Source organism: Hemiscyllium ocellatum, chromosome 34 (assembly GCF_020745735.1).
Source record: "Hemiscyllium ocellatum isolate sHemOce1 chromosome 34, sHemOce1.pat.X.cur, whole genome shotgun sequence".
In the NCBI taxonomy this organism is placed as follows: Eukaryota; Metazoa; Chordata; class Chondrichthyes; order Orectolobiformes; family Hemiscylliidae; genus Hemiscyllium; species Hemiscyllium ocellatum.
Window position 1 is genome coordinate 43,070,954 of NC_083434.1, and position 144,179 is coordinate 43,215,132.

Here is a 144,179-nt window from a genome sequence, read left to right on the forward strand (position 1 = left end):
CCAGGGTTTGTGCCATTTTTGAATTAAACAAGAGCACAGAAGACAATATTTATCTGGTGCCTTCACCACAGCAACAGTTTAAATAGTAAGGGTCGACTTGTGAATCAATCAGTACCCTTTTTGCAAGCTGCTTAATTTGTTGTTCCCTTTGAAATTTAGCATTCTTACCTTGTCCTGATGAATGTAAGATGAAAGATGTCAACAGCATGGAACTATTTAGAGCAATAGTCAAACTCTGTGCTGCCAAATGATGACTGTCAAATTGGATTGCTGTAATTTTTTCAGAGCAACTAAATCCAGTGAAGGGAAAGCATCCTGGGAGAACAATGACTCACTGCAAAAAATGGTCAATCTGAGACGTATGACATATAATGGTCAAAAAAACCTGTGCTTGAACAGGAATTTCAGAAAATGTGAAGAATCAACAAATACCTTTCCAAACCACCATGGACAATTCTCATTTTCACAGACTCTCCCCTGATGGGAGTAAATCATTGCAAACAAAACAGCCAAGATGATACAACTCCAAACCTAATTTGGCCATTCTGGCAATGAACTTTGCATGGTTTGCAAAGAAGTGCTAATGGAATCAGAGATCATTCTCGTCACTCTGTCATGTACTATTTTCCATTGCTGAGATGCAAAACGCTGACATTGATTTCTCTACTGCTCTCCACCTCCCGCCCCACACCGCCCCCAACTAATATGCTTAAGTTTGGAACAAAAAACAGAAATTTCTGGAGAAACTCAGCAGGTCCAGCAGCATCTGTGAACAGAAAACAGAGTTAACACTTTGAATGCCTCCTTCAGAACTGATAGTAATTAGGAAGAGACAGCATTTATACTGTTGACAAAGTTAAGAGGAGAAAATGGAGTGGACGGGTTAGGTGGAGACGGACCTCATAGAAAGAGAGAGAATGACAGTTAAGGAGACAAAGGGATGACAGAGAGTAAGCCAGGGAGAGAGAAAAGCTGCAACGAGTAGGTGAAAATGGATCATCTGTGCTGAAAGTATCCTACGTCATAACAGGGTCTGTGGTGTGGGTCTGGGTAAAGGATATGGAAGATGGTGCTCAAATTCTGAAATTATTGGACTCAATATTGCATTTTTAAGTCTTGGCCTGGACCTGACAGAAGTGTTGCTGCAGATGTTGCAAACTGTGTCAAACTATGTCTATGTTACCCTTGCCTATCTCCTGAACTCACTACTTTGAAATTTACCAATCAAATCTCATCAAGCTCAGTTGCACTGTCAGGAGCTGGGCAAGTAATTATTTGGGAGAGGGAATAGGCACTGGGAGAGGGTGGGAAAGGGGAGACACAGAAATTGTTCATAGGTCATCGATAGGTCATTTGGGGAACCAATTTCTGGCAACTTAACTTCCTGCACATAACTGAAAAGGAAAGTTTTCTCCCACAGTTCAAAATCAGTCAATTTAGTTGATCATTAGGGAACAGAATCAAGCAAATCCAGAATCACTCCACACGATAATTGTCTTCAACCATAAGTGGATGAAGAATTTTTCCAAACTTGAAATTTAATGTTGTATTCTCTGTAGTATATTACGTACAGCAGTGCTGTTTTTCTGAAATGTAACGATAAAATTTTTAACCAGAACCTGCCAACTGTTTTACTTATTGGTCTGTGCTTCTCTGAAAACTTCCAGTCGGCAGTTCCAGAAGCAGTGCTGACTTCCTGTTTAATGGTCTTATCTCTGAATCCAAAATCTGTGACACTCCAGGGAAATCCTGGCAACAGTGTCAGCTTTCAGGTGAACCATAAAACCCTGCCTGACATTGCAGTTAGATATTAAAGATTCCATGATATGATGCAGCAAGAGTTGAGGGGGAATTATCTCTGCTGCCCTCGCCAATATTTTTCCCTCAAAGTCACATCACAGACACTAGGCTATTGTGCCAATAAGATCAGTTGGCTAGACGGCTGGTTTGTGATGCAGAGAACGATAGCAACAGTGTAGATTCAATTCCTGTACTGGCTAAGGTTACCATGAAGATCCACTTTCACAAACTCTCCCCTTATCTGAAGCATGTTGACCCTCAGGTTAAACCACCATCAGATCGCTGTCTGTAACCAGAGAGCAGCCTGAGGTCTGGGAAGACTGTGGTAACTTTACCTTTATACAATCGCATTGTTGTTTGTGGGATCTTGCTGTGCACAAAATGGCTGCTGTGTTTTCTGCATTTTAGCAGAGGCTGTGGATTTTATTCGACAAGAAACACTGCACGATGGCCCGAGGTTTTGAAAGGCATGGAATAAAAAGCAAGTTTTTTTGAAAAAGAAGATCAGTACTGATTCAGAACATTTAAGCTATAATTTTCATTTTATAATCAAATTCAAGATTTTATCTCATATTATGCATAATTAAAACAGTTCATCATGTCGCCTCGATATTATTCCATTCTAATTTTGTACTCAATGTCTTGGATTTCCCAAGCGAACATCATTGTGAGACCATATTCAATGTTCAGCAATAAGACTTCTTTCCCAAATCCAAATAATAAAAATATAAAGGGAACATTAATTTCAGGCAACTGCTCCAAGTACAATGGGCTGATTGCTTTTCTTAACAAAGGCTGCAAGGGAAAGCCTGGGAATGAGAGATCCCGTGTGCCTGATGGCAGCGGGGGGTAAATTGTTGGAGGTGATTCTGAAAGATAGGATTTGCAGGCATTTGGAGGGGGGTGGGGTTGGGGAAGGTAGCTCGGAAAATGATAGGTGGATGAAGCTGAGGGAGAACGTGATAGGTCAGAGGGGGACTTCATCCACCAATCACTTTGCCAGCTACCTCCTCCTAACCCCAACCCCCTCTCAGCCCCAACCCACAAGCCACATTCCAGATGAAGGGCTTTTGCCCGAAATGTTGATTCTCCTGCACATCGGATGCTGCCTGACCTGCTGTGCTTTTCTCGACTCTGATCTCCAGCATTTGTAGTCCTCATTTTCACCTAGGCATTTGGAGAAGCAAGGACTGATTAGGGATAGTCAGCATGGATTTGTGTGGGGGAAATTATGTCTCACAAACTTGAATGAGTTTTTGAGGAAGTAAACAAAAAGATTGATGAGAGCTGAGCAGTAGATGTTGCTTACATGGATTTTGTCTGCATGGTAGACCTACTAGTAAAGTTAGATCTGATGGAAATATATAATTTCAGTTACATCACACCGTAAACTTTTGCTATAAGTTCTGTGTCTTACAATCTTATTCTTCACAACCACCTGATGAAGGAGCGACGCTCTGAAAGCTAGTGCTTCCAATTAAACCTGTTGGACTATAATTGGTGTTGTGTAATTTTTAACTTTGTACACCCCAGTCCAACACTGGCATCTCTAAATCATCACCTAATGAAAGAACAGTACTCCAAAAGATAATGTTTCCAACTAAACCTGTTGGACTATAACCTGGTGTTGTGTGATTTTTAACATAGATAAGATGAATAACAAAGAGTTTTTCCCCCTAAGGTTAAGGAATTAAAAACTGGGGTAAAAACTGCATGACTCTATGACACTATGAACAGACTCCTTTGCATATTTAGGATGCTATGGTACTATTGTGTCACAGCTTTATCTGGAAGTAGCACTCCATTTTTGCAAGATGTACTGTAGCAGCTCATTAAGACTCCTTTGTCAGCACCTTCCAAACCCATGACCACGACCAGCTGGAAGAACAAGCACAACACTCCCTGCAAGTTCCCCTCCAAGCTACTCCCCATCCTGACTTAGAAATACATCACTGTTCCTTCAGTGTTGCTGGGTCAAAATCCTTGAACTCCCAGTCCCAGGGCATTATGGACATCCCTATACTCGAAAGACTGCAGTGATTCACGAAGACAGCTCACCATTACTTTCTCAATGGATAATTAGAGATGAGTAATTAAGGATGATGTATGTTTGGAAGATTTTTACAGCAATGACTTTGCAACCACATCAATATGCTTCAATGGCAGAAAATGTCCTTCTTCTCTTTTACACTGGTGATTACAATTTGTAATTTTTGATGCCATTGCGTTAGCAGGATAATAATACTGAATATTATTGCTTCAGCTATGAATCTCCAGTTGGCACTGAAAACCTGTTTACTGTTCAGAGAGACAAACATCACTTTCACAGTAGGGTAATTTTTCTGATTACAGCTGAGTAGCATGCTTCACTTCTGGTGACAGTAGTTTATTGGCAGAAGTTAAACTAACAGCCACCAGTTTTGCTCCCACAAGGGCTGAGACATGCTGCATCTCACATGGACCCCAGATTTGCTCAGGCGACATTTAATCGTCCAAAGTATTTGCCTGAAGAAAAAGTTAAGGCTCTTCTTTCTGTGAATCAGCGTTCTACATTTGTTGTGGGACCCCTAAATTTAAACATGAGGAGGTGGGTGGAATTTGTACACTGTCTGTATGGCACTGCTGTCTGTACAACCTCATGAAGAATCGAACCAGCTGTTCCAAACAGGAAGGCTAAAATCCATCAAAAAGGAAAAGACCCATGTTATTTTCATTTGTTTTATTTTTGAGGTTCTGGAGGGTGGCTGTGCTCTTGGGCCAATCACAGGCTCACAGCCCACTCTCAGCTCATTTGAGGCATCTCTCAGGCCCACATCTCTCACCCACCCTGTCCACTCCAATAGTGACTTGACCTTCCCTACTCCACTATCTGACTCTTTCCTGCTGAAAGTTCACACTGTTTCCAACCCCATGCACCTCTCTCCACTGATTAGTGGGGCTCAAACTTTTCATGTTGTTCTACAACAAGTTGCCAATTTAGATTTGTCTTAGAGTCATAGAGCTATGCAGCATGGAAACAGACCCTTCAGTTCAATTCATCTCTGCTGACCAGAAATGCCAAATTCACCTAGTCCCATTTGCCAGCATTTGGCCCATATGCCTCTAAACCCTTCCTGTTCATTACCCATCCAGATGCCTTTGTAAATGCTGTAATTGTACCAGCCTCCACCACTTCCTCCGGCAACTCATTCCATACACACATTACCCTGTGTGAAAAAATTGGCCCTTTAGAATATTCCGTCAAGTTAGAGGGTGGTACGTGTATGGAATAAGCTGCCAGAGCAAGTAGTGAAGGCTAATACAATTGCAACATTTAAAAGGCACCTGGATGGATCGATGAAAAGGAAGGGTTTGAAGGGACATGGGCCGGGAGCTGGCAGGTTGGACTAGATTGGATTGGGATATCTGGTCGGCATGGACGGGTTGGTCTGAAGGGTCTGTTTCCATGCTGTCTCTAGGACGAAGTTGTAGATCTAGCTGAATGCACATCCTCAACCAAGCTGGAAGGAAATTTCTTCATGCTTCAGAGCTCCAGTCTGCTTCACTGATCTCGGCATTTGTTACAAATTCAGTGTCAACCTGATTCACCAGGATTATACTTAATGAGTGGATTTATGGTTTTGATTACAGGCAAGCGGTCCAAATCATAATTGTCCCCTCGAACTGTGTCAATACAAGTGGTGTATGTTAAGAGGGTCTACCTCCGTCACTGGATGAATTGAATCAGAAATGTTATAAAAGTGTTTGTCCATGGAATGTGTGCTCCATTAGCTAGTCCAACATTGATTAGCCAGAGAGCAGTTAAAAGCCAGCCAGATTGCTATAAGTCTGAAGTCATATGTTGACTACATTACTGACAGACTTCCTTCCCTCCCTAAATGGCATTAATGAACCAGATGGGTCTTTAACATCAATCAACAGTAGTTACATCAGGCCAACTATTTATTGAGTAACTGCAAATTTCATCATTTATTATGGTTTGATTTGAACCAGTGTCCCCAGAACATTTTCCTGCACCTCCAGTTACTGTTCCATTGACCAACCATCTCCCCTGATAGATTGTCAAGAGCATAGGAAGCCATTTGGCCCATCGTGTCTGCATTGTCTCTCCAACTGAGTATCTCACTTTGTCCCATTCCCCCACTTTCTCCCCATAACCCTGCATGTCTTCTGTTCCTCCCCTTTTCACGTAATCATTAATTCCCTTCAGGATGCCTTGATTGAACATATCCCCAAACTATTTTCAGACAATGCATACTAGACCCTAACCACTTGATACACAAATATTTTCTTCAAATCTTTTTTGCTTCTTTTACTCATCATTTTAAACCAATAGCTGAAAATGTGTTGCTGGAAAAGCGCAGCAGGTCAGGCAGCATCCAAGGAGAAGGAAAATTGACGTTTCGGGCATGAGCCCTTCTTCAGGAACGTCGATTCTCCTGCTCCTTGGATGCTGCCTGACCTGCTGCACTTTTCCAGCAACACATTTTCAGCTCTGATCTCCAGCATCTGCAGTCCTCACTTTCTCCATTTGAAACCAATATCTTCTCATTCTTGTTCCTTTCACGAGAGGGAATATTTTCCTCCTACTTACTCAGTTCAGAACGTCGTGATTTTGAAAACTTCTATCAAATCTCATTTGACCTACATTTCTCTAAGAAAACACAAATCCAACTTTTCCAAATCCATCTTCAAAACTGAAATTCCTCCTCCCTGGAATATTCTTGCAATTTTTTCTGCATGGATGTACATGTATTTGGAAAGGCAAGGATTGATTAGTGATAGTCAACATGTCACAGTTCGAGGGGAAATCATGTCTCTCAAACTTGATTGAGTTTTTTGAAGAAGTAACAAAGAGGATTGATGAGGGCAGAGCAATAGATGTAATCTATGCGGAATTCAGTAAGACGTTCAACAAGGTTCCCCATGGGAGCCTGTTGACCAAGGTAAGATCTCATGGAATACAGGGAGAACTCACCATTTGGACACAGAACTGGGTCAAAGGTAGAAGACCGAGGAAGGTGGTGGAGGGTTGTTTTTCAGACTGGAGCCCTGTGACCAGTGGAGTGCCACAAGGATTGGTGCTGGGTCTACTACTTTTCATCATTTATGTAAATGATTTGGATTTGAGCATAAGAGGTAGAGTTAGTAAGTTTGCGGATGACACCAAAATTGGAGGTGTAGTGGACAGTGAAGAAGGTTACCTCAGATTTCAATGGGATCTTGATCAGATGGGCCAGTGGGCTGAGAAGTGGCAGATAGAGTTTAATTTAGAGAAATGTGAGGTGCTGCATTTTGAGAAAACAAATCTTAGTAGGACTTATACACTTAAAGGTAAGGTCCTAGGGAGTTGGCTGAACAAAGAGATCTTGGAGTGCAGGTTCATAGCTCCTTGTAATTAGAATCACAGGTAGATAGGATAGTGAAGAAGGCATTTTGTATGCTTTTCATTATTGGTCAGAGTATTGAGTACAGGAGTTGGAACATCATGTTGTGGCTGTACAGGACATTGGTTAGGTCACTGTTGGAGTACTGCATGCAATTCTGGTCTTCTTCTTATCAGAAAGATGTTGTGAAACTTGAAAGGGTTCAGAAAAGATTTACAAGGATGTTGCCAGGGTTGGAGGATTTGATCTATAGGGAGAGGTTGAATAGGCTGGGGCTGTTTTCCCTGGAGCGTTGGAGGCTGAGGGGTGACCTTATAGAGGTTTACAAAATCATAAGGGGCATGGATAGGGTAAATAGGCAAAATCGTTTCCCTGGGGTCGGGGAGTCCAGAACGAGAGGGCATAGATTTAGGGTAGAAAGGGAAAGATATAAAAGAGAGCTAAGGGGTAACTTTTTCACTCAGAGGGTGGTACATGTATAGAATGAGCTGCCAGAGGAAGTGGTGGAGGCTGGTACAACTGTAACATTTAAAAGGCATCTCAATGTGTATATGAATAGGAAGGGTTTGGAGGGAAATGCCCAGGGGCTGGCAGGTGGGACTAGATTAGGTTGGGATATCTGGTCGGCATGGACAGGTTGGACCAAAGGGTCTGTTTCCGTGCTGTACATCTCTATGACTCTATGACTCCCCAATGCCCTCACATCCTTCATAAAGTGTGGTACCAGAACTGGTTACAGTGTTTCAGATGACCCTCACCCCTCAGTTGTTGTTATATGAGAGCTAGCTCAGTTGGTTAGACAGCTGGCTTATGATGCACAGTGATATAAACAGTGTCAATCCAATTCCTGTTTAAAGTTAAGGTTGCCTTGTTGTGGTTCTGTTCGCCGAGCTGGAAGTTTTTGCTGCAAACGTTTCATTCCCTGGCTAGGGAACATCATCAGTGCTATTGGAGCCTCCTGTGAAGCGCTGCTTTGATGTTTCTTCCGGTATTTAGAGTGGTTTGTTCTTGCCGCTTCCGGGTGTCAGTTTCAGCTGTAGTAGTTTGTATGTGGGGTCCAGGTCCATGTGTCTGTTAATGGAGTTTGTGGATGAATGCCATGCCTCTAGGAATTCCCTGGCTGTTCTCTGTCTGGCTTGTCCTATGATGGTAGTGTTTTCCCAGTCAAATTCATGTTCTGGGTTGTCTGAGTGTATGGCTACTAGGGATAGCTGGTCGTGTCGTTTTGTGGCTAGCTGATGTTCATGGATGCGGATTGTTAGCTGTCTTCCTGTTTGTCCTATATAGGCATGACATTCATCCACAAACTCCATTAACAGACACATGGACCTGGACCCCATATACAAACCACTACAGCTGAAACTGACACCCGGAAGCGGCAAGAACATCCATCAACAGACACATCGACCTGGACCCCACATACAAACTACTACAGCTGCAACTGACATCCGGAAGCAGCAAGAACAAACCACTATAAATACCGGAAGAAACATCAAAGCAGCGCTTCACAGGAGGCTCCAATAGCACTGATGATGTTCCCTAGCCAGGGAACGAAACATTTGCAGCAAAAACTTCCAGCTCGGCGAGCAGAACCACAACAACGGATACCCGAGCTACAAATCTTCAACCAGACTTTAAGGTTGCCTTGTTGACCTTGTCTGAGGCGTGGAGACCCTCAGGTAAAACTTGCCACCAGTCATGTCTCTCTCTTCTGAGAAAGCAAGATTAAGGTTTACTTCACAGTTTCACTTAGAAACATAGAAAATAGGTGCAGGAGCAGGCCATTCAGCCCTTCGAGCCTGTACTATGGCTGATTATACAATCTCAGTATCCCATTCCTGCTTTCTCTCTAAACCTCTTGATCCCTTTAGCTGTCGGAGCCTTGTCCAGCTCTCTCCTGAATGTATCTAACAAACTGGCCCCCAACAGCTTCCTGGGGGAGGGAATTCCACAAGTTCACCACTCTGATGAAGAAATCCTTCCACATATCAATCCTGAATGGCTTACCCCTTACTTTGCTGCATTAACTTTACCAAAATGTTTCCTTTTGTTAACTGTACACCTTTCTATTGTCCTCTTAAACCATCCTGATTCTCTCCTGAATTATTCCTAGTTCAAAACTAATCAGAGGGTTCGATCAGATGGACAGTGAGAGCCTTTTTCCTTGGATGGTGATGACTAGCCTGAGAGGACATAGCTTTAAATTGAGGGGTGATAGATATAGGACAGGTGTCAGAGGTAGTTTCTTTACTCAGAGTAGTATGGACGTGGAATGCTCTGCCTGCAACAGCAATAGACTCACCAACTTTACGGCCATTTAAATGGACATTGGACATGCATATGGATAATAATGGAATAGTATAGATTGGATGGGCATCAGATTGGTTCCACAGGTCGGCGCAACATCGAGGGCCGAAGGGCCTGAACTGCGCTGTAATGTTCTATGTTCTAAAAATCACACAACATCTTTGTCCACCCCAGTCCAACACCAGCGCCTCCTAATTATTTCAGATTGACTCTCTGCCTTTCAGATCCATTAGATCTTTAGAAGTCAATTTTATTTTGTGTTTAAATCACTTTTCACTTCTGCACTCAGACACTGTAACCTTGGTGCGGTTTGTTTTCTCATCAGTCTGGATTTCCTCACCACATACCTCAGGGGGAACATAAAAGGTTCTATTCTTCACCTGATGCTTTACTTTGCTAGGTCACTTCCCACATTTTCTCCAGAAACTCAAGCATAGCCCTGGAATTGACACTGAGTAAAAAGTGAGGTCTGCAGATGCTGAAGATCAGAGCTGAAAATGTGTTGCTGGTTAAAGCACAGCAGGTTAGGCAGCATCCAAGGAACAGGAAATTCGACGTTTCGGGCCAGAGCCCTTCATCAGGAATCCTGATTCCTGATGAAGGGCTCTGGCCCGAAATGTCGAATTTCCTGTTCCTTGGATGCTGCCTAACCTGCTGTGCTTTAACCAGCAACACATTTTCAGCTCTGGAATTGACACTGCCATAGTAGCACTGCTCAAGGACCAGTTTTCTGAACATCCCCTTTCAACATCCAGTAATAAACTCCAAATAACTGAGCACTTACACAGCACAGGCTATCTAAGGGAAGTAGATAGCTGATGCGGTCACAAATGCGCTCAGGGTCAAAACATGGGCATAGCTCTTCCAAGTCTTACATGCAATATCTTTGCCATTCTTAAAATCTAATTACGCTGTGTAATTGAACCCAGGTGTCGACTGACTCCCAAATAATTAACCATTTTCAGTGGAAAGTTTACAACTGAAGCTAGATGCTTTTCGGTCTGGTGGCTGGCTTCACTTAAATGTGGTCAGTCTTCCAGACCAAGGTTTGAAGGATGGACCACTAGTACAAAGGGTTGGAAAATGGGATTACACAGTTGGCTGATTTCAGAACTAAATGTCACACAGCTGGCTTTCCTATTGCTGAATACAGACTTGTAAAACCACCCACACTATTCAGAGAGAGTTGCTGCCAAAGGGCACATTGAGACCCTGAAACAGTAACATCGAACAGAGAAAGACTCTTTTCTATTGAGTTCTTCAGTTAACCTATTTGGGAAGGTGCTGTGTGAAGGTCATGTATCTCTGCTGGAGAGCAAAGAGTCTGTCTTCAACTGATCACTTTTGTCTGGGGATTTGCTAAGACTGCCGCTGACTGTGGGCAAATCCAGCAAATTCACTCTACTAGCAAAAGCTTTTTGCACAACCCAGAGTGACAATAATGCAGGAGCAGGGGCCATTGGTCAGAGGCAGAGAATTTGACCAGATTTTCCAAGTCATTGCCAGCTCATATTGGAGAGGTTTGGAGACCGTCATTTCCTAATTCACACAGGCAGCTGCTGAAGATATGGAAAATCTATCCTCTAATTATCCATATAAAATCATTTGTCTTCTCACCTTTCTTTCAGTCCTCTGAATTATTGAACAGTTCTAACTTGCCAGACAAGTTGTTGTCTATCTGTCCGCATTCCACTAATGAGATCCAGCCACTTCAGTACGTCAACATTTGCCTGGCTCCTCTTCCATTTTTCACCCACCAAATGTGGAAGAAATTCAAACCCCTGCTCTTCGTAACTCACACGGAGTCCCACTCACTGGCATGCTTTCTGCTCACTTAGCTGATCTGATATTCAGGACAGTGAGGACTGCTGATGCTGGAGATCAGAGTCGAGAGTGTGGTGTTGGAAAAGCACAGCCGGTCAGGCAGCATCCGAGGAGCAGGAGAATCGACGTTTCGAGCGTAAGCTCTTCATCAGGAACGAACGTGACATCTGTTCGGATATTCAGTCTAGCACCAACTTGAAATTCCTCAGCCTTGTTTAAAAATCCTTCTGGGGCCTTGTGCCGTCCTCCCTCTGTGTTGTTCTCCAGACCCACAATGCATCCAACATATTACCACGTTCTGGCCTCCTGTGCACTCCCAGTTTTACTCACTCTGCCACTGCCTTCAGCTGCCTGAACGCTCACCTGCGGGAGGCTCTCTCGCTAAATCTCTCAGCATTTGGCTGATCTTTCCTCCTTTAGGGTGCCCCTTTAAAGCAAAACCTTTCATCAAGCTTTTGGACACCTGACCTGATGTTTCCTTATGTGACGCAGTTCAAGGTTTTGGTTTGGCAAGGCTCAGGTAAGAGATACAATTGTGTTGTTTGTGGTGCTATATAAATGCAAGCTGTTGCGAGAAACGGGAGCATTCTCTACTTTCCTGTATGATGATTTGTTAGGCATTTATGTCACTATTTGCTGTTTCCAGTCCTCCCTCCATTAAGTGAGATTACTGCAATTCTCCAGCCAGTTCCTTGGTTAGTTCAGGTAGTTGGATGGTTGGTCTTTGATGAAGAGTGATGCTAATACATTGGGCTCAATTCCACCACAGGCTGAGATCCCCTTGAAGAGCTTTTATTCAATCTTGGCCCTTGCCTGAGGTGTAGAGACTCTTAAGTTCTCTACCTGTTGTCTCCCTCTGTACTGAGAGAGTGGGACTGGGACTAATACTTGGCCACTTCTGTTTTCATTCCACTTTCTGTTTCCTTCTGAAGCAATCGACTAATTCAATTATTTCAGAAAAGAACCCAATAATTGCTTTTTCTATGAATCCTGCAGTTTTGGTGGCCTTACTTGAGAAAGGATGTACTGGCACTGGAGGGAGTGTAGAGGAGGTTCACCAGGTTGATTCTGGAGTTGAGGGGGTTGGCTTATGAGGAAAGACTGCATAGACTGGGATTAAACTCACGGGAATTTAGAATAATATGGGGGGATCTTATAAAAGATTATGAAGGAAATAGATAAGATAGAAGTAGAAAGAATGTTTCTACTGAGAGGAGAAACTAGGACAAGAGGGCATAGCCTCAAAATTAGGGGGAGGAGATTTAAGACTGAATTGAGAAGGAACTTCTTCACCCAGAGGGTTGTGAATCTGTGGAATTCCCTGCCCAGTGAAGTAGTTGATGCTTCCTCAGTAAATGAATTAAGATCAATAGACTTTTGATCTGTAAAGGAATGAAGGGTTACGGTGAGAGGGCAGGTAAGAGGAGATGAGGCCTTGACAAGATCAGCCATAGAATGGCAGAGCAGGTTCGATGGGCCAGATAGTCTACTCCTGCTCCTAGTTCTTATGTTAGTAGGAAGATTTACTGCAGATGTATGGTATGTGAGTGATTCTCTCTGTAGTTGTAGACAATCGTCAGATGTTGTGAAATAGGAGGCAGTTTGCCATGTTATTAGCAATTACACTCGAGTGACCATCAGTGAAGGTGAAGTGGCTGGAAAGCAGCTCTCTGTATCAGTCAGATGTTTGATGCCTTTCACCAAAGAAAGGCAGAAAATTCTGAAGAGATTTAATGGCTTCACATAAACTGAGAAAGTATGTTGAGTAAGAAGATTTCCCTTTGAATATCCTTCCCCATCATGAGATATACATACACTGAAGGAACAGGAGGAGGCCACTCAGCCCTTCAAGCTAGCTCAATCATTCAATTAGATCATGGTTGATCGTCTACTTTTACTGCACTATCTCCATATCCTTCAATGTCAGATTTCAGTATTGAATACATTGACCTGATCTTCTATCACCATCTGAGGTAGAGAATTCTAAAGATTCCAAACCCTCTGAGTGTAAAAATTCCTGATGAAGGGCTCCTGCCCGAAATGTCGATTTTCCTGCTCCTCGGATGGTGCCTGACTTGCTGTGTTTATCCAGCCCCACTCAAATCTTGGACTTTAATCTCCAGCCTCTGCAGTCCTCACTTTCACCCTCTGAGTGTAGACATTCCTCCTCATTACTGTCTTCAATGGTCTATCCCTTATCCTGAGATTATAGAACATAAAACATAGACATAGAGCATAGAACAGTACAGCACAGAACAGGCCCTTCAGCCCATGATGTTGTGCCAACCATTGATCCTCATGTAAGATAAACCTAATGTACGAACGCTCAAATTTCTGTGACCATATGCATGTCCAGCAGTCTCTTAAGTACCCCCAATGACCTTGCTTCCACAACTGCTGCTGGCATTGCATTCCATGCTCTCACAACTCTCTGCATAAAGAACCCGCCTCTGACATCCCCTCTATACTTTCCGCCAAGCTTAAAACTATGACCCCTCGTGTTAACAATTTCTGCCCTGCGAAAAAGTCTCTGGCTATCAACTCTATCTATGTCTCTCATTATCTTGTACACCTCAATTAGGTCCCCTCTCTTCCTTCTTTTTTCCAATGAAAAAAGTCCGAGCTCAATCAACCTCCCATCGTAAGGTAAGCCCTCCATTCCAGGCAGCATCCTGGTAGACCTCCTCTGAACCCTCTCCAAAGCATCCACATCTTTCCTATAATAGGGCGACCAGAACTAGACGCAGTATTCCAAGTGCGGTCTAACCAAAGCTTTATAGTGCTGCAACAAGATCTCACAGCTCTTAAACTCAATCCCCCTGTTAACGAAAGCCAAAACACCATATGCTTTCTGAACAACCCTATCCACTTGGGTGGCAATTTTAAGGGATCTATGTACCTGCACACCAAGATCCCACTGTTCCTCCACACTGCCAAGAATCCTGTCTATAATCCTGTACTCAACTTTCAAGTTTGATCTTCCAAAACGCATCACTTCGCATTTATCCAGGTTGAACTCCATCTGCCACCCTCTCAGCCCATCTCTGCATCCTCTCAATGTCCCGCTGCAGCCTACAACAGCCCTCTATACTGTCAACCTCACCTCTAACCTTTGTGTCGTCTGCGAACTTGCTGACCCATCCTTCAATCCCCTCATCCAAGTCATTAATAAAAATTACAAAGAGTAGAGGTTCAAGAACAGAGCCCTGTGGAACACCTCTCACCACTGACTTCCAGGCAAAATCCTTTCCTTCCACTACCACTCGCTGTCTTCTGTCGAACGGCCAATTCTGTATCCAGACAGCTAAATTTCCCTGTATCCCATTCCTCCTGACCTTCTGAATGAGCCTACCATGGGGAATCTTATCAAATGCCTTGCTGAAGTCCATATACACCACATCCACCACTCGACCCTCATCAACTTGTCTAGTAGCATCCTCAAAGAACTCAATAAGATTTGTGAGGCATGACCTGCCCCTCACAAAGCCATGCTGACTGCATTTAATCAAGCCATGCCGTTCCAGATGGTCATAAATCCTATCCCTCAGAATTCTTTCTTACACTTTGCAGATGACAGACGTGAGACTGGCTGGTCTGTAATTGCCAGAGATTTCCCTATTTCCTTTCATGAAGAGAGGAATTACATTTGCCTCCCTCCAGTCCTCGGGTACGACTCTGGTGGAGAGTGAGGATGCAAAGATCTTCGCAAACGATGATGCAATCACATTTCTCACTTCCTTAAGCAGCCGAGGACAAATCTGGTCTGGCCCTGGCATCTTGTCAATCTTAATATTTGTCAAAATTTTCAGCACATCAGCTTCCTCAATCTCTATCTGTTCCAGCATGCTTACTTGCTCCTCAATGGTTTCATTCACTACAAGTTCCTTTTCTTTAGTAAAGACAGAAGCAAAAAACTCATTTAGGGTTTCCCCTCCCTCTTCAGACTCTATACACAAGTTCCCTATGCTATCCCTGATTGGCCCTACTCTTTCTTTAATCATTCTCTTATTCCTCACATGTCTGTAAAATGCCTTTGGATTCTTCCTAATCCTTTCAGCCAAGCCTTTGTCGTGCCCCCTCCTGGCTCTCCTCAGACCATTTTTGAGCTCCTTCCTCGCCTGCCTGTAATCATCTCGAGCTGAGCAAGACCCTTGCTTCCTCCACCTTCCGAAAGCTGCCTTCTTTCTTTTGACAAGAAGCTCCTCCGATCTCGTCATCCAAGGTTCCTTTATCTTACCCCTTCTTGCCTGTCTCAGAGGAACACATTTATGCATCACTCGCAACAACTGTTCCTTAAACAGTCTCCACATGTCTATAATGCCTTTTCCATAGAGCAATTGCTCACGTCTGATAGCATCATAGTTTCCTTTTCCCCAATTAAATATCCTCCCATTATGCTTCTCTCCTTTTCCATAGCTATGTAGAATGTGAGGCAGTTGTGGTCACTATCACCAAAATGCCTCCCATGCAAGATCTGACACCTGCCCCGACTCATTGCCGAGCACCAAATCCAAAATGGCCTCTCCCCTCGTCAGCCTGTCAACGTACTGAGTTAGGAAACCCTCGTGAGCACATCTTACAAAAACAGTTCCTTCCAAACCATCTGCTCGTAGGAGGTTCCAATCAATATTGGGAAAGTTAAAGTCACCCATTACAACAACCCTAATACATTCACATTTTTCCAAAATCTGCCAACCTATGCTTTCTTCAATCTCCCTGCTGCTATTGGGGGGTCTGTAGTAAACCCCTCATGAAGTGACTGCTCCCTTACTGTTCCTAATTTCCACCCATACTGACTCAGTAGGCAGACCCTCCTTGACAATGGTAATTTCTGTAGCTGTGATACCCTCTCTGATTAGCAGTGCTACACCCCCTCCTCCTTCCCCCCACCCCCCCCCCCCCACCTCCCTATACTTTTTAAATGTTCTAAACCCTGGAACATCCAGCAACCATTCCTGCCCCTGAGAAACCCATGTCTCTGTTATGGCCACAACATCACAGCACCAGGTACTGATTCATGCTATAAGCTCATCACTTTTATTCCTGATACAACTTACATTAAAGCAAACACACTTTAACCAATCCATTGGTTCTTTCCCTGGCAATTCCTTCCCACTGGCTGCGCTACCTCTTGCTATTGCCTTATCTCCATCAACTCTCACCTCCAGTATATAGCTCAGGGTGCTACCCCTCTGCCATACTAGTTTAAACCCACCTGAACCATTCGAGCAAACCTTCTACCCAGGACATTGGTCCCCTTCCAGTTCGGGTGCAACCTGTCCTTCTTGGACAGGTCCCACCTTCCCCAGAAGGCATCCCAATTATCTACATATCTGAAGCCCTCCCTCCTACAACAGCTGCACAGCCACGTGTTAAGCTGCGCCCACTCCCTGTTCCTTGCCTCGCTAACTCGTGGCACCGGTAGTAAACCCGAGGACACTATTCTGTTCGTCCTGCTCTGCAGCTTCCACCCTAACTCCCTGAAATCACCTTTTAAATCCTCAATCTTTTATATCATTGGTGCTAATATGTAACACAATTTCTAGCTGTTAGCCCTCCCCTTTCAGAATCTTATACACCCGAACGGAGACGTCCCGGACCCTGGCACCAGGGAGGCAACATACCTTCAGGAATCCCGATCCTGACCACAAAATGTCCTGTCAATTCTCCTAACAATCGAGTCTCCTACCACTAGCGCTTTTCTATTCTGCCCCCTTCCCTTCTGGGCTACAGTGTCAGGCTCAGTGCCAGAGAACTGACCACTATGGCTTTCCTCTGATAGGTCATCCCCCCCAGCAGGATCCAAAACGGTATACTTATTGCTGAGGGGAATGTCCACAGGGGATCTCTGCACTGTCTGTCTGTCCCCTTTCCTCCCTCTGACTGTAACCCATCTATCCTTATCTTCAGCCTCAGGAGTGACCAACTGCCGGTAACTTCTCTCAATTACTCCCTCAGCCTCCCGAATGATCCGCAGTTCATCCAGCTCCAGCTCCAGCTCCAGTTCCCTAACATGATTTTTAAGGAGCTGGAGTTGGGTGCACTTCCCGCAGATGTAGCCAGTGGAGACGTGTGTCATGTCTCTCACCTGCCACATTCTGCAGGATCCCTGGGTTTAGACTTATCAGCCAAGGGTTACATCTTATCTACATCTAATCCCTCATACTTTGTAAAAATTATATAAGCTTCAAATGAAATCACATCTCATTCTTCAAAACTCCAGGAAGTCAGATTCTCTCTCTATGAGATAATCCCACTATTCCAGGCATTAACTTGGTGACCTTCCATTGCATTCTATGGCAAGTATATTCTTCATTCAATAAGGAAACCAAAATTGCACACATACTCCAGGTAAGGTTTCACCAAGACTCGATGTACCTGCAGTAAGAAATCTTTACTCCAATACTTCGATCCCTTCAGGATGAAGGCCAGCACCTGACATACCTTCCTCATTATTTGCTGCATCTGCACATTAGATTTTAGTGAATGATTAACAAAGATACCCCAGGTCCCTTTGATTGCTAACATTTCCCAAGCTCAGTGAGCACTGTTTAAATAATATTCAACGTTTTCCCTTCTTTTTCCCAAAATGATGAATTGTTTGGTGCTACAAAATAAATGTCTTTCAGCGAGATTCAAAGCAAATAACATTGTCTTGTGTGACATATATGTTTCCAAAAAATCAGAACCTTTTGTGGCCAATACTAAGCTAACAGTGTGTGTTTCTTCAATGCTTACATTGGTACATGCACATTATTAATCTAGAATGTCATGGAAAGCCAACTGCATAGATTTATTTCCCTGCCAGTCTTAACCATGGAATGCTGCACTTAGACTTATCATTACTTAATCCCCAAGGATTGTTTTTCTTCAAATGCTTTTAATTCCCTATATTCTAATTATACTGTCCCTTGTAGCCCTTTCCGTCTCTGCATTTTTCAATTTGTATCCCTTTGGCTGACAGGCTGTTTGTTTAAGTGTATTTTATCGCTTTTTTATCTGCAGTTCTTTTATTTGTGAGTTTGATTGCATCTAAAGCCTTCTGAAAAAACCTTGAGGGACACAGTGTAAGGTCATTTTCTATTGACAAACCACTGGTTTTATTGTCTCGGCTGTCAGCTACAATAGACAGCGCGTGTGAAACTTTCTGCCAAGTGAAATAACTGTGTTTACCTGGCACCCACTTTCGTCTCCTTTGCACCCTGACTGAACGCTTTGTTAAACCGTTCTCATGCCTGTGCAGCATCCACAACCTCCTCAAATGGTTACATTTCCAGCACAAACCTCAGTGAACAATTGACTCTTTTGCTCCTGAGTAAATTTCCAACAAACAAATCAGTTGGAATCTGCTTGCTCTCAGCTCTTATTCTTCAAGCAACATTGATCTTGCTTATTTAATAATAAAGGAGGACTCTCCCCTGTGGTCCCACTGCAAGCTGCTAACAAGCTGATTCTGTGAACTGAAAGTCAAGTCCAATTGCATATTTGTTCTTGAACACTTGTTTCCTGACTAGCTTTCGGAGCAACGCTCCTTCATCAGGTGATTGTTAACCTGAAGGATCAGATGAAGGAGCGACGCTCCGAAAGCTAGTGTGCTTCCAATTAAACCCGTTGGACTATAACCTGCTGTTGTGTGATTTTTAACTTTGTACACCCCAGTCCAACACCGGCATCTCCAAATCATGTCTCTTAAAGGTATACTGACATACTGCAACACTTAAAGGTACACTGCCCTGCTAAGTTTCTTAAAGGCAGACTGCTATACTGACTGGAGGCATGAGGAGCAAGAAGATAATTAAGGAAAGAATAGAGCTAATTAGAGACTAGAACGGTACCTTGTGTGTGGAAGTAGAGGCCAAGGACATGATTCACAATGCATACATTAAGATGGATATTTGCAGAGTCAGAAAAATGGTGGGAAAACTCTGACCATGGTCATCCCAGTCCCATTTCCAGCTGAAACCATTCCTGACTGGAGACGAGAAAGGGAAACAGAAAGTGCTGGAGAAACTCAGCAGGTCTGGCAGCATCTGCGGGAGAGAGAGAAGCAGAATTAACGTTTCGGGGTCTAGTGGCCCTTCTTTCAGATCGATGTGGAAAGATCAGCGTTGTGATCTGGGACATTCTGCCTGAAAGAAGTTTTAGTGGGAACTTCCGAACAAGCCATGGGGAGAAATTCTTGAAAGGGAGAAAAAAATGTTACAGATGGCAAAGGGAAAAATCAGGAAATAATTGGATATTTCAACTGAGAAATCAGCACAGGACTGTCAAGCCAAATGGCCTCACTCTTTGTTGGATTATTCAAGGATTCTAATGCAGCCCAGTTTGTTTTCAGGGAATCTGTAACTGATCAGCAGTGAAAAAAAACCCAGATTATATTTTGCGCTGCCTTATCAGACAGCAGCAGCTGCAATAAGAGAAAGTTTATTCTGACAATGCTGTGCCAGGCTGACACTGAGAAATCAAAGCTTCTTATTCCATCAGATCAGAGTGGTTTGTTCCGCATCCCACACTCGGATTCACAAGAAAAATACCATCCCGACTGCTTTCAGTCTGACCCGACTGACAATTTAATGAGTAACAGAGTGGTTTCTGCAATCTTATCGTCTCCCTCTTTCCTGTCACTAACACTGGCCAGTTGGTACAGGTAGGAATGCTGGTGTTGCTTTGACATCCCTCCCCCATCTCTACTCATCAACCAAGTTCCTTTCCCATCGCACCCCACCCCTCAAGCTTGCTTCAAGCTTCTAGAAGTAGACACTTAAGTCCACAATTCTGTTATTAACTTTGATCATTGCAAAACATAATCCATGTGGCTGCTTTCAGGCATTCATGCTGAAATGATGAATAACTTTTGAATAAACTCTCATTTTTATCTTTAAGAAGAGATAAACACAATAGAGATATTGTCAGTCAGAGGTTTGCTCCAGGCTAGCATAGACCATTAGAGGTAATCTGAAGCAGAGAAAAACATTTCTACTCCTCCTGACCTGACATTAACAAAGAAAAAAGTGTCTCACTGAACTTTTTAGGAGTTTACCAGAGCACGAAGGACACCTGAACTATATAAATGAATTTGGCACAAGGTCCTCTATTAGGCTATGAATAGCAACCCTACAAATTCAAAATGAGGCACCCAGAGCTGTTGTTATACTCAGATGGGACATATAGAGGTCTCAGCTACCCTCTGGCATGGAGATAATTCTCTCATTTGTTGCCCATCCCTAATTATTCAGATGGGATTTAAGAGTTAACCACAGGCACATTGCTTTGAGCTTGGAGTCACACGTAGGTCAGACCAGGAAAAGGAAGCAGTTTCATTCACTAAAGAAACATGACTGAACAAGAAGGGTTTTACAACAATTTGACAACGGGGTCACGGTCAGTGTTGGGCTTTTAACTCAGGGCTTTTTTTCACAGAAGTTGCATGAAAAATCCACCACCACTCACGATGGGATTCAAATGTAATCTCCAAACAAATACATGGGTCTCTGGATTAGTAACAATCGCTTTGGCCACCACCTCTCAAACACTGTGATGCAATTCAAAGAAGACTAGGCCTTTCTTGGCCAATGTTTCTCCCTCAACCAACAATTGAAAGCAGATTGTCTCAGCATTATCTCACTTCTGTGGTAGTCCTCATACTGTTCCCAACATTTAAATTCTGGCTGTATTTTATAAAGTATTTCATTGGTTGTAAAGTGCTTTAGGATGTCCTGAGAGTGTGAAAATTGTTGGACTTCAGCAATTTCTTTCTCCAAGCAAGTTTGGCAACCTTTTAGAATGTCTAAAATGCCCCATTGAGGAATTATTTTGTTGGCCAACCATCTGAATAAGCCAGCTCAGGTCTTTTCTCAGACGCCGGGCACAACACTTTGCAATATCCACTCTGAAAGGTGCGAGCACAATTGGCCAAACGGTCTCCTTTCCACCAGAACAGTTTAGAGTAGAGTAGATTCCCTACAGTTTCCAAACAGGCCCTTCAGCCCAACGAGTCCACCGACCCCAACCAGACCCATTTCCCTCTGAGCTGAAAAGGTGTTGCTGGAAAAGCACAGTAGGTCAGGCAGCATCCAAAGAGCAGGAGAATCAACGTTTCGGGATTGATTCCTGAAGATGGGCTCATGCCTGAAACATCAATTCTCCTGCTCTTTGGATGCTGCCTGACCTGCTGCGCTTTTCCAGCAACACATTTTCAGCTCTGATCTCCAGCATCTGCAGTCCTCACTTTCTCCATTTCCCTCTGACTAATGCACTTAACACTATGGGCAATTTAGCATGGTCAATTGACCTAACCTGCACATCTTTGTGACTGTGGGAGGAAACCGGAGCACCCGGAGGAAACCCTCTCAGACACGGGGAGAATGTACAAACTCCACACAGACAGTCTGCCCGAGGCTGGGATCAAACCCAGGACCCTGGTGCTGTGAAGCAGCAGTGCTAACTACTGAGCCACTTTGCCGCCCCTGCAATCTCTGGTGTTGTTACTCAAGCCAATCCAGCAGAAAAAAAAATTTCAAAACAGTTCAGAAAAATACATGATAAACACATGACTGAGGAATATTTTAAAATCAGCATCAACCACCCACATAATCCCTCTCCTTTTAACAATTTTCATTCCAGTTCTCTCAGGAAGGCAGTGATTCAGGTTGGTATTTACTTACCATCCCTCACAAACTCTTTAAAGGAGGAATTCTTCAAGATTGAAGTTGGACTTCAGAAAGCCACTCAACTTGAACAGTAAGTGAGCTTGACAACCAAGTATATTTCAATTAATCTCTCTGAGCTACAGACGCTATTGTTTTGGCGCCCATTAGCTAATCCTGCAGAGACCAAAGTGTACCATTTTCCCCACAGGAGGGTCAAGTTTATACACTGTACAGTTTGGGCCCTTGTTTACAAGGCTGCTGATAAGGCCAGTATTATAGTACATTTACCTGCAACTACACCCATGTTAACCAGTTGACTTGCAGGAGACAATTGTAACAGAACGACCAGCAGTGGATATGAAGGGAGGGTCTGAGTAGGGAACTTGGGCTGCTGTGCCAAGGACCTCCAGGAGAATGTGAAAGGGCAGCTGAAGGAATTATATGGACTCCAACATCCCTCTTTGTATCAATGCTACCAAAGGTCCTGCATTCCCTGTATACCTTCCACTGCATTTGGCATCACACTTCATTCAATCTCTCATTTTCCTGCCCAACTGATCTGAAGTTGATAACCTTCCCCATTATCCATAACTCCAACATATTTTTGTGTTTTCTGCAAACTTACTAATCGGACAACCTATTATTTTCATCCAAATCATTTACATAAATTAGAAACAGCAGGGCGTCACAGTACCAAACACAAACAAATGCAAACACAAGCATATGGTTAAACTGAAGAGAGTACCTAGTATTAAAAACAAGTAAAAATATATAAAATGAAAATGCCTTTAGAAATTTTGAGGTATTAGATTTCAATCTGGGAACGTGGTTGTTTAATGGATGCCCTATGTCGACAGCAGTTCTCAGTGGATAGACGATTGTCCAATTCATTTTATCACTGAGAACTGTTTTACAAATGGCTGAAGGAAAAGGCATGGAAGAAACTGTAGGTCTTCCCATCCTGTTGTTACAATTTCACATCTCTTGCTACCCAAAAGCTGTTTGCCTGAAAGGCAGTTCATTTATGAATTCCCATGTCTAGCTTCAATTTTTTTTAAAATGCTGAATAATCTGCAGGCTATTTTCAATTTAATGTAAAAAACTTTTTAAAAAATCATAGAAATGAAAAAATACTAGAAGATAAATATTTATTCCTGTCCAATATGGGCGGCACGGTGGCACAGTGGTTAGCACTGCTGTCTCACAGCGCCTGAGACCCGGGTTCAATTCCCAACTCAGGCGACTGACTGTGTGGAGTTTGCACGTTCTCCCCGTGTCTGCGTGGGTTTCCTCCGGGTGCTCCGGTTTCCTCCCACAGTCCAAAAGATGTGCGGGTCAGGTGAATTGGCCATGCTAAATTGCCCGTAGTGTTAGGTAAGGGGTAAATGTAGGGGTATAGGTGGGTTTCACTTCGGCGGGTCGGTGTGGACTTGTTGGGCCGAAGGGCCTGTTTCCACACTGTAAGTAATCTAATCTAATAATTTAGATAAGTTGGACACTGTGTGTTTGTTTCGACTGCAGTTTTGAAAAGTGTGGGGTGACTTGACTGATTGGTCTTGACAAGGTGGATGTGGAAAGGATGTTTCCTCTTGGGTCAGCCAGAATCAGTATGTGCTGTTTTAATATTTGGAGTCACCCTTTCAGGAGAGAGATGAGAATATCTGCTTTCTCTCAATTATGCAGGTTTGGAATTGTCTGCCTCAGGGAGTGGTGGATGTGGTGGTCATTAAATATTGTTACGGCAGAGGTGGAGATTCGCAGTAGGCAGAGAATTGTGGGCTATCAGGTGTGGACATGAATATGGAATTCAATCCTCCAACGAATCAGCCATGATCGTATTGAATGGCAGAACAGGCTGGAGGAGGTGCATGATCTACTTCTGCTTCTATTTCATATATCTGCATGTTTTGATTGTCTTTATTCATCGTACATTGGTTTCATGAAATTGGCTCAAGCTTGTCAGGTGACCACTGCTGCCATCTTAAGTCATCATTTTTTCCAGTTTTCAAAATGATTTTAGTCCATTTAAGACCTTGGGTATTAAAGTCATTTCATGGGTATTAAAAAACTGATTGGCCATATTTTACCATAATCATGACAGGACTCCAACATCTCCTCAAGGATATCTGATATAAGACCATTGTTTATCATTGAGGGTGGGTGGAACACAAGCCATTATCAATCCACATGAAGACCCCAGTCTCCATTGTCCACACGCTCATGTGCGTGACTGGCACGGTAGGTAATAATTATATAACAAGCAAAGTCACAGCTCATTATTACTTACTGGAGAAAAAGCCTGTTGCAATTAGAGGTTTATGATGGGTGAGTTTCTAATAACATGCTTTCTTCCTAATTACATACTATCGTTAGATATTTAAGTTTAAGAACAGGATACAATTATGACTATATGATTTGCTGCTTTGGTGTTCTCGAATTGAAAAGAATAGACAAAAAGAGTAATACTGCTCTAAAATTTCCTGTTTAATGTTTGTTGCTAAAAAGTCAAAGTTTCTCAATGTTTTTGGGTTATGCTGATACAGAAAAAAAAGTGTTTTCATTGCTTAGTTACATTGGTACAAGTGAGGACAAGGGCTCAATACTCTATTCTGTGAGTAGCGTCGTAAGGTTCAGCCTATTCCATTCATATTCATTGGATATGATCACAGCAGCATTGGATTTGATTTGATTTGATTTATTGTGGTCACATGAGTACAGTGAAAAGCTTTGTTTGTGAGGAGTATAAGCAGATCATAGTAAGCAAGGACATTCAGATAATAGGATGCTTAGACAGAGCAAATTATTCAGGGTTACACTGCACAGGAGGTGCACAAAACAAGATCAACATTATTTGAAGTTTGAGAGGTCCATTCAGCAGCCAAATAACGGCAGAGGAGAAGCTGTTCCTGAACCTGCCGGTACGTATGTTCAAACTTCTGTGTGCCTTCTGCCTGATGGAAGAGGTTGTAGGAGAGTATTACTAGGGTGGGAGGATCTTTGATGATGTTGGCAATCTTTCTGTGGTAACAAGAGGTGTAAGTGGAGTCTGTGGATGTGAGGTTGGTTTCCGTGATGGTCTGGGTTGTGCCCACAACTTTCTTATCATTTCTTACAGTCCTGGGTAGAGCAGTTGCCATACCAGACTGTTGTGCAACCTCAATGGTGAGTGTCCTTATGGACATACCGAATTTCCTGAGCTGCCTGATGAAGAAGAGGCGTTGTTGTGCCTTCTTGACCGTTGCACCTAAGTGGGAAATCCAGGGCAAGCTGTCGGTTATTGTCACTCCGAGGAACTTGATGTTCTCCACCCTGTCAACCTCCAGTAATGTAGATAGGGGGGTGTCTTGTCCTTTCTTTCTGGAGTCTCTGATGAGTTCTTTAGTTTTACCAATGTTGAGAGAGAGATTGTTCTCATTGCACCACATCATCAAGCCTTATAGGTCCTTAACTGATTCTCATAGGATGCCTGTTGTGACATATCTATGCCTTAAGTCAATTAGAGAGAAAGGGATCTGTGTGTGTGTGCGTCCATATGTGTGTCTCTGAGTGAGTGTCCATGTGTCTAATTGTGTGTGTGTGTGTGTGTGTGTGTGTGTGTGTGTGTGTGTGTTGGACAGTCACTAGGATCTAGGATTAACAGACAATATGAAGTGGATGATGATAGTAGACCTTGAACATCCCTCACAATGTGAAACAAGCTGCCATTTTGCCAACATCCCCCTCACACTTTCCAGAATCAATATTACTTCTGCAAACCCCATTTTGCAGGAATGTTTGAAAAAGAATCTACGAGAGGCTTAGAGGAAAAGAAAACATGAGACAGTTAACACAAAAACAGGAGAGGGAGCAAGAGCGTGAGAGGCACAGCAGGGAAGGAAAGAGTATAAAGGATAGTCCAAACAAATAATACCTTCCTCCTGTAATGGTCAGACTGGTTATCAATGATAAACCACTGAGGAGTCTTAACAAGGAGATACTTGCTTTATATAAATGGAGACAGTTTATTGCATAAGAGTAATACATACCAATGACATTGACTAATTTGGCAAATGTGCTTAAGGTAATCAGGAACCAAGTATATCATTGCTGACCCCATCAGGATCTCCTTAGACATTGCCTGATTTTCCATCTAAAGACATTCTGAAACCATCAAACTGGGAGGGACTTAATGCAACTTCAATACTAAATCTTTCAGGACCATAATATTATACAGTCTCCACTATTTATAAAGTACAAGTTAGGAACTGTGATGGAATGCTCCCCACTTGTCTGGAGGGGTGCAGCTCTGGAAACACTCAAGAAACTTGGCAGTATCCAGGACAAAGCAGCCCGCTTATTTGGCATCACATATACATCTTCATGATTTCAACATTCCAAATTCAGCTCAGTGGCAGCTGTGTGTTTCATCTACAATTCACCAAGGCTCCTTCAACAGCACCATTTGCACCTGAGACTTTTTACCACAAAGAAGGATATGGGAACATCACCATGCTCAAGCTCCCTCCAGGGCACTCACCATCCTGGCACACAAATGTATCAGCCCCAGTCGGCTTTTAATCCCAAACAAGCTACACCCAGCACATTGGCATACCACAAATTACTCAGAAGTGGATCCCAAAATACAATGTTCCGAAATAGTATCCATCAAATTTGGATTTAAGTGAAATGGCCTTTGTCTGAAGATCTTTACATTTTTCCAATGATTGTCTTTTGACACTAGAGTGTGGATGTCCCAGAACTGCAGCTTAAAAGCATTAAAGAATTCTTTAGGAATGATTCATGATCTGCATGATGTAACTCTGCATCATCACTCGTAACTTTCTTGGTCTCCCAGACTGAGAGCACAATGAGCAACATTTCCAGGGTCCTGGATGACATTAATTACCGGAGTACAATGGGAATAATTCATAATAACATATGTTTATTTATTCATGAGATGTGGAACTTGTCTGCCAGACTGACATTTATTGGCCACCCTTAAATGTTGCAAATCTAGAAAATGTCCCATTTGCCTTGACATTCAATGGATGAGGAAGGGGCAAGAATGATGATAGATACTAATAGATAAATGGACTCTCACCAATTGCAATGTGGACTGGCGGAGAAAACAGGTCAGTCAACTGGCGTAACTTGCCAGCCTTCTCTTTGTGTGAAATCACAGAATCCCTACAGTGTGAAAGCAGGTCATTTGAGTCCACAATGATCTTCCAAAGAACATCCCACCCAGATCCACCCTTGTATCACCCACAGCTAACCCACCTAGCCTCCACATCCCTGAACACTACGGGTAATTTAGCATGGCCAATTCACCTAACTTGCACATCTTTGGATTGTGGGAGGAGACCCGAGCACCCAGAGGAAACCCACACAGACACTGGGAGAATGTGCAAACTCCACACAGACAGTCACCCGAGGGTGGGATTGGACTCAGGTCCCTGCTGCTGTGAGGCACCGGTGCTAACCACTAAACCATCGTGCTGCCAAATAGAATATTTCTCATCACCTGCCAGTTGCATCAGTAGATTTGGGCTGGTACTTTATACATTGGAACGGATTCTGTTAGAGGATAAGAAAACTAAAGCTGGCTGATTCGCCTCTGACTGTCTGTGTGGAGTTTGCACATTCTCCCAGTGTCTGTGTGGGTTTCCTCTGGGTGCTCGGGTTTCCTCCCACAATCCAATTTCATGCCCATGGAAGCAATCCGATTGTCCCTCCCATTCTGCAGTGATAACATTCTGTTGATCTGCAGCTGCCAGTCTGTTACTGTTTTGCTGTTTACACACAGAAACATCTCCAGCCATAGAAACCATGCTGGCACCCCAGGGGTGAGTCAGCTAATAATTTGGCGAAGTTCGAATGCCTGCCAAGCTGCACACTCTAATAGCACAGCATCTGTAACCAAAGCAATTCACAGTCTGTCTGAGTTTCAATTAGGCAGGCTGCCATTAGGAATATTAAACACATAGATTTTTTTTAGATTTTGAACCCAAATTATTACCCACTAATGTCCTTTATAATTACACTCTCTATTCTTTATTGGGTCCAATTTTTCAGACCCATAATTTCTGAAATTTCATCTCTAATGCACAGATGCAGCCCATTTACATGTCATTTTTAAACTCAGAGTGCTCATTTGGGGAATCCATTTTTAAACATATTTTTTAAAAATTGCTTAAATTTGGCGACACAATTTGAAGGTGATTATGGAGGGTCTGGAGCACTACGTGTTACCAGATGGTCTGATCCTTCATTTTGCCTCTTTCTCTCACATTCACTTCCGCAAACACACAATCTTGTGTCCTTCTCACTGCCTGTGGCTTTCTATGGAGCTTTTCACTGTCCAAATGCTTTTTATCAATTGTAAAAGCCACAAATTAATATAGAGCAAATCTTTTGTGGTTTCTAAATATAATCAGACAGCTGTGGATTGAATGCATCAATCCAATTCTCCCAAAAAAAGATTGTACTTGAAGGGTCCCCAGGTCAGAAAATTTCCTTGTGTATGTTGGAAGTTTGGGATCCTGGGCTTGTTGCTGGGGCTGACGCCCAGCTAATTGGTATTGATTCATCACTAACATTTCTACACAAATTTCCACACAGTCACGGAGTGTTTGTACTGTCACATCTTTGATGAAAAGCAGAAGTTGTTTCCCATACAATCATAGGTTATAGGAACAGAAGTGAACCATTCAGCCCATCGAGTCTGCTCCGCCATTCAATGAGATCATGGCTGATCTGATCATCCTCAACTCCACTTTCCTGTCTTTTCCCCATAACCTTCGACTCCCTTACTGATTAAAAATCTGTCCATCTCAGACTTGAATATCCACAATGACCTCGTCTCAACGGCCCGCCGATTCACTGCCCTCAGAGAGAACAAAATTGCCCTCACTTCAGAAGACAATCCCTCCATACCTGGTGCATCCTGCAACACATCTGTCAATGCCACATCTTTAGGAAGTGCTTGCAAAGCAACATTGAAAACTTCCAGCAGCCTCTCTTAGTCGCTGGCTTGTGACTGAAGAAAATAGAGAAAGCTCCTCAGGGAAGACCCTGACCCCAGAGAGACTGTCAGAAACAGTCGGAGGGAGTACTCCCTACAATCCATCTCCGGAGCCCTTTCTAGCATGGCCTGGCCCACATGTAGCAGTCTCTGTAGATTTCACAGTGGAATCAGCCAGCTCAGAACTGAAGTGATCATCCTTATCCTGAGGAACTGCCGAACAGAAAGACACTCAAGATGATATCGGTGTTGACTAAAGTACATCAGTTGTAAAATAGTTTAATTTAAAAATATCAAATACCTTCGAACGAAGGAACCAAGAGAAGCAGTGAACTGTTGACCTCACATTAGATGAATGGATGCATGACTTAACAACAGATCCAATTGCTTAATGAATGGATTACATTCTAATTAGAGGCTGCGGGAAGCATGGTTTAGGCATTCTTTGTGATCACAGTGACTCCCAGTTTCCATGGAGTAACATTGAGCTCTAACCATCAATACAAGTCTCCAATTTTCCTCCGAAATTGATGCAGTCATACTGATTGATCTAAATCGTCTTGAATACCTGAAGAAAAGGAAACACTAGTTAGTAAAGTCCAGGAGGTGTAAAAACGAGGCAAGGTAATTACTGAAATTGAAGACAATTAGAGAAGCGATGTAATCCTAGATGGAATATTGTTCCCAATTCTGAGATGATTATTTTAGCAAGGCATAAAAGAAGGGTATGGAGGAGATTGTCTAGAATGGTAACAGGGATGAAAGGCTTCAGTCATGTTTTGATTTTGATTTACTGTAGTCACGTGTCCCTAAGTAAAATGAAATGCTTTGTTTTGTGAGCAGCACAGACAGATCAAAGCAAACAAGATCATAGGGTGACTGGACAGAGTGATGCATTCACGGTTATAACAGCATAGGAGGTGCACAAAGCAAGGTCAACATTATTTGAATTGAGATCAATTCATCAGTCTAAAAACGGCAGGGAAGAAGCTGTTCCTGAAGCTGTTGGTGTCTCTGTTCAAGCTTCTGTATCGTCTGCTTGCCTGAAGAAGTTGGAAAACAGCATTACCGGGGTGGAAGGGGTATTTGCAACCATTGTATAAATGGATGGGAGGTTGGCTTCTGTAATGGCCTGGGCTGTGCACACAGACTTCAGTAGTTTTGGAGAAACCGGGGAAATTGGGATTGTTCTCCTGAGAGCAGAGATGTTTGGTAGGGAGACTTAATTAAAGTGCTGACAATCAATAATGGTTTTGATAGGCAAAGTGAGGAGAAGAGTTGGGAGGACATGGATTTATGCAGAATAATAATTGATAAAAGGAACAGCATGATATGCGTAAAGAAAAGTGGGTGAATGTGATAAGGAATTTCCCATCCAACAGAATGGTTCAAAACTGATTCAACAAAAAATACATTAAATAAAAAGATGAAAAGCAGACATATTTCAGACAATTTTCAAAGAGAGCAGAAATGGAAGAATTGAAATTTTTCATTGTTCAGGATTAATATTGCAGATCATTGCAGCTGTTTTGTAACATTGCTGCTTGTTTGAAAATGCAGATTGCTCTGGCCTCACTGATATTTATTGAATGTACAGGAATTATGAAGAGCAATTAAGAAACTATGGAGAGGGCTTCATTTCTACCTTATCCATCCCCCCCTTCCCTTGTGGATTTTGAACATTAAATGAGTGCAGTCTTACTGTATTCCTGGTTTCAGCCTCCTTTATGTGCTCAGCTGTTTCGCCCAAGAAACCATATTGTTGAATTGTGCACAAAGCGAAAGACAGCAAGGTTGTGGCGGGATGGGGGAGGGGTGGGGCTGGTGGGGAGGGGGGAGCGTGGTGGTGTTGAGAGCAATGGAGAGAGAGAGAGGGAGTGAGATATTGCTGATTCTCCCACTTTCAATTAAAGCCTGGGTTGTGATTTTCCTGCAGGACACATTAACTCTACGTGGCTACATTTATATTTGCTTCTCCTCTGAATCGATGAGGGCCGTAAAGCAAGTTGTAGATACTTTGTTGTGAAACTGACCATTAAGAATGCACTACCCTGATAGCTAAAGGTCCTTTTGAGCACTGAATGTATTGCACATACAGACCATCAATCTGACACGATCAGCTATTGAATCAGTGGAAATCACTTTGTATCAAACAGATGAATTGGAAATTTACGGGGAAGAATGTATATTTGGATTATTTTATTTGACAAAGAGCTAAGAGGAATGATGACATGACTAGCTAGGCCAGCATCTATTGCCCATCCCTAATTGCCCAGAGGGCAGTTAAGAGTCAACCACATTGCTGTGGGTTTGGAGTCACGTTTGGTCAGACCGGTTTCTTTCCCTAAGGGACATTCATGACTATCAATAATAGATTCATGGTCATTATTAGGTGATCATTCAACTCCTAATTCCAGGATTTTGAAAAGAAAATTGAAGTCAAATTCCACCGGATGTAGGTTTACTCGCTGAGCTGAAAGGTTCATTTTCAGATGTTTTGTCACCATACTAAGTAACATCATCAGTGAGCCTCCAGATGAAGCACTGCTGATGATTCCTGCTTTCTATTTATATGTTTGGGGTTCTTTTTGTCAGTGATGTCATTTCCTGTGGTGATGTCATTTCCTATGGTATGTCATTTCCTGGGTCTCTGAATTAACACCACAGTGATAATACCACTAAGTCATTGCCTCGCTTGTCCCACAGTGGTAATGCCACTGAGCTAATAATCTCGTATGATCCAGGCAAATAATCTGGAGAAATGGGTTTGACTCCCATCACGGTGGATGGTGAAACTTGAATTAATTGTTTTTAAATCTGTAGTTTAACAGCTGGTCTAATGGCTAGCATGTAATTATTGCCTATTGTTTTTTTTTAAATCAACTGTTTCACTACCCTCCTTTAGGTAAGGAAATTCGATGTCATTACCTGGTCAGACCTACATGTGACTCCAGACTCACAGCAATGTGGTTGAGACTTAACTGCCCTCAGGGCAATTAGAGAAGGATGATCAATACCGACCTGCTTAGTCATGCCCACATCCCACGAATGAATGAAGAGCAATTTATGCAGCTTCCACAGCATTGTAAAAGTAACGAATATAGGATGATGGAAGATGGAAATGGCAGAAGACGGAGTGCTGAAGGAGCTGCGATACTCATTTGCACTAGCCCAGGAATCAAGTAGGGTTCTTTCTTTCTGTTTTCCAGGAACATGAACAATATTTAAAATCTTGTGTTCTCAATGGACCAATGCACCAGCCTGCCCAGTGAACATTACACTTGGTGGTGAATACCTTTTTAAAAATTACCTCTGTACAATGGCCATCTGCCAGAAATGTTTAATGATTCATAATCCACCCATTTGTTTTTTTGCAGATTTTCCTTTTTAATCTCCTCGGCAGCAGGATTGGAGCATTAATGATAAAAGAGACAAGAATATTCTTGCAGCTCACTGTGCCTGGGAAGAAGAGCAGTCCGGCTGGTGGTCAGGCCCTTCCGTGAAGAGGGGTGCTATGTGCAGGGGCACACAGAGATAGCCCCTGTCTTCTCGACATTCATTCCCCACCATTAATAGTGCAGTACTATTAGCAAATTAAAAACACAAGAGTTGATCTGCCTGGCTGTCACCTTGCTAAAGAGAATAGTTAAACTTGAGATAATAGAGGGCAAAGAGGCGGTTTAACCCCTCAAGCTTGCTTGGTCATTCTAGTTCCTGTCTGTTCACTTACCTCAATGTCATATTTGCTCATCATCCACATATCATTCAATGTCATTAGTAACTTGAATTCTCTCCATGTGTGCTTTCAATGTAGTCTTTGGTCGCACTCCCACAGCCCTCTGAAGTAGAGAATATCAGGCAATCCCCACACTCTGAGTGAAAAAGTCTCTCCTCTCCTCAATTCAAAATGGCTTATCTTTTCGATATTTTCTAATCAACCCATTTACAGATGTTATTTCCCACATAGACTTCCTCACTCAAAGGTAAGGACACTACCACTGCATATAGGAACTCTTGGCTTGCCTCTTAGTATGAGACTGTGTCCCATGGTCTTCAAGGTAAAAACAATGACTGCAGATGCTGGAAACCAGATTCTGGATCAGTGGTGCTGGAAGAGCACAGCAGTTCAGGCAGCATCCAACGAGCAGCGAAATCGATGTTTCGAGCAAAAGCCCTTCATCAGGAATAAAGGCAGTGACTCCCCAAGCTTATCTCTCCATGCTTCCAGCTCACTGCCTTTATTCCTGATGAAGGGCTTTTGCCCGAAATGTCGATTTCGCTGCTCGTTGGATGCTGCCTGAACTGCTGTGCTCTTCCAGCACCACTGATCCAGAAGCCCATGGTCTTCAAGCCAACAGTTAGGGAAGACATCTTTTCTGCATGTACTCTGGCTATATTTAAGAATGTTGTAATTTTCTGTCATTATGGTTACAGTACAAAACCCCAGATTGTCTCTAGACAAAATGAACTGTAATTCCCACATATGCTTTCTTCAAAAGAAGATGGATACATCTTAAATGGCTGCGGATATGAATCCAGTAGCTGTCTGCAGAGGTGTTCGGGAATGTTATACCCTTGGGTGTTAAAGTCTTTCATGGGAGAAAATGTGCAACAAACTGAACTCTAATTTTTTGGGAGTTATAGCGGGCAGTGAACATGATGGAAAGCATGACAATACAAAAGAACACTGCATTAAAATGCAGTTCAAACCTGGAAGAAGGTGTACTAAGTGAGCTAAGGTACTATTGCTGCGACATTAAGTATTTCCAAGGCTAAGATAGACTTTTCTTTAAAATCAGTGAATTAAGGGCTATGGGGAAAAGGTGGTAAAGTGGAGTTGAGGGTGATCACATCAGCCACAATGTCATTTAAAGGCAGAACAGACTCAATGGGCTGAATGGACTACCTCAGCTTCCATGTCTTATGGCCTTATATCCTTCCTTAGGTAAGGAAACCAGAACAATCCACAATACCCTTGGTGAGATCTAACCAGTGCTCTAACCTGAATATAACTAACGGTAACATGATATTTGTCTTCATCAGTTATAAACGATTCACTAACGTTAAGGAAGGAAACTGCCATTCCTAACTGGTCTGGCCTACATATGACTGCAGGCCCACAGCAATGTGGTTGACTCTTTACTGCCCCCTGGGCAATAAATGCTGGTCGGGCCAGCAACACCCTCATCCTGAGAATGAATAAAACCAAATGAGGATAAAAACAGGAAGTGGTGGAGGGACATTGCAGGGTCTGGCAATATCTGTGCAGAGAACTGAAGCTTTATATTCAATGAATAAATCTGGTAAAGAGACAGAGTTTTACTCAGACAATAAAAAGCAAAATATTGCAGATGCTGGAAATAAAAAAAAAGACAATAGATATGGTCATTGAACTGAAGGATTGACCAGCTCCTGTGAAGGAGTGGAGGAAGTGGAATATTGGTAAAATCATAGATTGGATCCCCACCACACACATCGCCCATCTTTGGGTAATGCTTACTGATGGTGGTTTTGGAAATAGGCAATCACTTAACAATGCAGAGACCCCACTTTATCTGACTGGTGGGATTTTGACAATGCTAGAGTCACAGCCCACCAGCAAGGCACGGCACCAGCAGAATGGATGCTTGTTGGGGAAGGATTTGAGAGGCAAAGAGGGGCCAGGAGCATTGTAAGATGTGAGATGAAGATAGAAGATACAGGATAACATATACTTGTGTCCATGATATCAGTGAAATCCATGAAGATGACTGTAACCACCAATTAAAATTATAAGACCATAACACATCAGAGTAAAATTAGGCCACTTGGCCCATCAAGTCTGTTCACCACTCAATCATGGCTGATATTTTCCTCAGGCCATCTCTCCACCACTCTCCATTACCTCTCCACCCTGGAAGCTTCCTGTCTTATTCCTGATGAAGGCCTGAAATGTCGACTTTCCTGCTCCTCAGATGCTGCCTGACCTGCTGTCCTTTTCCAGCAACACTGATCTAAACACTGATATTTTCCTCACCTCATTCTCCTGCCTTCTTCCTGTATCCCTCGATACCCTCACTAATCAGGAACCTGCCTCTCTCTCTCTTCCCTTAAAGACACTCAATGACTTGGTCACCACATCTCTCTGTGGTAATGAGTTCCACAGAGTCATTACTGTCTGGCTGATGGATTTTTGAACAGTAAGGGAATTAAGGGTTATGGTGAGAGGGCTGGTAAGTGGAGCTGAGTCCATGAAAAGATCAGCCATGATCTTATTGAGTGGCAGAGCAGGATCAAGGGGCCAGATGGCTTACTCCTGCTCCCACTTCTTATGTCCTTATGCCTGTTGCAGGCACCATCCTGACTTAATGATTGCCAATCAACAGATCATCCTGTTATGGGAAAGATATTATTAAATTAGAGAGGGTTCAGAAGAGACATACCAGGATGTCGCTGGGATTGGAGGGTTTGAGTCATAAAGAAATGCTGGATAGGCTGGGACTTTTTTCACTGGAGCATAGGCATTTAAGGGTTATAAAGCTTATAGAGATTTATAAAATCATGAGGGATACAAATAAGGTGAATGGCAGGTGTCTTTTCCCTTGGGTGAGGGAGTTCAAAACAAGGGCGCATATTTTTAAGGTGAGAGGAGAAAGATTTTAAAAAGGACATGAAGGATTTCTTTTACACAGTGGTTCATGTGGGGAATGAACTTCCAGAGGAAGTGGTGATTTCGGGTACAGTTAGAACATTTAAAAGATGTCTAGCTAAGTACATGAATAAGAAATGTTTGGAGGGATATGGACCAAACACAGGCAGGTTGAGCTAGTTTAGTTTGGGATTATAGTCAGCATGGACTAGTTTGGCTGACTTATCTGTTCTGTCCTGTGTGACTCTATGAATCAATAAATGGCTAGCTACCATTCCTCGACTCCTATGTTAATGACTCGTGTCACAGGGTTTTAACAGAATAGGACTGAGATTCAGCGCTAGTCATGGTCTGGGATGTTTTGGGATGTCAGCAGGGGGCTATTGAAATTGATCATCCTTGTTGCTACCCACTCAGACATGTAGGTGTTCCAGTGACCAATGTACATCACAGAACTTACAACAAACCGACTGAATTCTGGACAAACAAGGGTTAATGGTGTGGACCTTAGCTATTGCAAGGCAGCAGCATTGGGAACAAAGCACCTTTCAGTGTTCAGCAGCTGGTTCCAGTCAGAGGTAGGTACAAGCAGATTTCTCAGGTTAAATGGTTGGCTGAGCTTATCTGGGACAGTCTGACGTTACTATTCAGACCTCAAGGAAGTGAAAGGGATTTGTATCTCGTCCCAAGCACTATCTAATCCTTGTTTAAATAATCTACTATTTGATGGCAGGCAAGGTGAACAGATTCACAACTAATGGGCAAGCCTGGATTTTCTCAAGTGATAAAGAATGTGTTCATTTTAAGAGCTTGGCATGTTTCTACCCTTGCCTCTAAAAAACAGAATATTTGCCATTTTCTTTTGAGAAAAGGAAGATTGTTTCTAAACCAAATAAGCAATCCTGGAGTGGCCACAGTGTGGATCAGACGCAATTTGAACTCTGTGCATTTGAGTGGGTTTTGGGTTAATATGTTAATTGTGATATCGAAGAGAATCCTCATTCATTATGGCAATTTTAGAAATTCTTTTACACAGTGTGGGAGCGTCACTGGCCAAGCCAGCATTTTTTGTCCATCCCTAATTATCCAGAGGGCAGTTAAAGGTCAACCACATTGCTGTGGGTCTGGAGTCACATGTAGACCAAGAATCAAGATTTGAGTGGTACTGGAAAAGCACTGCAGATCAGGTAGCACCCTGCCTGAAACAGCGATTTGCATGCTCCTTGGATGCTGCCTGACCTGCTGTGCTTTTCCAGCATCACACTAATCTTGACTCTGATCTATAGCATCTGCAGTCCTCACTTTTGCCTCATCACATGTATACCAGAAAAGGACTGAAGATTTCAATCACTCAAGAGAAATTCGATGTTTAGTTCTAACAACAATGATCAGAGGGTCACTGTTAAAGTAGCTTTCTCCTCCAGGTTTTTATTAAATTTACATTTCACAATCTTATGGAGTGGGATTTGAACTCCTATCACTGGAGCTCTGTGTTAGTGGTCTAGTGAGGTTACTGTTACACCACATCACATTGTCTACTGCTGCTTGGAGCTACTGAGAGATTCTTTAACTTCTGAGAATCACAGCCAACCTCCTATTCTATTTCTCTCACATCTTCCACTTAGAGAAGGAAGAATAGATTAAAGCACTTGTGTTACTGGTTGTAGAGTAAGGAGGTGAAATGTAAACCAGTCAGTGACCTGACTGAGGATAAAAAACATGGCACAGCGTAAACAGAACAGTCTGAACTGGAGGCTAGGGTAAAGACTAGAGTCTGTACCTGGAGATACATGAATGTGGGTGTAAGTGTCTGAGGGGGTTAATGCTGTAGAGTGCATTACGCCATGTCCTCTATGGCCATACCATAGATTCAGGCAGGGGAATTTTCTTGGATCCTTTTGGATTAAGAACTAAAATCGCAGGCTCCTTATAGTTTCCATACCATCTATCATGGCAATGTAACAGTTACTGTTACAATGACAGATCTGAACCCCGTTATATTTACAGGCATTTTTTACATTTAATTCCAAAGTATATGTACTTTTAAAGTGCTGTTACAGGAAAAGAAAAACTGCATGTGTAAATTCAGTAATTCTCTGGCAAAGTCCTGTGTGAAGACTATGGAATGCTGTTTCCGTAAGGAGTCAAGGAAGCTTTAGATAGAAAGAAGCAAAGATGAGAAGGGTTGGCTTTTCCCTCCTTTCAGTAGAAAACCCCTCCTGCAGGCAGCCTAGTTCTAGCCTCAGAAATAATTAAAACTGGCTGCAACAGGACCCTCGGTGTTTTTGACCAGAAGCCCTCATGTGTGTACTGGAACACTACAAGGGTCATAGTATTGACAGCAATCATGACAAATATACCTGCACTTCAGGTTAAAAAAAAAGAAATGCCCTTCTCTCTCTGAGCACTGACAGAGAGTTCAAAGGAATTTCAATCAATCTGCAAAACCAAAAATCTTGAGATCAACTGCAGCACTGCTATCCAATAATAACTGCAACATCAACACAGATCTGAAGAAGGACCAAAACTTTCCCTTCACATATGCGGCTAGACTTGTTGAGTTTCTCCAGCAATCTTTGCTTTTGTTTCAGATTTCCAGCATGGGCAGTTCTCTGTTCTTTTTTGTTTATGATGTCTGTGCAGCCTGGGTTATTTACACACTGCTTCAGTAGACAAGCAGGCCAAATCCTGGCCAAAGACGGAGAGCTGGCAAGTGAGAAAGGTCATGTTTTGCAGGACTTGTTAACTGAGATTGATGGCATATAATGGTGAGCACACTGTTGAGCCAATTCATAACTTGTATCTGCCCCTCAAAATATAAGATATGGTTTATAGTCTATTTATTTTTACTGTTTATTATTATGTCTTAGATTATCTTAGATCTCAAGAGTTACCCAAAAATAACATTTCAGGTTTGCTTTAGTGACACTTGGGAAATAATTGAGATTTTGGATTTATATGTTGATATGAAAAAAAAGTTGCTGGTCTCAACTGAGATCGTAGTCAAGATTATGCCCAATTGATACATTTGTTTTGTTTTTATCTTGATAGAATTTGGACCAAAGGTTTTTCTGTCTATGATTAATTGTGAAGAGTACTAGAGTTTTCAGGAGAAAAGACTGAGTGAAGGCATGATCCACCTGTCCATTTAATCCTGATGTATAGATACCTACAGTGAGTAAGTGGGCAGAGTTGACACCTTCATATATTAGAGACATTATTGTGCCATTATTCTCATTTGAGTCAATACATTCAATTAATTTCAAGAAATCTGGATCAATTCTTCAAACATAACATGCACCAGTTTGTTTACCATCAATATCATCTGCCAGATTTTTGCTTGAACTTAAGTCTTGAATATTATTTACTGTAGTATCTCTTCCTATTGGAACACAGTTCCTTGCACCTGTCACACATGAGCATTTGGGTTTTGATTAACTTGCTACAACCTGCAGTGATGATTCCTACTCTCAACTCCTGCTCTTTGTTTTAATCCTAATCCAATTTCTCATAATAATGTTAATGCAGAGGGTGTGGTGTGGTATGCTACTGTTGAGTGAGGAGTAAGCCAAAGACCCAGGCTAAAGCTCCACAGACATGGAATTCAATCCCTCCATGGCAGATGGTACAATTTGAAATCAGTACATAAAAAAAATTAACTAAAAGCTAATTTATGGACACCATGTGACCATTGTTGACTGTCATAAAACTTGTAACAATATAATTCACTCTTATGTGCCTCTGAAAAGGCTAAGTAAGCCACTCAGGTGTATCTAACTACCATGGAGTCTGATATAAGGAATGATACCTGAATTGACTAATGCTTCAGAAATGTCAATGGCAAATTCAGCCCTGTCAACACTGTAAAATGTTTCTTATTGATATCCAGGGCAACAGCTCGATGTAGTCTAGTATCATACTTTAGTGACAATGTTCTGGACAACAACATCTCTATCCCTAGACATTTCCTGCCCCACTGTCAGGAGAGACCCAGCAGAGGTGGTCTCATTGTGGCATACAGAATTACCCAGGTTGTCCTCAACACTGACTTCAGAATCAATGAAGTATCATGGCATCAGGTCAAACATGGGCAAGGAAACCTCCTGCTGATTACCACGTACCCTCCTCCATCAGCTGTTGGATCAGTCCTTCCCCATGTTGAACATAACATGGCACCTGCTTGAAGGGTGGAAAGGACACAGCTGTACTCTGGGTGTCGGGCTTTAGATGCCCAACACCAACAGTGACTCAGCAGCGCCACCTATTGACCAAAATGGATGATTCCTAAAGGATGTAGCGACCAGACTGGGCCTGCAATAGGCGATAAGGTAACCTACAAGACAGAAAAAAAACATAGGCAACATTGTCCTCATTCAGCTGCAAATATGCTCATCCATGACTACAATATAGGAATAATCGCTTTGTAGGTCCATGTGGAGGCAAGCCATCATATTGAGGTGACCCACTATTTGACTGCATTGTAGCTTTGCTTTATACATGAACTAAAACATTGTTCTCAGCAGGAAGTGAGAGTGGCTGCTCTTGATATTGAGCAGCTATGATGGGAGCCTGAGCAAAACATGAGCCAATGGGAATCTGTTGGTTGGAGTCATAAAAGAAGATGGTCATGGTTGTTGAAAGTCAGTCATCTCAGCTCCAGGATGTCTCTATGGGAGTTCCTCAGGGTAGTGTCATAGGCTGAAACATCTTCAGCTCCTTCACCAATGGCCTTCCCTCCAATATAAGGTCAGAAGTGGGGATATTCACTGATGCTTATACAATATTCAGCACCATTTATGACTCCCGAGCTACTGAAGCAGTTTTTGTTCAAATGAAGCAAGATCTGGACAAGTCTCTGGCTTGGCCTGATATGTGTCAAGCAGCCTTCCCTCAAAACGTTTGCTTCCCATCTGTAGGGTTCCATGCAAGGCAGAAAATTCTGGAACTGGAAGTCAATGCTGCTATTCCAGTTGGCATGCTGATCACCATGCACAGAATATCAGACCAGCCCTACACACACGCGCATGCACGCGCACACACATACACACACACGCACATACACAACACACAGATACACATATACAATAACACACAAACAATAACATACACACACACACACACACACACACACACACACACACCAGCTTAGAGAGAGTGTTGGTGGTAGTGCTATTTATGTGCCATACAAGTGTCAGGCTATGACCATAACAATATTCTTGAATTCCTAAATTAGGATTTCAGGTGCTGATTAGGATAAGATAATTCTGCTAACTTGCAAAGATTTGGGAGGAGGGGGGAAGGGATGCTGGGAGGACATTATATTGCAGGAGCCAGTCTACAGCTGCTAAAACTGACCCTAGTTTCTTCAATGATCTAAAATTTTTCTTAGTTGAGGTTTTAAGCTGACAAGAAGTCTGTCAATAAGTGTAGGTTTAACTTCTAGGGGGCAAGCTTTCCTTAGACCAGAGGGTACAGTCTATACTGTAGACTCGCCAACTTTACAGGCATTTAAATGGTCAGTGGATAGACATATTGGAGATGGGGTGGGGGTATACGGGGACTTGGGGGCATCATTTTAGGGTATATGGTGTAGGATTGAGGGCCTGCCGCAACATTACATGCATGTTGTTTCTCAGTAACCGGGGCAGCGCCAACCTGCTCCATTGTCACCTTTGCCTTGCCTCCAGAGATGATGGATCCAACTCTATCCTTCATTGGCTTCCACCTCATCACAAATATAGTGGAGTAGGAGTCTTGTGAACGTCAAACAGGTCTGCCAAGTCATGAACATAAGAACATAAGAACTAGGAGCAGGAGTAGGCCATCTGGTCCTTCGAGCCTACTCTGCCATTCAGTAAGATCATGGCTGATCTTTTCATGGACCTAGCTCCACTTACCCACTCTCTCACCATAACCCTTAACCCCTTCTCCGTTCAAAAATCTATCTTTATCTTAAAGATGTTCAATGAGTAGCCTCAACTGCTTCACTGGACAGGGAGTTTCATAGATTCACAACCCTGTGGGGTTCCTCCTCAACTCAATCCAAATCTGCTCCTCATTGTTCCCCGGGTTCCACATTTCCACTTCTCCCATATAAATCTGGCCCAACTTTACAGGCCAATAATCTGTCATTAAATATCATAGGAACTTGTGATAAATCCTGGCCAGCTAGCGCTATAATACTGATCTCCATTCCAACCTCTGAGATTCATTGTGTCAATCAATAGTACATATTTAAATAAGCACTCTCACTGATAGACTTTAGAAGATCAGTTGTTGATCAATATCAAATTAATAAAACAACACATACTTCTGCCTCATTGTCGAGTGTGTTTTAGTGATATCGGTGAGTAAAGTCTTAAAGCAGAGTTTATTAATTTAAAAGTGATAGCCCCCATGTCATTTGGAGAGTCAGTGGTAACCCTTCCATGGAATTTTCTGGAAGCTGTGATCGATTTTAATCAGTAAGGGAATCAATGGCTATGGGGAAAAGTTAGGAGAGTGGAGTTGAGAATTATCAGAGCAGTCATTGTTTTATTGAATGGTGGAGTAGATCAAATGGACTGAATGGCCTACTTCTGCTATTGTGTCTTCTAGATTAGATTACTTACAGTGTGGAAACAGGCCCTTCGGCCCAACAAGTCCACACCGACCCGCCGAAGCGCAACCCACCCATACCCCTACATTTACCCCTTACCTAACACTACGGGCAATTTAGCATGGCCAATTCACCTGACCCGCACATCTTTGTGACTGTGGGAGGAAACCGGAGCACCCGGAGGAAACCCACGCAGACACGGGGAGAACGTGCAAACTCCACACAGTCAGTCGCCTGAGTCGGGAATTGAACCCGGGTCTCTGGTGCTGTGAGGCAGCAGTGCTAACCGCTGTGCCACCGTGCCATCCAAGTCTAAAGAGATTAATTTCCAATCAGGATACTGGGAGGCAGTACTACGAGTTCCAGAGGACAATTTCTCACCTCACATTCTGACCAGATTGGCTGCCCAGACTCCAAGAATAGCTGCTGAATCAAAGCCTGGCATTTCCTCTGGGGTTGGCAGTCCCACAAGGAGTGAAGGGCACTGTCAATACTGCAGAGGGTCTGAGGAGAGAGTTACAGGGGAGTGGGATGGGAGGGAAGGGGTTCAATCAGAGATGCCCCAGAAAAGTGTGGGAAGAGAGTTCGACGGAAAGGGCAGGGGTGGGGTTTCCAAGAAAGAGGGCTGCTCACTGTCATCCATGACCCTATGGTCAGCTGACCTGATACAGCTTTACCTGGCACTCACTCAACTGACATGACCCTCCCGAGACCACCCAGTTAAATTTCAGTCACGACAGGATTTAACTCTTTAGTATCCACTTGGGGGCTACTCTGGGTGGAAAAACTGAACCCAACTCTTCCTCTCACCAACTTAACCAAAGGAAATGAAGGAGGCAAACATCTCTCTCCCAAAACTGCCTGCCCTATAATATACATCTCCCCCTGATTTCCTAGCCTGTTCCTGGAGACATGGGGTGTAGGTATGAAGATACTATTTGATTCAGATTACAGAGCTGTATCTTACCTGAAATAGCTACAAGTCATTTCCGATGAGTTTCATGGAGGATTTCATTGTCCGGTCCTATTAGAATTTTATACATTTCAATTGAATTCCCTTTCATCGGATTTGATTTGATTTGATTTGATTTATTGTAGTCACATGTACCTAAATACAGTGAAAAGTTTTGGTTTGTGTGCAGTACAGGCAGATCATAGCAAACAAGGATATACAGATCATAGGGTGCTGAGACAGAGAGAAGCATACAAGGTTATAACTACACAGGAGGTGCACAAAGCAAGAACAGCATTAACAAAATCAATATTATTTGAAGTTAGAGACATCTTTCTAAACTCTGATGTATCCAGGCCCAGTTGAACCAATCTTTCCTCATAGAACAGTCTGACCATCCTTGACATCAGCTTGGTGAACCTTTGCTGCAGTCTCTCTACATTGAGTATATTTGCTCTTACATAGAAAATCCATTTCTATTCTCACTATTCTCCTTAGTCGCAAATTCCAGGTCATTACCGTTCACCACCTCCAACCTCAATAGCCCCCACTCCACCTATGTCATTTGGCCAAAGCCTTAAGGTCTTGTCCTTCAGTCCTTCTATCATCAGCTAATGGGCTTTTGCAAACAGTTTTTCTTTGTCTGCCTAATCTTGTACTTGTCTCCTCTACCTTATCTGTCACAATCTTGTACACCTCTACTTAATCTCCCCTTCACCTCTCTTGCTTCACGAGAAGAGGTTAATTTATTCACTCAGGATTTTGTAAATATTGATATAATTTGCTCCCATTGATACAAGGTTGTTGAAATGAACACTGTGGAGGCAACTAATAATTATCCTGAATGCAACAGACAAACTTTCAGGCTTTTCTGATGAGATGTTTAAGACAAGGTGTTAAAGATTCATCTGGTGCCATTTCATTAATATTCTTTACAAGCTTCAATGATCGTAGCACCACAAACTCTCACCAGTGATTCTTTCTAGTTTCATATAATCTCTACTTCAAAGGTTTTCTGAGTAATCTAATCTTCACCCCTCGTGTCCTGGGTCAGGAGGTTTGTCTGTGGATGAAGGCAGTTGAGCAGAAAATCATGTCTTGTGAGTGATTTAAGATGTTTGTTTTTAATCTGAATTTGTCCCTACTGCCAACTACATGGCTACTATCCTGTTGATAAAACTCACGCTGTCTGATTCAGGAGATGTTATATTTTTAATTGGTGCTAATCCAATCCTAGTGTGGGAAAAAAATTGAGAAGGCAAGATTAATTAGCAGATGTGATCGTGAGCACTGAAAAGCATGTACCAAAGTTACCAATCACTTGAAAAGTCAGTTTGAATATAAACTGTGCAATGACTGTAACAGTTCACTGGTCTGGATTCATCCCTAATCATTTAAGGCATTCTTTTTAAATTCCTCTTTCCACTCCTCTAAATCAGTAAAGGCTGTAACCCATTATTCTTAAATGGGTCAATGTCTATCGTAAAGAGAGAACTTCAGGCCAACTGTTAACCTTTTGCCTCATATTGGGTGGCATGGTGGCTCAGTGGTTAGCATTGTTGCCTTAGAGCACTAGGGACCGAGGTTCAGTTCCCATCTTGGTTAAATGTCTGTGTGGAGTTTGCATGTTCTCCGTGTGGGTTTCCTCCCATAATCCAATGTGCAAGCTAGTGAATTGGCCATGCTAATTTTGCCATAATTTCAGGGATGTTAAGCTAGGTGCATTAGTCAGGGGTAAATATAGGATAGGGGAATGGGTCTTGGTGGATTACTCTTTGGAGGGTTGGTGTGGACTTGTTGGGCTGAAGGGCCTGTTTCCACACTGTAGTGACGCTAATTCTAAAATAATATTCTGGTGTTCATATTTATGTCCATCCACGTTGTAAAAGGAATATTAAAATGCTTTTTGAAAAGATGTAGGAAATCACCTATTCTGTATTTAAGGTACTGATTAACTTTACTCACCATTTTGTGCTGTATATTCCAGAATCACCTATGTCTTTTTTACTCTTTCATGACATAAAGGAAGGGTGTTGTGAAACTTGAAAGGGTTCAGAAAAGATTTACAGGGTTGTTGCCAGGGTGGGAGGGTTTGAGCTAAAGGGACTGCTTTCCCTGGAGTGTCGGAGGCTGAGGGTGACCCTAAAGAAGTTTATAAAATCATTCGGGACATGAATGGGGCAAATAGACAAGGTCTTTTCCCTGGGTTGGGGGAGTCCAGAACTAAAGTGCATAGGTTTAGGAAAGGGGAAACACTTAAAAGAGACCTCAGGGGCAATTTTTCAAGCAGAGGGTGGTGCGGGTATGGAATGAGCTGCTAGAGGAAGTGGTGGAGGATGGTATAATTGTAGCATCTAAAAGGCATCTGAATGGGTACATGAATAGGAAGGGTTCAGAGGGATATTGGCCAAGTGCTGGCAAATGGGACAAGATTAGGTTAGCATATCTGGACGGTATGGATGAGTTGTACCAAAGGGTCTGTTTCTGTGCTGTACATCTCTATGACTCTATGTGACATCACTGGCAAGGCCAATATTTATTGCCCATCCCTCAGTGCCCTCGAACTGAGTGGCTTGCTTAGCCATTTCAGAGGGCAGCAAAATGTCAACTACATCCCAGAAGCAAAAACCAGTCAAACTTGAGAATGACACAAACTGATTCGACTTATCTTGTTGACCTCAAAATGGAGAGGATATTCACACATTTACAAGTTTTTTTTCTCTGTTTGAGATTAGTGTATGCCTCTGAGGGAAATACTAGCAATACTGGCGCCAGTGGCAAAACTGAGTATTGAGGCACTTGGGACATGTATACAGACCACAACTCCAGAAATACCAATAATCGTGCCAATATTATAGTTTATGGGGTTAGATATAATGGTTATGGAGCCATAATAATGGCCGCATTGCTAGTGTTGTTGGTTATGGAGCCAGTAAAACAGATGATAAAGGTATAATGCAATAGAATTATATGTTATGCTGGATATTAAGCCAGTAAAATTAGTTATGAGACCAGTAATCTTGGACCAAGGTGAGATCAGCCATGGTCACATTAAATGGCTGAATAGACTTGAAATGCTGAATTGCCCATTTCTACTCCCAACTCTTATGCTTTTATAACGGGACAAATAAAACTGGTCATGAGTTCAATAATACTGGCTATGGAGCCAACAATACTGGTAGTGGGGCCAGTAATATTGGTTATGGAGCCAGTAATACTGCCAATGGGGCAGTAATACTGGTTATGGAGTCAGTAATATTGGTGATGGAGCCAGTAAAACTGGTTACAATGCCTGTTATACTGGTGATGGGGCAGTAATATTGACTATGGAGTCAGTAATACTACAGATGGGTAGTAATATTGGTTATAGTGCCAGTAATACTGGTAATGGGGCCAATGATACTAGTCATGAAGCTAGTAATACTGGTGATAGGGTAGTAATGTTGATTATGGAGCTAGTAATACAGGTAATGGGGCAATAATACTGGCAATGGAGTCAGTAATCCTGCTGATGGGGCCAGTAATAGTGGTGATGGACGCAGTAATACTGAGCCTGGGGCAGTAATACTGTAATGAGGCCAACAAAACTGGCCATGCCTGCTGTCAGGATGCCTTATCAATGACACCAGAGTGGATGCAGTGGCTGTGAGTAGGGCAGCACCATGGCTCAGTGGTTAGCACTGCTACCTCACAGTGCCAGGGACCAATTCCAGCCTCAGGTGACTGTCTGTGTGGTATTTGCACATTCTCCCTGTGTCTGTATGGGTTTCCTCTCACAGTCCAAGGATGTTCAAGGTGAATTGGCCATGCTAAATTGTCCATAGCGTTCAGGGATACGTAGGTTAGGTGCATTAGTCAGGGGAAATTTAGAGTAGGGGAATGCATCTGGATGGGATACTCTTCAGAGGGTCAATGTGGACGTGTTGGGCCGAATGGCCTATTTCCACAGGGATTCTGTATACGCAGGGGCTGCATGTCCGGACAGAATTCTTACTGTCTCTTTGGATCAAATGAAGGGCATTAAAAATAAATGTGTCTGTGCAGGATGCATTAAAAACAGACCCTGCTGGAGAAAGGCATCAGGCCTGACAGCAGAGTTCGATAGAAGAGCCAAACTGGACTAGAAACATTCACTCCGTTTCTCTCTCCACAGATGCTGCCAGACCTGTTGAATTTCTCCAGCATTCTTTGCTTTTATTTCAGATCTCCAGCAGCCGCTGTATTTTGCTTTTATTTGCATGCAGGGTGGATGATGGTGCAGCTGGTAAACATCAGGGAGGATATGGCAACAATTGGTTAGTAATTTTAAAACTACTTATTGTAAATCTCAATCATTAAAGTACACAACCATAGTATATATGGAAAGAACATTATAATGAATGGAACAGTTTCAAAAAAAGTACATAAGTAATAAATAATAAGAAATATTATACACATCTTCCCATCTCGGCACTGAGTTGTGGTACTATTGACCAGGGCAGGGTCATATCCAACCTTTCCACCTGGGTAGCAAGATTCTGCTCTCTTATAAAATCCAGCCCCTGGTGAGTTTTCATTGAACTCTTTCTAAAGCAAATGATCTAACCCCTTCAGCAAGAGGACAAAGACTACTTCAATGATGTATTTTTAAAAATTAATTTGTGGTACATCAGTGTCACTGGCTGGGCCTTTTTCCTCCCTTTTTCTCCCAGAGGTTGGAAGATTTTAGAGTGATTCCACATTTCCTGTAACAACAATAAAATTAAACATGTCTAATTGCCCTTGAGAAGGTGGAGGTGAGCTGCTTTTTTGAACTGCTACAGTCCAGGTGCTGTAGGTAGACCACACTATTGCCATTACAGAGGGAATTCCAGGATTTTGACCCAGCACCAGTGAAGGAACAGTGACATATTTGCAAGTTGGGATGGTAAGTGGCTTGGAAGGGAACTTGTGGGTGGTGGAGTTTCAATGTATCTGCTGGCCTTTGCGATGGAAGTGGCTGTGGGTTTGGAAGAAGCTGTCTGAGGGTCTTTGATAAACTTCTGCAGTGCAAGTCACAGAGAGCACACACGTCTGCTACTGAGTGTAGGTGATGGAGGGAGTGAATGTTTGTCAATGTGGTGTCAATCAAGTGCCAATACCTTGAAGGTTTTGGAATTCATGATGCAGACGCAATGTACAGAAGGGCCTTCTTCGGTACTGTTCTATAAGTTAAATATTATTACCATTGGATAATAACTCAGACTTGGTCATTTATTTTCAAGTTCATTGCTGGTGCATTCTTTCAACTGATAACTTCTAAATCAGCAAAACAAACCTTTTTCTTCTGGGATTTGGAAGATTTTAGAGTGATTCCACATTTCCTGCAGCAACAATAAAATTAAACACGCCGCCCACTACTTGGAGCTGAGATGGAATATCAGCAATGAACCCACGTAGCTGAAAATGTGTTGCTGGAAAGGCGCAGCAGGTCAGGCATCATCCAAGGAGCAGGAGAGAGCACATCGATTCTCCTGCGCCTTGGATGCTGCCTGACCTGCTGCGCCTTTCGAGCAACACATTCTCAGCTCTGATCTCCAACATCTGCAGTCCTCACTTTCTCAATAAACCCACATAGATTGATAATCACCTGAAAGGGAGTTTCAGAGATCTCACTGCACAGAATGCTGTACAGTAGCTATCCTGAGAAGGAGTACAACATTTCTCCCTTTATTCATTCTCTGTCTCTGACAGAAAGCTCCAAGGTTAGGACAGAGGAGGATAATCCTGCCAGAAACAGTTGTGTATTTTACTGGGCTGCAGTCTCACCAACTAGCAATCTGTGTTAACGCAGTCCTCTGTGCATCTTCCAAGTTTTGAAAAGTGCAATTTATTACGACTGAGGTATTGTCATGGTTTTGTTGATTTTGTTGAAATCCAAACAGGGCATCATTCTGTTCACTTCACAATGAACATCAAATAGTTTCTGTGGTATGAGCACAATTTTTCATGGAAATGGTGATAATGATTGCAACAGTTACAAAACAGAGTTCAGGACCATTCGGGAATTGAAGGAGAGCAAGCAAAATGGAACAATGATCTTGTGTCTGACATACAAGAAAGTGCCTCCTGCAATAGTCCTGTGCATGGAAAAGGAGGCAACTGTTGAAACAAAAACAGGAATTGTGAAGAAACTCAGTGGGTCTGGCAGCATCTGTGAATAGAGAAATTAAAAAGAGCATTTCAAAACCAAATCTAACGAAGGGTCAGAGTTTCTTCTGCACTTTCCAAGGGGTGTTTTTGTTTCAGATCTCCAGCATCTGCAGTTCTTTGCTTTATTATAAGGCTAACACTTAATCTGAATTCAATGAATGTGTTGTGGCATGATCTTCAATACTGACGAAACATTGTCATTAGTAAGTTATAATGACATTAAAACAGTGCAATGAAGTTTGACAGAGGATGAGAAAAAGTAAAGGCAATGTGAGGTTTAAAGATGTGCCTGTTAAAATTATGAACATAGGTTGTTAGGTAAGAAAATATTTGGGAAACAAATATAGAAATAAATTGCTTTATTACTTCAGTTGCAACCTGGTGGTCCAAAGGTGAATTCACACTCCTCAATTCTGGTCTTCTGTTGTACTTCACAGGACCTTTTTTTTAACCCCTTTGCTGATTAATGGTTGCTTAGCATGAGTACATTTATTTTCTTGGATTTAGCTGCCCTAACTGTCACACAGGGAATAGATATACATGAAGCTCATGCAACTAATTAACCAAAAGCAAATGCATTTCTGTGTCATTAATTAATCTACCTTTCTAGCCTGGAAGTAAAATTAATCTTACCTTAGTTACTGATTGACTGTTTGTGGTGGTCAGATAGTGGGAAGATAGCATAGTTTACACTAGATTAAGTGAGATTTACTGCTGGGTCCTTCATATGTAAATAAAACCACATTCTGGCACTCACCATGTTGTCAGTATGAAAAGAGATTAATGTGAGGAAAGACTTTGAAAATAAACATAGATGTGCATAGATGTTAATTGGGATTCTATTTTTCCCTTGACTTTACAACTGTATAAACTCAAACTAGACCAATGGTGTGAATCAAATGTACCCATGTAGAGAGGTGAGGGAGGCAGCACAATTACATTAACACTTTAGAACAGACTAATCTGTTACCACAGCAACAGTGATGGCTCAGTAAATTCAAAGATAAAAGTAGAAAAGTGAGGCTCGTTTGTTTTATCACAACAGACTTAGCTGTGTCATTATCCAATAGTCTTACTTGTATAGAGAGTATCTTGCAACTTGTACAAACACACCGATAATGTAGAAGCATTAATGTAGAAGCAATTCAAGCAAAACTAGCGTAAGCAAGAATTTCTGAGTGAAGTTACAATGTCTAACATTTTTTTGTAAAAAGCTATGGGCTGGAAACATTGTCACTGGTGTCAGAAAATGGTGATTGCTGAACATTTCGATGACATTCCTCACGTCACTATTTTAACGCAGACATTAACCCATCTATTTTGAAAACAAGCTATTTGACACAGCACGCCTGGCATTCTAACTTTAGAGTCTTGAGCTTATGTAATGGTTATTTATTGTCTCTGTTGTTTCAGATTTCTCCATTCACTGTCAGTGAGGTGACTCAGCACAGCGTGAAGAGCAAAGGCTGTTATCGCATCAGATTTTGTAACAAGCTCTGTGTCATTCTGGCTCCAGTTGACATCCAGGTGCTGCCTCAAAAAAACCTAACCCAATAATAAACTTTGTGACGAGCCTGAATTTTGCGTCAATGAACATATGAAATAAGAGCAGGGTTAGATCATTCACCTCATCAAGCATGTTCTGTCAATCAATACAATCTTGACTAATCTAGGGCTTCAGTTCCAATTTCACATTCATGTCCTCATTACCCTGAGAGACTAACAATCCATCTATGCTTGTCTTAAATATATTTAACAATAACGCACATTCAAAACCATAAGGTAATGAATTCCAAAGATTTACAACCCTATTTCTCCTCAGCTCAATCATAAATACTCATTTAATTTCTCCTAAATGTCCCGACATTTTCATTCCCCCAGCTAAGAGTGACACTCAGTTTCCACTCTGTTAAATTTCTTCAGAACCTTGTACATTTCAATGAAATTGCCTCCCATTCTTCAAATCTCCACAGAATATACATCCAATCTACTCAAAACAAGACAATCTTCACATCCTTAGGAACCAATCCCATGAACTTTCAAAACATTGCCTCAATGCTAACACATACTTCCTGCAATAGGGAGGTCAAAACTGCCCACAGTATTCCAGGTACAGTCCCAAAAAAGGCTCATAAAATTGCAGCAAGATTTTTTTGTTTTATTCTTACATGCCAATCCTCTTGCAACAAAGGTCAATGTGCAATTTGAATCCTAATTGCTTGCTCCACATGTATGCTCATTTTGTGTCCCTTGTATGAGAACACCCATTTTCTGAACATCAAAATTGGCACAGTTTCTATGTAATATTCTGCTTATCCTTTCTCAAAACCAAGGTGAATAACCTCAACAATCTTCACCTTTTTACTCCATCTGCCAGTTTGACCTCATGGTTTCTCTGTGCAGTGTACCAGTGTGCCCATCAAGACTATCACACCCAAATAGTTCATCATTATTGGCACACTTTGATGTATTCCTCTGATTTTGTACATAAGTCATTGATAAAGCTTGTAAGCATTTTAAGTTATAACACCGACCCATGTGGCACTCCATTAGTCACATCCTGGCCACTTGGAAATTCCCTTCTTTAGCTATATCTCTATTTCCTGTCAGTGAACCAATCCTCTAATCACACTAACATATCATCCTCTCCCTGTGAACCGGTGTCTTGTATATCAATATTTGTATGGCATCTTATTGAATGCCTTTTGGAAACTACAAATATACACTTCTGTTGGTTCCCCTCTATCTAAGCTGCTAGTTACATCCTCAAAAAAATTCTAATAGATTAGTGAAACAAGATTTCCCTTTCATAAAAACACATTGACTTGTTCTGATTATACTGTCCTTTTCAAAGTACGTTGTTAAAACTTCCAAATCACTAGATTTCAGTGCTTCCCTGGTGTTTGATGTCAGGCTAATTTACCTGTAGTTCTCCGTTTTGCCTTTCCTTCAATGCTTGAGGAATGGTGCTCCACTTTCTTCCTTCCAAACTGCTAGGACCATTTCAGAATCTAGGGAATGTTGGAATGTCAGCCAGCACATCCCTTATAATATTAACAGGACTCAACTTCTGTTGCAAAATTAAAGACCTGCATTTATATAGCATCTTCCACAATCACTGGATGCCTCAGAGTACTTTACATTCAGTGCATTACTATTGGAAGTGTAGACATTGCTACATCATAAGTAATGGAGCAGCACATTTATGAACAGTAAGCTCGCACAAATACACTATTTGATAATAACAAGTTAATCGGATTTTTAGTAGTCGTGTTAATTCAGAGAAAAAATATTGACCAGCACACTGGTGAGAATCTTCCTCTTCTTCTTTGGAATAGCTGCATAGGGATTTTTACCTGTCCCTGAGAAAGTAGACAGAGTCTCGCTCATGGTCTAACATCTTATCCAAATGACAGGACCACCAACAGTTCTGAACTTGCATAAAGTCCCCACAGTCCCAGGGGACAACTCCCTCATTCCAGAGAGATGATTGGTGGTGAGATTAACCTGAGGGTCACCACTCCTCAGGCTAGTGGAGAGGCTGAAATGGGACACCCTGGATGTAGGTTTGCTCGCTGAGCTGGAAGGTTCATTTCCAGATGTTTTGTTACATTACTAGGTAACATCTTCAGTGGGCCTCAGGCAAAGCAACGCTGAAAATTCCTGCTTTTTATTTATATGTTTGGGCTTCTTTGGATTGGTGATGTCACTTCCTGTGGTGATGTTATTTCCTGTGATGAAGTCACTTTCGGTTCCTTTTCTTAGGGGTGGTAGATGGGGTCTAACTTGATGTGTTTGTTGATAAGAGTTCCGGTTGGAATGCCATGCTTCTAGGAGTTCTCATATGTGTCTTTGTTTGGCTTGTCCTAGGATGGATGTGTTGTCCCAGTCGAAGTGGTGTTCTTCCTCATCTGTATGTGAGGATACTAGTGAGAGAGAGTCATGCCGTTTTGTGGCTAGTTGGTGTTCATATATCCTGGTGGCTAGTTTTCTGCCTGTTTGTCTAATGTCGTGTTTGTTACAGTCCTGGCATGGTATTTTGTAAATGACATTAGTTTTGCTTGTTATCTGTATAGGGTCTTTCAAGTTCATTAGCTGCTGCTAAAGACCTTATACAGACAACAAGCAAAACTAATGTCATTTACAAAATACTGTGCAAGGACTGTAACAAACACTACATTGGACAAACAGGCAGAAAACTAGCCACCAGGATATATGAACGACAACTAACCACAAAAAGACATGACCCTGCCTCTCACTAGTATTGTCACATACAGATGAGGAAGGACACCACCTCGACTGGGACAACACATCCATGTGAGGACAAGCCAGACAAAGACACGCACAGGAATTCCTAGAAGCATGGCATTCCAACCGAAGTCTATCAGCAAACACATCGAGTTAGACTCCATCTACCACCTCCTGAGAACAGGAACAGGAAGTGACTTCACCACAGGAAATCACATCACCACAGGAAATGACATCACCAACCCAAAGAAACCCAAACATATAAATAGAAAGCAGGAATTTTCAGCATTGCTTTGCCTGAGGCCCACTGAAGACATTACCTAGTAGAGTAATGAAACAGTGCTCACCTCTGCCTGAAAATCTCAAGGATGTTGGTGGATGCTGCGTGTTAATTCCCTGTTTCTTTTTTTCTCTGGTATTCCTGTTTTCTTATTACCCCCACAATAACGCCTAACTGCAGTAATGCTTATTTTGCCCAGCACCCATGTTGTGTGTGTGCTGTTGTGAGACACAGATTAAGACACAAGGTGTAAAATCTTTATTCAATTTCCACCACCAGGAAGAAAAGAAACACCCAAGTGGCCAGTGACAAGCAGCGCCTTCACATCAAAGGGCAATGCTGTGTGATCAAACAATAGACAATAGACAATAGGTGCAGGAGTAGGCCATTCTGCCCTTTGAGCCTGCACCACCATTCAATATGATCATGGCTGACCATCCTTAATCAGTATCCTGTTCCTGCCTTATCTCCATAACCCTTGATTCCATTATCCTTGAGAGCTCTATCCAACTCTTTCTTAAATGAATCCAGGGACTGGGCCTCCACTGCTCTCTGGGGCAGAGCATTCCACACAGCCACCACTCTCTGGGTGAAGAAGTTTCTCCTGATCTCTGTCCTAAATGGTCTACCCCATATTTTTAAGCTGTGTCCTCTGGTTCGGGACTCACCCATCAGCGGAAACATGTTTCCTGCCTCCAGAGTGTCCAATCCTTTAATAATCTTATATGTCTCAATCAGATCCCCTCTCAGTCTTCTAAACTCAAGGGTATACAGGTCCAGTCGCTCCAGTCTTTCAACGTAAGGTAATTCCACCATGCCAAGAATTGACCTTGGTGAACCTACGCTGCACTCCCTCAATAGGCAAAATGTCTTTCCTCAAATTTGGAGATCAGAACTGCACACAGTACTCTAGGTGTGGTTTCACCAGGGCCCTGTACAGCTGCAGAAGAACCTCTTTGCTTCTATACTCAATCGCTCTTGTCATGAAGGCCAGCATGCTATTAGCCTTCTTCACTACCTGCTGTACCTGCATGCTTACCTTCATTGACTGGTGTACAAGAACACCCAGATCTCTCTGTACTGCCCCTTTACCTAAATTGATTCCATTTAGGTAGTAATCTGCCTTCCTGTTCTTGCCACCAAAGTGAATAATCATACATTTATCCACATTAAACTGTATTTGCATGCATCTGACCACTCACCTAACCTGTCCAGGTCACCCTGTAATCTCCTAACATCCTCCTCACATTTCACCCTGCCACCCAGCTTAGTATCATCAGCAAATTTGCTAATGTTATTGCTAATATCATCTTCTATATCATTGGCATATATTGTAAAAAGCTGCGGTCCCAGCACTGATCCCTGTGGTACCCCACTGGTAACTGCCTGCCATTCCAAAATGGAGCTGTTTATCACTACTCTTTGTTTCCTGTCAGCCAACCAACTTTCAATCCAAATTAGTACTTTGCCCCAATACCATGCGCCCTAGCTTTTTCAAAAGCTTTCTGAAAGTCCAGGTACACCACATCTACTGGATCTCCCTAGTCCATCTTCAGAGTTACATCCTCAAAAAATTCCAGAAGATTAGTCAAGCATGATTTCCCCTTCATAAATCCATGCTGACTCTGACCTATCCTGTTACTACTATCCAGATGGGTCGTAATTTCATCCTTTATAATAGACTCCAGCATCTTTCCCACCACTGAGGTCAGACTAACTGGTCTATAATTTCCTGCTTTCTCTCTCCCACCTTTCTTAAAAAGTGGTATAACATGAGCCACCCTCCAATCCACAGGAATTGATCCCGAATCTATCGAATTCTGGAAAATAATCACCAATGCGTCAGCGATTTCTCGAGCCACCTCCTTCAGTACCCTGGGATGTAGACCATCAGGCCCCGGGGACTTATCAACCTTCAGACCTAACAGTCTCTCCAACACCAATTCCTGGTAAATATAAATTCACTTCAGTTCAGGTCCTTCAGCCGCAGTTACCTCAGGGAGATTGCTTGTATCTTCCCAAGTGAACACAGATCAGAAGTACCAATTCAATTCTTCTGCCATTTCCTTGTTCCCCGTAATATATTCCCCTGTTTCTGTCTTCAAGGGCCCAATTTTAGTCTTCACCATTTTTTTGCTTTTCACATGCCTAAAAAACGCTTTTACTATCATCCTTTACGTTATTGGCCAGTTTACCTTCGTACCTCATTTTTTTCTCTGCGTATTTCCTTCTTAGTAATCCTCTGTTGTCCTTTCAAAGCTTCCCAGTCCTCCCTTTTCCCACTTACCTTTGCTATGTTATACTTTTTCTCTTTTAAGTTTATATGTTTCTTAACTTCCCTCGTCAGCCACGGCCACCCATGCCTCCTCCTTGGGTCTTTCTTCCTTTTTGGAATGAACTGATACTGCAACTTCTGCATTATACATAGAAATATCTGTTCCTCCACTGTCATCCCTGCTAAGGTATTGCACCATTGAACTTTGGCCAGCTCCTCCCTCATAGCTCCATAGTTCCCTTTATTCAACTGAAATATTGTCACTTCCTATTATACCCTCTCCCTCTCAAATTGCAGATTCAAGCTTATTGTATTATGATCACTACTTACCAATGGCTCCTTCACTTTGAGGTCCCTGGCCAATTCTGGTTCGTTGCACAATACCAGATCCAGAATTGCCTTCTCCCTGGTCGACTCCAGCACCAGCTGTTCTAAGAATCCATCTCTGAGGCACTCCACAAAGTCTCTTTCTTGAGGTCCAATACCATCCTGATTCTCCCAGTCTACCTGCATGTTGAAATCCCCCATAACAACTGTAGTAACATCTTTGCGACAGGCCAATTTCAGCTCCTGATTCAACTTACATCCGACATCCAGACTACTGTTTGGGGGCCTGTAGATAATTCCCAAGAGGGTCTTTTTACCCTAAGAATTTTCAGCTCTATCCACACTGACTCTACATCCCCTGAGTCTAGGTCCCCCTGCGCAAGGGACTGAATATCATCCCTTACCAACATGGCCACCCCACCCCCTCTGCCTGTAAGTCTGTCCTTACGACAGCACGTGTAGCCTTGAATATTTATTTCCCATGCCCTGTCCACTTGAAGCCACGTCTCAGTTATCCCCACAATATCGTATCTGCCAATTTCCAAAAGAGCCTCAAGCTCATCCATCTTATTTCTAATGCTTCGTGCATCCATATATATATAGTATTTTTAATTTGTTACTGCCCTCACCCTTCCCATCAACTCCTATTTCACTCAACCTTACAGCATGATCCCTTTTTGAGTTTTCTGCCTCATTGATACAGTTGTCTTTCTTGACTTCCCTTGTTCCAACTTTCCCTTCAATTTCCTTCTTAAACATTCAGTTTGTCCCCTCCCCGCCGCTACTTAGTTTAAATGTAGCTGTGTTACTGTAGCAAACCTGCCTGCCAGAATGCTGGTCCATAACCTATTAAGGTGCAAACCGTCTCTCTTGTAGAATTTATGCTTACCACAAAACATACCCCAGTGATCCAAGAATTTAAATCCTTGCTTCCTGCACCACTTCCCCAGCCACACGTTCAAGTCCATTAGCTCCCTGTTTCTGGCCTCACCAGCCCGAGGAACTGGAAGCAAACCGGAGATAACCACCCTGGACGTCCTGCTTTTCAGCCTTCTTCCTAGTTCTCTGAAGTCCTGCTGTAGTATGTTCCTCCTCCTCTTCCCGACATCGTTTGTTCCGACATGTACCACCACCTCCATTTCTTCACCTTCGTCCTTGAGGATTTCCTGCACTCTGTCTGTGATGTGTTTAACCCTGGCACCAGGAAGGCAACACACCATCCTTAAGTCCCGTCTGCTGCCACAAAAACCCCGGTCAGTTCTTCTCACGATGGAGTCCCCTATTTCCACGGCTCTGTGAGATGTGTGACTCTTCAGCTCTGCCTCTGCGCCAACTTTTGATTGACAGACTTGCCTGCATCGCAGACTGGCAGTGTTATCTGTCTCTACTGTTTCCAAAAGGTTCAACTTGTTCCTAACAGGTACTTCCCCAGGGTCTCTTGCACCTATCTCCTCTCTGCCTTCCTCATTGTCTGCTCTCTTCTGCTCTCATCTGGTACGATTGGTGTCATAACCTTGCTGAAAGTCTTGTCCAGAAAGATCTCATTCTCTCGGATGAGCATAAGATCCTCGAGTTCTTTCATCAGTGCTGCAATATTCTCTGTCAGTAGCTGAATGTGCACACACTTTCCACACATATACGAACCAGACACACCAGAGTCATTGACCCCCCACATCAAGCACATAGCACATTGAACCAGCTTGGCAGTCATGTCTTCACCCTCTTCAACTGTGGTGTAATCACTTCACTCAACTTCCCAAAGACTCCTGAGCTAAAGCCCCAATCTTCACTCCACAGGAACTTCCTTGGACCCTCTTTTTAGGGCAAGTCTGTGGACTCTTAATTTAGGTTAGAGGAGGCCCTACTTTCTAGGACCTGGGGTCTAGAACACACCCACTCAAATAACAATCACTTACCTTCCCGACTGGGTTTGCACTCTGCCTTCACTCCCGCCCAGCTCCCACCGCTCCCTGATGCGAAAAGGGGAAGGCAGGGATTAAATCAAAATAGAGTTGAAGGGGGAAATAATGTACTCCACTCACCGCAGTGTCCACCTCTCCCTGAAAATCTCCCTGAAAACCGTGTGCTAATTCCCTGTTTCTATTGTTCAGCCCAGCTTCCCAGGTTACAACTCCAATCAAGGATCTCATAATCAATAAGATCCACCTGGTTCTAACCACTACAGTACCTGACTGAATTATCCATGAGATTAGAGAGGTACACATTTTGCTCCATGGTATTCCCTAGTCAATCTGAATCAATCTGAGCTATAAATCTTCTCAAAACTCGCTAATCTGAATCAATTATGTAATATAGTGCAGTTGTTGCGATCATTTGAAATTTAGCATACTTGAGTTTGTCCTGATGCTTACAAACTTCAAATATCCTGCAACATGTTTCACTGTTCATCAATAGTCAAGCTCTGAGCTACCTAGTGACACTATTCTGAATTGGTTCTTTCACCATCTCCAGATCCAAAATCCTGAAATTCTCCCCCCCCCCACTTACTTTAACAATACGGTGAGTGTACCTTTCACTCACAGTCTCCAGTGCTTTCATAATGTGCTTCATTCTCACTTTCTAAAGTAATTACAGAGCTAATTAATGCTGGCCTTGCATGGATGACTCACCCAGCAAATAAATTTAAAGAGAAATAGGCAGACAATAACGACTTGGTTTCCTTCGCCAAATTTCTCCCCTCTCTCCATCTCTCAGGACCACGGCAAATGGTCCCTTAGATATGATCGATCCATTAACACTGGTTATCCTCTGGTAGTTCAACTGAGCAGCTATTATCCAGGTGTACATTGTTGTCAGCAGGCTATGCCTCATGAGAAACATCACAGCCAAGTCAAAGCTTTCCTCATCTGCTCCCCACACAAACACATCCAGCCGGGAATTCTTGATAATGATCCAGAGTGGCAAGCCTGAACAATTCTTCCTCACTAGCACAGCCACAATGAGGACAATCAGAGCCTTCCTTCCAGCTCAAACGTGTTGAATAAAGCTGCAAAGGCTACAAAGGGAGAGTCAACGAGAAGGATTTAGTGGCATTTAATGTTTGCTGGTGGTGTAAAGCATTGGATTAATTTTAGTCTGGCTTGAATCAGATGGGTAATTAAAGTAAGTACTGACCAGTCTGAATCCTTGTGAACTGTGTATTTCAAGTTTTCAAATATGATGTCTTTGATTGTTAAAATGCAACATGTTAAAATATGTTCCTCTACATTCGTACATACAAACCAATCTTTTCGAGTACTTTGTATTGAATTTCATTCAACCATGAAATCAAAAATACACTGTTTCTCGCAGGAGAAATTGTTATAATTACATTCCTTAATCAGTGGTAGCATTTCTATGGTGTTTCATTTCATCAGGTTAATGGCAATGCAACTGGGGTCCTTGCCATGTTCTCGTCTGACTCCCTCACAACAGCCTGAACCCCCTCTTTTATTGTTGCTGCCAAATTGAGCAGAATGCAGCTGGATAAAACAAAAGCAATTTATTATGATGTAGAAACAGGTTAGCAATCAGGACAGCAGGCTGTGTGCCCTGCTGGAATTGAGCACAGCACTACTCATAATTAAGTCTATTTTAGCAGGCTCTGCTCTGCATACAGCTGAGCATAGCAACTTATACTGAATAAATATCACTTCCCACATGGTAACAACTTCAGTTACTATCGAGAAACCTCCTGGTTACAGAGCCTCAGAGCCCTGCTTTCACTGCTTCATACTGTTAAAGAGAGATGGAAACAGTGTAAGTCCAGTTTAAAGAGGTTGGGATCTGTGATTGCTTTGCCAATCGTGCATCAAGCCATGTTGGAATTGTCAAACAAATTTACTAAGCTTAGCTGTTATTTGTTGTGCATCTTATTTTCCCGTGTATCCTCCAGGATTAACTGAGCGCTTCCAGGGCAGATTGACCTTGAGGACTCTGGTAAACAATCCAGGAGGACAGTCACGTACCTTTAAAAACAGATTCTATACCCAAGAATGAAAAATGGTTAAGAGTGATCAGACATGGGAGAAGAGGCTATGTGGACTGAGAGTTGAGAAACATCCAATAGGGTAATGAGAAGTCTGATCACTTTTTTGGATTGTCTGTGGGAAGTTACAGGTGTGTTGGATGGCCAATGGCAGGTTAATGGGTGAGGAGGTGGGGGAGGAGCAGTAGGAGGCTTTGTCATGTGGTGACACTTCCAAAGGTGTGTTTATAGTCAGACCACACCTGGGATACTCTGGGCTAATAAGGAAAGACATACTGGCATTGGAAACATTCCAGAAAAGGTTCATTACTCTGTCAATCTTAGGAGGAGAATGTGAATAGGTTAGGCCTGTACTCACTGGAATTTAGAAGAAACAGAGGGGACCTTAATGACACATGTAAGATTCTTAGGGACTTGACAGGGTAGATGTGAAAAGATTGCTCCCTCTTGTGGGGCAATCTAGGACCAGAGGGCATCACCTTAGGGTAAAGGGTCATCCATTTAAGACAGAAATGAGGAGAAAAATCTTCACCCAGAGGGTAATGAATCTTTGGAATTGTTTACCACAGAAGTTTCTGTTGATGCTGAATTATTAAGTGTATTTAAAGCTCACAGGTTGAGAATCTGTCTATCAATAAGGGAATCAAAGGTTATGGGGAAAAGGCAAGAAAGAGAAGATGAGGGTGATCAGATCAACCATGAATGATGAGGTTGATTTAGTCAGCTGAATGTCTAATTCTGCTCCTGCATCCTATGATCGCATGAACAATGTAGGTTACTCTAATTACTGCCAGGAGTAAAGCTATAGACTTTGGAATATTCTTATGTCCTTCCTAGACATGCTGATCATAGACGGAAAGATAAAAAAAAACAAATGTGGGTTCTATGTGTGAAGTCGAGGATATACTCTTGGAGACAATGTTGACAGAGCAGCTCTGTAGGTTTGCTGCTCTGTTCCACCTAAATGGGATTATATATCTCACCGGTCTCAGTAATGGCCAGCAGGGTTAGATACACTCACTTAAAAGTTATATATACATCACGAAAGACTCTTTATCTCAGAGACATTGAAATCTCCTGCAGTACCACTAGAGTAGACAAATGGCTCAGCCATGTTAGATCTTGCATTGGGCAGAAGAATTGGCAGTCTGCTTCGATCTTCCCACAAAACATAGTGCTGTTACCAAGCTATTCACTCATTAGGAACAGGAATTAGTCAACAGTGCTAGAAAGCTACCAAACGATTTGCCAATGGCACATTCATTTGGAAATAAGACTTCCCTAGGTCACTACTGCCACTGTATTGACTTGACAGATTAACAAGGCATAAGTTTAGGGTGAGAGGGGAAAGTTTTAAAAGGGCCCTAAAGGTAACTATTTCATGCAAAGGGTGGTGCATGTATGGAATGAGCTGCCAGAGGAAGTGGTGGAGGCTGGTACAATTACAACATTTAAAAGACATCTGGATGGGTATATGAATAGGAAGGGTTTAGAGGGATATGGGTCAAGTACAGGCAAAAGGGATAAGATTTGGTTAGGATATCTGGTCAGTATGCACGAGTTGGACCAAAGGATCTGTTTCTGGGCTGTACATCTCTAAGACTCTATGATAGTTCCTGCCAGGGAGGTACCATTGATTTATAATATGTGGTCATCCAAGACAACCTTTGCATGATGGGTACATTAGGCCTGATTTTGCTGGAGTGGAGAACTTCAAGTATGTCTTGCCTTTTTACAATTTTCATCTCATCCTCCAGGTTGAAAATGTTTCACTTGGAGATTCTTAGAAGTGATAATTTCCTACTGACAGCAATGGGATATCTGAGAACAATGAACTATCACCTCAACTAATGAGATTCAGGCTTGAAAAAAATAATTGGAGTGACTGAGAGAGAAAAAAATGGGTGAATTAGAGTCAAACCAAGGACCAAGAGAAGGAGAGGAAAAGGTATCTTAGATTAAAGGGAGGTGGGGAACAAAACAGACAAGAACATTTCAAAATATTTTTAATTTTAATATGTAACAACAATTGAATGACTGTTGGAATGAGGATACGCAGTTTAAACAGCTTCATCTCTGGGTGAGACAAGCTGACTGACACAAATCTCCTTATTAAAAAATAGTGTTTACACTATTAATGAACGGTATTAAAGTTATACAATGAGTTCAATCAACAAAGGACAAACACAGCAATTTCACACATTCCCTGAGAAGTTAAAGCTTTTTGAGAAGCCACAGTGACATCGAGAAATTCAAGCAGCAACTTGCAGGTCATTGACAATTCATAGATTTTTTTGAACTCCCTTTACTGTGGAAGCAGCCACTCAGCCCATCAAGTCCACACCAATCCTTCGAAGAACATCCAGTACAGAACCAACTCCCTGCATAATCCCTATAACCCTGCATCAACATGACAAACTCGGGCCTCCCTCACCGCCGCTCCCTCACCACCAGACGCCTGGAGGAAAAATGCCTCATCTTCTGCCTCAGAACACTTCAACCCCAGGGCATCAATGTGAACTTCAACAGTTTCCTTATTTCCCCTTCCCCCACCTCACCCCAGTTCCAAACTTCCAGCTCAGCACTGTCCCCATGACTTGTCCTACCTGCCTATCTTCTTTTCCACCTATTCACTCCACGCTCCTCCCTGACCTATCACCTTCATCCCCTCCCCCACTCACCTAGTGTACTCTATGCTACTTTCTCCCCACCCCCACCCTCCTCTCACTTATCTCTCCACCCGCCAGGCTCTCTGCCTGTATTCCTGATGAAAGGCCTTTGCCTGAATCGACGATTTTACTGCTCCTTGGATGCTGCCTGAACTGCTGTGGTTTTCCAGCACCACTCTAATCTAGACTCTGGTTTCCAGCATCAGCAGTCATTGGTTTTACCAACATGACAAACCCACCTAGCCTCATATCCCTGGACTCAATGAGTGATTTCCCGTGGCTAATCCACCTAACCTGCACATCTTCGGTTGGTGGGAAGAGACTGAAGCAACCAGTCGAAACCCACACAGACACAGGGAGAATGTGCAAATTCCAAACATTGATGGGGTGTCTTTTCACAAATTGATAGAAAATTTACACATTAATAATGATGAGACCCATTAACCTCATCTGTATTTTGGCAACAAAATATAGGGCAACAATTTATTGACCAACAATGCTCCCTCTTGTCTGTGCTGTATCTTTTGTATGTTCTCCATTTGAATCTCATACTGTTTTCTTAATTATATAAATAAATGAATTTATAGATTATTGATATCTGCGCAAGTCTAATAGATTTGTATCCTCCTCAGATCTCTTCACAGTAGGCCATGGCATGTACCTGGTGCCAGCACATTTAATGCTTCATAATGAATAAGTTAATTTAGGGGGGCATGGGGAGTATTGGCTGGGCCAGCATTTACTGCCCATCCCTAGTTAGACCATAAGACCATAAGACATAGGAGTGGAAGTAAGGCTATTCGGCCCATCGAGTCCACTCCACCATTCAATCATGGCTGATGGGCATTTCAATTCCACTTACCAGCATTCTCCCCATAGCCCTTAATTCCATGTAACATCAAGAATTTATCAATTTCTGCCTTGAAGACATTTAGCATCCCAGCCTCCACTGCGCTCTGCGGCAATGAATTCCATAGGCCCACCACTTTCTGGCTGAAGAAATGTCTCCGCATTTCTGTTCTGAATTGACCCCCTCTAATTCTAAGGCTGTGTCCACGGGTCCTAGTCTCCTCGCCTAACGGAAACAATTTCCTAGCCTCCACCCTTTCCAAGCCACGTATTACCTTGTAAGTTTCTATTAAATCTCCCCTTAATCTTCTAATCTCCAATGAATACAATCCCGAGATCCTCAGCCATTCCTCGTATGTTAAACCTACCATTCCAGGGATCATCCGTGTGAATCTCCGCTGGACATGCTCCAGTGCCAGTATGTCCTTCCTGAGGTGTGGGGACCAAAACTGGACACAGTACTCCAAATGGGGCCTAACCAGAGCTTTATAAAGTCTCAGTAGCACAACAGTGCTTTTATATTCCAACCCTCTTGAGATAAATGACAACATTGCATTTCGCTTTCTTAATCACGGACTCAACGTGCATGTTTACCTTTAGAGAATCTTTGACTAGCGCTCCCAGACCACTTTGTACCTTGGCTTTACGAATTTTCTCACTGTTTAGAAAGTAGTCTATGCTGTTATTCTTTTTTCCAAAGTGCAAGACGTCGCATTTGCTCACACTGAATTCCATCAGTCATTTCCTGGACCACTCTCCCAAACTTTCTAGATCCTTCTGCAGCCTCCCCACTTCCTCAGTAATACCTGCCTGTCCACCTAACTTCATATCATCGGCAATCTTCACTAGAATGCCCCCAGTCCCTTCATCAAGATCAATAATATATAATGTGAACAGCTGCGGCCCCAACACTGAACCCTGCGGGACACCACTTGTCACCAGCTAGCATTCTGAAAAAGAACCTTTTATCCCAACTCTCTGCCTTCTGTCAGACAGCCAATCCTCAATCCATCCCAGTAGCTCATCTCGAACACCATGGGCCCTCACCTTGTTCAGCAGCCTCCCATGTGGCGCCTTGTCAAAGGCCTTTTGGAAGTCTAGACAGACCACATCCACTGGGTTTCCCTGGTCTAACCTACTTGTCACCTCTTCAAAGAATTCCAACATGATCTCCCCTTACTAAATCCATGTTGACTTGTTTTAATCAGACTCTGCTCTTCCAAGAATTTAGAAACCTCATCCTTAATGAAGGATTCTAGAATTTTACCAACAACCGAGGTTAGGCTAATTGGCCTATAATTTTCCATCTTTTCTCTTGATCCTTTCTTGAACAAGGGGGTTACAATAGCGATCTTCCAATCATCTGGGACTTTCCCTGACTCCAGTGCCTTTTGAAAGATCTCAACCAATGCCTCCACTATTTCCTCAGCCACCTCTCTCAGAACTCTAGGGTGTATCCCATCGGGGCCAGGAGATTTGTCAATTTTAAGACCTTTTAGCTTTTCTAGCACTTTCTTTTTGTAACGTCAACCATACTCAACTCAGCCCCCTGACTCCCTTTAATTGTTGGGATATTACTCATGTCTTCCACTGTGAAAACTGAAGCAAAGTACTTGTTAAGTTCTCCTGCTATTTCCTTATCTCCCATCACTAGGCTTCCTGCATCAGTTTGAAGTGGCCCAATGTCTACTTTTGCCTGTCGTTTGTTTCTTATGTATTGAAAGAAACTTTTACTATCATTTCTAATATTACTGGCTAGCCTACCTTCATATTTGATCTCTCCTTCCTTATTTCTGTCTTTGTTATCCTCTGTTTGCTTTTATACCCTTCCCAATCTTCTGATTTCCCACTGCTCTTGGCCACTTTATAGGATCTCTCTTTTTCTTTAATACATTTCCTGACTTCCTTTGTCAGCCATGGCTGTCTAATCCCTCCCTGGATAATCTTTCTTTTCTTGGGGATGAACCTCTGTACAGTGTCCTCAATTATACCCACTAACTCCTGCCATTTTTGCTCTACTGTCTTCCCCGCTCGGCTCTGCTTCCAGTCTATTTTTGTCAGTTCCTCTCTCATGCCCTCATAATTACCTTTATTTAACTGTAACACCATTACATCTGATTTTGCCTTCTCTCTTTCAAACTGCAGACTGAACTCTACCATATTAGGAGCGCTGCTTCCTAAGTGTTCCCTTACTTTAAGATCTTTTCTAAAGTCTGGATCATTACACAGCACAAGGTGCAGAATACCCTGCTCCCTTGTGGGCTCCATGACAAACTGTTCCGAAAAGCCATCCTGGAAGCATTCCATGAATTCCCTATCTTTGGATCCACTGGCAGCATTATTTACCCAGTCCACCTGCATATTGAAGTCTCCCATGATCACCGTGACCTTGCCTTTCTGACATGCCTTCTCTATTTCCCGGTACATGTTGCGCCCCTGGTCCTGACCACTGTTAGGAGGTCTGTGTATAACTCTCATTACGGTTTTTTTGCCTTTGTGGTTCCTCAATTCCACCCACACAGACTCCACATCATCCGACGCTATGTCAGTGCCATAGATTTAATTTTGTTCTTAACTAACAAGGCAACCCCACCACCTCTGCCCACCTCCCTGTCTTTTCAATAAGTTTAAAATCCTTGGAGGTTTAACTGCCAGTCCTGACTCCCCTGTAACCAAGTCTCTGTGATGCCTATCCACATCATAATCATTCACTATGATCTGTACCATTAGTTCATCTGCTTTGTTAGGAATGCTGTGTGCATTCAGGTAAAGTGCCTTAATGCTAACATTATCATTAGAGATGTTGGAAGTCATAAGATGTCCTAAGTTATCCTTCCTTTTTGCTGCATTCCCAGTCCGCCTGCACATATGCTATCCTGCTGCTTATCTTTCCATTTAACTCCATACTCCTTGTCGCTTTCACTTTCCCTTCCCCCCAACTCAGAAGTTTAAAGTCCTGCTGACCACCCTATTTATCCTCATCGCTAGAACATTGGTACCTGATCGGTTCAGATGGAGACCGTCCCAATGGTACAGATCCCCCCAGTTCCAAAACTGATGCCAATGCCCCATGAAGTGGAATCCCTCTTTCCCACACCAATCCCTTAGCCACGTGTTTACTTCCCTAATTTTCTTATCCCTATGCCAATTGGCACGTAGCTCGGGCAGTAATCCGGAGATTATGACCTTGAGGACCTGTGCTTCAATTTCCTGCCTAGTGCTTCGTAATCCCCAAACAGGTCCTCCACCCTAGTTTTGCCTATGTTGTTAGTACCAACGTGGACCACAACAACTGGATCCTCCCCCTCCCGCTACTATATCCTTTCAAGCCGGTCAGAGATGTCCAGCACCCTGGCACTGAGCAGGCAACACACCATGCGAGACTCCCGATCCGGCTTGCAAAGGATACTATCTGCCTCCCTAATTATAGAATCCCCTATAACCACTACTTGTCTTTTTGCTCCCCCCCATCTTGAATGGCCTTCTGTACCATGGTGCCATGGTCAGTTGGCTCATCCTGTCCAGAGCCCTTTTCCTCATCCGTACAGGGAGCAAGAATCTCATACCTGTTTGGACAAGGTCAAGGGCTGAGGCTCCTGCACTCCTGAACTCAGGTTCCCCCTACATGCCTCACTTACAGTCACACTCTGATGTCCCTGATCACTAACTGAATGTGAATCACTTAATCTCCCAGGTGTGACTGCCTCCTGAAACAAAGCGTCCAGGTAACTCCCCCTCCCGGATGTGCCGCAGTGTTTGAAGCTCAGATTCCAGATCATCAACTCTGATTCAGAGTTCTTCCAGCAACCAACACTTGCTGCAGATGTGATCACTGCCATTCACAATGGGATCAGCCAGCTCCCACATCTTACAGCTACAGCACATCACCTGCCCAGCCATCTCTGCTTAGTTAATTACTTTGTTACTTTGTACAGGTTTGAGTTAAATTACTTTCTGACACCTCTCTGCTATAGTCTTTTCCTAGAAAAAGAATCAATAGATAAACAAAAAAAGTAATTTTTTAACCAGTTACTGGTAAAGAAATAGAAAATCCTTACCTTAAAAAAACAGTTGCTCTTGAGAAGGTGGTGATTTTCTTTCTTGAACAGCTGCAGTCCATCTGGTATAGACAGACCCTCAAGGCCTTGGGGAGTTCCAGGTTTTTGACCCAGCGACTCTGAGGAACAGCGATATATTTCCAAGTCAAGATGGTGAGTGGTTTGGAGCAGAATTTGCAGGTGGAGTTATTCCCATGCACCTGTTGCCCTTATCCTTCTGGATGGTCCTGTGTTTGGAAGGTGCTGCCTAAAGAACCTTGGTGAATTTCTGCTGTGCATCTTTAGACAGTAGCAGCAGTGTGTACTGAATGTCAGTGGTGGAGGGAATGGATACGTGTGGATGTGGTACAAGTCAAAGGAGTTATTTTGTGCTGGATGGTGCCTTGCTTCCTGAGTGTTGTTGGAGCTGCACCCATCGGGCAAGTGGGGAGTATTCAATCAGACTCCTGACTCATGCCTTGTAGATGATGGAAAAGTCTGTTTCTGGGAAGCTTAGAGGACAAAATTCAGGAACCATTTAACAGAAAGAACACTACTTTCTCATTGACTTACCCCGTCCAAATATTCGGAGTTGATGCACAAAAATATTGAATATTTTCAAGAAGGCGTTTGATATGTTTTTAGGGCTAAAGGGATCAAAGGGTTTAGGGAGAAAGTGAGATCAGGGAACTGAGTTGGATGTTTAGCCATGACCATATTAAATGGCTTGAGGGGCTAAAAGAGAATATTCAGTGTTGTTGGTTAGATTCATTTCCAGGTTTATTTTTCTCCTGAGCAATCCTCCAGTGATCTCCTTTCTACAGCAGCTGACAGTCAGCTCCAGCTAGGGACTCCGGGCTAGGGGCTGACTCCGAATACATAATGAGGCTAACTTTGTCTTCCTGACGAAATGCTCGATGATTATTCCGGGTGGTGCAAGGAGCAGTAAAGGCTGCATTTTGTCATCTTGGCAAATCACACAAATGAAACGCCTGGTGTGATGCATGCAAGAACATGGTGCGTTTGGAAGGCAGTCAAACAAATTTTTCAGAAGTCTTGATCCCTTTTGAATTTTTTGAACAATTGCATCACTCCTCCGTCAAATTTTACTGTTTTCAATAAACATCAAACCTTCCAGTTTTTCATTGATTTAACCACAGTAATAACCAGAGTTAATATCAAACAATACCCTCCTTATTCCAGTGTGCAAATCTTATTATTTCAGCATTTGTAAAGGCCTTACTTCACATATACCAATTTTAACATATACTATTTTCCCTAACAGGGCAATTACACCATTTTTAAAATGGTTTTGCTTTTTAGGGAATCTAGGAGTTGGAGTGACATGTTACAGCTATGCAGGACATTGGTTCGGCCATTTCTGGAATGTTGCGTTTCAGTTCTGGTCCCCCTGCTGTAGGAAACATGTTGTTAAACTTGAAAGGGTTCAGAAAATATTTACAAGGATGTTGCCAGGTTGTGAGGGTTTGAGCTATAGGGAGAGGCTGAATAGGCTGGGGCAATTTTCTCTGGAGCGTCAGAGGTTGAGGGATGACCTTATAGAGGTTTATAAACTCATGAGGGACATGGATAGGGTGAACAGCCAAGGTCTTTTCCCCAGAGTAGGGGAGTCCAAAACTAGAGGGCATAGGCTTAAGGTAAGAGGGGAAAGATTTAAAGGAGACCTTAGGGGCAACGTTTTCACGCAGAGGGTGGTATTTATATGGAATGAGCTGCCAGAGGAAGTGGTGGAGTCTGGTACGATTACAACATTTAAAAGGCATTTGGATGGGTATATGAGTAAGAAGAGTTTGGAGGGATATGGGCCAAATGTTGGCAAATGAGACTAGAATAATTTAGGATATCTGGTTGGTGTGGATGAATCGGACCGAACGGTCTGTGTCTCTATGATTCTATGTTGAAAAATCGGTCATGATCACAGAGTTTATTGCCTGAGACTTGGATCAGAATAACAGCAGCTCTTGGCCTGCGAAGAGACAGATAGCATCTGTGCTAGGAAGAGGCTATTTCCAACATGAGATACTGCGTCTCAAATTACAACAGTGACTACACTTCTAAAGTACTTGATTGACCATGAAACACTTTGAGGTGCCCAAGGGATCATGAAAGGAACAATAGAGATGCAATCTGCCCCTTCCTTCAGTCATTTTTTTTCTCTTTGACCTTCAAAAATATGATAACCAAGTTTTCCACCACCATTAAGTGTGTGTTTTCTTGGTGCAACCATATCAACCCTTTTATCTGGTGAATGATTGTCCTGCAAAACGTGATTCGCCTCCCAATCTTTCAAACCCCATTTTCAAGGCTCATCAGGAATATGTGATGTGGAGTTGCTGGTATTGGGCTGGGATGGACAGAGCCAAAAATCATACAACACCACGTCCAAGTAAACCTGTTGGACTATAAGCCGGTGTTGTGTGATTTTTAACTTCATCAAGAAAAAGATAGAGAGCTCACCATTGGTCTGGCTGAGCGTATCACAAGCATACTTATGAAGCCTGGTGCAATCCACAGAGAATAGTATAATTCAGGGAAAAACAGTTTACTAGGGTCTATATCCATCACTGGCATATTGTAGCCCCAGTCTATCAAATCTAGAGGATGGACTGCAACAGCTGAACAAGTGTGCCATGATAATATTTCATCTTCAGGATATGATTGCAGATCTAACACTCCTGTGCAGTGTCCTATCAGGTAGTGTTGCACAGTCAGAGATGCCATTTTTCTGTTGACTTCCCATTCCGAGGTCTAGTCTGTCCTCAGAGGTGAATATAAAAGGTCCCACAGAGAAACAGGGGAGTTACTCCCGGTGTCCTGACCAATATTTATTGCTTTGCAGATGTCACAAAGACAGACAATTTGTTCAAGATGATGTTTCTGCTTGCAGTAACCTGCTGTGTGCCAGTTGGCTGCTGTATTTCTTACACCACAACAGTGACTTATACTACAAAACTGTTTCAGTAAACTGTCAGAATACTTTGGGACAGTCACGTGGAGTAATGCAATTAACGCCAGAAACAGAAACAAAGATGGTGTACTTATGTGGCCCGAACCACATGGTTAACAAGTGAGCTGGAGGCAGACAGGAACACAAATTCACGTGAAGAGAATACATGGACACACTAAGCTCTCAACAAAGCATTCTTCCAGAAAACTCTATGAACACCTGCAGTTTTACTTGTGGTGACTAAACAGAGTCAAACTCCATAAACATGACACATTAGTTCAGGAGTTGTGAAAGGTGTTAGAGAAGAACAGTATGGCCCTCCATACCATCCTGACTTGGGCATAGCATATAAATTCCATTATCATTGCTGAGTCAAAATCAGGACATTCCTCATACTTGCAGGAGTTTGAGTTTCGTTGGTGAAAACTGAATCCACTGCCACAAACTAATCTGACTTTAATCCAACCCATTTTCACCTATTTATATTTCTATTTGCACCCATTTTACATCTCTATCTTTTCTTCACCACCATTAGCAGTCCATTTATCTTTTGTTTTGAAAGATCTGTTCCACTCTCTACTTCTCTCCCTCCGTCAACAACATAAAAATCATCACTTTCTCGTTCTGAAAAGGAGTCATATTGGACTCAAAACGTTAACTCTGTTTTTCTCTCCATGGATGCTGCCAGATCTGCTGAGTTTCTCCAGCAATTTCAGTTTTAAATCTAACTCTTCTTTGCAGGAGCTGTGCAAGCCAAGTGCAAGGAAACTTTAATTGGCAGAACATCTTCGGTCTTTTTAAAAGATCATTGTGCTTTAGCTACCAGCAAGCAGAGTTACGAGCAAGAACATATCTAAAATTCTTCTAATTAACGATCACTACATATCTGCAGTGTAACTAAGAGTTGGGTTCAGCCTAGCATTGTTCAGAGCAGTTTAATGTCAACTTAAATTATCAGAAAGGGCAGAACCAAAGTGTTATGAAAATAGAGAATTTCACAGTATTTTCACCTTGAATATTAACCTCTACATAACTCCTTTTGTCAAAACGGTTTTCATTGTGACAAGAAGATATAGACTGAAGAAGAAATGTATTCAGTTGCCAATTTATTCACAACAAGCTCCCACACACAGCAACGTAATAATGACTGGATAATCTGTTTTAATTAGGTTTTTGTATTATGAATATTGCTAAGGCAATCTGAGAAAACAGTTTAAAATAGTGGGCGGGGGTTTTTTTGCTGCCAGCTGAGAGCTGAGGGTTACTTCATTGCAAACTTCGCCTGAAGGAAGGCATCTGTGACAGTGCAGCAGTCCAGGAGTGGAGTCTAAATTGAGATTTATTTTTGCTCAAATCTCAAGAGTGCAATGTGGACCCACAACTACTAACTCAGAGGCAAGGGTGTTGCCCCCTGAACTAAGAATAATGCAGTGCATTAAGAATGCTTCCATTAAACCATAAACCAAAACCAACAGCCATTCAGTCTGTTCAGTATGCGCCATCATTCACTGAGTTCGTGGCTGCTCTGCTAGCCCTCAAATCCATTTTTCTGCCTTTTCCCCTTAATCCTTGACTCCTGCCCTGCTTAAAAATCCATCTACGCCTTGAATATACTTAATGATACAGGCTTGAAAGTCATCTGTGGTAAAGAATTCCATAGATTCACAACCTTCTGAGAGAAGAAAATCCCCCTCTGTCTAAAAATGTATCACCCCACACTCTGAGACGATGCTCTCTTGTTTGAGATTCTCTCACAAGAGGAAACAATTCTCACTATCTATACTGTCAATTGCTCTGATAACCTTGAGTTAATGTTTCAGATTCATTGACCTGTCTTCAGCAATGATTGTAGCTAGGAAAAGGTTAGGATGTAGGCTGAAAGCTGGGCTGGGGTTACAGATGGAGGAGTAAACAATAGGACGAGATGGAGGCCAGAGAGTGAGAAAGCAGCAACTGGACAAACAAAAGAATGGGGAAAGGTCAGTTTGAGGTGGATAGTTGCTAACGGGGGCCATTAGTGGCTGATTAGATTGGGGTTGTGGTAGTATCCCATGTGATAACAAGGTATGGTGTTTGGGGATTGGGGTAAGGGCAAGGGAGAGCTCAGTCCCTACAATGATTGAACTTGAAATTGAGTCCTGAAGGCTGCAGTGTCCCTTAACTGAAAATGAGACACTGTTTTTTCAGCTTGCATTGAGCTTTGCTGGAGCACTGCAGCAAGGCTGAGACAGAGAGGTTCGCCAAGGAACGGGGGTTGGGGGGGGTGGGGGGGGGTGTTGTTGAAGTGGGAGTCAACATTGAGCTCATTATCGATTTCAATACTATTAGGGCTTGACCACCTTCTCCCAATGTTCTTAGCCCAGCCCCCACACAGCAGGCTTTGTCATCACCTGGGCTGCTACCAGAAACAGAGCTGAAAATGTGTTGTTGGAAAAGCGCAGCAGGTCAGGCAGCATCCAAGGAACAGGAGATTCGACGTTTCGGGCATAAGCCCTTCTTCAGATTCCTGAAGAAGGGCTTATGCCCGAAATGTTGAATCTCCTGTTCCTTGGATGCTGCCTGACCTGCTTCGCTTTTCCAGCAATACATTTTCAGCTCTGATCTCCAGCATCTGCAGACCTCATTTTCTCCTGCTACCAGAAACAACCCATTATGAATCATTAATAATTTCCATTAGGAGCTGTTATGTTCCCCCCTTAGTTTTACCAATTCCCTTTTGTCAGGACAAAATTGGCTTGAAGATCGGAGACAGACAGTAGTGATGAGAGGCTGTTTTTCAGACTGGAGGCCTTTGACCAGTGCCACAGGAATCAAAGCAAGGTCCACTACTTTTCATCATTTATATAAATGATTTGGATGTGAATATTGGAGTTACGGTCAGTAAGTTTGCACATGACACCAAAATTGGGTGTGTAGTGGACAATGAAGAAGATTATCTCAGAGTACAATTGATCAGATGGGCCAAAGGACCAAGGAATGGTGGATGGAATTTAACTTAGATTAATGTGAGGTGTTTCATGTTGGTAAGACAAATCATGGCAGGACTTACACAGTTAATGGCAAGCCCCTGATAAGTGTTGCCAAATAAAGAGACCTAGGGGATCCAGTGCACAGTTCCTTGAAAGTGGAGGCATTGGTAGCCAGAATAGTGAAGAAGGTGTTTAGCATGTTTACCTTCACTGGTCAGTGCATTGAGTACAGAAGTTGGGACATCTTGTTGTGGCTCTACAGGACATTGGTTAGGCCACTTTTAGAAAACTGCTTACCATTCTGGTCTCCCTGCTGTAGGAAAGATATCGTTAAACGTGAGAGGGTGCAAAAAAGATTTACAAGGATGTAGCCAGGATTGAGGGTTTGAGCTAAGGGGAATTAAACTGAATTAGCTTTACTGTCACAAGTACCCATATGAGCACAGTGAAAAATTTACAAACCGTGGCACCATCTTAGATATAAAGGTATCTATGTACAGCTTCTTCAGTTACAAGATCTTAGAAAACAGAGAAATAATAAGGCCAGCATTGCAAAAATAAAAGCTTGGAATAATAGTCTTCCAACCCAGAACATGCAGGCACCTCGCTCCAGTCTGCACCGGGCCATGGCTTCACCTCAAGGTTCATGAGATTGGGAGATTGCTCTGGAATCAACTCGAGACCAGGAGACCACCCCGAGGCCGCATCAGGCTGACAGACCACTACATACTGCCTGAAGACCACCTCACCTGGCTGAGAGGATGCTATGCCGCTGGGAGGATCTTTGATCGTGTCTGCACTGAGGCTGGGTGTTGTCAGAGGCTGGGAATCGACCAGGGTCCCTGAGCTGTTGGAGGCTTAGAGAGAAGAAAATAAAAAGAACACAGGGAGGGAAAAAAGAAGAATTAGTGGAGCAGACAATCTCCAGCTGTAGCATCTTACTCTGCTGCCATCTTGGACTTGATGTTGGAGATATTTTCCCTGGAGCATTGGAGGCTGAGGGGTGACCTTATAGAGGTTTACAAAATCATGACAGGCATGGATAGGGTAAATACCCAAGGTCTTTTCCCCAGGGTAGGGAGAGTACAAAACTAGAGGGCTTACATTTAAGGTGAGAGGGGAAAGATTTAAAAGGGAAGCTTTTTCACTCAGAGGGTGGTATGTGTTTGGAATGAGCTGCCAGAGGAAGTAGTGGAGGTTGGTACAATTACTACTTTTAAAAGGCATCTGGATGGGTAAATGAATAGGAAGGGTTTAGAGGGATATGGCCCAAGTGCTGGTAAATGGGATTAAGTCAATTTAGTATATCTGGGAGGTGGATGATTTGAACCGAGAGTATAACTCCATGACCCTATGGCTCTATTACCATCTATCATTTACTCCTCCTCCCTCCTGCACCCCATCTTCAGCGTGCATACCAATCTTTCCTAGCTACAATCAGTTCTGAAGAAGGGTTACTGGGCCCGAAATGTCAACTCTGTTTTCTCTCTACAGATGCTGCCAGACCTGTCGCGTTTTTCTTAAAATTCCTACAGTGTGGAAACAGGCCCTTCGGTCCAACAAGTCCATATCGAAGAGTAACCCACCCAAATCCATTCCCCTACCCTATTACACTACATTTATCTCTGACTAATGCACCTAACCTACACATCCTGGACATTATGGGCAAATTAGCATGGCCAATTCACCTAACCTCCACATCTTTGGATTGTGGGAGGAAACCAGAGCACCCAGAGGAAACCCAAGTAGATATGGGGAGAATGTGCAACCTCCACACAGAGAGTTGCCTGAGGCCGGAATCAAACTCGGGTCTCTGGCGCTGTGAGGCAGCAGTGCTAACCATTGAGTACCGTGCTGTCCCAGAGTTTCTCTGGCAATTTCTGTTTTTGAGTTCTAGCACCCACAGTTCTTTGTTTTTTCTTTCTCAAAGAATCTTTTAAGTTTCAATAAAGGCACCTCTCATACTTTTCCATTCCAGTGATGACAGGCCTAATCTACTCAACTGCTCCTTATAGACAGTTCCTCGTTACTTGGAATCAGCCAGGTAAACCTTCTCTGGACTGGCTCCAATGTCAGCAAATCTTTCCTTAGACAAGGGGCCTGAAACTGTTGGAAGTATGTGGTCTGATTATTGCCTCAGATATTTTAGCAAGACTTCCCTATCTCAGCCAATAGCAGCACTGTTATTCATACTCCGTAGTAACAGTGGACAATCAAGGAAATCCTCACAGAAGTATAATTCCAAGGAGTGTGAGCATTAAATCCATAATTAACACTCCGAGGACCATCATGTCGCAGGAGAGGAAAACAGTAACAAACTAGTTCTTGCTACAATTAAACAAATAACTAATGAGCCTTTGGGCTCGCATTCCTCCTTTATCTCTTGTGATCCTCTGACATCTGATGCAGAACAATGGAAAGTAATTGAGATATAGCTCCCCCCACTCCCCACCCGACCTAACTCTTTAATATTTAAACCCTCAAGCTGCTGTCTAGGTAACCACACTTTCACAGATAGGCAGAAATCAAGCAACTCTTAAGGTTCCTATTCACTGATTTTTTGGCTGATTGTAATTGCAATGAGCTCTATAATGGCTGAGGAGAAATTGCAATCCACAAAACCTGCAGCATTTTCTGCAGCCTTTTCTCAATGTTGCTAGTGAACGGTTTTACTCCAGGTTCCTCCGCCACCTTGAAGATTGAAATGTAACATTTATTTCATTGTACCGCTCCCTACATCTTTGTTTGATATTATCCCTCGGACATTAATCACAGAGGAGGAACCTTCAGGAAGAGTAAATAAGACTATTGCTGGATAAAGACCCTGGTTGGCATCTCCCCTGCCCCTGTGTGATTTGGGTAGTGCCAACTCAGCTGGGAAACTATGGCCAGATTGAAAAGCATGAGATTCGAACGGCTGAGAGAAAAGGTCAAACTTATTGGGGAAGGTTTGAACAGAGAGATGAGAATTTCCCCTAGTGTGTGGCAAGGGGCCTATTTGCAGGCATTGACATCTAATTTTATTTTAATATCTGTTCTTGCTTCAGTTTTATGCATCGGGTTATTTTCCTACACAATCCAGGCGGTGAGAATTCCTGACAAGCAGTTACCCGACATCTCCAGCTCACTGCTTGCTCCTCTTGAGCCTCCCCCGGTCTCAGGGTACTCTGCCCGAATAGTAACTGCCTGCACCCCTCCTACTCCCTCCAATGAAGTTAGCATCTGATACACACCAGTCTCACCCATCAACATGGCATGTCAAACAAAAGCAAAATACTGCAGGAACTGGAACAAATACAGACCCCAGAAAGAAAATTCAGTAAAACTTGAGAATGCTGCATACTGTCGGACTTGTTTAATATACCTCAGAATAGGCCTCAGTGCGTTAATCTAAAGTGTGACTTTTTTAAAACTGTGGTTTCCCTCTGGGAATGCTGGGAAAGTTAAGCAGGTCTGGCAGCATCTGAGGAGAGAGAAAGAGATTTGGAGTGAAGTTCACAAATCCTGGAAAGTGGAGTCGCTGGGTAGATAAGATAATGAAGAAGGCATTTGGTATGTTTGACTTTATTGGTCAGATTTAAAAATCACAGACCACCAGGTTATAGTCCAAAAGGTTTATTTGGAAGTGTAAGCTTTCAGAGCACTGCTCCTTCATCAGGTAACTAGGGCAGGATCATAAGTTACAGAATTTATAGCAATAGTGTCATGCAATTAAAACAATACATTGACAAGCAACAATCTCGGTTTATTCAATATATTGTTTTAATTGCGTACATTTCTGGTCTCCCTGCAATAGGAAAGGTGTTGTTAAGCTTGCAAAGATTCAGAAAAGGATATTGCCAGGTTGGAGGGTTTGACCTGTAGGGAGAGGCTGAATAGGCTGCGGCTGTTGTCCCTGGAGCATCAGAGGCTGAGGGGTGACCTTATAGAAGTTTATAACATTATGAGTGACATGGAGAGGGTGATTAGATGAGGTCTTTTCCACATGGTGGTGCCCAGAACTATTGTGCATAGATTTAGGTTGAGAGGGGAAAGATTTAACAGGGACCGCAGGGGCAACTTTTTTACGCAGAGGGTAGTGGATGTATGGAATGAGCTGCCAGAGGAAGTGGTGGATGCTGGTACAATTACGTAATTTAAAAGGCACCTGGATGTTTTATGAATAGGAAGGGTTTAGAGGGATATGGACCAAATGCTGCCAAATGGGACTAGATTAAGTTAGGATATCTGGTCTACATGGACGAGTTGAACTGAAGGGTCTGTTTCAATGCCGTATGACTCTGCGACTTCTATGAATCTCTGACTTTAAACTGCAATCACCTCAATTTTGACATCTGTGTAAAACATACTTATCTTGATACCTTTTCAAGCATTTTACGTTTCTGTGTGTATTTGAAGTCACTGTTGATTTACTTTTGTTAGGGTTAGTAGTTAATAATGTTCCTTTTTGTTTTACTTAAATAACTTTATAATCTGGCACCTTCACTTTGATCTTGTTAGTTATAGTTGCAGGAATGTTGGGCCAAATGGCCTTTCGCTGCGCCATAACAATTCCATGATTCCAGTTAGACTTTGATTGTACAGTGATAGCTGTGAGCTGAGAAATACATGAAAATAATTGTTGCAACTGACAAAGGGAAGAAATAGAATAAAGGGGAGTCAGATGTCTCTCTTCGCCTGGCAGTAACAAGACAAAAGTAATTTTAAAATATTTATTCAACACATAAATGCTCAGAAGAACATTCATCACATTTTTATTCAAGTATTGAAATAATTAGTCTATGGTAGTATTGTTCAACACCGTCAGGAATTTTTAAAACTTCGCTCTTGGGATTTGGACATTACAATTAATATCAGGGTTTATCATCTGTCCTTCATTGCCCCTGAACTGAGTGATTTTCTCATCATTTCAGGTGCAATTAAAAGTCAACCACATTGCCACCCTTTTAGAGTTACATGTAGACCATACCAGGTAAGAATGACAGGTTTCCTTCCCTAAAGGACATGAGTAAACCAAGCAAGCCTTTTACAATAATCAACAGTGGCTGTAAGGTTGTCATTGGGCCAGCTTTTAAAATTGAATTCAAATTCCAGCACCTGCCTTGGGTGAGATTTGAACCTGCACCGTCAAGGTGTTGGTTTGAGGCCGTGACTTCTTAACCCAGTGACATTATCACTACACCCTCCCAGTCTGATGCAGCACAGCTTGGTGTGGAATCTGCTCTACCCAAGACTGCAAGAAATGATAAAGAGTCGTGAATGCTGCCCCAGTCCATCATGAAAACTGGCCTTCCATCCATTGACTCCATCTACGACTCTCGCTGCCTTGCGACAGCAGTCAGCATCATCAAAGATCCCTCCCACCCCGGTAATACTCTACTCCAACTTCTTCGATCAGGCATAAGGTGTGAAAGTTTGAAACACATACCAACAAATTCAAGAACAGCTTCTTCCCCACTGTTATGCAAGATCTCTCATAAGTTAGAGTTGATCTTTCACTGCCCCTTCTCTGTCGCTGTAACATTATATTCTGCATTCTGTTCTATTACCCTGCTGTACTTATATAAGGTATGATTTGTCTGGCTAGCATGCAAAACAATAATTTTCACTGTATCTCGGCACGTGATGATAATAATTCAAATCGATTGCGATGAAGGTGTACGGGGTGGGGGGAGAATAATGATAATGCTTCATCTGATTTTTTCATTGAGGCCTCTGCAGAAAATTCTGGAAGAACTGACAAGAACAGACCAGTGAATTTGCAATTTTTAAAAAGAATTCTGAGGGTGTGAAGAGTGATATTTGTCCACACACCCTTCCTCCCCTGTCAGTAACTTGTCCCACTCACCTAACTCCCCAATTTTGACTTGGCTACATGGAGGAGGGGATCGATTCTACCCAGTCCCATTCCACCCGACCTCCTCATAAACCGATTCTAACTTGGGCAGTTCCACCATGAAGTGCAAATGAGGTCCAACATTGGAACAACTCAGGCCTGTGCTCACAGATGTCAGACAAGTTGGCAGAATCTTGCAGCCCACAGATTTTGCCCCTTGAGTAGAAAAAAACACTTTCAGTTGGTGCCCATGTTGTACCAAACCTTAGGTAAGTGTAAACTTTAATTAATTAAGTTGAAATCCTGCTAAAGGGCAATTTGGGATTTGAACCTATATCACCAGGCAAGTAGATTAGTCTCACGACAGAGGTACTGACAGGGCAGAGTGGCGAAGTGTCCTCATACCTGGTCACCAGGCCTATGACCCATGACCAAGTACTTAACAAGAATGATTGCAAAGTTGAACGCTTTCTTTATATTGCATGTTTTGGTTCATTTTATCTGTGTTATAAGATGGCACCAGACAGCAGCAAGTCTGTATAATATTTTTCACTGTAATTTGTAACAAGATTCATGTGACAACAAATCAATCAATGAATCAAATCCTGTAGCATCATTATAGGACTTCATTTAACTTCTTTGCACTCTTTTATAAAGCTCGAGACTCTGCAGGATGCCTTTTCAAGCATAACTGCATGGGTTGCTTGGATTTCCCTGAGGAATATTGATGGATTATTGGTGGCGTTATGTATTTGCATTGCACTGCTGATGTGCAGTTGACCAATGATAAATAAAATAATAAATGGCCATGGACTCATGGGGGTTGACCAATGTTTATACATTTCATTTCCAGCATTGATTCTGAGAAAGAAAACATTATTTAAAGTTGCTGCTGCCTGCTCTGGCTAGCATCAGCTGACACACACAAAAACAAAATCCAGTAAATCATTAAAAAGGAAACTCCAGGATTTAAACAGCTGCTACTTAGCAGTAATTGAGACCACAACATAGAATGGTGTTGACGGAACCATCAATGTTAGTGTCATTCTCCATTTTACAAAAAGCATGTTGTATGTAGCAGTACAACGTTCTTGAAGTTGCTGTTGAAGAATCAGGAGACTAATGGAGCTCATCATTATCTACATTGAAATGGGGCCACAATTTTAATATTTAAAGGACATTTGGATGAGCACATGAATAGGAAAAGTTTGGAGGGAAATGTGCCAGGAGCAGGTAAGTTGGACTGGGTTTATTTTGGGCTCATGTTCAGTATAGACTGGTTGGACCAAAGGGTCTGTTTCTGCTGCGTATGATTCTATGACAGATGCGCCATTAGACGAGTAGCCATAAGGCGTTATCCCAGATGATGCCTCAATCCATTACTGGCTTCATCAATTGGAGATGCCAGTGTTGGACTGGGTTTTACAAAGTTAAAAATCACACAACACCAGGTTGTGGTCCAACAGGTTTAATTGGAAGCACGCTACCTTTCGGAGCGACGCTCCTTCATCAGGTAATAGTGGAGGGCTCGATCGTAACACAGAATTTATAGCAAAAATTTACATTGCAATGTCACTGAAATTATATATTGAAAAATTGATTGTCTGTTAAGCCTTTCATCTGTTAGAATACAGTGATAGTTTCACTTCTTTCATGTGTAAATCACAAAACCTTTTTTAAAAAGTTGCATTCTCGGGTTAGCTGTTAACAATGGTGATAGCGAGACAATATGTTGAAGGTGTTGGCCCCCTGTGTTCTCTGTCTATGCCATGATGCTTAGATTGATTCTAACCTAAAAAGTTTGATAACAGCGTTTTACATAAATTCATGCAGTTTTTGAGCTCAGAGTTCTACATGAATGCATGCAGTTTTTGAGCAAAGTACAATGTAACTCTGCAAGTACAAATTCACCCCACAAAATATATGTGTGCATGTGGGTCTTTGTCTGTCTGTGTGTGTGTGTGCCTGTCTGGGGTGGTACATGGCAGGTACTCATGTGACTCAGCCAATGTTGTCTATCTTACACATTACAGGCAAGGATGCCCTGAGGCATGGTACATTGGGGAAACCGAGCAAAGGCTACGACAACGGATGAATGGGCACCGCACAAAAATCAACAGACAGGAGGGTTCCCTTCCAGTTGGGGAACACTTCAGTGGTCCAGGACATTCGGCCTCGGACCTTTGGGTGACTATCCTCCAAGGTGGACTTCAGGACTGGCAGCAGAGAAAAGTGGCCGAGCAGAGGCTGATAGCTAAGTTTGGTACCCATAGGGAGGGCCTCAACCGGGACCTTGGGTTCATGTCACATTACAGGTGATCACCATTGCACTATGCACACACAGATATTCCTACATCCACACACTCGCACATACACACGGACACAGGTACACACAGAAGCACACGCAGACACCCACACACACCCTTATAGACACACACACACTCCCACACTCACACATGCACCCCCTCACAGATTTAAGACACCCTGCACTCACTACACACACACACCTTCTCACACTCACAACCCCCACCCCAGACAGACACACACACACAGACAGCCAAAGACCAACATGCACACATATATTTTGTGGGGTGAATTTGTACTTGCAGAGTTACATTGCACTTTGCTCAAAAACTGCATACATTCATGTAGAACTCTGAGCTCAAAAACTGCATGAATTTATGTAAAACTCTGTTGTCTCACTTTTTAGATTAGAATCAATCTAAACATCAGGTCATAGACAGAGAACACAGGGGGCTAACACCTTCAACATATTGTCTAGCTATCACCATTGTTAACAGCTAACCCGAGAATGCAACTGTTAAAAAAAGTTTTGTGATTTACACATGAAAGAAGTGAAACTATCACTGTATTCTAACAGATGAAAGGCTTAACAGACAAGCAATCTTTCAATGTATAATTTCAGTTACATCACACTGTAAATTTTTGCTATAATTCTGTGTTACGATCGAGCCCTCCACTATCACCTGATGAAGGAGCGTTGCTCCGAAAGCTAGTGTGCTTCCAATTAAACCTGTTGGACTATAACCTGGTGTCATGTGATTTTTAACCTGGCTTCATGAAGACAGGCTCTCACTGTCTCTACCTGATAGCTGAAAGGTGTTGAATGACACGAAGCTGCTGTATTGTCTTTTGGGACAGAAAGGCAGGAAATCAAAGAGCCACCAAACCTGAATTGGAGGGGTGAGATCATATGGTCATGAGCTCCATTATAGGGGACATTGAATGGAGATTCTGTTGGGAACATCCTGGGATGGCTTTGATAACATGCACTTGATAGTTTCCATAGAGGAGGGGAATGGAGCGGACACATTTCTCATCAGTAGCCTCCGAGGTAATGTGACTTCAGGGACTCAATGTGTGGTATCAACTTTACTGCCAGATTTTGTTTATCTGTGTTTCAGCCTCCGTGCTCCTGTCTCTCATTAGGCATTAGGCCCAGTGAGATAATAGTTGAAAAGTGCAGCACTGGAAAAGCACAGCAAGTCAGGTAGCATCCAAGGAACAGGAGAGACGACATTTCAGGCATATGCCCTTCATCAGGAATGTGTGTGTGCTTGTGTGTGTGTGTGTGTGTACGCGCGCACGTGTGTGCATGTACATGTGTGTGTATGTGTGTGTGTATGTATGTGTATGTGTCAGGATGGGGAGGGAGAGGGGGCTGAGTAAGATAATACCTTTACAAAATAGGGGAGGAAGTGGCATAAGGGTCATGTCATTTGTTGTGATGTAGTGTTATCACTGGACTGCTCAGCCAGTAATATACTTGGCACCCAAGTTCGAATCCTGCTGTGGCAGATGATGGAATTTGAACTCAATAAAAATCTGGAAATCAGAGTGTAACGGTGACTATGTCAGGGAAATTCCTATCTAGTTCACTAATATCCTTGAGTGAAGGAAACTTCCATCCTTACCTGATCTGGACAAGCAGGAGGCTGGAAGAACACAGTAAGCCAGGCAGCATCAGGAGGTGGAGAAGTCGATGTTTCGGGTGTAACCCTTCTTCAGGTCCTATCTTGATCTGGTTTATATGTAACTCCTGACCCACAGCAATGTGGTTGACTCTTAACTGCCCACTTGGCAATAAATATTGGCCTAGCCAGCGATACCCTCATCCTGTGAATGAATTTTTTAAAAATGGTTTAAATCCCATCTGTGGTGAAAGTTGTGTTTAACAAAAAAAATTCGGAATTAGACAGGCTACTTTCATGGTGACAATGTAGCAACTATCATTCAGCTTCCTCTGGTTCATGACTGCCCATTAGGGATGGGAAATCTGCATCATTACCTGAGCTGGCTTATACATGACTTTGCTGAAAATGTGTTGCTGGAAAAGCGCAGCAGGTCAGGCAGCATCCAAGGAACAGGAAATTCGATGTTTCGGGCATAAGCCCTTCATCAGGAAAACAGGAAATTTGCCGGAAACGTTGAATTTCCTGCTCCTTGGATGCTGCCTGACCTGCTGCGCTTTTCCAGCAACACATTTTCAGCTCTGATACTCCAGCGTCTGCAGACCTCACTTTCTCCTATACATGACTTTGACCCACAGCAATGTAGTTGGCTTTGAGTCTTCTGGATAGTAAAGCCTGCCTGAGCCAACAGTGCCCCGATTGCACAGCAAATTTTAAAAACTCCAAACATGCCATCTTGGTGCTCTTAAAGCTCTTATGTACCTTAGTAATAAAATACTGTAGGTTACTCTCCTGTTGTTGTGTTCTACTTTGGCCCCACATTCACCCTGCCACTGACCCTCGACATTCACTGCACAACTGATGGTCATCACATCATCAGCAGTCACACTCCCAAACCTTACCCCATTACCCCAACTTCAGCTCACCTTCTCCTCAAATTCTCACCAGATTTATATCCAAGGCATCAAAGAGAGGCCACATCTGTAAAATGAGAAGTTTTCAACTATATTCTGCATTGAAAATTCACTTTGGTCATTTCGTGCTGACATCAACTCTGTTCCCACCTCCTGCCCCCCATACACACACACAAACACATACATACACACAAACACTAACACACTAGCACACATACACACTCACAGACACGCACACACAGACACATATACACATGCACAACTACATAGACTCTCATACACACAAGTACGTACACACACATCCACACATACATATGCACGCATATAACATATAAGCACTCACATACACACAAGTGCACTCAAACACGCAACACATGCATACACATGCACACACACACAGACACAGATATACACATAGATGCACACCTACACATGGACATACACAAGATCACACACATGTATGCACACACACACATACACAAACGCCTGCACATATATGTACACACACACACAACACACACAGATGCTTCAATTTGATTCAACTGAAAGAAAATGCTATTTTTGAAGGAGAAGTATTATTACAAGTGTAGGCGATATGAAAAGGAATTAAGGGGAGAAAACAGAAGGCAACTGATGCTATGTTATCTGGATCTCAATGAGATATAAGCCAACGTATTGATCCATTTAATTATATCTGCCAGATGTAACAGCAGACTCAATCTCAAGCTGAAACAAACCCGTTAAATATGCAGCTGGGAATTCACATTCCCTTCCATGTGTGCAGATGAACAAGCTGCTCCTTGGCTGACCTAATTTGGGGAAAAAAATCAATTAACTTTTCATTCTTTTCTGAATTTTTTTTTGCTGTTGTCACTGGCAAGCTATACAGCAGAGGGATACCATATCCTTAAGCTCCAGTGTACTTAAACCATTGAAGGTTTTAATAAAAAGAAAACATGGACTACTGTGTGAGCCATTCAATGAATTAATTTGCTTTTAGTGTAATTCAAAGGCCAGTGGCTACACAGGATAGAAGGCACTTAAATTCAATAAGCTCTGTTTTTTTTTAGCTTCGCATTTCAAAGCATTATAAAAGTTAATTATTGTTCAAAAATTAATGTCAGGCATTTCAATGGCAGAGTGACTGCTGAGTCATATTAAAATGGCAGAGAGGGGATACAATCTGCACCACAATTTGAAATCCAATCATGTACTTAAAGGAGATTTGTAAGCAGTAGATGTGAGGGATCTAAGTGGTGGTTTTGCAAAGTTCAACTGGTGCTGTCATGGCAAGGAATATCAAACCACTGAAGTCTGATCTAAAACAGAGTGCATTAAGCAGATAGGAGTGCGTACTACCCAGTATCCCAGTGCTATGCTGAAAGATATTGCACAGGCAGTGCCTGAGTTGCAAACAGGTTCCATTCTTGAGTCCACATGTAATTGGAAGAGTGCGCTGCTGGAAAAGCACAGCCCATCAAGAAGCATCCGAGGAGCCAGAGAGTTGATGTTTCAGGCATAAACTCTTCATCAGCCCTTCCTCATGATGGGCATATTCCTGAAATGTCAATTCTCCTGCTCCTCAGATGTTGCCTGACCCACTGTGTTTTTCCAGCACCACGCTCTTCGACTCTGATCTCCAGCATCTGCAGTCCTCACTTTCTTCGTGCAAGTCAATTTGTACACAAGTTGGGACACAGTGCAGACAATGTAACATAGCCACTTGTAGTTCCAGGAAACATTCACATTTCAGATCTTTGAAATGCAACCACTGTATAGATTGTGTTGATAAGGATGAACGTTTGTAAATCAGTCAGTCATAAATCAGGACTCCCACGTATCTGTTTTAATATAGAGATTGGGACGTATGCTGTACAAGGAACAACAAAAACTGAGTCTAAATCACACTGTTATGCAAAGGGAATTTTACATAATGGGAGTGCAACAAACAGATGGACAGTTCCCTCTTTCACTGCCCACGCTGTTCCATACAGTCTGGCACCTCCACACGCCCACGGTAGCAATAAAAACAATTAAAGGAGGCACGTGCTCCTGCTGCCCAAAGGGACTCCAGCCCAGGATTTAACATTGAAAATAAACAGAGAGTGACAAGCAAAGTTGTGCCCCTAAACAGGAGGGAGATAAGTAGATAATATGAAACACTTCTCTTGTCTTCAGTGTCACAGATGAGGCATTGACTGGGTTCACTTGCATTTCTCATAATTAATTTGCATAGGCATAGCTCACATATTACAGTTTGTGCTAAATGCATTGGAAAACATTGGAAAATGTTGACAGATTTGTGGAAACCTCCCCACCAAAGAGTGGGTTTTTTTTCTGGGTGTAAAAAATGAGGTCTGCAGATGCTGGAGATCACAGCTGCAAATGTGTTGCTGGTCAAAGCACAGCAGGCCAGGCAGCATCTCAGGAATAGAGAATTCGACGTTTCGAGCATAAGCCCTTCATCAGGAAAAGGGCTTATGCTCGAAACGTCGAATTCTCTATTCCTGAGATGCTGCCTGGCCTGCTGTGCTTTGACCAGCAACACATTTGCAGCTTTTTTTCTGGGTGCTCTGGTTTCCTCCCACAGTCTAAAAATGCACAGGTTAGGTGGATTAGCAAAGATAAATTACCCACAGTGTCCAGGGATGTGCGGATTAGATGGATTGGCCAAGCCAAATTACCTACAGTGTCCAGCAATTTGCAGGTTAGGTGGATTACCCAAGGGAACTGCAGGGTTATGGTGATAGGGTAGGGTGGTGGGTCTGGGAGGGATCCTCTTCAGAGGGTCAGAATGGACTCGATGAACCGTACGACCTGATTCCACATTGGGGATTTGATGATTCTAAATGCTAAGAAAATCCATTTCATGGCAATTTATGCAAATCTGTAAATCTGAGACAAGGCATAACCTCCCCCCCACAAACACAGACGTTCCCCTCCCCACTGCCCTGATTTTGGTCCTTTCTATGGAACAGTTTGAAAATGCTGACAATTTTGTATCATTTAGCAGGAAAATAGAAAACTTAAGCAAGTTCATGAAATCCTTTAATCTTTTTCTTTTCATATCACAGAATCCCTACACTGTGGAAGCAGGCCATTCAACCCATTGAGGCCACATCACCCCTCTGATGTGGTTTCCCACCCATACCCCCCACCATCCCTGTAATTCTGTATTTCCTATGGTTACTCCACCTGACCTGCACACCTTTGTGCTGGGGGAGAAAACCAGAGCGCCCGGAGGAAACCCACGCAAACACGGGGAGAATGTACAAACTTTACACAGGTAGTCGCCTGAGGCTGGAATCAAACCTGGGTCTCTGGCGACGTGAGGTTGCAGTATTCAACATGAACCACCATGCCACCCAAATATTTGTGCATTATTGTATGCACATTAATTTCCAGTCTTAAAATTTGAAGTATTCAGCAACTTACAGCATTCAGGCAAATCTTCATCAGAACACTTCATCATTTCTGATGAAATGTCATTGGACTCGAAATGCTAACTCTGCTTTCTTTCTTCACACAGATGTTGCCAGCCTGTTGAGTTTCACCAGCAATTTCTGTTTTTTTTTAGTTTCTTGTCAAAGGCTCACTTATTCTGCCATTTTTAAGGAGAGTTCCATCTGCCAATCTTCCTCTCACCTTAAGATCAAATTCTCAAGTTTACAAAGGGATCCTGGAGAGGACAGGCTCCCAAGGATGCAGAGACGCGTTAGATTACGTACAGATTAGATTGGATTGTATTACGTACAATGTGGAAACAAGCCCTTCAGCCCATCAAGTCCACACCAACCCTCCGAAAAGCAACCCACCCAGACCCATTCCCCTGCATTTATCCCTTCACCTAATACTACGGGCAATTTAGCATGGCCAACTCACCTAACCTGCACATCTTTGGACTGCGGGAGGAAACCGGAGCACCCAGAGGAAACCCACGCAGACATGGGGAGAATGTGCAAACTCCAAACAGACAGTTGCCTGAGGTGGGAATTGAACCCGGGTCTCTGGCGCTGTGAGGCAGTAGTGCTAACCACTGAGTCACGAGATTAATTTGACAATGATCTTGAACCTTTAACTGACCTGAAAGCTTTAATCACTGAAACAGCTTCTGATGCGTTGCAATTTACTGAGGTTCAGAGAAGCAACAAGATGATAAATTACTGTTCTGAAATGTGGAGTTGTCAAAAAGTGTGGTGCTGGAATAGCACAGCAAGTCAGGCAGCATCCGAGGAGCAGGAGAGTGGACGTTTTGGGCATAAGCCCTTCATCAGGAATGCGGGCTACTGCGCACATCTTTTGATTGTGGAAGGAAAATCACACAATGAATGAGATACAGATATAGTTATTTAGAAATACAGAATATTAGCTACTGCAACTCTTAAAAATAAAGTCAAGGTTTTCCAGAACAATGATTCCTTTCTACTTGTGAGAATTACAATAAATTATTGCAGCTCTTCTAAATGGAGTCACCTTCATTCAAATTTCTGGAGTGATTTCCTATTGGTTTCCCTTGAACAGTATGGGATTTGGCTTACTTTCACTGCATCTTTCATCAGCACCTGAAACCATCCGGGAGCTACCTCTTGGCTCCTTACTCTTTCTCAATGTTTCTGGGGATTTTCCACTGGGATATGACATGATATTCAGAATGTATATACACCTTTCTTTGGGCAGATGTATGATAATGAAATGTTAGTGATTGCAACATGACACAATTTATATTGTTAATGTATTAGACAATTGCATGAGTCCATTTGGGATCACCAAAATAGAGTTGGCTAGTTTCCCAAGACTGGTCCTTGGCTTAGGAAGAGCAAAAATGTTTGTATTAGAACATGGAACATAGAACTGTAGAGCACTGGAACAGGCTCTTCGGCCCACAATATTGTGCTGAACATAATGCCAAATTAAACTAGTCCCTCCTGCATGCCCTTGGTCCATAGCCTTCCATTCCTTGCAGAAGGAATTCCATTCCTTATGACACAGAGATCGACTTTTGGACCAAGTCTGCCTTTCCACTTCTGTATTCACAACACTGTAAAATTAAAACCTTCAATGTCTCTCAAAATTGACTCCAATAGCTCCTCGCCATACTTTTTGAATAACCAATCCCAGGCTCTGCAAGTAATCAAATCTAGACATTTGGCTATGTAGTTTAAACAAATGACTTTGAAATTTATTAACAATACAGTAACTTTAGCAGAGCAAAATTAAATAAAAATGTAATCTAATTAATATCCATGCCTTAAACTCAATAAACTTTGTCTTTAGCCCCATTCACACAAAAGACAGACAAACAAGTACAATTAAGGGATGAAGAAAATAACAAAATTGGCTTGATTACTTAAATAGCTTTGACGACGCATTATTCCACACGCAGAGATGATTGCTTCTTGGTTGATTTTCCAACGTGATTAATCAGGGTCACCTTTTCCATCCACTCAAAGAGTCAGTGATACTGATAACTCAGTTCATGTTCTCTGAATGTCCAATGCTGATAATGGGAGGTTAGACAGGGACCTTTCAAATCTTCATGCTGATCAACAGCCTAACTCATTCTTCCAGAAAACACAGCCCAAAAACCCAATTAAAACTCTAGCCTCTGCCTGTCAGACTGAATGTCTCTGCACAAGATCTCAGTTTCCATTTAACATCTGCCATTTGCTTGAGCATGAGGTCTCTCAAGGAGTTGCTGGAAGTAATTCTCAGGTACTGGCCTCACTTGTGGCTAAACATCCGTTATCTGGTTAAACATACTGTCCTTTGCTGCTGTCGAAGAACCAACCTTCTTTAATCAAGAACCAACCTGCAATTAACTTCCAGCCTCTGCCTCAAAAGCTTGTTTGTTCTCACTGCCTTTTTTGTAACCCAAGCTGCTGCCCACAGTCTATAGGTCATTTTCACCTTGCAGCCCTCAGCTCACAGCTCCAAACTAAACTTGATAAAGGAATAAAATAAAAATAATGAAAAATCATTGAGATTTTGTTTAGTTATCTTTAGCAGTCAGGTTCATTATTATGGGAGCAAGGCAGAGTTGAAGGTTTCCCTGGCAGTTGATCTTGTACCTGTTATATAGTGAGATGAGTCCTAATGATGAGATGGTGATATATATCAAAGTAAGCAGTCACAGGCTAGACACTGTGAAGAAAGGATGGAATAGTCTGTAGTAGTGTATCATAGACATTTTCAAATTAATTTGTTCACAGATGTTATTACACACCTTTGGAGCAGGTGAGAATTGAACCCCGACATACTTAGAGAGAACAGCCTCATATATAATAGTACCAACAAAAGACAGCTACCGGAGTGAGACAGTGGTCACTCATAGTTAAGGAGAAAGTGAGACACATGACAAATTTGCAAATGGGGCAAGGAAAACCAACTCTCTAAAGTGCAGGACAGAACCTTGGGGCAGATGCATCATCACAACACAAACCAGTATCTACCATTGCTGGGATAGCTTGAGAGCAGTGTCATTTTTCAGTGGTATCAATGTGGGAAAGTTATTTTAAATTAGGTTGGAGATTTCCTCCCGCTTCTGAGCTCCAATGCACAGTTCCTTGGTAGAAATTTCTCCCCACAGTCTCCTCACACCTGAGCTGTAGTTTTGCCCACAACAATTAGACTCAGCCTGAATTTGGTTAATCTGACAAGACGAGGGCAAGAGAAGTTGAATTGGCATCAAGATTGCACTGGCGACTCTTTCAGACTGATTCACATCGAGAAGGAAAGTACAAGTCCTCAGATACATCACAAGCTCAGTATGCACATAAGGCCTGTTTTCTCTAGAATTTAGAAGGTTAATCAATGTCTCCAAGAGGTTCAGAGAAAACGACAGGATAGATAAAGATAAGCTATTCCCACTGGATGGGGATTCCAGAACGAGGGATATAGTCTGAGAATTAGGCTAGAGCATTTGGGAGAGATGTTAGAAAGCACTTTGACACGCAAAGGATGGTAGATGTTTGGAATTCTCTTCTACAAATGGCAGTGAATGTTGGATCAGTTGCTCATTTCAAATCTGAGATAGATACACTTTTGTTAATGCTGAATAGGCAGGGGCCAATTTCCCTGGAGCATCAGAGGCTGAGGAGTGACCTCATAGAGGTTTATGAAATCATGAGGGGCATGGATAGGGTGAATAGCCAAGGTCTTTTTTCCAAGGTAGGGGAATCCAAAACTAGAGGGCTTACATTTAAGGTGAGAGGGGAAAGATTTAAAAGGTGCCTAGGGGGCAATATTTTCATGCAGTGGATGATGTGAGTATGGAATGAGCTGCCAGATGAAGTGGTGGAAGCTGGTACAATTACATCATTTAAAAGGCATCTGGATGGATATATGAATAGGAAGGGTTTAGAGGGATATGGAAAAGTGCTGGCAAATGGGACTAGATTAGATTAGGATATCTGATTGACATGTACAAGTTGGACTGAAGGATCGATTTCCATGCTGGACAATTGTTTGACTCTAAATGTTTGATGGGATACAGGTAAATGAAGTTATCAGATCAGCCATGATCATATTGAATAGTGAAACACGTTCAAGGGGCTGAATGGCCTACTCCTGTATGTTTGTAAACAACTTGCACTCAGAGTAACTGCTCAAAGTCGATTTAATTTTCATAAAAATACAGGCTTTCAATATATATTTGAACATAAAATATTATTAATGTGTTGCTTTAGAAATTTGCTCAATTTTGACCTAAGACTATTTTGTAATCTAATCTTTTCCTTAGTTATAGGGGAACCTTGCTCTTTCTCTCTCTACTCAGTTATCCTTTGGTTCAAACTGAGTATTCTGGCTCCTAGAAATGTATAACTTGTCTGTTCTGATCAATCGGATCAAAACCTGTCTCATTTAATTGGAAGAGGACCATGAATTATTCAGTGTAGTGCAATTTTAATGTTAACTAAGGATGCATCACAACTCCAGAAATCATATTACCATCTTGTTCCTGAAGTATGGAAATGTGTAAGAATTTGAAACTTTGGCTTCTGGTGTGATGAAAAGAAGCACAAAACTTTGACTTTTATTAGGTCCTTCAATGAAATAAATTTTATGAGATTCCACAGATACAATCTTCAAGAATCATTACTTAATTTGAAGAATCTGGGAAACCTGCGTCATGACTTGATAGATGATTGAAGATTCCTCATTAGATACAGTTAAAAATCACACAACACCAGGTTATAGTCCAATAGGTTTAATTGGAAGCACACTAGCTTTCGGAGCGACGCTCCTTCATCAGGTGATAGTGGAGGGCTCGATCATAACACAGAATTTATAGCAAAAATCCCACCATCAAACTCACCATGGACTACTCTCGACTATCTGTCTCATTCTTGAACACATGCGCCTCCATCAAGGAGAGACACCTCAGCACCACACTCTACCGCAAACCCACAGACAACCTCACAATGCTACACTTCTCCAGCTTCCACCCAAAACATATTAAAACAGCTATCCCCAATGGACAACTGCAAATGTGTTGCTGGTCAAAGCACAGCAGGCCAGGCAGCATCTCAGGAATAGAGAATTCGACGTTTCGAGCATAAGCCCTTCATTTTTTACTCGAAGATTTTTACTTATCCCCAATGGACAAGCCCTATAAGTACACCGGATCTGCTCAGATGAGGAGGAACGTGACAGACACCTGGAAGTACTCAAGGATGCCCTCACAAGAACGGGGTATGATGCTCAACGCATCGGCCGCCAGTTCTGACGTGCCACAGCAAGGAACCGTAATGACCTCCTCAGGAGACAGACATGTGCTGTAACTGACAGGGTACCCTTCGTTGTTCAGTATTTCCCAGGAGCTGAAAAATTACACCATGTTCTTCGTGATCTGCAACACATTATCAATGAGGATGAGCATCTCACCAAGACCTTCCCCACACCTCCATTACTTGCCTTTAAACAACCGCCAAACTTCAAACAGATCATTGTTTGTAGCAAACTGCCCGGCTCTCGGGACAATTCCATACAACCCTGTCACGGTGGACGCTGCAAGACGTGCCAGATTGTGGACATAGATACCACTATTACACGTGGGGACATCTCCCACCTTGTACATGGCAGGTACTCATGTGACTCAGCCAACGTTGTCTATCTTATACGTTGCAAGCAAGGATGCCCGGAGGCATGGAACATTGGGGAAACCGAGCAAAGGCTACAACAATGGGTGAATGGGCACCGCACAACAATCAACAGACAGGAGGGTTCCCTCCCAGTTGGGGAACACTTCAGTGGTTCAGGACATTCAGCCTCGGAACTTCGGGTGACCATCCTCTAAGGTGGACTTCGGGACAGGCAGCAGAGAAAAGTGGCCGAGCAGAGGCTGATAGCTAAGTTCGGTACCCACAGGGAGGGGCTCAACCAGGACCTGGGTTCATGTCACATTACAGGTGATCGCCATTGCACTACACACACACACACACACACACACACATTCCTAAACACACACACTCGCACAAACACATGGACACAGGTACACAGAGAAACGCACACAGACACACAGACACCCACACACCCTTATAGACACACACACTCCCACACTCACACATGCATCCCCTCACAGACTTAAGACACTCTGCACTCGCTATACACACACACACTTTCTCACACTCACAACCCCCACCCCAGACAGACAGACAGACACACACACACACACACACACACAAAGACCCACATGCACGCATATATTTTGTGGGGTGAATTTGTACTTGCAGAGTTACATTGTTCCTTACTCAAAAACTGCACACATTCATGTAGAACTCTGAGCTCAAAAACTGCATGATTTTATGTAAAACTCTGTTATCTCACTTTTTAAGATTAGAATCAATCAAAACATCATGGCATAGACAGAGAACACAGGGGGCCAACACCTTCAACATATTGTCTCGCTATCACCATTGTTAACAGCTAACCTGAGAATGCAACTTTTTAAAAAAAGTTTTTGTGATTTACACATGAAAGAAGTGAAACTATCACTGTATTCTAACCGATGAAAGGCTTAGCAAACAATCAATTTTTCAATGTATAACTTCAGTTACATCACACTGAAAATTTTTGCTATAAATTCAATGTTATGATTGAGCCCTCCACTATCACCTGATGAAGGAGCGTCGCTCCGAAAGCTAGTGTGCTTTCAATTAAACCTGTTGGACCATAACCTGGTGTTGTGTGATTTTTAACTTTGTACATCCCAGTCCAACACCGGCATCTCCAAATCATCATTAGACACAGTTATCCTAATTGTTCCAGACTGAATACTCCCCTTAATATGTCAGTGTTTGACAGACACTCTGGTGTCCCGTAAAGCAAGATGTCCCCACTTCGACCCCACTTGAACAAATCCTTACTGACATACCATGATAGGCAGTTTCTGTGCGTATCTGCACAAAAGGAACTTGTTAGTAATGGCAGCACTGACGTACTGATAGCCTTCAGGCTCTGATTGAATCATCAACACGCTAACAGATAATGACATGGCAAGAAAAGGCATGGATGCTGTGAACATGCAGGAAGGTGCTACATCAATGAACGTGAGGTCAGCAAGCGAGTGGTCCTGAGATGCAACCTCATGAGCTGAAGTATGATATGATTCTATGACAGTTTAAATAGAAATACGGTTGAAACTATAAATGGGAAAATAGATTCATTCAGTGTTTTATGAAATCATATACCATTGCCAGTTTTGATTAATAACGAAGTGACTTTAAATGAAAAAGAAAGCATTGCAATTTTCAACATGAAATTAAAAACAGCCATCACGTTGCTCATTACCACTCTAGGTTTCAAGAAAAGGCTACACTCATACAGAACAAACAAAGAAGTGTGAGGTGAGAGGGTCCTGAGTAAACTGAGGGGAATTGTAGCTTCAGCAGAGCCAGGCAAAGAGGGGTTACTATCAGAGAAAGTCCCTTCCCATGCTCATGGCGAGGGGGAGAATGTGAGGCAATTAAAAAAAAATACATGCAAACACACACTATTTATAATCTGATGCAATCATGCTGAAAAGTAGCAGCTGTCTGCTTTTAAAGGGGATGGATCAATTAGGAATGAAGATTGGGAGAGCTTAATAAGGTGCCTCTCTACTCAAATCACAATTAAACTATAAGCATTTAATTGACGAGAAAATAATGAAACATTTTCATAAGGATCTAAAATATCAGCAGCTGTCTGAAATACAAGATACATCAATATGTAAGGAAGTTGATTGGATACAAACATAACTGAAGAAATTACAGGAAGAGGCCACTCAACACTGCCAGCTTTGTCTATTATAGGGGTGGTTTATTTCATTGAGCACGGGATGGGGGTGCTGTAGGCTTGTTTTCTCTGGGTTAGACTGCAGCTGGAGTACAGCCTGCAGTTTTGGACTCCTAGTCTCAGGAAAAATAATATTGCTGTAGAGGGAGTGTAACAAAGGTTCACAAGACTTGTTCCTTGAATGGTGAGACTGTCCAATGAACAGTGATGCGGCAAACTGGCCCTTAAAATCTCCAGAGTTTCTAATCTCAATGAAATCTCAGTGATCTCATTGAAACCTAGAAACTACTGAAAGGGACAGATGGGGTGGATATCATCACTGAGATGGCAATAGTTCAATTTCCAAGGATGTAAATTGTCCTTAACCAGCATTTGCGCACTAAGCACATTCACTCTACAGGCATTGCACATAGGCCTTTAAATGATTGCAAATTAGCAATAACTTTAGCTTATAGATTTTCTTTCCTGTATAGCCACCTTCATTGTCCTAATGTTGTGATGGTCAAGTTGGATCTTGTTACTAGGCAAATCAGGGTCAGATTTAAATCTGGCTTCTTTTTTGGTTTTAAGACCATAAGACCATAAGACCATAAGACATAGGAGTGGAAGTAAGGCCATTCGGCCCATCGAGTCCACTCCGCCATTCAATCATGGCTGATGGGCATTTCAACTCCACTTACCAGCGTTCTCCCCGTAGCCCTTAATTCCTCGAGACAACAGGAATCTATCAATCTCGGCCTTGAAGACATTTAGCGTCCCGGCCTCCACTGCACTCCGTGGCAATGAATTCCACAGGCCCACCACTCTCTGGCTGAAGAAATGTCTCCGCATTTCTGTTCTGAATTGACTCCCTCTAATTCTAAGGCTGTGTCCACGGGTCCTAGTCTCAGTCTTGGTCTTAATGAGATGGTCCCTCACTGAGTCAGAAATATGTAATATTTGAGATGTTGTTTCAACAATAAAACAGAAGTTTATTAAGCAAATCAGTAAATATAAAGTAGAATAAATCTGTTAATTTACTTGCAGCTCAACTTCAAAGAGCTTTAAACACATCATAAACAGATAATCCCATTAATTCAGAAACAAGCATTTCCAAGTTTCAAAACAAAAATATTCCTTGTACCATACTCACACCTAATTTATTTTTCCTCTAACATCAGGTTCAAGGTAACTGACTTTAACACACAGACTGGAAAATTGATAGGTTCTTCTGAGAGCTATCATTCATTTGAGCACAAACTTATTCAGTTTTAAGTAGCCTCTTCAGGGTGTTATCCCAACACTTCTAATTTAGATCTAACAATAACTCTTTACTCCAATATAGTTTAACTATATTCTCCCTTTCTCAGGAACACTGCTTATACATTTATCTTCCTACAAGGATTTGACACACCTGCTAAAAACAAAGTCAAATGGAAATAAAACCATTCTCTCTCAGGGTGTTTCCCCAAGCTTGAAAAAAATAACCTAACTCTAAGCATTTCTAAAAGAACCCTTGCAATGCAATTGATCAACTTGCTAAGCCATACAAGCCTAATGTAAAAAAAAAATAAGATGCCAAAAAAACTCTTACAAAAACTCTTAGGGGCGGCACGGTGGCACAGTGGTTAGCACTGCTGCTTCACAGCGCCAGGGACCTGGGTTCAATTCCCGCCTCAGGCGACTGACTGTGTGGAGTTTGCACATTCTCCCTGTGTCTGCGTGGGTTTCCTCCGGGTCCTCCGGTTTCCTCCCACAGTCCAAAGATGTGCGGGTTAGGTGAATTGGCCATGCTAAATTGCTCGTAGTGTTAGGTAAGGGGTATATGTAGGGGTATGGGTGGGTTGCGCTTCGGCGGGTCGGTGTGGACTTGTTGGGCCGAAGGGCCTGTTTCCACACTGTAAGTAATCTAATCTAATCTAAAAAAAACTGATGAAAAAGAAATCACCATGGCTCCAGAAATGCTTGCAAATTAATTATTAACTTCAGATGCACATAAAGCCCGTATGTTATTAATTTAAAATCCAAAAATCAAAATTAAAATGAATAGTGTTAAAATTATGTAGAAATCCAGCAGTTTAAATCATTCATTCAGCAGATCCTGTACTTTCAGCCATCATATCTACATTGGTGCTGTCCCAGGTATTTTCAAATCTGGTGAACAGTAAGTGACAACGAGAATACAGCTCTGGGTGAATACTTTCAGAACTGAGCACTTCCTGGTTGCCAGCTACTTCCTCAGTGACTCGACATCTAGTTACCTCACACAACCCAGACAGTCCTTTTCTGCCCATACCCCCCACCATGGAGACCCAGTACACTGATCTTTACCACTTTGCCCCCAAGCTTTGACATCACACTTTCTTGATGTCAGCCTGGTCCTTTACACTCCTCGTAGTAAAAAATGAGGTCTGCAGATGCTGGAGATCACAGCTGCAAATGTGTTGCTGGTCAAAGCACAGCAGGCCAGGCAGCATCTCAGGAATAGAGAATTCGACGTTTCGAGCATAAGCCCTTCATCAGGAATAAGAGAGAGAGCCAAGCAGGCTGAGATAAAAGGTAGGGAGGAGGGACTAGGGGGAGGGGCGATGGAGGTGGGACAGGTGGAAGGAGGTCAAGGTGAGGGTGATAGGCCGGAGTGGGGTGGGGGCGGAGAGGTCAGGAAGAGGATTGCAGGTTAGGAGGGCGGTGCTGAGTTGAGGGAACCGACTGAGACAAGGTGGGGGGAGGGGAAATGAGGAAACTGGAGAAATCTGAATTCATACCTTGTGGTTGGAGGGTTCCCAGGCGGAAGATGAGGCGCTCCTCCTCCAGCCGCCGTGTTGTTGTGTTCTGCCGGTGGAGGAGTCCAAGGACCTGCATGTCCTCGGTGGAGTGGGAGGGAGAGTTAAAGTGTTGAGCCACGGGGTGATTGGGTTGGTTGGTTCGGGCGGCCCGGAGGTGTTCTCTGAAGCGTTCCGCAAGTAAGCAGCCTGTCTCACCAATATAGAGGAGGCCATATCGGGTGCAGCGGATGCAATAGATGATGTGTGTGGAGGTACAGGTGAACTTGTGGCGGATATGGAAGGTCCCTTGGGGCCTTGGAGGGAAGTGAGTGTGGAGGTGTGGGCGCAAGTTTTACATTTCCTGCGGTTGCAGGGGAAGGTGCCGGGGGTGGACGTTGGGTTGGTGGGGGGTGTGGATCTGACGAGGGAGTCACGAAGGGAGTGGTCCTTGCGGAACGCTGATAGGGGAGGGGAGGGAAATATATCCTTGGTGGTGGGGTCCGTTTGGAGGTGGCGGAAATGGCGGCGGATGATACGTTGTATGCGGAGGTTGGTGGGGTGGTAGGTGAGAACCAGTGGGGTTCTGTCTTGGTGGCGGTTGGAGGAGCGGGGCTCAAGGGCGGAGGAGCGGGAAGTGGAGGAGATGCGGTGGAGGGCATTGTCGATCACGTCTGGGGGGAATCTGCGGTCCTTGAAGAAGGAGGCCATCTGGGCTGTGCGGTGTTGGAATTGGTCCTCCTGGGAGCAGATGCGGCGGAGACAAAGGAATTGGGAATATGGGATGGCGTTTTTACAGGGGGCAGGGTGGGAGGAGGTGTAGTCCAGGTAGCTGTGGGAGTCAGTCGGTTTATAATAGATGTCTGTGTTGAGTCGGTCGCCCGAGATAGAAATGTAAAGGTCTAGGAAGGGGAGAGAGGAGTCTGAGACAGTCCAGGTGAATTTCAGGTCGGGATGGAAGGTGTTAGTAAAGTTGATGAACTGTTCAACCTCCTCGTGGGAGCACGAGGCAGCGCCGATACAGTCATCGATGTAGCGGAGGAAAAGGTGGGGGGTAGTGCCAGTGTAGTTGCGGAAGATGGACTGTTCCACATATCCTACGAAGAGGTCTTTAGTTTGGAGGAAGTGGGAGGATTGAAAAGAGAAGTTATTCAGGGTGAGGACCAGTTCAGTCAGTCGAAGGAGGGTGTCAGTGGAAGGGTACTGGTTGGTGCGGCGGGAAAGGAAGAAGCAGAGGGCTTTGAGTCCTTCGTGATGGGGGATGGAGGTGTACAGGGACTGGATGTCCATAGTGAAAATAAGGCATTGGGGACCGGGGAAGCGAAAATCCTGGAGGAGGTGGAGGGCGTGGGTGGTGTCCCGAACGTAGGTGGGGAGTTCTTGGACTAAAGGGGACAGGACCGTGTCGAGGTATTGGGAGATGAGTTCGGTGGGGCAGGAGCAGGCTGAGACAATGGGTCGGCCGGGGCAGGCAGGTTTGTGGATTTTGGGCAGGATTTTACACTCCTCCCCTCCTATGGATGCCATGGTAGTGGTCACTGCCAATGACACTCCAAACATAGCCTTCTATACCCTCCCAATGTTGTTCCACATTCTCCCCCTTATTCATATCACCATACTGGTCCCCATCTCGAAACAGGCCACTGCTTTGTACCCACCCCCACAAACTTGAATGGTCCACCCCTTTTGATAATGAGACTCCTTTGCCCTCACAACTCACCCATGATTGCACCCTCCTCAACAATCAACACACAGACCCCTATGCCCAAAGGATTTAATTGCCCAAGACCTCCGACTGACTTCATTAAACAGTCACCACACATGACTGACCGGACAGGTGACCACTGATGATATGTGATTCCCCTGATGGCTTGTGATAGCCCTACAGAACCAAGCTATGGTCCTAGACTGGAGCTGGATATATCGGCCTGAGCAGGTAACTGACTGTGGTCAAGCCCTGGAACTGAATGTGGACTGTGTTGCTGACTGACTCCCTGACCAACCTCTGTGTCTGTGTAGAAGAACATGTTAATGTGGCACTATTGATAGCCTTTAGACTTTGGTTAATACATATGAAGTGACTGAGCATGAGAAAAAAGAGCAAACAGCTCAGTCTGTGAGCTGGGAGCAAGTCCCTGCACACAGTGTCCTTGCTGTCGCCTTTCAATGTTAGTTATCAATGCACCCAGGGATGCCAGCCTGTAGGTTCTAGTAAAGACGTGCTTTGATGGTTGTGATAGTGTGACAAATATCAGATGTCAATGTCCATGGGCGAGGGCTGCATGGGGTTGGTGCCCTGGATCATGCCCTCAGATGCTGTTTGGGGTGGAGGCTGTTAGTTATCAGCTATCCCCTCTAAAATCCATTTCAAGATTTCTCAGCACTGACCTCACTCGCAGCGGATGGTAGGATAGAAGATGCACTAAATTGTTGCCATCACTGTGACAGACCACACCAGACTTCTCCTGCCACATTTCTCACCATATTCCACATCATTCAGGCTCCTATCAGACAGTGGGTCAACAGTCGGACCTGAGGATGAGCATTCCACACTGAGACAACCTCTTAAAGACTCAAGTTCAAATCCTCCGAAGCCACGTCCAAACTGGATTCTAAACTAAACTGAAATCTCATATTGAGAAAAATCAATTTACCTGGAGCTGATGCCTTGAATTTTAATCAGTGCACTTCACCCAGATGGAAACAGGGAATTGTAGCCACAAAACAGTTAGGCTTAGCTGTCAACGTTGATCAATATCTTTAAAATATCAGTTTTTGTGGCATTGTGAAGCTAACTATTCTACTCCCGATATAGCAAACAATCAACTTCATCATACTTTCACCCATATTGTTTTAACAAATTAAATAATCAATGAGGGCAAACTATTTTGAGGGAGTGTTAATGCAATTATGTGTCTGTACAACTAAAATTCAAACTTCTCTTTATTATTGTTCATTGGATGTGGGTACTGCTGGCTGGGTTAACATCCATGGCCCATATTATACCCTTGAGAAAGTCTACGAACTTAACATTGGCATATCTAAAATAATCTATTGATGTAGAGAGACAACTGCATTTAGTCATTAAACATTAAATTTATAAAGTGGGATATTACATACCTCCTGAGTAAAACAATCAAATGTCATGTTTTTGTTATTTGTTCAAACAATGCAGCACACCACTTTATTGAATTAGAGCTTGGCAATTATTCTACTTTGATAGGTTGTAACTTGAAACAATCATACAGCTCCATTTAAGGGCGCTTACTGTGCAGTGGTAGTGTCCCTACCTCTGAGCCAGCAACTCATGACTTAAGTTCCAACTGCTCTAGAACTGTCTCATAATGTGTATGAACAGGTTGATTTTTACAAATAGCTATTGCTGCATTTACTTTGTAGAGTGGTTGCAAACATTAGTTTCTGCCTAATATTGTGAATAATCAACATAGGAGGTGAACAAAAATGAAGAATATTGTAGGAAAACTCAAGCTATGAACACTACCTGCTGTTTCATTGGAATTTTCTGCAAAAGGAGCACCTTCAGGATCTCCTTGCAAAGTCTGGCTACTCAAATGTATTTTAATATTAAAGTCAGTCACAGATATTTTTGTTCTCTGAACTGTAATCTGGCATGTACAAGTGTCTGACGATAATTAGCATGTGCAAATAGCAGCTGTTCACACAATTGGGATTACCAAGAACTGCCGTTTACTCTGAGCTACAAACACAATTCAAGCACTTCTTGAGAAAATATTCAGGCATCTGGAGCACTCATTTCACATACAAAGTCTTGTTCACTGCGAGTGGCATTCACTTGCACTCATGTGTTGGTCCCTGCTTTGCAAGCATTCTATCATTGGGAAAGGATCTAGGGCTGGATGACTTTGTTGGATGTAAAGGTGTGAAAGGATTAGTGATTGGGAGCGCCATAAGCACTACGCACTATGCTGATATTGTAAGACTTCAGGGAAGAACAGCATTGAAAGACTAAGACCAGCCATCTGGAATTTTCTCAGTCTCTGCAAGATTGTCTGTCATATAGGTGTAACTTGTACGTAATTACTACCATGGAATAAGCAATTTGCTTTTGAATATAAGCACCTCTTCTCATTAGACTACTGGGTGGTCTTACTCAATCAATTTAGCACAGCCTGTTGAAATATTTCTACTCAACCAGTTCAGCAATAGTCGTATGTATCTCTCAGACAGGTGGGATTTAAATCCACAGCTCCTGGTCCAGAGACTGAGACATTACCACTGTGTCACAGGAGCCCTAAAGCAAGACCTGCTGCTCCCTACCAGAAAAGACTATGTTGACAGCAAACCCACCCGTTGGTGAGTGATGGTATTGAGAGCTTGCATACTGTGCCCATACTTTCTCTAGGAAGGATATTATCAAGCTGGAGAGGGTTCGAAGAGATTTACCAGGATGTTGCTGGGAATGGAAGGTTTGAGTTATAAGGAGAGGCTGGGTAGGCTGGGACTTTTTTTCACACTGGAGCGTGAGAGATTGAGAGGTTTATAAAATAAGGATGGGGTATTTCAAAACTAGGGATCATATCCTTAAGGTGATAGGAGAAACATTTTAAAAAACATGAGGGGCATTTTTTTTACACAGAGAGTGATTTGTGTGTGGAATGAACTTCCAGAGAAAGTGATGGATATGAGCACAATTATGATGTTAAAAGGTATTTGGATAAGTACATGAATAAGAAATGCTTTGAAGGATACAGACCAAGCACAAGCAGGTGGGACTAGTTTAGTTTGAGATTATGGTTGACATGGACTAGTTAGACTGAAGATAAAAACAATGACTGCTGATACTAGAAACCAGATTCTGGATTAGTGGTGCTAGAAGAGCACAGCAGTACAGGCAGCATCTGAGGAGCAGTAAAATCGATGTTTCGGGCAAAAGCCCTTCATCAGGAATACAACAGGCTGTTTCTGTGCTATATGACTCTCTGACTCTGTGTTAGGAAGAGAAGTAGTATGGAGTGCAGGGATATCAAACATATCCCTTGCCTGCACCACAAACACTAGTTACGTCATGATTAAAATAGCAGTCATACATTTCCATTCTCAATATTGAGAAAAATTATGGTTCATTATTTTGAATAGCCAGTTTTCAGGGGAAGTCTGCCCCATACAGACCTTAAGGATACAATTAGGATTCCATCACAATTTTACCATTGACTCTGTATTGGCACATAGGACTGAGGTCAATCAAAATCCAGAAAAAAACGTCATTTGTGCCTTTTTAAAATTTACTCTTGTCATACAAGGGATCTTTGAATTTCTTTTGCCTCAGATGTTCCTGCCTTTGCCATTCCCTCTGCTCTCACAGTCTTCTCCAGAAGTCATCTGCATATTTGGGCTGCATGGTGGCTCAGTTGTTCGCACTGCTGCCTCACAGCTCCAGGGACCCAGGTTTGATTCCACCCTTGGGTGACTGCCTGTGTGGAGTTGGTATGTTTTTCCCTGACGCTACATGGGTTTTCTCTGGGTGTTCCAGTTTCCCCCACAGCCCAAAGATGTGTGGGTTATGTGGACTGGCTATGCTTATTGCCCATAGAGTCCAGCAACGTGCAGTGTGGTGATGCTGCTCCTTTAACAAAGTGGTGTTGGCCTTGGTTTTTTTTCAAGTGTTTTACAAGACTCAGGTTCCAAAATTTCTGGCTTGATCTACTTGAAGAAGCTTTTAAATTTTAAAAAAACACTTAAATAATGAAAGCCGAGTGGCCATTCTCCCAGCTCAGCTCTGCTCTGCTTTGGTTTGGCTTGGTTTGGATTTAGCATCTGGCTGTTCAGAGCAAGCAGTCAGTCCATTTTGAGGCTGCTGGTCAAAGAAATAGCTACAAGGAAGAAGGTGTTCCATGCCAAATCTTTCTGTTATCTCTCTCTCTCTGACATCTTTCCAGTAAGAACCTGTGTTTAATTTTACCTTTTGTGCCAAGGGGATGTTTATGGGGATTGTTGCAAGTATTTAGAACAGCACCATTGAGTTGGGATAATCCGTTGGGTTTTTGGATAGTTTAAGGTATTCTATATTCTTTTCTCTTTTGTTGGTGTTTCATTTGATTATCTTGCTAATAAATTCTGCTTTGTTTAAAACTAAGTTGTTGGGCCAGCTGCATCACTCTTGAAATATCCACCTTACTCCTGCTTAAAGCAACTAGCAAAGCTAGGGTCTGGGCTACTTTCGTGAAATATTTCGCGGGGGTTTGGCCTGGTCCATCCCAGTAGGCTCGGTTGATTAATCATGAGAAATGCAAGATTGCAGGGTACAAGGTTGTGAGGATGGGTCTGGGTGGGATACTCTTCAGAGGGTCAGTGCAGACGTGATGGGCTGAAGGGCCTGTGTCCACATAGTAGGGATTCTGTGACATTACCTTCAACTTGTAAACCCAATGTCATGCTGACATATATGAGCCCCTGATTGTGATTTCCTGTTGCCTCTTTCCCACCTGTTGTCAAGTCCTGGGTTCAGGTCATTTCTGAGGAAGAGCCAGACTGGGTTCACAACATTAACTCTGTTTGTCCTGAATAAAGAAAGTACTTTATTCAATTGAAAAATACCTTGTGTCAATGTTTCTCCATGCGATGTGTGTGGATTATCGAGTGGGGATTAATGAGATGCTAATTTTATTTCATTCATGAATAAGACTTTCAGAACTGTCACTCCTGGTCTATGAAATATGCTTCTCTCATTAGTGAAGCTGCCCATCTCGCTGTGTATTTTTCTGTACTTCAGTTTACTTACAGAATTCTACAACTGGTTTCCTCAAACAAACTTAATTAAGTCTTACATCTTAATAATTATTTCAGACAATAGAAATGTGTGGTGGAAAAGAATTAACATAAATTTAAAGCAAGCTGTGCAAATAATTGTCAATCTACAAGTACACAACTAATAACCTAGTCAATTCCATTTATCAGGCAGGTGTATCATTAAAGTCAAGTCTCGAGCGCTGAACTTAGAATATCACAGCATTGAAAGTGCTCATCATTACTGTATCCAGAATGTTGCTATTCACGTATGTCAACACTATACAGCCAATTGCATAAATTTATGCTCCTGCAGAGTGCATATCAAACATCCAATCTGTTCTTTATACATGTTGCCATTAATTATATATATATCTGTCATGTAGAATAAAGATTGATGAGGAGTTACAATACAAAAAAAAAGAGGCTGTTGGACACATCTGCACTGGTTCATAGAACCTCAGAGTAAAAGGTAAGGTCATTCGGCCTGCAAAACACGTGCTGACTCTTAGTAAGGTATGTGCAGTTTAGATTAGATTAATTACTTACAGTGTGGAAACAGGCCATTCAGCCCAACAAGTCCACACCGACCCGCAACCCACCCATACCCCTACATATACCTCTTATCTAACACTGTGGGAGGAAACCGGAGTACCTGGAGGAAACCCACACAGACACGGGGAGAATGTGCAAACTCCACACAGTCTGTCACCTGAGTTGGGAATTGAACCTAGGTCTCTGGCGCTGTGAGGCAGCAGTGCTAACCACTGTGCCACCGTGCCGCCTACAAATTCCACCTTTTACATGTTCAGCCCCCTATAACCTGACAGGTTAGATCCATTCAAGCATATGTCCAATTTTCTTTTGAAGATTTTGATGGGATTTGCTTCTCACTCCCTTTATGTGATATATTCCAGATGTTGTAAACCCCCTAGTGGGCTGGCTTAAGAATCTCATTTCCTTCTGATTTTATTCATTCACAGGAAGTGGCAATTGCTAAGTCAGCATTTATTGCCCATCGAGCACTTACGTGTCAATCACATTGTTGCAGGGCCTGGAGTCACATATAGGCTAGACCAGATAAAGACAGCAGTTTCCTTCTGTAAAGGATATGAATAAACCAGATGAGTCCGCACTCCAACAATCAACAAAATTTTCATGATCACCATTAATTCTGGACTTGCATTAAATTCGTATTCTAGCATCTAGCATGTTGAGATTCGAACATAGGTTCCGAATATATTAGCTGGGTTGCTGGATTAACAGTACTAGTGATAATATTATTGGCTGTCACCTCTCCCAAATTACAACATTTGCAGCTTACATTGAATTTATGACTTCTGTTTATCAACCCACTTGTCAGAAGAGGAAATTTCTCCTCACTTGGCCAATCTATACCCCTCATAAACATTGGATCTGTCTGTTACAACTCTCCTCCCATCCTCCTCTGCTCAAAGGAAAACAATCAGAACTTCTCCAATCACGCAACAGAAGTGAAATCACTCATCCCTGCTATCACCCTTCCAAACTCCTCTCCATGGATTTGATGACTTCCTGTTTTACTATAAATGCTGAGCATAACAGCATTTTTTTAAAAACAATTCTACACTCTATTTACAAAGTCCCACATACCTTTGATATTGTCAAACATTTTGAATATACTTAAATTTTCAGACGCCTTTTGCACTTCTAACCCCTCCCTGTGTATCACCATTTTGTTCCCTTCCAAACTACATCATTTCACTGGAGTAAAGGAAAAAAACGACTAAGGAATCATGGATCATTTCCCCATTGGCTGTTCGCTCTGCAACATCTGGGAATGGCAGTTTATTGTTTTTTTTCTTTCTTCAGTGAATTTTATGTCAGTAAGGGTGTTATTCATGGTCTTGAATGTTTCGCTAATTTGTTTCGTCACTAAAGAGGAGGAAAACAATGACAAACTGCCATTCTTAGATGTCACAGTAGAACAAACATCCAATGAGGATCTTCAAACCAGTGTCTATAGGCAAACAACACATATGGAATGAATATTGAACTATAGAAGCAATTATCCCAACACCCACAAATGGAGCTCCATTAGAACACTATTTCAATGGTCACTACACACTGCAGCACAGAGGAACTATGCAGAGCAGAGGAAAATCACCCATACAGCGTATTCAAAAAGAATGGGTACCCAATGAACAAAGTCCTCCAATTTCTCAGCAACATGCCCCAACAAGCAGATAAAACACGTCCAGAAACCCTAGCCACTCTCCCCTACATCAAAGACATCTTGGAAATGACTGCCAGACCACTCAGACCTCTTGGCATCATGGTAGCCCACAAACCCCACAGCACACTAAAACAGCAGCTAATGAACTTAAAAGACCCTATACAGAAAACAAGCAAAACTAATGTCATTTACAAAATACCGTGCAAGAACTGCAACAAACACTACATTGAACAAACAGGCAGAAAATTAGCCATCAGGATACATGAACATCAACTAGCGACAAAAAGACATGACCCACTCTCACTAGTATCCTTACATATGGATGAGGAAAGACATCACTTCAACTGGGACAACACATCCATCCTAGGACAAGCCAAACAGAGACACTCATAAGAATTCCTCAAAACATGGCATTCCAACCGGAACTCTATGAACAAACACATTGACTTGAATGCCATTTACCACCTCCTGAGAAAAAGAACAGGAAATGACCTCATCATAGGAAATGATGTCACCACAGGAAATTATATCACTAACTCAAGGAAAGTCAAACTTATAAATAAAAAGTGGACTACACCACCAGTGCTTCATTCGGAGGCTCACTGAAGATGTTACCTAGCATGGTGACAAAACATCTGAAAATGAACCTTTAGCTCAGCAAGCAAACTCACAACCTGAGCTATAAATCTTCTCGAAACAGGCTAACTAAGGAATCATTAACATTATGGAGCATTAGGGTTGGGGGAAATGATGATGCTGGAATTATGATCCAGAAGTGCCAGGCTAAGGCTATAGGAACATTGGTTCAAATCTCACGTTTCCAGCTGGCAAACACTGTAAAAGGGAGGTGATGGACTTGTGATATTATCATTGAATTGTTAATCCAAGACCCAGGGAGTGTTTTGAAAACTCAGGCTTGAATCTACCAGAGCAGATGATGAGCCCCAAAGAAAGGCTTATGCCCGAAATGTCGATTCTCCTGCTCCTTGGATGCTGCCTGACCTGCTGTGCTTTTCCAGCAACACAGAGTGAATTATTTGTCATGAATGCGCAAGGAGAAAGTCATACTTTAGATCCAGACTGGATCTCTTTTCTTTTCATGTGTGACATGTAAACACAGCTCATGGACACTAATTACACAGCTGATTGTACCGTTTTCAATCAGGAATATTTTCAGATGTTAGAGTTTTTTTGACCATCATTTTACTCAAAAGGAATTCTAAATCTTTATATTCCCTACCCAGTAAAAGGCAGCTGTGAGACAGGATCAGGAATGCTTGCAGTGGAGGCTTTCTCAGCCCCTTACCTCCATGAGGTCAGACCTCCTTGGACAAGGTGATTATCGACTAAATTTGAAGACGAAGAGGAAGTGGACAAGTATCAGATGTAGGTTCATCAAAGCATCAGGCTCCTTTTATTTCAATGCTTTGTATCCGACAATATCCTGCCAGAAGACTAGATCAGGGTGCTCTCCTGTCAATCGTTCGTACTGAGACTGACGTGTAAGCTCATCTCATCAGCAAGCTGGTGTAACCTTTACCACTTCTCAAGTTCCCTGACAAAATGTGACAAGTACAAAAGCAAGTTCCTGCGGCACTCTGCACCTTTGAAGAAAATAGGCAAAACAAATACCTTCAAAAATCTATTAAGATCAGCACAGACCTTCCTAAGTATCACAGCCCTCTGAGAGACAGCGTTCCTAAGATTCACAACACCCTGAGTGAAAAACTATCCTCATGTCACTCCAAAGTAATAGAGTATCAACCTCAAGGCTCAGTACCCCTGATCAGTGCACAAAGAAGGAAAATACTCCAGAATGAGGTGTGATAGGAGCATTCCTCAAATCACAGAATGAGAAAGCACAGGAGGAGTCACCAATTCACTCTGTTTCATCTGTTTCTCTTGCCTCCTCTGTCTACAACATGAAGACCATCAATTCCACCCCCTTGTCAGTTCTGCAGAGTAGTATATCAGAATCAAAACCTGAACTCTTTTTCTCTCTCCAGAGGTGCTGCTGGACCTGCTGAGTTTCTCCAGCACTTCTGTTTTTTTCTTCTTCAGCACAGGAGGAGACTATTTGGCTCTCTGTCTGCATTGCCAGAAATCATCATCACTTTACAGACTTGAACATAGCTAAAAGGGACAGAAAGTCAGAGTGTTTTGACCTGCCCTCGTCATGATTGGTTTGAAAACTCTTGATGAGTACAAGATAAAAAGGATCAACTTCGTGTCTCCTTTCAGAAATGTTAAAATTCTGTGCCACCAAGTAATTACTTTGTTGTCTACAGAACAACAGTAAAGATGCAGTCACACACAATAGAGTCTAACCTCATGAGATAAACACCACAAGGAAAACTGCTTCACAGACCAATTCCATTATCTTTCATCGTTCCAGAGTCCCTTGCTGAATTATCTATTGAAGTAAGGAACAACATTCAACAACATAGAAAATAAAGCAAATGAAAATGTTAAAAGGAGCATAAATTGTCAGAACCAAGGAGTGACATGAAGAAATAAGAGGTAACAACTCAGATGGCAAGAGCCACAAAGGGAGTTTGAAAAGGAACTTTTATGTGGAATCAAAATTAACAATTTTTTTAAAAAAACATAATAACAAAAAGAGAGAAAACCAGGAACATTGTGGCCTTCTTGAAAACTGACAAGAGAATTGGAAATAAGGAATGGGTGGATTTATTGGGTAATCATTTCACATCAATATTTAAGACCCTGAAATAGACATCAACAAACCTGATATCCCCAGGATTGTTATTATATTATTGGAGGCAGTTCAGAGAAGGGTCACAGGGATGATCCCTGGTATGAATGGATTGTCTTATGAGCAAAGGCTAAAAAGTTGGGATTCTGATCACTGGAGTTTAGAAGAATGAGAGGTGACCTCATTGAAACATAGAGGATTCTCAAGCAACTTGACAGGGTCAATGTCAAGAAGATGCTCCCCTTTATGTGAGAGTCTAGGACCAGAGGGCATAGTTTTAGAATAAAGAGACACCAATTTAAGACTGAGATGGGGAGGAATTTTGTCTCTCAGAGGGCTGGGAGCCTTTGGAAGTCCTTGCCACAGAGAACTGTGGAGGAAGAGTTCTTGTGTACACTTGAGGCTGAGATTCTTGATCAGTCAGGGAATCAAAAGTTATGGGGAAAGAGCAGGAAAGTGGCCATGAGGAATGTTGAACCAGTTAGCATGTAATGGTGGAGCAGACTCAAGGAGCTGAACAGTCTACTCCTGTTCCTATTTCTTAGAAAATGAATGTTGAATGAGGCAAGTGGTTTCAACCAAAATTAAAATGACTATTAGCAAAACTACAGAAAGCAAGGAAGTGATCATTTCAAATCAGAAATGCTAGATTTTTGCTATAAAAGGCATAATAGGTATCAATACAGATGTATATACAGGGTGGGTGAAGCTGAAAAATAAATCAGTCATCAACTCATTGATAGACAGGACTAGCTCAAATGGATGAATAATGTTTCTGTGTGCATCACGAAGTTTGTGATTTTCTGTACTTAACCCATGTAACATATAGCACAAAGAGCCTGGTTTTTGTTGAGTCAGATAACATGAAGCTTATTTACAACAAAGGTTGGAATATCACAGATATATGTGCACAGTTTGGGCAACTGATAACTGACATTGCATGGATTGCATGCACATAACCGGCCGATAACATTGACTCCATGACTCAGGGAGAGAGAGAGAGAAGGGGGTGGGGGTGGGGGGGGGGAGGGGAACTGTAGGTGAATGTGCACCTTTGTACTGGAACATCAGATGTTGTGGTGTCATGAAATTGTTTCAAACATCTGTATGGTCTGGAATACATTCTGTTATACATCAGAGTATTAGAGTGTACCATAATGGACTCTGGATTTCTGAATTTCACATGACAGAGAATTATTTGGCTTTGAGAAATATCTAGCAGCTGTGGGGACAGATAAAATGGCTGTGGAGGCAGATATAAATCAGAGGGTCTGCTGATGTCTGGTTTAATGTGGATAATTGCTTAGTAGTCTGTATAGGTGTGAATAATACCTTTAATACAAGCCAAAAGGCTGAAATCATGAACAAAAACTTTGGAAATATTCATAGCCTAGTCTTCATATTTATTTCTGCTCTGCAAGATAGCTATTCATAAGACAAACAGAACATTAGGGCACATTGCCAAAAATATAGAAGACACGTCCATAGAGTATGAACCCAGTAGTGTAGCATCAACTGTGTTTAAAGGGAAAATGTAGTCTGGGGATAAGTATTTTGAATTTTAAGGCAATTCATTAACAAATGTGATGCATATGCAAATGTCCTCTGTGGAGCTCTGAAGGTATTGATGATGTGGTTAAAGGGATGCATCAGATACTAGGGAGTTTACTGGTAGGAACTAAAGTACAGTGATTAAAACATTTTGGTTTGTTTCCCGGATGCTTCCCAATCATCCCACAGCTTGACAAATATGTGAACAAAATTAGAAAACGAGAGGTGATGATGGGTTGGAAACAACTTTATTCAACTTTATTCTGCTGAAAACTTCTGTGAACTAAATGTTCAATCCAGTGTCATCTCATATCTCTTCATCAAACCTCAACAAAGTCCCTCATGTGTTTATCTAACTTCCTCTAATCCCATCTGTGTAAATCTCCTCGCCTCACCTCAGTGATGTGTCACAACCGTGAGTGTATCTCCACCAAATGGACAGCCAAGGTTTTCAAAGGCAGGTCACTGCCACTTTCTCTGAGACAAATGAGTCTGGGCGATGAATGTGAGCCTGGCTAGCAATGCCCACATTGCCTGATTGAATAAAACAAAATGGCGTTCCACCTTCTAGCTGCTCTGGTTAAAATATATCTCATGAAGCTTTGTTTGTTTTATTAATGACTATCTGGTGTAAATCACTTCGTGTTTGTTCCCTGCTCTGCAAATGGAAATGTCAGTGATGGTCACTCTAGGAACTTTCAATATTTATCATTTATCTTACATTTTGGCCTCTGTTGTATCTACATTGTTCATAATAAGTATTGTGGGGACAGGGGTTATAAGCATCTATATGTCACCTCCTTATTTCTGTAATGACACTTGCATCTAAATGGAATAAAGATATCTCAAGGAGTCCATCTGAAAGAAAGATTATCAAGTGAAAGTTGGCACTGAGCTAAACAATATTGTTAGGACAGATGGCCAAATGCTGAGCAAGTGATGTGATGGGATGAAACATGCATTAGCATTTAACATTGTAGATAACCATCACCTTCTCAGGGTAATCAGCCAAGGGCAAGAAGTGTGTCCTTCACAGTGTATCACAAAAATAAATGGCTAAAAATGTAGTTTGAATGTAGTGTCTATTTATAAACAATTGGTGCACCAAAGGCCAGGAGTTCCATTCACAGTACGTCAAGGGGAGGTTAGCCTAATAAGAAAGGAGGTATAATCTGTGCCAGCACTGACTAGAGTCAGGCATAAATAACTCGTTTGGAAGCCTACAGCCGGACACAGCTGCTGGAGCTGAAGCATATTTAAAGCGGTCTTTATTGCCTGGATGGAGTTGGATGAGCTTCTGACAGGGCAAGGACACAGGAGACCACTGGGATCATTTTGATCCTTCTCACAGCAAGCGTTGCTGTTTGAGCTTGAGATTTGAAGCAGGTTCAGTCCCTCGATTGGCATTTTCAGTGACAAGAAGCAGTCACACCTGGATGGGGGAGAATACAATGGGCCAGTGTTGCATCCAAGAAAATGTTAGCCTACCCCAAAAAACTCACAGGGCGCACAGATCGCATGAAGAGGAGCAAAGTGCACATCTGTGCGCTGAACCTTGCCATGTACATCCACAAGGCAAGTGGTTACACACTTTGGATAAATTGAAATTATACTTAAATCACTTTGAGAATATGATAGACACTGTATGAATGTAATTCATCTTTACAAGAGAAAATAGCAGGGCCAGGCCAATTAATATACAAAGACCTGCAGCCAAGATCATCTGGGCAGACAGTTCATGCTTGTGGCTGTGAGAGTGCTGATTACATTCAGTTCGTATGCCATAGGCAGCCACAGGGGTTTTATACACTTACACTCAGGGTGTCATCCAGTCACCCAGGTAACTGGCACATTCAGACAGCAGTGGGGACTCATGCCATGTCATGTTGTTTGACATGATGACAAGGTAGTAGAGTTAGCAAGAACTATCATACAGTCATACAGCATGGAAACAGATCCTTTAGTTCAATCAGTCCAAGCCGAACATAATCCCAAAATAAATTAGTCCCACCTGCCTGCTCCTGGCCCTTACCCTCCAAACCTTTCATATTTATGTATCTATCCAAATGTCTCTTAAACCTGCACTTTTCTCCTTCTGGGTTTTGCCACATTGGCATAGACGCAGTGATGCAACTCCTCCAGACTCCTTGTTCACAGAGAGAGAGAGGTATTATACATCAACAATCTAGATTGCATGTGATCAGTTCTCTGGCTAATTCTTGTGTTGCTTTCAATTTCCAGCAACATCTGCCTTATCTTCCATGACAAACTGTCACACTCACTATCGCACTCAGGATAATATTCACTGTCACAATCTCCATCACACTTGCTATTGCAATCACTATCACACTCACTTTCAGATTCACTGTCACACTCTCTACAACAGTGAATATCACATGTACAGTTACACTCACTATCACACTTGCTATCACACTCACTGCCACACACATTGTCCTCCTACCTTGCTTCCATTCCAATTCTTCAGGTGTCTCTGAACTGGGCTTTCTAAAGAAGAGTACAGGTCCACGGTGTTGAAAACTCTGAACTAATGGATGGTAAGACTTATTGCTAGTTAAAGCTTCACCCTCAGAGATCCTCCAAATGAAACCGGGTTGGAAAGTTCCTGAGGAGAGGTAACAGACATGAAAAATGTTGGAGAAACTAATGTTTTGATCTGGTATGATGCTTCTTCAGAATCTCAACTTCAAGTTCATTTTCCTTCTCTGGTTGGTTTCTTTGAGCAGTTTTGTTCAATGTGACTCTGTCAGTCTGAGTGGAGCATGTGGGAGTCTTGGAAAAAAACACATTAATCTCCCTTTTTTCACCACCAGCTTTCTGTGATGATTTTCTCTTTAAACAACAACAACTTTTTACGTCATAAAGGCATAGACTGGTTCTCACCCACATCACACCAGCTCCCAACCGGTGATGTTAGCCAGCCTAAATTAAATATTTGCAGATATAATTACAGCAAACGATGACTTATTTGGTTTAATGCAAATGACTTTGAGCTATTTCTGCTTCAGCCCTGCATTACTCTAACTGGTGATGTGTTATTCGGAAATGAATGTTTAACTCTGTTTACTATTGGGATTATGTGGAACTCCAGGTATATGGTGTGGTGCCAACAAAGATTTAAGGTGATGCAATGCAGGGTGGCAAAGTAACACAGTGGTTAGCACTGCTCTCTCACCATGCTGGGCACCCACCCTTGGGTCACTGTGTGGAGTTTACACATTCTTCCCTTGTCTGTACATGTTTCCTTCCACAGTCCAAAGGTGTGCAGGTCAGATGGAATTGCCCTATCGTGTGCAGGCTAATGGAGTTAGTCGCGTAAATGTGGAGTTATGAGATAGGGAGGGAACACAGTGTCTGGGAGATTAGACGCAGATTGAATGGCCTCTTTCTGCACTGTAGTGATTTGAAATGGTTAGTGTCACAGAGAACACATTTTTCCTTTTGAAAATTTTTTGTGAACTCTTTCAGTCACCACCATGAAGCCCCGATTTCCCCAGGTCTCATTGACTGTCTCCTGGACCAATACCCTCACCCTCCATACTGATTGATGGCCAGTGCCCCCACCCCGCATTCAATACCAGGAACACCCAGACCCCCTCCCGCAAGCTCCCCCCCCCCCACACACACCCATCCTTCCCATTAAAATTAGAGCCATGTAACTGGAAACAAATGTAGGGATGTTTATAAAATAAACTTGTCAAAGACCGTCTTCCCTATAAAGATATAACCAATGAAAATACCTTTGTTTTCATCCTTTCATGAGGTGTGGATGCTACCAGCAAGGTCAGCATTTGTTGCCTGTCCCCAATTGCCCTTGAACTGGGTGGCTTGTTTGCCCATTTCGGAGGGCAGTTAAGGGTAAACCACATTACTGGGGGTCTGGAGTCACATGTCGGCCAGGCCATGTAAGGAATGCAGATTTCCTTGCCCAAAGGATGTTAGTGAACCAAATGGGTTGTTATGATAACTGTTGCGAGACTGACACGAGGCTAACTTTTCATTCCAGGTTTTATCGAAGCAATATTTCACCACCTCACCATGAGGAGTGTTGGATCAGCCATGGTCCTGATGAATGTTGGAGCAGACCTGAGGGGCCAAATGACCTACTGCTGTTTCTAATGGACCAATGATTTTATCTGCTATGATGGGATTAAACTCTCATCCATAGAACATTAGTCTGGGACTCTGGGTTACTAATCCAAAGACATTAGTATTGCACCATGGCATTTTTTTGGGGGGTAATTCCTGCCTTCCCTGTCACTCAATAAGATTATGGTGTACTTTCACCCTGACTTCAGTTTTCTACATTATCCCCAGATCCCTTAATTCCTTTAGGACCATTTACCTCTCAGTCTTGAATATACTCAATAATTGAACAGCCAGAGTGCTCTGGGGAAGAATTCTAAGGATTTAGGATCTCTTGATTGAAAGTTTCTCACATTTGTCCCAAATGGCTAACCTCTTCTGCTGAGTGTGTTTGTGCCTATTGGGCCCCTATTTTCGTTCAACAGCTGGTTAAATATTTTCGCGGCATTTCCCAAGGGTTTTATGTATTTATTTAACGATAGCAGTCTTTACTCGCTAGTGCAGAATTTCACCAATGTTTCACGTTTAATCCATAAGAAGCTCCAGTAGAACAGGAACTGCTTCTCATGAACAAGACAACCTTCAAATAGACACACACACACAGGCTGCATCTTACAGTGTTTAATATTGTCACATCCTCGCACCCTACTTATTCCAAAATAATCATGTGGGAGGCTGGCTGACTCATACATAAGATGACCCTGTGATTATTATTATTATTATTATGAACAGGGACCTTCCCTGCACAAATTAAGGTTATTTCTTCTTGTCTGACATGACAGAACATTGTTGACAGCAGACGGCCTGAACTGTAATGGAGTTCAAAGACGTTATAAAATGTTGATAGCCTTGGAAGTATTCAGCCTCAACATTAGTTGAGGTCAGTGAGGTAGAAGATAGAAAACCAAATTGAATGTGAAACTAAACTCACCTGACCACTTCCCCAAGTCCCAGGCACTCAGTGCTTGGACCATCCCGGAATTATAGCTTCCACACAGGCTTAAACATGGCATTGGGAAGGATTTATCTTCATGTGTCTAGCAAAACGGCATTAAGCTGTCCTTTTCCCAATCTGGATAATCTTCTTTCCTAATGGATATGACCAGTATCATCTAACAAGAGGTTTTGTTTGAAGATTCATTTATTGTAGTGTTCAGCTTTCCAATATCTGTTCCTTTTCTATCTCTGCAGTCTTGGCACAGCACATTGCCAACACTGTCAGTTCCCGTCAATAAGACACGACCTTGCAACTTTGAGTCTTTCAGTATTTTTCCGGTTCAGCTACTTCATTTCATAAAGTGCAGCAGTGGGTTTGAAGATGCCTCACTGTGATTCCTTTGCTGAGGAAAAAAAAATCCACTGTTCCAAATCCTGCAGAGACATTTCCTTTCTGTCATTGCCAGGTTAATGGTGCCATAGTTCATTGACACAGTTAGTTATACCAAGGGCAGTGGTGCCAGTTTGACTTGGATTTTTTGCCTTGCCTTCTCTCATGTTGGGCCATCTCACTCACTTATTCTGCTTGAATCAAATTAAAAACTCTGCTTATTAATTTTAACTCGTTGACTCTGGCAACCATTGATAGCATTTGCAATATGTGCTGGTGTCCCTCGAGTTTACTGAAAAAGGCGGAAGGTACCTCAACAGTTAAGCTTTTCATTTCTCTTCTCAAAAAGCCCTGCAGCTGCTTCAACTATAATTGTCTTTCAGATGAATTTGCAAATTATATTTGAATATTTCGGTTCAATATTCACATCCTTATCATTCAGAGCAAGTACCGAAAGCAGTCATAAAGCAAATTGCAGAGTAAAAATAACTTGTAACCTAAAAAGAAAATGTTAGAATGCATTGAAATGTCTGCAATTGCTTTGAAGTTTATTTTTTCCAGCTGTCAAACTGGTGAGGCGACCAATTCTCTTCAAACCCCTGTAAGAGCTTTATTGTAGCTACATCTTCCATTTAATCCTCCCCAGATGCAGAGTGGATGCAGCGACACAATTTAAACAGATGGGGCAACTGCACTGTGTGCCCCATTCAAATCCACCTGAAACTATTGCCATATTTAAATCAAGCTTTTTGACATGGAATAAAAGTATTTAGGTCAGCTTAAAAGCTGAATGGAACATCACAGCGTACATTGAATACTGATTCTGAGACAGCTGTTTCCATGCAAGTATTTGTGTGAGTGTAAAATCAGTTCCATAAACCGATGTTAAAAATATTTAAGTCAGTGCATTTTAATGACCAAATGGTTCAATTTGTGAAGTAGCTCCCTGAAACCCTTTCGTAACTTTGATGAATGATCTTTGAAAAACATTTAAAAGGCATCTGCATGTGCAGATGAATAGAAAAGATTTAGAGGGATATGGGTCGTGAGTGTGGTGCTGGAAAAGCACAGCAGGTCAGGCAGCATCTGAGAAGCAGGAGAATCGACGTTTCGGGCAAAAGTCCTTCAGCAGGAAATGGGACGTTTTCCTGATGAAGGACTTTTGCGTGAAACATTGATTCTCCTGCTCCTCGGCTGCTGCCTGACCTGCTATACTTTTCCAGCACTACACTCTTGACTCTGATCTCCAGCATTTGCAATCATCGCTTTCTCCTTTAGAGTGATATTGGCCACGTGGGAGCAAATGGGACTAGTTTAATTCTGGCCAGCACGGATGAGTTGGACTGAAGGGCCTTTTCCATGCTGTACATCTCCATGACTCAACAATGCCAGTCATGGTGATTTTTGAATGTCTGATAAAGTTGGTCACACCAGAAGCTCATGGAGATATGAGGCACCGTGTGTGATATATGCCGCTTTTGAAACAAGACATCATTACACATTGAATAGTCTTTTGCTGATAAAGAAAGATTTTCCCCTTTCACAATGTCCCTCATTACGTTACATGAACTCCTTCTTTTAAGAATAGCCACTCTCGTATTGTAAGAGACGCAACAAAACATTTGCACACAAAAAGTTCCTACAAACCCCAAACCAATAACAGTACAACCATCTGGTTTACTGATGGTGGCTGAGGGATAAATGTTGCTAAGGCAGAATTCCCTGATTGAAATCATGCCATTGAATCTTTTACATTTACTTGATGGTCGGAGATGGGTCCTTGTGTCAATACCTTGTCTGAAAGACATCACATTTTGACAGTGCACCATTCTACTCACAGCTTTGTTGTTTTAGGTTTTAAATCTCTAGATTGGGCCTTGGGCCTTCTGTTTGTTGTGGTCTTGTCCATCAGAACTCTCAGGGTGGTTTTGGGTAGTTTGGTTGCCACCAATTATTCCTATCAGTCATGGTCTTCGTAACCAATACCAATTGGGTTGGATCTCCACAATAAATTTCCAGTCGTTGATTAGCCCTGTCTTGTGCTGATATTATGACATTGTAATTAATAGCTTGTGACACTAAACTTGACTTAGAGTCATAGAGTCATAGCGATATACAGCATGGATACAGACCCTTCGGTCCAACCCGTCCATGCTGACCAGATATCCCAACCCAATCTAGGCCCACCTGCCAGCACCCGGCCCATATCCCTCCAAACCCTTCCTATTCATATACCCATCCAAATGCCTCTTAAATGTTATAATTGTACCAGCCTTCACCACATCCTCTGGCAGCTCATTCCATACACATACCACCCTCTGCATGAAAAGGTTGCCCTTTAAGTCTCTTTTATATCTTTCCCCTCTCACCATAAACCTATGCCCTCTAATTCTGGACACCACCAACCCAGGGAAAAGACTTTGCCAATTAACCCTATCCATGCCCCTCATAATTTTGTAAACCTCTATAAGGTCACCCCTCAGCCTCCGACGCTCCAGGAAAAACAGCCCCAGCCTGTCCAGCCTCTCCCTGTAGGTCAGATCCTCCAACCCTGGCAACATCCTTGTAAATCTTTTCTGAACCCTTTTAAGTTTCACAACATCTTTCCGATAGGAAGCAGACCAGAATTTCACGCAATATTTCAACAGTGGCCTAACCAATGTCCTGTACAGCCACAACATGACCTCCCAACTCCTGTACTCAATACTCTGATTAATAAAGGAAAGCATACCAAACACTTTCTTCACTATCCTATCTACCTGCGAATCCACTTTCAAGGACCTATGAACCTGCACTCCAAGGTCTCTTTGTTCAGCAACACTCCCTAGGACCTTACCATTAAGTGTATAAGTCCTGTTAAGATTTGCTTTCCCAAAGTGCAGCACCTCACATGTATCTGAATTAAACTTCATCTGCCACTTCTCAGCCCATTTTCCCATCTGATCAAGATCCTGTTGTAATCTGAGGTAACCCTCTTCACTGTCCACTACACCTCCAATTTTGGTGTCATCTGCAAACTTACTAACTGTACCTCATGCTCGCATCCAAATCATTAATGTAAATGACAAAAAGTAAAGGACTCAGCACCGATCCTTTGTGGCACTCCACTGGTCGCAGGCCTCCAGTCTGAAAAAAACCCTCCACTATCACCTTCTGTCTTCTACCTTGAGCCAGTTCTGTATCCAAATGGCTAGTTCTCCCTGCATTCCATGAGATCTAACCTTGCTAATCAGTCTCAATGGGGAACCTTGTCGAACGCCTTACTGAAGTCCATATAGATCACATCTCCTGCTCTGCCCTGATCAATCCTCTTTGTTACTTCTTGAAAAACTCAATCAAGTTTGTGGGACATGATTTCCCACACACAAAGCCATGTTGACTATCCCTAATCAGTCCTTTCCTTTCCAAATACATGTACATACTGTCCCTCAGGATTCCCTCCAACAATTTGCCCACCACAGAGGTCAGGCTCACCGGTCTATAGTTCCCTGGCTTGTCTTTATCGCCCTCCTTAAACAGTGGCACCGTGTTAGCCAACCTCCAGTCTTCCGGCACCTCACCTGTGACTATCAATGATACAAATATCTCAGCAAGAGGCCCAGCAATCACTTCTCTAGCTTCCCACAGAGTTCTCAGGTACACCTAATCAGTTCCTGGGGATTTATCCACCTTTAACCACTTCACGACATCCAGCACTTCCTCCTCTGTAATATGGACATTTTGCAAGATGTCACCATCAATTTCCCTGCAGTCTACATATTCCATATCCTTTTCCATAGTAAATATTGATGCAAAATATTCATTTAGTATCTCCCCCATTTTCTGTGGCTCCACACAAAGGCCGCCTTGCTGATCTTTGAGGGGCCCTATTCTCTCCCTCGTTACCCATTTGTCCTTGATATATTTGTAAAAACCCTTTGGATTCTCCTTAATTCTATTTGCCAAAGCTATCTCATGTCCCCTTTGTATGAGAATCCGTGATAAGATCACTGGCTGGGAGTAATTATACACTTACTTATACTGAAGCATTCTGGTGCACAACATCAAGGCAACCAAGCATCTGGCTGGGTCTTCCTAGGAACAGTCTTTAGAACCTGATGGCCAAACATTACCTCCTGATATCAGTTAACCCTTTCAGGTACTATCCTGTACAACAGAATCACAGGTTTCTGACGCTGAGGTAGCCGTGCTGTCCACTGAGGCTACATCTGATTCTGAGATGGCTGCGAAATTAAATCTAGCTATTTTCATAATTAACCCTGTGTCTGCTGCAGCTCAGTGACTGCCTTTGGTTCAGATTCGCCCCACATGGATTCCAACTGAAATTGAATCCCTCCTGTTTTGAATCCACCTAGGATCATTGATTTTCCGCAATGTTCAATGTTCCACAGACAGCTGCTCTCACTGTACCCAGAAATCCACACTGAGTGCTGTGTGGCACCACGTGCAGACTCTCGATCTCTCTCTCCATGCTTGCTCAGAGCTGCACCACTCTCCCGTTCCACTTCATCCTCCGGTTCCATTGCCGTGCTAACAAGAAACTTCCTCTTTTCCTTTCAGGTATCAAGGCCACAAGATGCAACAACTCAGGGATACTCATGGCCCCCTAGGTCCTTCCTCCGCTCCCCTCCCTCTGACTTCATCCCCAATCCCAACCCCACCTCCTGTCGGGTATTCACCATCCCTTCTAACCTTTCGCTTTCTGATGCTGAGCATTCTGTGACTCAGCAAAAGGCTCTGTTTTATGCCTGTACATGCCCACCTTAGTGAATTTCAGGAGATAGGGGCAGGCATCTGAGAGCTGAATTTCAGGCACCAAATGACCTTGAACTCTCCTTCTGTCATCTTCCCCCACCCCTGTGCCCATTTCTTTGGATAAGAGTCCTCCCACTGTCTCCCAGACCCCTTTGCCCAGCTCCACCCCTCCCTTTGCTCATTTACCTAAACTCAGCCTGTTCATTGAGAACTGTCATGACAATGGTCGCCTCAATTTGTCTGCACCCCCCTCACCCATTCTCCTCCTACTGGGAACTGACTGCACCCTGTGCTCTCAGACCCAACCCTGACTTTGTTATTAAGCTTGTGCTGATCTGGATGGTGCTGTTGTAGTCTGGCGGACTGACCTCAAAATTGCAGAGGCTGAGTACCAGCTCTTAGATACCAGTCCCTATCTTCTTCTGGACCATGACCCCATGATGGACCATCAGGTTATTCTGTTCACAACAATCACCATCCTCAATCCAACCAGGGACCTTCCCCCACCCTAACTGCCTCCATGCACATCATTCCCCAGCCCTGCACAACTCACATTTAGCCTTCTTCCCAAAACCCACAAACAGGACTGCCTGGCAGACCCATTGTTTCAGCCTGCTCCTGCCCCACAGAATTCATCTCTTCCCACCTCAACTTGGTTTGTCTCTCCCCTTGTCCAGTCCCTTCCCACTTATATCCGTGAATCCTCTGACGCTTCGTGTCAGTTTCAGAATTCCCAATTTGCGGACTCCAGCCACTTCCTCTTTTTTTTTATTAGACTTACAGTGTGGAAACAGGCCCTTCGGCCCAACAAGTCCACACCGACCCGCCGAAGCGCAACCCACCCATACCCCAACATTTACCCCTTACCTAACACTATGGGCAATTTAGCATGGCCAATTCACCTGACCCGCACATCTTTGTGACTGTGGGAGGAAACCGGAGCACCCGGAGGAAACCCACGCAGACACGGGGAGAACGTGCAAACTCCACACAGTCAGTCGCCTGAGTCGGGAATTGAACCCGGGTCTACAGGCGCTGTGAGGCAGCAGTGCTAACCACTGTGCCACCGTGCCGTATACTTCCAGCCACTTCCTCTTTACCACGAACACACAATCCCTTTATACAACTATCCCCATCAGGATGGCCTCAGGGTCTCCATTTCTTCCAACCAACCCCCACAGCCCCACGGCACCTTGCCCGAAACTGTAGAAGGCGTAACACTTGCTAATTTACTTCCTCCCTCCTCAATATACTTCTCAGGTGAAGCAGAACTTTATCTGCACTTCACTCAATCTAGTCTACTGCCTTTGCTCTTGCAATGTGATCTTTACATTGAGGAGATGAAATGTAGTCTGAGTGATCGCTTTTCAGAAAACCTATCTTCTGTCCATAAAAAAAAAAGATCTAGGGCTTCCAGTTGCCTGCCATTTCAACACACCACATGTTCCCTGACCAATATCTCTGTCTCAGGCTTGATGGAGTGCTCCAACGAAACTCAATGCAAGCTGGAAGAACACTATCTCATTTTCCACTTGGGAACTCTACAGCTTTCTCGACTCAATATCAAGTTCAACAATTTTAGACACCTTCTCCCATGACTCTATCCCAACCCCACACACCAGGCTTTGTTATCACACAGTCTGCTATTATACACAACCCACTGTTAGCCACGAACAAGCCCCATGAGCATCTGCAGTGTATTCATTCTCATGGCTGACCATTATCCACTCCTTTATCTGTCCAGTTGTTCTTCTGTCTCTTTGGGCTCTATCTCCATCTATCGTTTACTCCTTATTCCATCTCCCATACCCCCATCTTCTACCTAAAAAAAGACAATGTTTTCTTGGCTCCCATCAGTTCTGAGGAAGGTCACTGGACCCAAAATGTTAACCCTGATTTCTCTCCATAGATGCTGCCAGACTTGCTGAGCTTTTCCAGCAATTTCTGGTTTTGTTTCTGATTTGCAGCATCCACAGTTCTTTCAATTTTTATTTCCTGTTACCTCCAACTTCATTATCGAGAATCACATCGAATCCAACTGAGACATTCTACCAGCAATCCTGTCACCTCTAACTGGCTCAAAATCCCAGGGCTCCATGTGCGTTTCTGTGAACTGGAAACAGCATTAATTCACTGACTGCTGTACTTCAGGAAGGTGGCCCACCATCACCACTGGGACTTCTCAAAGACAATGAGGATTAATCAATAAATACTGGCTGCACTGAAACATTCCTGGAGAACTGCTTGTTTTAAAAATGAACGGTTTGGGACTGTATACTTGATAGTGATTGCAGAATGTGGGAGTGGACCTGTCCCAATGTGGAGAAGGGGTTTTAATAAACATAACTGCCGGTAAAGTACATTGTGATGCAACTATGCTTTTGGTAGTCATGTGATAGAGACTCTGGTAGAAGGTGGGAACTTGAGCAGCACCAGGCAGAGTTACCTATTGCATATTGTGTTGATTAATACTGTTCGAAGGAACATCTTGATCTCTGACCTGAGCAAATCTGATCAAAGGAAGCCAGGCCAAGGCAGTACAAATTATAAAAAATGCATGATACACTCAAGAATAACCTTCTTTCTCAGCAAAACCATATTTAGTTCGAAAGTTTGTGAGTGGTTCATTATACTCTTAGCGAGTATAAAGTAACACATAACTTTGCCCTTGGTGGAACGATTAATGACCATAGGGCATAAGTTCAAGGCAATGAGTAGAATGTTTTGAGGGGGTATGATTAAAAGCCTTTTCACCCTGAAGGTGGCAGGAATTTGGAATTGAAAATGTGTTGCTGGAAAAGCGCAGCAGGTCAGGCAGCATCCAAGGAGCAGGAGATACGATGTTTCAGGCATAAGCCCTTCTTCAGGAATGAGGAAAGTGTGTCCAGCAGGCTAAGATAAAAGGTAGGAAGGAGGGACTTGGGGGAGGGGCGATAGAGATGCGATAGGTGGAGGGAGGTCAAGGTGAGGGTGATGGCCGGAGTGGGGTGGGGGCGGAGAGGTCAGGAAGAAGATTGCAGGTTAGGAAGGCGGTGCCAAGTTCGAGGGATTTGACAAGGTGGGGGGAGGGGAAATGAGGAAACTGGAGAAATCTGAGTTCATCCTTGTGGTTGGAGGGTTCCCAAGCGGAAGATGAGGCGCTCTTCCTCCAACCGTCGTGTTGTTATGGTCTGGCGATGGAGGAGTCCAAGGACCTGCATGTCCTTGGTGGAGTGGAAGGGGGAGTTAAAGTATTGAGCCACGGGGTGGTTGGGTTGGTTGGTCCGGGTGTCCCAGAGGTGTTCTCTGAAACGTTCTGCAAGTAGGTGGCCTGTCTCCCCAATGTAGAGGATGCAATAGATGATGTGTGTGGAAGTGCAGGTGAATTTGTGGCGGATATGGAAGGATCCCTTGTGCCTTGGAGAGAAGTAAGGGAGGAGGTGTGGGCGCAAGTTTTGCATTTCTTGCGGTTGCAGGGGAAGGTGCCGGGAGTGGAGGTTGGGTTGGTGGGGGGTGTGGACCTGATGAGGGAGTCACAGAGGGAGTGGTCTTTTCGGAACGCTGATAGGGGAGGGGAGGGAAATATATCCCTGGTGGTGGGGTCCGTTTGGAGGTGGCGGAAATGATGGCGGATGATACACTGTATACGGAGGTTGGTGGGGTGGTAGGTGAGAACCAGTGGGGTTCTGTCCTGGTGGCGGTTGGAGGGGCGGGGCTCAAGGGCAGAGGAGCGGGAATTGGAGGAGATGCGGTGTATCGACTGTATCGCCCCCTCCCCCAAGTCCCTCCTCCCTACCTTTTCAGCTCTGATCTCCAGCATCTGCAGACCTCACTTTCTCCAGGAATTTAGAATTCACAACCTGTAAGGGTGGGACAGGAAAAAACCCTCATCATGTTGACAAAATGTTTAAATGTGCATTTGCGATGCCAAGTTCTGGGAAATGGGATGAGAATAGCAAGGTGGTTGTTTTTGACTGTCATAGACATGACGGACCGAAGGGCCTTTTTCTGGGCTGCAGATCTCTATGACTTTGCTTAAGATGGTTATGTGTTATCTGAAAAAATTACTGGTCAAATGGAATCAATAGAAAATTTACATGTCGCATCATCAATTGCCTTTCATTGGTAAACTATCTTTGGTTTTGCAGTAAATATGACTTCAATCTATAAATAGCCTTATTTTGTTTGTCATGAAAAGTTAATGTCAGACACTATAGAAGTTAATCCATGCCTGATAGAGAAACCTTTCAGGTGAAACCCTTTGATAGGAGCTATGAGGAAGACTTTTAGCTCCCCACATTAACTGGTCAATTCCTTTTTAGATGCTTGCTAATCCATCGTTCCCAGCATTTTCTATTTTAATTTCTATCCTGAGTTTATTTTTAACCTTCATTCACCAACCACATGTGGCGTGTTCCTTGAACACAGGGAGGAATTTGCCATGGCAAAGGTCAGCAAAGTGGGAGCAGCGTGAAAGGAATTGAATCTTTCATTATTTTGGCTTAGCTTCCTGCTGAAACAACATGCAGAATATTATTGAAAAGCTAGCAAGGATATACAAATTGTCTTTTCAATGGGAGCCAAGGTATAAAGCTCAGTCACTCTCTCATGCTCATTAGAACGATGCTGTTTATTCATTTTAGTTTGAAACCATCTGTTCCTATTGCTGTGGCCAAAAGCCGGTCATTTTCATTTACTAGAGACAAGGAAGCGATCAGGAACTTGGCTCCAACGTCAAGCTGAAAGCTTTATCATCATCGTTTCCACCTCCCACTCAGAAAAAGGTTTTCACTGGGCATTTAGTCTACTGCTTGTTGATTCCCTCATTTTCAAAATATATAATTATTCAATTGGATTGTTCATCATAGCTGGATTCATTCTGGAATCGTTATTCATGTTCAAGCATTTTCATTCAGTCCATCCACATTCACACAAAAGGTCAGCTCGCGCACAATGACAATTAAGAAGAAAACAGTGGCTGAAACCTGCAGTGCTAACATACAAATTGAGTGCAAAAAATGTGTTTCTTTATTGGGAGAATTAAATGTAGAGACATTTCTCAAAAATTATTCCTGTTGTCTCTTATCATTTTCAATTAAAAGAATACTTATAAACAAAATGGTTAATATTAATTAATGGAAGGAAAAATTGTCCTTTTCATTGTGGCTGTAATTTAATAACACAAAAGTTTTAAGCATTTTTCATGCTCAATTTCAGATAGGTCCTTTGATCTGCCTCATGTCAAGGGTTAAATGTCTTTCACTTAGCCTATCTGCTGAGAAGGTCTGAATGAATTATTAACCTGCACGGAACTCAATGGATTATTGAATGGCCTCCTTGTGCGCCATGAATTTCTATGAATCAACCACCCATTTTTCCTGTCCGTTATAAAAATGTTTCTCCTTTCCATTCATTGCTGATACTGTCAAGATGAAGAATTGACTACTGGAGGTCTCACATCCCAGCACTCTTTAGATCAATCACTAAGGTCAAAGTACACTAACCACATGCTAGCAATGACCTGTCTTTTTTGGGTAATTATCAATAATAAAGATTTAAAGATCAACAGCAATTAGGGCCAGGATTAGACCATTGAACTTTTTGAGACTGCTGCGTCGTTTAGGAAGATCAAGGATGATCCGATTGTGATTTTGACCCCAGTTAGCTATTTCCCCCCAGCCTCAGCCTTTTCTTTGTTCTGTCAACTATCTCACTAACTCTGCCCTGAATAAACAAATGGATAATTACATTGATAAATTAAGAATCTATGCATTGTGCCTATCTAACTTGACAGCTCATCCATCAGAATTACTTGGCACACACATTTATCACCCATGGGATCATTAAAATGAGCAAAATTCGATGGACTGAAGTAAACTCTTTATCACTGCTTGATACATACAACAGGCATGCTCTGTTTGCCATTAAGCTTATTGGTTATGTCCTGAAATCATTTCAGTTGGATGCAATAACACATGTACAGGATTCAAGTTATTTTAAATTGAAACTATTATTTCTCACTGCAAGAACCAAAATTGGCTATGAATCAATATCCCAGTCTAACCTGCTCCTTTATTTGGTTTGGAATTAAGAACTCATCATGATAATCTGTCTTATAATTGATTTCTTCATCTCTCACACAGTTGCTAAAGATGTCTCGCAGTCAGAACTGTATCAGAGACAACTTGTTTCCTGCAAACTGATCCAGCTTTACCTCTTTCAGAGTTTCGCTAAGGGTGGAGAATGCTCATGGATACAGACAGAAATATAATGACAAACAATTCTGATCCTTTCCCCAAGAAGTGGAATTAGCTTTTCCATGTCCTATTTTAAGGGAACATAAGCATCGCAGGCAAAAACAGCTTTTAAGATCCATCCATAATTTCCCATGAAAGGAAGGTATTAAGCCATTTACTTGCTGAACAATTGCAGGTGCAGTTAAACGTCAATCACTGTGAAATTGCAATCACATGTTCACCAGACTGCTTAAGGGTGGCAGATTTTCTTCCCTGAAGGTAATGAATAGACCAAATCTCCAAAAACCAACCAGAAAGTTGGGGGTGGTGGTGGCGGGGTGGGCTGTGAAATTCTCTGACACAGAAAGTGGCTGAGCCAAAACATTGGATATTTTCAAGAAGCATCAGACAAAGTTCTTAAAACTAAAGGGAACAAAGAGTGTGGGGTGGAAGTGGGAACAAGGGACTGAGTTGGGTGATCAACCATGATCATATTGAAAGGCAGAGCAGCCTCAAAGGTCTGAGTGCTTTACTCCTTTCCTAATCTTTCCACATTCCCAATTATTTCAAATAATAAACTTTTAAATTTCTTGTTTGTCAAGGTAGGATTTGAAAATATGTTCAGTCCTCTGGCTTCCCATTCCAGAGCACATAAACACTATGCCACTAGTGTATCATCACATTGGCCTGTATTTGACATAGTAAGCAACAAAAAACAGAAAATATATTTTTATATAGTCAATTCTCATGCAGGAGTCACAGAAAGTTAGTACAAAGGTACAGCAAATGTTGAAGAAGGCTATTGCAAATGAACGTACAAGTAAGTTCAGAAAAGAGTCAGACTGGACTCGAAGCATTAACTGTTTCTCTCCCTCTGCAGACCTGCTAAGTTTCTCCTGTATTCTCTGTGTTTGTTTGAATTTCCAGAATCTACAGTGTTTCACTTTTATTATAAAAGTAAGGAGGATATGCTTCAGTTTCACAGGACATTGGTAAAACCACACCTCAAATATTGTATACAGTTTTGCTTTCTTTATTTGAGGAATAATGTGGAATTTGTAGTGGCTTAGTGGTTAGCACTGCTGCCTCACAGTGTCAGGGCCCTTAGTTTGATTCCACTCCAGCGCGACTGTGTGTGTGGAGTTTGCACATTTTCCCTGTATTTGAGTGGGTTTCCTCTCAGTCCAAAGATGTGTAGCTTAGGTGGATTGGCCATGGGAAATTGTGCAGACTAGATGGATTAGCCCTGGGAAATACATGGTTACAGAGATAGCGGAATGCTGTTTGGAGGGTTGGCGTGGACATGTTGGGCTTAATAGCCTGCTTTGATAGTGTAAGGATTCTATGTATATGGGAATGGTTTGGTCATGTTTTGTGAGATTGATACCTGGAACAAGGGGCTAACCCTATGAAAAAAGATTTGAGAATCTGGGTTTGTATTGGAGTCGAGAAGTATAAGGGGACATTTTATTGCAGAGGATACAAAAGTTTGAAAGCATGTGCCAACAGATTCCGTAAAGCACCCTGCTGTTATGAGACTTTTGAATGGATCTTTGATTTATTAAAATTACTCTGCACCTTCTCTGTAGCTGTAACATTATATGCTGCATTCTGTTCTATTACCCTGTTGTTCTCACGTAAGGTGTGATTTGCCTGGATAAGTTTTCACTGTATCATGGTACACGTGACAATAATAAATCAAATCAAAATAGCCTTGAATGCTGTTGACAACAGTGACATGGAAGGGACATTTCCTCTCATGGGCCAATCCAGCAATGGGGCTCAGTGTTTTTTAAAATTTAGAGTCACTCACCCTTTCAGGGTAGAGATGAGAAGAAATGCTTGCTGTCACTGAGTTGTGCAACCTGTGTGATTCCTTATCTCAGAAGTTGGAGGGCGAAGGATCATTAGATTTTTAAAGGTAGAGCTAAATCAATTCTTGTGAGGCAGGGAATGAAGAGTTATCAGGAATAGATGGGAAAGTGGAATCTAAAACAGAAACAGATTAGTTACATTTTATTGAATAGTAGATCAGGCTCAAGGGACCAAATGGCCTAATTAGCATGTATAATTTGTTTAATGGCATGAATATAATCTTCAGTTCTGCAAATAAACAAAAGTTGCATTCACAAGTATTTATTTTAACTCTTATTGCACGTCCTTTCAGTTCTAAGTATTCAGGATGTGAGAGATTGGCAAGGTGCATCCATTGATAAAATAATAATTCAAATGAATTCTAGTAAATGATGTGTTATACTCTGAAAACAAAAGGAGAGTAAGTCAGCAGTAAGAAAATTTCATTATTATTCAGAAGATGAAGTCTGAAGTAAATAAATTCTTTGCCGTAAGAACCAAAGTCAATGGGATGAAAATGATAGTGACAGTATTGTTAAAAATAAAAACAGCAGAAGGGCAGAAAGTGAAGAATGAGGCCGAATAGTTGTTGATTTTTATCTCAGATTCATTATCTCCAGGATCAATCTAAGAACTACATCAATGCATCAATATTTTAATAACCTGGACTTACACAACAATCACAATATCAAAGGTTTAGGATGTTATGATACCTTCATTACTAAAGGATTAGAGTAAAAAAGTAGGGAAGTGTTGCTGCAACTGTACAAGGCATTAGTGAGACAGCACCTGGAGTATTGCATGCAATTTTGTCCTCTTACTTCAGGATGGATGTAATTACATTACAGTTCAGAGAAGGTTTACTACATTGATTCCAAAATGAGGAGTTTGTCTTATGAAGAGAGATTAAGCAGTCAAAGCCTATACTGTTTGGAGGTTAGAAGAAGACGAGCAGATCATTTTGAGGTTTAGAAGATTAAGGAGTCAATAAACTGTACATCCGTGAATATAGGTTCATGAATACTTGTACACGTCTTTTCAGATACAGAGATATGCTCGATATTGGTAAGAACATCACTTGACCTCAGTTGCTGTACTGTGTTCAATTCTGGACATCACATAAAGGAAGATGTCAAGTTTATTAGAGACCATAAGACCATAAGATATAGGAGCAGAAATAGGCCATTTGGGCCATCGAATCTGTTCTGCCCCCCAACATTCAATAAGATAATGCCTGATCTTATAGTCTTCACTTCCACCTTCTAGCCTTTTCCCCACGACCCTTGATTCCCTTACTGATTAAAAGTCTGTCTACTTCAACCTTGAATATACTTTATGGAATAGCTGCAACAGCCTTTGGCGATAAAGAATTGTGTAGAAACCTCAAAATTTCATCACCTCTGTCTTAAATGTGTCACCCTTTGTTCTGAGAAGATGCCCTTCTGATCTTAAGACTCTCCCACAAGGGGAAACAACCTCTCTGCCATCTACGCTGTCGAGACCCTTAAAAAGTTTGTATGCTCCAATAAAGTCACCTCTCGTTTTTCTACACTCCAGTGAGCACAGACCCAACCTACTTAACCTCTCCTCATAAGATTGCCCCTCTATACCAGGATCAACTGAGTCAGTCGAGAAGGTGCAGAACCATTCCAGAGAAACTTCAGTTGCAAGTGGAGATTGTGAATCTAAGGATATCCTCTTGAGACCATAAAAGGTTAAAAGGAGATTTGATGGATAAGTTCAAGATCCTAAATGGGTTATGTAAAAGAACTGACAGATAAGGAAATGTTATTTCTGGCAGTGATGCAGTAACCAGAAGAAGGTAAAAGCATTAGGTGTAACATGGAGAGGAAAGAAAACTGTGGGTTGCTGTGATTGGGAACACACTGTGTGAAAGGGCAGTGGGTGTAAGTACAATAACAACTTTCACAAGAGAATTCAAAATCACATGAAGGGGAAATGATTTGCAAGCGACTGGGGGAAATTCAGGAGAATGGGACAAATTGAACAACTTTACTACAGAATCAACAAAAGCTAGGGGGGGGGGGGCTGAATGGCCTCCTTTGATGCTGCACTCTCAAAGGATTTAACAGCTTCAACTATTTAAAGAGAGGTTGACTTTACCAGAAAGTTATCTGAAACCCAGAAATGTCACCATATCTCTCAAATGTCATGGCATCACTTGTATTTGACCTCATTGCAATGAAATTCATGAGTTCTTTCAGGTCTTCACCTGCCTATAATTATGATAAGACATAAAATAAAATCTCTATTGCAAAGGAAACTATCAAAATCATTTTAAAATTTTCCTCCAGGTCCTTCTGTATACGTTGTTAGTCAGTCACAGGAACAAGCTGTAAACTTGCAACCAGGTATCTATCACACTGCAAGCGATGAGCCTGTGATTTGTTTTTTTCAATTCCTTCCCCATCTCCTTTCCTACCTTGTCGAATATCTTGTATCTGCTCAGTGGATTCTTTTATCCTCTCCTTGACTATTTCACTGCACTGCTAGCATGCTGGGTTTTGCCTCCAGCAGGGATTTGGTAACTGACGGAATAATATTTATATTAGCCTTGATGTTATAAAACTGTGATATGGTCAACATGGGATTGAAAGATCTCCTGATATAGATGTGTTTTTATCATACTGTTTAGTGATGTCATGACATACTTATGGAGCAAGTGGGACTTGGACCTGGGCCTCCTGGCTTTGAGGTAAAGACACTACCACTGCAGCACAAGAGCCCTCACAGCTTCTGGTACATGCAAACATTACAGTGACGGAACACATCAGTGTCTGTGTTAGTACGAAATCATTGGGTTACAAGCAATAACTTACTTGACCAGCATGTTATGCTTCAATCGGCCTCTGTTTCGGTGAAGTCTGAGATCTTTATACAACATGCTAGGACAAGGTAATGATACCAACATACTGATACAGATTTCTGCATACAGACTGTGAGATATAATGCAACTCTCAGCAGATAGAGACCCCAGATCAAAACCATCTACATGAAGGGCAAGGGAAAAAAAAACAATACAAAGGGGAAGACCGCTTAGAACAGAGATAAGGAGGAACTTCTCCAGCCAGAGAGTGGTGAATCCATGGAAGTCATTGCCACAGAAGGCTGTGGAGGCCAAGTCAGTGAGTATATTTAAGACTGAGACAGATAGGTTCTTGAGTATCAACAGGATCAAGGGTTATGAGGAGAAAGTGGGGGAATGGGATTGAGAAACTTATCAGCCATTGAATGGCAGAGCAGACTCGATGGGATGAATGGCATAATTTCCACTCCTTTGCCTTACATACCTTATACGTAGGAGAAATTGAGGACAGCAAATGCTGGAGATCAGAGTCAAAACACGTGGTGCTGGAAAAGCACAGCAGGTCAGGACATTCCTGATGAAGGGCTTATGCCCAAAACGTCAATTCACCTGCTCCTTGGATACTGCCTAACCGGCTGTGCTGTTCCAGCACCATACTTTTTGACTCTGATCTTCAGCATCTTGTAGTCCTCCCTTTCTCCTAGATCTAACCACCTTCAGCAATTCAATAGATTCAACTATTATTTCGCAATTCGCGTTCAGAATAAGTGGAAGCTCAGCAACTTGAAGAAATCAAGTACATGTTAGTTACAAACCTAACTGGTCAATTAGGTAATACTGGCTTGACAATGGCTGACAATTCTGACAGTGCCTTACCACTTTTTCCTAGTGGATTATAACCTTACTGTGAAGCCTCTTCCAAGGATGTCCACTTTAAAGTAGTTCTCCTCCTCTCTCCACAAGGATCTCAGTGAGTCTCTCCCTCACTGCACCCCCCAGGGGGTGGTCAGATCTAGCTCAGGGAACTCACCTCAGTCACTAATAATGTCCAGGGAGGGAAATCTACCATCCATACCTGGGCGTATATATGGCTCCAGACTCACACCAATGCAGTTGACTCTTACCTGCCTACTGAAATGGGCACGCCACTCAGGTGTGTCAGAGCACAACAGGAAATTCAAGCCAGAAGGACTGCAACAGTTCAAGGAGGCATTGGATGCTCTCTGACCGACAACTTTGTTGTCTATGATGCTTGTCAGCAGCAAAATGCCACCATTTCAAAATGGCAGCTCCGTCCTTTTGGATGGGCTTCTAATCAGGTGAGGATGTCAGCTTTGGAATGAATTCCCTGGCAGACACAGTCTTGCTATGAGCCACCTCTTAGAATCTCAACACCACATTCAACCTGATTCATATGCCAGCCTGCCCGTTTAAAGGTCAGTCCTTTGAATCATAGAAGAATCCCTACAGTGTAGAGAGGCCATTCAGCCCATTGAGTCTGTACTGCCCCCCCCCCACCAAAGAGATCCCACCCACACCCAGCGCTTACCCTAATCCCTGTAATCCTGCATTTCCCAGGGCTAATTCACATAGTCTGCAATCCCTGGTTCACAATAGACAATTTCCCATGACCACTCCCACCTAATCTGCACATCCTTGGACTATGAGAGGAAGCTGGAGCACCCTGAGGAAATTCACGTAGACAGGGGGAGAATGAGCAAGCTCCACACAGACAGATGCCTGAGGGTGGAATCCCTGCTGTTGTGAGGCCACAATGCTAACCACTGAGCCACCATGCTGCCCTACCTCTTAAAATAAATACTCAGGGATTTTCCGATAAAAAAGTGGAATGAGCTGGGCTCTCAACACCACAATTTCATGTGAATTAGCAACTCGGTAATAACGTTTGATGGTGTTTGCTGAGGCAAAAACTCCGGGCTTCTTGATTGGATCAAAAGCTTGCCATAATGCCTTTGAAGAAGTATCACTGGTTGTTAAGACTGACTAGGAATCTGCCCATGGTTGATCAGCATCTTATTTGATAAAAATGTCTTGCTGCAAATGGAAGCCTGAGGTGATTCGCTAAATAGAATCCCTACAGTGTGGGAATAGGCCCTTCAGCCCAACAAGTCCACACTAACCCTCAGAGTATGCCACCTAAACCCACATCTCTGTACATTTGACCCCTAACTAACACAGCCCTGAACACTATGGGCAATTTAGCATGGTCAATTCACCTAACCTGTATATCTTTGGATTGTGGGAGGAAACCAGAGCACCCGGAGGAAACCCACACAGACAGTTGCCTGAACCTGAATCCCTGGCACTGTGAGGCAGTAGTGCGAACCACTGAGCCCCATAGCACAGTGCCATGGCCCATGAAAATGCATTTTCCTTTGTTCCCAGCTGTGTTTCAGTATCTGATCCTGAACATCAGGAAAGATAGGCAGAAGGTGCAGGAACTGGAGGTCAGGCACGAATATACTTTTTCTGTGGTGTACGTCACTATTTATATCTTATAGTAAATCCTCAGCCTTACTCGAGTCCTCTCTAGTGTTGTGGAGATTCAGATCATCTTACAACAGCAGGTAGAATTTAAATTTAAATTGACTTAACTGATAAATTCAATTAATTAAGTTATCTGGAATTGAAAGCAAATCTCAGTAATGGTGATTGTGAAAACTATCAATTATCAGTAAGAACTCATCTCATTCACTAATGATGTTTAGGGAAGAAAATCTGTTTTCCTTACCTTCAAAGGATTTGAGCATAAGAGGTAGAGTTAGTAAGTTTGCAGATAACACCAAAATTGGAGGTGTAGTGGACAGAGAAGAATGTTACCTCAGATTACAACAGTATCTTGATCAGATGGGCCAATGGGCTGAGGAGTGGTAGATGAATTTTAATTTACATAAATGCGAGGTGATGCATTTTGGGAAAGCAACTCTTAGCAGGACTTATACACTTAATTTTAAAGTCCTAGGGAGTGTTGCTGAACAAAGAGACCTTGGAGTGCAGGTTCATAGCTCCTTGACAATTGAGCTACAGCAAGATAGGATAGTGAAGGAGGCATTTAGTATGCTTTCACTTATTGTTCAGACTATTGAGGTTCGGAGTTGTGAGGTCATGATGCGGCTGTACAGGACATTGATTAGGCCACTGTTGGAATATTGTGTGCAATTCTGGTCTCCTTTCTATTGGAAGGATGTTGTGAAATTTGAAAGGGTTCAGTGAGGATTTACAAAAATGTTGCCAGGTTTGGAGGATTTGATCTACTGAGAGAGGCTGAACAGGCTGGGGCTGTTTTCCCTGGAGCATCAAAGGTTATGGGGTGATCTTATAGAGGATTATAAAACCATGAGGAACAAGGATAGGATAAAGAGACAGAGTCTTTTTCCTGGGGTGGGGGAGTCCAGAACTGGAGGGCATAGGTTTAGGGTGATAGGAGGAATATATATATGGATGTGTATATGAATAGGAATGGGCCGGGTGCTGGCATGTGGGACTAGATTAGGTTGGAATAGCTGGTCGGCATGGACAAGACCATAAGAGCATAAGACATAGGAGTGGAAGTAAGGCCATTCGGCCCATCGAGTCCACTCCACCATTCAATCATGGCTGATGGGCATTTCAACTCCACTTACCCGCATTCTCCCTGTAGCCCTTAATTCCTTGTGACATCAAGAATCTATCAATCTCTGCCTTGAAGACATTTAGCGTCCCGGCCTCCATTGCACTCTGCGGCAATGAATTCCACAGGCCCACCACTCTCTGGCTGAAGAAATGTCTCTGCATTTCTGTTCTGAATTGACCCCCTCTAATTCTAAGGCTGTGTCCACGGGTCCCAGTCTCCTCGCCTAATGGAAACAATTTCCTAGCGTCCACCCTTTCCAAGCCATGTATTATCTTGTACGTTTCTATTAAGTCTCCCCTTAATCTTCTAAACTCCAATGAATACAATCCCAGGATCCTCAGCCGTTCCTCATATGTTAGACCTACCATTCCAGGGATCATCCGTGTGAATCTCCGCTGGACACGTTCCAGTGCCAGTATGTCCTTCCTGAGGTGTGGGGACCAAAACTGGACACAGTACTCCAAATGGGGCCTAACCAGAGCTTTATAAAGTCTCAGTAGCACAACGGTGCTTTTATATTCCAACCCTCTTGAGATAAGTGACAAAATTGCATTCGCTTTCTTAATCACGGACTCAACCTACATGTTTACCTTCAGAGAATCCTCGACTCGCACTCCCAGATCCCTTTGTACTTTAGCTTTACGAATTTTCTCACCGTTTAGAAAGTAGTCTATGCTTTTATTCTTTTTGCCAAAGTGCAAGACCTCGCATTTGCTTACGTTGAATTCTATCAGCCATTTCCTCTCCCAAACTTTCTAGATCCTTCTGCAGCCTCCCCACTTCCTCAGTACTACCTGCCTGTCCACCTAACTTTGTATCATCTGCAAACTTCGCTAGAATGCCCCCAGTCCCTTCATCCAAATCATTAATATATAATGTGAACAGCTGTGGCCCCAACACTGAACCCTGTGGGACACCGCTTGTCACCAGCTGCCATTCTGAAAAAGAACCTTTGATCCTAACTCTCTGCCTTCTGTCAGACAGCCAATCCTCAATCCATCCCAGCAGCTCACCTTGAACACCATGGGCCCTCACCTTGCTCAGCAGCCTCCCGTGTGGCACCTTATCAAAGGCCTTTTGAAAGTCTAGATAGACCACATCCACTGGGTTCCCCTGGTCTAACCCATTTGTCACCTCTTCAAAGAAATCCCACAGGTTTGTCAGGCATGACTTAAACTTACTCAATCCATGTTGACTTGTTCTAATCAGACTCTGCTCTTCTAAGAATTTAGAAACCTCATCGTTAATGATGGATTCTAGAATTTTACCAACAACCAAGGTTAGGCTAATTAGCCTATAATTTTCCATCTTTTGTCTTGATCCTTTCTTGAACAAGGGGGTTAAAATAGCGATCTTCCAATCATATGGGACTTTCCCTGACTCCAGTGACTCTTGAAAGATCTCAGCCAATACCTCCGCTATTTCCACAGCCACTTCTCTCAGAACTCTAGGGTGTATCCCATTGGGGCCAGGAGATTTATCAATTTTAAGACTTTTTAACTTTTCTAGCACTATCTCTTGTAATGGCAACCATACTCAACTCAGCCCCCTGACTTCCTTGAATTGTTGAGATATTACTCATGTCTTCCACTGTGAAAACTGAAGCAAAGTACTTGTTAAATTCTCCTGCTATTTCCTTATCTCCCATCACTAGGCTTCCTGCATCAGTTTGAAGTGGCCCAATGTCTACTTTTGCCTGTCATTTGTTTCTTATGTATTGAAAGAAACTTTTACTATCATTTCTAATATTACTGGCTAGCCTGCCTTCATATTTGATCTCTCCTTTCTTATTACTCTCTTTGTTATTCTCCGTTTGTTTTTGTAGCCTTCTCAATCTTCCGATTTCCCACTGTTCTTAGCCACTTTATAGGATTTCTCTTTTTCTTTAATACATTTCCTGACTTCCTTTGTCAGCCATGGCTGTCTAATCCCTCCCCGGATAATCTTTCTTTTCTTGGGGATGAACCTCTGTACAGTGTCCTCAATTATATCCACTAACTCCTGCCATTTTTGCTCTACTGTCTTCCCCGCTAGGCTCTGCTTCCAGCCTATTTTTGTCAGTTCCTCTCTCATGCCCTCATAATTACCTTTATTTAACTGTAACACCATTACATCCGATTTTGCCTTCTCTCTTTCAAACTCCAGACTGAACTCTACCATATTATGATTGCTACTTCCTAAGGGTTCCCTTACTTTAAGATCTTTTATAGAGTCTGGTTCATTGCAAAGCACAAGGTCCAGAATAGCCTGCTCCCTTGTGGGATCCATGGCAAGCTGTTCCAAAAAGCCATCCCGGAAGCATTCCATGAATTCCCTATCTTTGGATCCACTGGCAACATTATTTACCCAGTCCACCTGCATATTGAAGTCTCCCATGATCACCGTGACCTTGCCTTTCTGACATGCCTTCTCTATTTCCCGGTACATGTTGCGTCCCTGGTCCTGACCACTGTTAGGAGGTCTGTACACAACTCCAATTATGGTTTTTTTGCCTTTGTGGTTCCTCAATTCCACCCACACAGACTCCACACCATCTGACGCTATGTCATTCAATGCCACAGATTTAATTTTGTTCTTAACTAACAAGGCAACCCCACCCCCTCTGCCGATCTCCCTGTCTTTTCGATAAGTTGAAAATCCTTGGAGGTTTAACTGCCAGTCCTGACCCCCTGTAATCAAGTCTCTGTGATGCCTACCACATCATAATCATTCACTATTATCTGTGCCATTAGTTCATCTGCTTTGTTATGAATGCTACAAGCACTCAGGTAAAGTATCTTAATGCTAACATTCTTATCATTAGAGATGTTGGAAGTCATAAGATGTCCTAAGTTATCCTTCCTTTTTGCTGCATTCCCAGTCCGCCTGCACATTATGCTATCCTGCTGCTTATCTTTCCATTCAACACCATACTCCCTGTCGCTTTCACTTTCCCTTCCCCCCAACTCAGAAGTTTAAAGTCCTACTGACCACCCTATTTATCCTCATCGCTAGAACATCGGTACCTGATTGATTCAGGTGGAGACCGTCCCAACGGTACAGATCCCCCATGTTCCAAAACTGATGCCAATGCCCCATGAAGTGGAATCCCTCTTTCCCAGACCAATCCCTTAGCCACATGTTTACTTGCCTAATTTTCTTGTCCCTATGCCAATTGGCACGTGGCTCGGGCAGTAATCCGGAGATTATGACCCTTGAGGACCTGTGCTTCAATTTCCTGCTTAGTGCTTCGTAATCCCCAAACAGGTCCTCCACCCTAGTCTTGCCTATGTTGTTAGTACCAACGTGGACCACAACAACTGGATCCGCCCCCTCCCGCTCCAATATCCTTTCAAGCCGGTCGGAGATGTCCCGCACCCTGGCACTGGGCAGGCAACACACCATGCGAGACAAGTTGGACCAAAGGATCTGTTTCCGTGCTGAATGTGTCTCTGACTCTATGACCTGGTGTGCCTACATATAACTTCAGCCCCACCCCAATGCATTTGGCCTTTCCCTGCCCTCTGAAATGGGCTAGCAGGCCTCTCAGCTGTATCACATTTTTGCAGGATGGACTGCAATGATTCAAGAAGGCAGCTCACCACTACCTTCTCAAGGGCAATTGAGAAATGCTCAATGAATATTGATCTTGACAAAGTTAAAAATCACACAACACCAGGTTATAGTCCAACGGGTTTAATTGGAAGCACACTAGCTTTCAGAGCGACGGTCCTTCATCAGGTGATCAGGCAATTAGGTGATGAAGGAGCATTGCTCCGAAAGCTAGTGTGCTTCCAGTTAAACCTGTTGGACTAAAATCTGATGTTGTGTGATTTTTAACTTTGTACACCCCAGTCCAACACCGGCATCTCCAAACCATGATCTTGACAATGACTGCCTCATCATCTAGACAAAGAAAACTTCGCCAGCTATGAGCTGAAAATAAGATATGAAAGTAAATTACAAAAGTTTGTAAGAAGGACTTCAATTAAGTCAATGCATTGGAGACATGGGCTGTTCTTTCTGAAGAAAGACGGCTTGACAGGAGATTTGAGGCTTGCACAACATCACAGAGCAGAGAGAGTGAGACTGTTCCTATTGCTGGGAAAGTAAAGAACCCAAGGACACTGATGTAAGGTGAATACCAAAATAAGTATTAGTGGCACATAGCAGAGCAATTTTGTACAGCAAATAGTTAAGATCTGGAAAGCGTTGGCTTCTATCAATGTGATAGAAGCCAGTTGACTAATAACTTTCAGAAGGAAATCAGATAATTACCTCAAGAGCAAAATATGTAGAGTCACAGAGAAAGGCAGGGGAGTGAGACTAGGTGAGTGGTTCTTGCAGATAGATGTGAAGGGCCAAAAAACATCTCTCTGTTCTGCAGCTATTCACTGATTTAAAATTAATAGAATCTTTGAGAACCATATTAGATCTATCCCAGTTTCAATTTAACATTGCACATTTGTTTGAGAAAGTGCTTCTATATTGTAGAAATACAATTACTCCTGACAGTCAATGGCAAGCTTCCAATGGGTTAAGAAGTTGCATAAGACAGCTTGTTGGAAAGCTTTCTGGAAAACAAGTTAGAATTTGAAGATTAGTTTATATTTTCCCCTTCTTTAAAGAACAAATGTGAAGTTAATTTAGATTTATTAGGATGATGTACCCTGCTAATTCATGTTGGCATTTGGTTTAATGAAGCACACAGCTTGTGATTGTAATTCTCACAGCACAGATCTACCTGCAATGGACCGTCTTCATTGATTCCATCAAAATGTTACCAAAAAATATTATTTTATTAAACGTAGAAATCCTAACACTCAAATATTATAAACTTCACTGCATTGCACAGAGTCTCAAATCAAGTCCAATGTATTTATCTAGAGTATGTGATCTGTAGATTGTAGCCACAGGTGCAACTGCTTGCCCTTGACATTTCCAGTATCCGTGTATCTCAGAGTTGCTGATCCAGGCCCTGTCCAGAAATGACACAATTCCTCATCCTGTCCAATTAATTACTGATCCTGACTGTAGACTTGTAAGGTTTAGGCAGTTAGTTACTCGATTGTGTCAGGAAGCAGGATTCATTTCACATGAAAACAGTCAACTGATCTTTCTGCAAAGAGCTCAGCTTTATCGCTGTGAGAAAGCCAGTAGGAAAATCTACTCAGACACAAAACGTGGATTAACGGGGAATATCTCCACTTGACAGAAGACAAGGGGAGTTCTCTTTGGGCAAATACCTGATCCTCAACAACCAGGGGCTCTGATTTTGTGCTGTAGTCAGTCACATCTCCATTTGTGGGAACTTGTTTTGTGCAAGTTGACTACTCCATTTACTGTAGTGCCAACCTTAGACTCCCCTTTGGAAGTGTTTTGTTGGCGGGAAAGTGCTCTGAGAAGTTATGAAAGATGCTGAATAAATTCAAACTCAGAAGTTACATGACACCAGGTTATAATCCAACAGGTTTATTTAAAATCACAAACTTTGGGAGTATTGCTCCTTCATCAGGTGAAATCCTGATGAAGGAACAGCGCTTCAAAAGCTTGGGATTTCAGATAAACTTGTTGGACTATAACTTGGTGTCATATGAGTTTATCCACCTCAGTCCAACATTGCGATGAAATTGAAGCCCTTCTTTGGTTTACCTTTTGAAATATTGGATGCTTTCACAACTTACTGTTGCCATTTAGCAGCAAAAAAACTAATGTTGAAACGTAGATCTTGAGTTGTAACTTTCACTTATTGCGTATTGCAAGCAGTACTTAAGAACATGCAACATTTTGCAGCTTTATTTGCTGCATTGTTGGTCTCGAATGCAGTAGACACTGCAACAGAAACCAGGAAGCACACCAGAACAGTTCCCCGCAACCTCCAAGAAACCTAATAGTTGCAAGTCAAGTTAATTAGAAGGACAAAAAGCCTTGATAAAACCTAAGATAATTCAAGTGAAAATATAAATGACTAAATGACTATCTGACAGCTGCATGAATAAAAAAGCTTTAAAAGATAGAGCTAGTATTAAAAGTGCATTTGTTCTACACTGCACTCCAGCAGGGACTAAACATTCCACAAACCTGCCCTGTTTACCTCACATTCACAGTCTGATTTACAATTCAATAGGAAAGAACTGTACTTGAGGCAAATTGTTTTCCTTGTAACCTTTTGGGATTCTTCACCCACAGCACACTTTCAGCCGAATCAATGAATCTTCACTTACGGATGGGTTGGAGTCACTGTCGTGCTGCACTTGTCTTTTCAGGTAGAGACAAACACAAGCACAAAAATGCCCCCAGCTATTTATCTCCTTGCCTGAAGAACACCTGAGACTCTGTTGCCTTGGGGAGCACTGAATGAATCAGCCCGTAAAGAACAGAGAGAGAAAATAAAATAAACGATAGACATTTCTCTTTCAGATTCCGAAATTGAGAATGAAACTGCCTGAGGGGAAGAGAACAAATTCCAAAGAAGGAGCTAAGAGAGCCTTGAATTACAGCTTCTGCCAAGGGCAGTAGGATATAAAGAAAGAAAATTACTCCTTTTCACTTCTGAAATGTAGGCTCTCCTGGACACTGGCACCTCCAACGAAGCCGTGAATACGGTCAAGTCTTTTTTTTTGTGAACAGCATCCCAGGTGAGGTTTCCTATTCCAACAACTGATTGACTGCAAATTTCCTGGGAAGTTCAAACTGCTGTTTGTTCAGTGTTTCCCGTGAGCATTGATTAAAACATGCACCATGCCATCAATAACACCTTGTATTCATGTAACACACTTAACATAGAAAATGTCCCACAAAACCTGACGATCAAGGGAATGAAAGCACTTCCCTTATTTATCATACCAAAAACACAAAACGAAGCATCAGGATAAATGCTGAAAAGGTGATCAGATAGTTGGGATTACCGTGGGCAGAATATGAATTGCTACCATTACATCAGTCAACTCATCAGCAAAACAAGGCAGAAAAATGGAAATAAAATACATGTTCATCAAGCTACATACTCTCGGTATCACCAACACTTAGTATAAACAGTGCATGTTATCTACAAAACGTACTGCAGATATTTACCAAAGATCCTCAGACAGCACCTGCCAAAGCCACAAGCACTACCACCTTGATGGACAAGGACAGCAGATACATGGAAGCACAACCCTGGCAAGTTCCCCTGCAATCCACTCACCATCCTGACTTGGAAATATATCACTGTTCCTTCACTGTCGCTGGGTCAAACATCCAGGAACTCCCTCCCTAAGGGCATTGTGGGTTTACCTACAGCACATGGACGTTAGTGGTTCAAGAAAGCAGCTCAACTCCCACCTTCTCAAGGGACAGGCAATAAATACTGAGCAGCCAGTGACACCCGTGTGCCTTGAGTGAATACAAAAAGCTAGACTTTCTCAAAAAACAGAATGATGAACAAGGTCACCAGCTTTAATGAAAAACTTTGCAAGGAACAACTAAAAAAATGAACTTATCCAATGTTTTAACTATCATTACAATAGGATGTGTTCTTATCTTTTCAAAAATAATATTTATTCCAAGCTCAGCACTGAATAATTGAATCCAGTGTTTAACCACATAAATTATTAACACAATAAAGAATGT